This window comes from Papio anubis, chromosome 15, assembly GCF_008728515.1.
Source record: "Papio anubis isolate 15944 chromosome 15, Panubis1.0, whole genome shotgun sequence".
Taxonomy (NCBI): Eukaryota; Metazoa; Chordata; class Mammalia; order Primates; family Cercopithecidae; genus Papio; species Papio anubis.
Window position 1 is genome coordinate 26331248 of NC_044990.1, and position 144179 is coordinate 26475426.

Below are 144179 nucleotides of genomic sequence, written 5' to 3' on the forward strand. Positions count from 1 at the left end.
TTATGTAAATTTATTAAAAATAAGAAAAAAAATCATATTTTCTTATTCCAAAAAAAAAAAAACAGAGGTAACAAACTGGTAAACAATGTAATTCATTACCTACAAACGATGAGGAGGGAGGGAAAAACGGGAAAGTGACGCTTCTCTGAATATATCTTTTTGTATAGTTTTGACTTTTGAAAGCATATTTATATCTTACCTGTTCAAAATTATAAAGTTGAATCAATAAGATTAGAAATTGGGGAGAAAAAACTCAAATTGAAAGCAATTTCAAACAAATGAACCTAACTGTATTTCAAATAAATAACATAACCACACCAAAGGGAAAAACAATAAAAAGAATATTATGCATGCATTAATTTACTAGTTCTGCCTGCTAAAGGGCCAACAAGCAGTGACATCCCAGTAGAAATGAGTACACTTACAGCCCAGATCTTGGTCTCTAGTACTACTTTCCACTAAAGGAACCAGGGATCCTAGGAGAAACTTCTGATTCCACGGACAGGACAAGGTAAGCCTAAGAAGAAAGTGCTTTAAAAAAAATGATGAGGCATATCGTGAAGACACAGAAGTCAGCTTGAAGGAGCTTCTATTGGTCGAACCTGGTGTAAATTGAGCACCAAAATAGTTTAAAATAGTAATGAGGTAGGGAAAAAAATGGTGGATGGGGGCAGGACTAATTTGTAGCTCCCACTTGGATGAAAACAGCAGCATGTGGAGACTCACATTGTGAATTTTTACTGCAAGAAATACTGCAGAAATATACCAGGAAAACCAAGAGAATCCACAGACCCTTTGAAGGAAGTGACTTGCCTCTGCAGGCTCCATGAGACAGCCAAAAAACTGTGAGTTCTCAAAGTGTGAAGGGAGAATGTCCACCCCTGAACACACATCCTTACTGGAGAACCTGAAGGTCCAGATCATCGGAGAAGGATTAGACCTAATCTGGAGCTGAGACAAATTTAGAGAGTTGAGCAAAATATAGGGGTAGAGGAAGCAGCAGGAAGAGCCCTGTGGGCACTTTCAATCCCCAGGAAAGCCATTTCTGACTTTGTCTTGCAGGGATCCTTGGGGAGGGTTGCCAGTGGAATTGGGGAAAGGTCACAGGGAGAAAGAAACTTCCAGCTGAACTCTGTTAACAATTTCAACTGAATGCAAAGCTTCCCGGACAGAATCTGGGAGAGAGGGCAAACTGGGAGAGCAGGTACCAGCACAGAAGCCATGGCAGCCAAGGAGCAGTGAAACCCAAAAGCCCTGCTTGCTTTCTTAGCAGGGAGGTTTGTAACCTGAGGCAAGTTCTCAGCCCTGCTTACGGGCTGCCTGGAAATAAACTCAGTGCTGTTGAGGGGGCACAGTGGGAGTGAGACTGGCCTTTCGAGCTGTGTGGGAGGTGGGTAAGGACTATCACTGCTGGCTTTCCCCCATTTCCCTGAGACCTGTAAGAAGCAGCAGAGGCAGCCATAATCCTCCTGGGACCATAACTCCATCAGCCTGAGAACCACACCGCCATCCCCCTCAGTGGCGCAGCAAGTTCCACCCAAAGACAGTCTGAGCTCAGACACACTTAATGCTGCCCCCACCTGATGGTCTTTCTCTATCCACCCTGGTAGCCAAAGACAAAGGACATAATCTCTTGGGAGCTCTATGGTCCCACCCACCACCTGAGAAACAGGAAAACTTATCCAGACAAGCTTAGGGCAAACTCGTATCCCCACCTATACTACCACAGCTGGTGTTCTCTGAAAGCACCACATCCTGGCTGGAGACCAACCAACACAAAACCAGTACACTCAACAAAACTGTAACCGAGGGCCTTCACAGAGTCCACTTCACTCCCCTGCTACCTCCACCAGAGCAGGTGCGGATATCCACGGTTGAGAGACCTGAAGATAGTTCACATCATAGGACTCTGCATATACTCTCCAGTACCAGCCCAGAGCCAAGTAGCTCTGCTGGGCAGCTAGACCCAGAAGAGACATAACAATCACTGCAGTTAGGCTCTCAGAAAGCCACATCCCTAGCAGAACGGGGAGAGCACCACAACAAGGGAGCATCCTGTTGGACAAAAGAATTTGATCAGCATCCCTTGAGCCCCAGATCTTCCCTCTGACATAATGTACCCCAATGAGAAGGAAACAGAAAGACAATTCTGGTAATATGACAAAACAAGGTTCTTTAACACCCCCAAAAGATCACACTAGGTCACCAGCAATGAATCCAAACCAGGATGAAATCTCTGGATTGCCAGAAAAAGAATCCAAAAAGTCAATTGTTAAGCTAGCCAAGGAGGCACCAGAGAAAGAAGAAATCCAACTTAAAGAAATCCAAAAAGTGACACAGGATATGAATGAAAAATCTCCAGCGAAAGAGATACCATAAATAAAAAACAATCACAACTTCTGAAAATGAAGGACACACTGAGAGAAATGCAAAACTCACTAGAAAGTCTCAGCAATAGAATCAAACAAGTAGAAGAACGAATTTCAGAGCTTGAAGACAAGGCTTTTGAGTTAACCCAATCTGACAAAGACAAAGAAAAAATAATTTCAAAAAATGAGCAAAGCCTCCAAAATGTTTGGGATTATGTTAAACAACCAAATCTAAGAATAATTGGTGTTCCTGAGGAAGAAGAGAAATCTAAAAGTTTGGAGAACACATTTGAAGGAATAATCAAGGAAAACTTCCCTTGTCTTGCTAGTGATCTAGACATGCAGATATTAATACCAGAAGCTCAAAGAACACCCAGGAAATTCACCATAAAAAGATCATTGCCTGGGCACATAGTCATTAGATTATCTAAAGTCAAGACAAAGGAAAGAATCTTAAGAGCTGTGAGGCAAAACCATCAGGAAACCGATAAAAGAAAACCTATCAGATTAACAGCATATTTCTCAGCAGAAACCCTATAAGCTAGAAGGGATCAGGATCCTATCTTTAGTCTCCTTAAACAAAACCATTTCCAGCCAAGAGTTTTGTATCCAGCAAAACTAAGCTTCATAAATGAAGGAAAAATCGTTCTTTTTAGACAAACAAGTGCTGAGAGAATTCACCACCACCAAGCCTGCACTACAAGAAATGCTAAAAGGAGCTCTAAATCTTTAAAGAAATCCTCAAAATACACCAAAATAGAACCTCCTTAAAGTATAAGTCTCACAGGGCCTATAAAACAATAACATGATGAAAAAACAAAAACAAAAACAAAAAAACAAGGTATTCAGGCAACAATTAGCACAACAAATAGACTACCTCACATCTCAGTACTAACATTGAATGTAAATGGCCTAAATGCTCCATTTAATAGATAAAGAATGGCAGAATGGCTAAGAACTCACTGACCAAGTATCTGCTGTCTTCAAGAGACTCATTTCTTTTTTCTTTTTTTTCTTTTCTTTTTTTTTTTTTTTTTTTGAGACGGAGTTTCACTCTTGTTGCCCAGGCTGGAGTGCAATGGCGCAATCTCAGCTCACCACAATATCCACCTCCCGGGTTCAAGCAATTCTCCTGCCTCAGGCTCCCAAGTAGCTGGGATTACAGGCATGAGCCACCATGCCCAACTAATTTTGCATTTTTAGCAGAAACAGGGTTTCTCCATGTTGGTCAGACTGGTCTCGAACTCCCGACCTCAGGTGATCCATCCACTTTGGCCTCCCAAAGTGCTGGGATTACATTTGTGAGCCACCACGCCTGGCCAAGAGACTCATTTCTAACACAGAACAACTCACATAAGCCAGGTGCGGTGGCTCATGCCTGTAATCCCAGCACTTTGGGAGGCCAAGGCAGGCGGATCACCTGAGGCCAGGAGTTCAAGATCAGCCTGGCCAACATGGCAAAACCCTGTCTCTAGTTAAAGTACAAAAAAATTAACCAGGCATGGTGGCACACACATGAAGTCCCAGCTACTTGGGAGACTGAGGCAGGAGAATCGCTTGAACTCGGGAAGTGCATTGAGCTAAGATTACTCCAGCCTGGGTGACAGAGTCAGACTCCATCTCAAAAAAAGGGGGTGTGGGGAAAAAGATATTCCAAGCAAATGGACACCAAAAGTATGCAGGAGTAGCTATTCTTATATCATACAAAACAGACTTTGAAACAACAGTTAAAAAAAGACAAAGACACACATTATATAATGATAAAAGAACTAATCCAACAGGAAAATAGCACAATCCTAAATATATATGCACCTAGCACTGAAGCTCCCAAATTTATAAAAACAGTTACTACAAGACCTAAGAAATGAGATAGACAGCCTCACAATAATAGTGGGGGACTTCAATACTTCACTAACAGCACTAGACAGGTCATCAAGACAGAAAGTCAACAAAGAAACAATGAACTTAACTGTACCCTAGAACAAATGGACTTAACAGATATTTACAGTACCTTCTACCCAACAACTGCAGAATATACATTCTATTAATCAGCACACGGAACATTCTCCAAGATAGACCATATGATAGGTCACTTTTCCAGTCTCAATAAATTTAAGAAAATCAAAATTATATCAAGTACTCTCTCAGACCACAGTGGAATAAAATTGAAAATCAACTCCAAAAGGAGCCCTCAAAACCATGCAAATACATGGAAATTAAACAACCTGCTCCTGAATGATCATTGGGTTAACAGTGAAATCAAGAAGGAAATTTAAAAATTCTTTGAACTGGACAACAATAGTGACACAACCTATTAAAACCTCTGGGATACAGAAAAGCAGTACTAAGAGGAAAGTTCATAGTATTAAATACCTACAGAAAACAATCTGAAAGAGCACAAATAGACAATCAAAGGTCACACCTCAAGGAACTAGAGAAACAAGAACAAAGCAAACTCAAAGCCAGCAGAAAAGAAACAACAAAGATCAAAGCATAACTAAACAAAATTGAAACAAACAAACAAAAACAACATACCAAAGGTAAATGAAACAAAAAGCTGGTGCTTTGAAAAGAAACTAGAAAACCTAAAAGAAATGGATAAATTCCTGGAAATATACAACCCTCCTTGATTAAACCATGAAGAAACAGAAACTCTGGACAGACCAAGAACAAGCAGCAAGATTGAAATGGTAATTTTTTTTTTTTTTTTTTGAGATGGAGTCTCACTCTGTCACCCAGGCTGGAGTGCAGTGGCACGGTCTCATCAGCTCACTGCAAGCTCTGCCTCCCAGGTTCACGCCATTCTCCTCCCTCAGCCTCCCGAGTAGCTGGGACTACAGGCGCCTGCCACCACGCCTGGCTAATATTTTTTGTACTTTTAGTAAAGACGGGATTTCACCATGTTAGCCAGGATAGTGTCGATCTCCTGACCTTGTGATCCGCCTGTCTCGGCCTCCCAAAGTGCTGGGATTACAGGCGTGAGCCACCGTGCCCGGCTGAAATGGTAATTTAAAAATTGCCAACAACAAAAAAAGTCCAGGACCAGACAGATTCATAGCTGAATTCTATCAGACATTCAAAGACAAATCAGTACCAATCCTATTGACACCATTCCAAAAGATAAAGAAAGAGGGAATCCTCCCAGAATCATTCTACGAAGCCCGTGCCATCCTAATACCAAAATGAGGAAAGGACATAACAGAAAAAGAAAACTACAAACCAATATCCTTGATGAACATAGATGCAAAAATCCTCAACAAAATACTAGCTAACTGAATCCAACAGCATATCAAAAACATAATCCACCACAATCAAGTGGGTTTCATACTAGGGATTCAGGGACAGTTTAATATATGCAAGTCAATAAATGTGATAAACTACATAAAATTTAAAACAAAAATCACATGATCATCTCAACAGACACAGAAAATCATTTAACAAAATGCACCATCCTTTAACATTAAAACCCTCAGCAAAATGGGTATAGAAGGGTAATATCTAAATGTAATAAAAAGGTATTTATGACAAACTCACAGCCAACATAATACTGAATGCGGAAAAGTTGAAAGCATTGCCCCTGAGAACTGGAACAAGACAAGGATACCTACTCTCACCACTTCTATTAAACATAATACTGGAAGTCCTAGTCACAGCAATCAGATAAAAGAAAGAAATAAAGGGCATTCAAATTAGAAAAGAGGAAGTCAAACTGTCACTCTTCACCAACATGATTGTATACCTAGAAAACTCTAAAGACTCATCCAAAAAGCTCCTAGAACTGGGCTGGGCACAGTGGCTCACGCCTGTAATCCTAGCACTTTGGAAGGCCAAGTCAGGCAGATCACTGGAGATCAGGAGTTCGAGACCAGCCTGGCCAACACAGCAAAACCCTGTCTCTACTAAAAATTCAAAAATTAGCCGGGTGCAGTGGCACATGCCTGCAATCCAGGCTAATCGGAAGGCTGAGGGAGGAGAATCGCTGGAACCCACGATATGGAGGCTGCAGTGAGCTGGGATCATACCACTGTATTCCAGCCTGGGCAACAGAGGAAGACTCCATCTAAAAAAAAAAAAAAACAAAATCTCCTAGAACTGATAAATGAATTCAGTATAAAAAATTAATATACAAATCAGTAGCACTGCTATACACCAACAGCAACCAAGCTGACAATCAAATTGAGAACTCAACCCCTTTTACTATAGCTGCAAAGAAAAATAAAATAGTTAGAAATATACCTAACCAAGGAGGTGAAAGACTTCTACAAGGAAAACTACAAAAACACTGCTGAAAGAAATTATAAATGACAAAAACAAATGGAAACACATCCCATGCTCATGGATAGGTAGAATCCACACTGTGAAAATGACCACACTGCCAAAAGCAGTCTACAAATTCAATACAGTTCCCATCAAAATATCACCGTTATTCTTTACAGAACTAGAAAAAATAATCCTAAAATTCATATGGAACCAAAAAAAAAAAAAAAAAAAAACAAAACAAAACAAAATCTGCGTAGCCAAAGCAAGACTAAGCAAAAAGAACAAATCTGGAGGCAGGCATCGCATTACCCAACTTCAAACTAGACTATAAGGCTATAGTCACCAAAAGAGCATGGTACTGGTATTTTAAAAAGGCACATAGACCAACAGAACAGAATAGAGAACCCAGAAATAAAGCCAAATACTTACAGACAACTCATCTTTGACAAAGCAAACAAAAACATATTCAACAAATGGTGCTGGCATAATTCACCAGCCACATATAGAATAAAACTGGATCCCTATCTCTCACCTTATACAAAAATCAACTCAAGATAGAACAAAGGCTTAAATGTAAGACCTGAAACCCTAAAAATTCTAGAAGATAACACTGGAAAAATCCTTCTAGACATTGGCGTAGGCAAAGACTTCATGACCAAGAACCCAAAAGCAAATGCAACAAAAACAAGGATAAATAAGTGGGACTTAAACTAAAAAGCTTCTGCACAACAAAAGAAATAATCAGCAGACTAAACAGACAACTCACGGAGTGGGAGAAAATATTCACAAAGTATGCATCCAACAAAGGACTACACTGGCCAACACGGCGAAACCCGGTCTCTACTAAAAATACAGAAAAAAAAAAAAAAAAAATTAGCCAGGCATAGTGGCGCATGCCTGTAATCTCAGCTACTGGGGACGCTGAAGCAGGAGAATCACCTGAACTCAGGAAGCGGAGGTTGCAGTGAGCCAAGATCACACCACTGCACTCCAGCCTGGGTGACAGAGTGAGACTCAAAAAAACAAAGAATCATATCCAGAATCAACAAGGAACTCAAATCAGCAAGAAAAAGGAACAGTTCCATCAAAAACTGGGCTAAGGACATGAGCAGACAGTTCTCAACAGAGGATATACAAATGGCCAACAAACATATGAAAAAATGCTCAACATCACTAATTATCAGGGAAATGCAAATCAAAACCTCAAGGTGATACCACCTTACTCCTGCAAGAAAGGCCTTAATCAAAAAATCCAAAATTAATAGATGGTGGTGTGGATGTGGTGAAAGGGGAACATTTTTACATTGTTGGTTGGTATGTAAACTAGTACAACCAATGTGGAAAACAGTTCGGAGATTCCTTAAAGAACTAAAAGAAGATCTACCATTTGATCCAGCAGTCCCACTCCCAGGTGCCTACCCAAAGGAAAAGAAGTCATTATACAAAAAAGATACTTGCACACGCATGTTTTACACGCACAATTTGCATCAAACCAGCCCAAATGCCCATCAATCAATGAGTGGATAAAGAAAATGTGGCATAAATATACCATGGAACACTACTCAGCCATAAACGAATGAAATAATGGCATTCGCAGCAACCTGGATGGAGCTGGAGACCGTTATTCCAAGTGAAGGAACTCAGGAATGGGAACCCAAACATCGTATGTTCTGACTCATATGTGGGAGCTAAGCTATGAGGACACAAAGACCTAAGAATGATACAATGAACTTTGGAGACTCGGCGGAAAGGTTGGGAGGGGAGTGAGGGATAAAGGACTGCATGTTGGGTACAGTGTACACTGCTTGGGTGATGGGTGCACCAAAACCTCAGAAATCACTACTAAACATCTTATCCATGTAACCAAACACCACCTGTTCCCCCCACAAAAAAAATAAATAAAAATTTAAAAATCAAAATTAAAAAAAAAAAAATTAAGACAGACAGGAAAAACCAAAACAGTAAAAAATAAAATAGTAGTAAATTGTAAACCATTGAAAAACAGGAATTCATGAGTCCAAGCAAGAGATGGCTCCTGCTTGTAGTATTAGGTTGGTGCAAAAGTAATTGCAGTTTTTGCTATTGAAAGTAATGACAAAAACCGCAATTACTTTTGCACCATCCTAATAGAATGCTGAGGGGTGACTATTCAACGCACAACAAATTGGAAAAAATCATCATCTGGGGGCTATCACTGTGACATCTGGATAAAGCAAGAAACATCAATGGATGCTAAAACCAAGGGGGTTGAAGAGCACAATATTTGGCTGATCTTAAAAGTGTCTCCCTACAGAATGCATATTAATTACAAGGAAAAAAGAAGAGTGGTAATTGTAATGTGTAATTTTAAGTGTAAATGTATTACAGTGGAGAAATGGAGGAAAACTTTGACAAAGTAATTGAAATGATCACCAGTGAGGGCCAGATGGACACCATGCACTTGTCAATACACTGAGAGCACAAAATCAATGATGCAGTGTTCTTTCAAGCCAAGAATGCAGAATCCGCATCTAATCATAAGAAAAAGCTCGATCAATATAAAATAAAAAACACTAACTTTTGTTAAAGGCTGTGGAAATGTTTCAGGTTAAAAAAAGGCTGAGACACGACAACTACATGCAATACCTAACCCTCGACTGAATCCTGCGCTGGAGGGAGAAATGCTACAAAAGACATTATGAGATCAACTGACAAAATTGGAATATAGATGGTAAGGAATTCTATCAATGCACATGTATCACACCGACAACAGTACTAATGGTATATAAATGAATATTCTATTTTTTAGCAGTTTATAAATAGTTTGTTCTATTCACATTATGCAGAATTTCAGTATCATCCACAATGTGAGTACAGTAACTGAAACACAAAGGAAAAAGCAAGGCAGTGGGGTCAGGGTAAGGTTCAACATGTGGCCTGACAAAGCCCGAGTCCTCTCCTTCAGTACACATCTCCCACAGGCAAATAATATCAGTTCATTGTTCGAAGGAGAGTAGCCTATGCAGGATTCGTTTATTGTTCAGGTGTCTTTTCCAAAGTATGATAAAACAGGAGTAAGTTCAATAATGAATATCTGCAATCCAAACCAATTTAGCTATAATCAAGGATATCTTTCTTATCTATTACCACAAACATCCCTGTTGCCTCCATCTGTCTTAAAAGTTTTTCAAAAGTAAAGACACAATTTATTATACCTTATTAAATTCCTCAAAAGCAAACAAAAAAATGTGTGTACCACTCAGCATACAAAAGTTACACATTAAATGTGCAGATAGATAGATAGATAGATAGATAGATAGATAGATAGATAGATATCTTTCTTAATTGGCTCAGTCATGAAATTTACATTATTTACATTTGGCCATCCTTACTTTTAACATGTCTAGAATTCTTCATTTAAATGTAGATGACTATACTTTTTTAAAAAAAAAAATTACTTCCATACAGTACATGCTTCCTTCATGAAATATTAACCTCAGTTCTGAATATTGTAAACTTGGATAAACCCACAGTTTGTTGGACAGCTAACATACAAACATCACAAATTTTACTAAAAATTTCAGCCAACTCCTTGTACATTTGTCCCTGAAATGAAAAATACACTAGAATTGAAGCAGTATATTGCCATAACTGACCTTAAGGGTAAGGAGATTCTCCTATATTTATAGACTAAGACTGGAGACATGACTGGTAATCTCTAATACAAGTGCTTTTAAAGAGAATCTAATTTTAAGCTTCGAGGTAGCATAGGACAGCCCTATAAAATTCATTTTTCTTTTCTCAAAATAATGGAAGAACCTTTTGAAACCTAATATCTCATCAATATTACCACATTATAGAGCTAATGCAATCCTGATAGCTTGGTCAAAAGGACAAAATACAATAAAAAAATTAAGGTGTTATATGAAGGAGAGAAGACAATGAAGATAATTTAAGGCCTTGAAGTGAATTAATCAGTTTAATTTAAAGCTGAAGAATAAACCATAAACTATCCACCTGAAATGCAAGCAGTATGCTTTTTCAGCTTCTGTTCTGTGGACAAAACAATAGAATATTCTTATCCTTAAGAAATACTCAAAGCATTTAGGGGGAAAGAGCCATGATATATGTAGCTTACTCTCAATTGGTTCAAAGAACATCATGAAGAAAGGAAGAGAAAGACAGAGCAAAAGATTAAGCAAATAGAGTGAAATGTTAAGAATAGGCAAATTTAGGTAAAGTGTACAGGAGTATTCCTTGTACTATTTTTATTTTAGCAACTTCTAGTAAGTATGGAATTATTTCCAAATAAAAGTTTAAGTCTTTTAATACTAATATTCCAGGTCAGATAAAACAAAAGATTCAACTTATGAAATACGAACCAATAATTCCTTTGTGCTGTCAAATTGAAGACGTACCATTTGTTGGGCCACTTGTGGTTTTCAGAGGTCATTTCCCATCTATTTGGCAGCTAGTGGGTTTATTTGCCACCACTACATATAGAAAATCTAAAGTACCTTTGAAAGACAAGGCTGAAGCTCAGAAGAAATGATTAAGACTCCAAGTCCCACAACAAGTGGTTACAAAACAAATTTAAATTCACCTCACAGGTGTGAAGTGTAGAAGTAAGTGTCCTTTCTCTATCATTCAAGAATAACTACTCAAAAAGATCCTTTGAGCCCTGGGCCCTACTGGCTGCCTGGAAGCTTAGAAATGAATGGAGGAACACCACTACCTTCATATTTCATCACCTAGGGGCTCCTCCTCCCTGCTTCTATCCTAATGTTCCATTTCTAGGCTAGTTAGTGTCCCTGGGCACATGGTATCTGCTCACAAGCCAGTGTCTCATCTCTCCACGTGTGCTCAGTCCCTCCAGCCTACCTGCCCCAATGTGGTGGATTCCTACTCCTGCTTCAAGATCTGGCTTTGAAAGCCTTCCCTCTCTCCACAGCATCTCTTCTCCCTCAGCACCCTGAGCATGTCGTTGTGAAAGCCACAGTCTAGTAAAAGGGCGGGTGTTTTTCCTGTATTTCCCTCGAAGCTCCTTGAAGGGCAGAAATCATGCCTCAGTCATCTTTGCACTCCCCATTTCCTACTAAGTGTCTGCTTTGTTTAACCAAATGGAACTGCAAGTTTTTTGCTGTAGCCACCAAAAGTCCTTTTGTTGAAAGAAGAATATAAATAAAACTGAAATATGAAATAGAGTGAGTTACAGAGGTAAGTAGTAGCTCCGCCTCTCAGGGAAAGAAATGATCCCTCCTGCAAACGCCCTTTTGCTGGATCTTAGGTATCACCATAGAAAATAAGGAAAGAACCTTTAACCCATAAAGAACTATTTAGTTTAAGTTGAGGAAAATAAATCTCTGATGCTGTCTTTCAGGGTGATAAGAGATTTCCATATGAGGAAAGGCAGCTAATTCCTGGACACTTAATGATAGCACTATCTTGTCCAAAAATGGCAAAAGCAGTATCCTGGGCAATGCTGACCTAAGGTGATGGCTTATAGTAAAATGAAAGCAAATTGTAAGCACAAATCTTACTCTGCATAAGTTATTTACTACCCAGACATGTATTCTTTGCTGATTAAAGGTACAGTATCAGTGAACTACTGGAGTTATTTTTAGCCAGAGACAGAAGAGATTTTTTAATCCTTGAAAATTAAGGGGTAAGATGTTCCTTACCCTATACCGCCTCATGTCTCATTCCTTCTCACAAGGTCTGGTATTCTTTCTACTCCCATGCAACATTAACAGCTTTTTTTTTTTTTTTTTTTTTTTGAGACGGAGTCTTGCTCTGTTGCCCAGGCTGGAGTGCAGTGGCCGGATCTCAGCTCACTGCAAGCTCCGCCTCCCGGGTTCACGCCATTCTCCTGCCTCAGTCTCCCGAGTAGCTGGGACTACAGGCGTCCGCCACATCGCCCGGCTAGTTTTTTTTTTGTTGTTATTTTTTAGTAGAGACGGGGTTTCACCATGTTAGCCAGGATGGTCTCGATCTCCTGACCTCGTGATCCACCCGTCTCGGCCTCCCAAAGTGCTAGGATTACAGGCTTGAGCCACCGCGCCCGGCAACATTAACAGCTTTTCTGGAATATGATTATAACAGCACTATCTTAGTCCATTTATGTCGCTACAAAGGAATACCTGAGGCTGGGTGATTTATAAAGAAAAGAGGTTTATTTGGCTCATGGTTCTGCAGGCTGTACAAGAAGCATGAAGCCAGCATCTGCTTCTGGTGAGGGCCTCAGGCTGCTTCCACTTATGCTGGAAGGTGAATAGGGGCCGTATGTGCAGAAAGCACATGGCAAGAATGAAACCGAAAGAGAGAAGCGAGGTGCCAGACATTTTTTAACAACCAACTCTCAGGCTCTCACAGGAACTAATAGAGTGAGAACTCACTCATTACTTCAAGGATAGTACCAAGCCATTCATGAGAGATTCCTCCAAGACCCAAATACTTCCCACTAGGTCCCACCTCTAACTCTGGAGATCAAATTTCAGCTTGAGGTTTAGAGGGTCAGATATCCAAGCTATAGCAGCACCATCCCATGATACATTTGGTATCTTTGTCCTTAACCAAAGCTCCCTCCGGCTTTGCTGTCGTTTACTAAGCTGTATATTATACTTTGTGTGGGATTTTCTCACTGCCCCCTAACATGGAGCATAGAATCTATTGCTGGAGCAATTTCCTCTGAATACTTTTCAGTTTGGTGGCTTAACGGATATGCTTATTGCACCTCCTCTGCAGACCCAGAGGTTCTTGGAGTCTGGCCACTGCTTGTGCCAATGACAAAGAATGCTTTAGCTCTGAAGTCAGAGCTCAGACCATGAGAGTAAAGCCTATGTATTAGCAGAAGAGAAAAGCAAAAAGAAAAACAAAGAATACAGAGGAAAGGCAGGGAAATGAAGGGAAGCAGGGAAGAGGAATAAGTGAAACGAATCCCAGGAGTGGTAAGGCACAGCGGGCGCCACTAGGAACTGCCCTCTGATCTAGTTCTCCTAACAGGCAGAAAAGGATCCTCTGTAGATTGAGTTCACTATTCTTCCAGCAACCACTATCAGATGACAGAAACTCTAAAGCCTAACATCACTTCCACTTTACGACCAGCAAGGTATGAAGGAGGTGGGTAGTAATAGATTACGAAGAACATGAGGCTGGGCATTGTGGCTTACACCTGTAATCCTAGCACTTTGGGACGCTGAGACAGGAGGATGACTTGAACTCAGGAGTTCTAGAGCAGACTGGGCAATAAAGCAAGATCCCGTCTCTACATAAAAAAAAAGAAGAAGAAGAAACGAAAAACATAAAATTTGAAGGCAGAAGGCCTGGTTCAGGTCATAGACTATGAGACACAGGGTAACCACTTCTTAACCTTTTCACCTCAGCGTTCTTATCTGTTAAATGGGGATAATAACACCTGCCACACAGGACTGTTGTGAGCATCAAATGACTGCACATGAAAGGGTAAGTTCCTATTTCACCCGTGGATGAAGAGATGGTTAACATCCCTGCCCTTCACAGATTCTGAGAACTAAAGGACAAATAAACCCAACAAGCAAAATTCAAGGTGCAATTGCTTTATTAGATTATATCCAAGTACTCATGTATCTACACATATTTCTCTATATCAACTAATAAAATGGGGAGGCTTAAAAGAAACACAAGTATTTTTTTCAAATATTTGAAGGGTTCCCAGAAAGGATTAGCTATTTCCAAACTGGTTCAAAGATAGAACCTTAGTCAGACTATCAGGTAAAAGCTACAGGGAAAAGGATTTGGGATCAATATAATAAAGAGCTTTCCAATATTTCAAACTGTTTGAAAATGAGACAACTCCCCATAAGGAAATGAGCTCCCTGACAGTGAAGATGTTTACATTGAAAGGAATGACCGCCTGTCAGGATATGTTAGATGTTGGGTGAGGTGCAAGTTGCATGAGGGCAGGGGGTGTGTGTCTGTTTTGTTCACTGCTATCACCCTGTGCCTAGTAGAGTGCCTAGCATGTGGAAGGCACCCAGATATGACAAATAAATGAGTAAGCTGGGCATGGTGGTGCATGCCTGTAGTCCCAGCTACTTAAGAGGCTGAGACAGGGGCATTGCTTGAGTCCAGAGGTTTGAGTCTAGCCTGGGCAACATAGGGAGACCCTGAGAAAGGAAGGAAGGAAGGATGGAAGGAAGGAAGGAAGGAAGGAAGGAAGGAAGGAAGGAAGGAAGGAAGGAAGGAACAGAGGGAGGAGGGGGACGGAGGGGAGGGTGGAAGAATGAGCATATTCCCAGATCACTCTTTGGAAACTGCACTGACTCATGACATGTTCAACAGCCTGTCTGCTTAGGAATGTCAGCAGCTCAGCTGGGCATCTCAAAGGCCAAATCATTTAAAGATTTTCTCCGAGTCAAATTCACAAACACAAGGGTTGATTCTACATTTGCAGACAAACAGGTACCAGAAAGCCCTACTTCACTGTTACACACGAAGAGTGTGGAATGAACAGCAGGTGAAATAGCCAAACCTACACAAATCAACCAACAAAATCAAATGGGAGTTGAGGAAAGGGGTAGGTGTTACTCAGGTATAGTGCCAAGTGGATCTGCGGACAAGAATGTTCTCGTATGCATCTCTATATCCGTAATACCGAGCATAGTGCCTGGCACAGAATAGATGCTCAAAAACCGTTTGCTGAATTCAACTGAACTGAAATTTATGTCTGACAATTATTAAACTATTTGCCTTTTCATTTCATATTAGGTTCACAATTCATTGTTATATATTTATTCACACACTGACTTGGATTTAATTGCTTGTATCTCCCCCACTACATTACAAACACCATAAGGGACCATGTATCCTATTGATCATTGTATACCATGTAGCCCTGGTACATTGTGTGGCACATAGGAGGTGTGCACTTAATATTTGTTGAATGAAGTGAATAAATACTGAAGTGGATCTCTAAAATAACTGTGTACTTGAAAGAATTCTAGAATCATAGAATCTTTCTAATCCTTTTAGTTATTATTTATTATCAAGTCTGCCCATTTAGACTTAACTATTTAAGAAATGAAGCAATTTAATCTAGATAAAGTAATGGTAATGCAATAGTAATATCAGAATATTTCTTCTAAATTGATGGTCAAAAATACTAATGAGAGTCCCCAGAAAGACTCTGTGCTTCAAGTTTTTTAGGAAAACATTTTACTGGCCAACATTCCCAGTTTCAAACAGACTTCACGGTCAATCCAGAGGCTGCAGATAACTAAGTTAATCCTCTTCTTTGGGCTATATAATTGGGTTTGTCTTTTCTTTGGCACTTCTACTGAAGGGCATACTAAGCAGAGAAAAGAAATCCAGTCAAACCATAAGCATGAATTTTGGCAACTTTTATAACAGCCAAGCCTAGTGAACAGTTATAATTTGGTGACTCCAATGTTGTCTTTCTGGACCTCTTCCCACCCAGTCATGGAGATATCCCTCCACCCAGAGCTGCTTCATTCATACCTAAGGCTCAAATGTCTGTAAAGACAGCGTTTGTTACCAGTCTGCAATAAGATAACATACATCAGAATATAAATGAAAGCACTGAAGCTTCCTCCATTGGAAAAGTCTTGCTACCTTGCTACCAAGATAAAAATATATTTCAGACAAACTAAATAGTGCACTTCATGACATAATTGACTTAAATCCTGGCAAAAGATCCTTACCTGGTTGCAAATCAGGAACAAATAGCTTCAGAGACTGGCTCTTTGAGTAGCATTGTGCTAACCAATAAAATGATATCTGCTCCTGGGTATCAGCATTTTAAAGGACAATAAGAAGCTTCAAACCGAAGGAATCATTCCCTAAGCACAGGTTCTCACAAACATAGGGATATTATGTCTCGAACAGGTGGACATGGTATTTGGGGTTTAGAAGGGAACCACTGAAATGAGGCATCCTGCCATAACCAGATCTAGTACATAATACGTGCATAAAACAGTATCAATTCCTTTTCTCCTGCATCCTGACCCAATCCAATTTTTTTTTTCAAAGGAACACATGCATTAGAATCACCTAAGAAATTTATTAGACACGCCTGCTGCCAGGCCAGCTGAATTAGAATAGCTGGGTATGGGCCTAGGAATCTGTATGCTTAGCAGGCATCCAAAAGATTTATGTACACTGAAATCTGGGAACCACTGGATTAGATAAGCTGAGACTACAGAAAAGATCTTTGCAATTGCAAAGGAAACAAAAATAAAAGTACAAAGTGAGCATCAAATAGGAACTTTTGTCCCTGCCACAGGTATTTCAGAAAGCACATGAATACAGCACAGCCAATCAACTGATGCAAGCACCTCCTACACCATAAATAGGCTTTGCCCTATAGCGTTTGCCATTTACTGTTTAAGCAAAAAATTGTTTAACTGCCATTAACCTCATAGGATTATTGGTGCTGGGTATCCATTTCTCAGAGATTGATCAGATATTTGACCAGTTTAAACTGAGAAACACTGGATTCTTTGGCTTGGTTTGGTTTTGTGAATGGAACTTCCTCACCTCAGAAACACCTGTAAGTCAATTAGCCTTTTTCTCACTAAGGAAACAATGGATTTTATTCACATGGCATTTCACTCACAAGTCCCCCAAATTACTGGCTTGCCAAACCCTGCTCAAGTAAGAAGGCTGAGTGACAGTAACAGAAGCTAAATCATTTGGCATTTCAGTGACAATGTGTAACAGTGTATAAATTTTTTAAATCCCCTTACTGTTGTGCCTTCTCAGCAATGACACATCTACAAAATGGGCAGTAGGCCAAGTACCCTACCACAAAACAAAATCGTTGCCTGTTGTGGTATTAATGCTCAGTGAAGCCACTGGTCTCAGTACACAGTCAAGTACACCAGAACAGGCCTCAAAGGGTAGACCCGAACCGTTAACCCAAAGTATCCGAGACGGGTCTCAGTCAATTTAGAAAGTTTTTTTTTGTTTTTTGGGGTTTTTTTTGCCAAGATTAAGGAGGCACCCGTGACACAGCCTCAGGAGGCCCTGATGACATGTGCCCAAGGTGGTTGGGGTACAGCTTGCTTTTATACATTTTAGGGAGACATGCGTCATTAATCAACATGTGTGAGATGTACATTGGTTCGGTCTGGTAAGGCGGGACAACTCAACGTGGGGGCTTCCAGGTTAGAAGTAGATAAAAGACATAAGGGTGCATTCTTTTGAGTCCTGATCAGCCTTCCACTCAATACACAACTTAGTCTGGCTCAGTGAATCTGCATTTTTACATAAACAATAGGGCAAAGGAAGCAATCAGATATGCATTTGTCTTGGGTGAGTCTCACAGGGATGACTTTGAGTTCTGTCTGTCCTTTGTCCACAGAGAATTTCCTTGTGGATGAGGATCTGTGGCAAATTGTGAGGCAGGTATGTAGCTATGTTATTTACGAATAAAATGGGAGGCAGGTTTGCCTGACATAGCTCCCAGTTTGACTTTTCCCTTGGCTTAGTGATTTATTTTCCTTTCACATAACCACAGACGAGAATGCCATGGAGAGGGGCCATAATAGGCACTGAACGTCAGGAAAGCTGGCAGGGGAGTCAGATATGGCTCCAAGTCTGTTCAGTGGTCTCCACAAGGCTTCCACAAAGACCAAAGGTTTCACACTGACTTATGATACCCAACACAAGAGAACCAACAGTGTGGGCAAATTAAGTCTATGGTTTTTTATGAGTTATCCCATAATGAAAAGTCTCTCACAGACTGAAAAAATGGTCCATATCAATCAAATCACAATATTTAAGAAAGCCATGACCAATTTGCTTAAGATTGCTCCTTCAGCTGCCCCTCTTCAGCATCCCTCGCATAGAAAGAAAAAGCATTAGTCAAAAAGATTCAGATGAACACTGCCCCGCTTCAAGACAGTCATGGCACACCAGACACAAAGCAGTGATTCACCTGTCATTTGTTTCCAGTTCTTCCTTATCAGCCCACACACTGTCATACATGTGGAATCAAACAGTATAGCTTTTTTCTTTTTTTTTTCTTTCTTAGTAGAATCAGAGTCTTTTAAACAGGGATAACTTTGACAGGTGAATGACTGAAGGAGAAAACAATGCTTTATCTGCAACACTCTGTCGTGGTTGCAACAGATCTCTTTCCTACCTCCTACTTTAAGTAAAAATTAAATAGTCTCCCTGTATGTGCCAGTTTCCTATACACACAAGAACATACAGGAAGTTAATATATGATAAAGATGACATTTTAAAATTAGTGGGAAATGGATCAAATAGAGAAAAGTAAATCCCTTAAGGGATAAGCAAATGGTGTTTGGGAAACAGATTAGCCATTTGAGAGGGGAAATTTGCATTCATAACTCAAGTTCAGACTTTATAACAAAACAATTAAGCCTTTCAAAACATATCATGAAAACTAGAAACCTCAAAGACTATACATTTCATTATATTTAAAATGACATATGACATATATATAAAATACATAATAGGCAAAAATGGTTAATCTCAAATATACAAAAAGTTATTAATACTAGGAAGAATGAACAGTCAATAGAAAAACAGTCAAAGAACACGAAAAGGAAGTCACACGCTGACACACACAAACACACACACACACACATACACTTCCACAAATGCCCAGTAAACAGATGAAAGCTCAATCAACATCAAACAGGACATGGTTTTTGCCCATTGGAATTAGCAATACAGTGTTATCAAGTATGGAAATATTATTGTGCATTGTGAATGGAAGAGTAACCAAAAGAGACCTTCCAGAAAGCAGTTCCTGCTTTTACACAGCTATTCCACTTACAGGTTTTTACCCTAAGGATAAATTACCCATGTGCTGAAAGACATATGCACCAGAGTGTTCGCCTGTTATTTATAATGTTAAAGACATATAAACCAAATGTCAATAAATGCAAGACTAGGTTAAATAAACCATGATATATACATTCTCTTGTATGTGCAGCTATTAAAAATTATGTAGACCTATATTTGATGCCATGGAAAGATCCTTAGTTGATCGAAGAAATGCAATTATAGAACATTATGTATATGATCCTATTTACGTAAAAATGTATTCATATCTATGCACATATACTCATATGTAGAGACGACCAGAAGATTGTTTACAAAACTGTTAACATTAGTTATTTCTGGGTTCTGGCATTGCAGGTGATTTTTACTTGTCTGCACTTTTTTGTATCATTCCAGTTTTGAAGGGGTTTATTTTTTCAATGAGTATGTGTCATTTTTACTAAAACAAAGATCTTTTTTCTAGAATGATGCTAGTTTCATCAAACAAGGATATCAAAAACAAAAAGAGGCTTCTCTGCTTTAAGAACAAATCATAGGAATAATCGTAAAGTAGTTGAGGTTTTTCTCCAGTTTCCTTCTTATTACATGCTCAGCTGGTCACTCTGGAATTGTCACTCTCAACTGATGAACTGCAGGGTCTCAACTGGTGGTCAATCAACTCCTATTGAAGACATTAATAGATGTTAGTGTTTCATTGGTGATATGGTTTGACTGTGTTCTCACCCAAATCTCATCTTGAATTATAGTTCCCACAATTTCCATGTGTTGTGAGAAGAACCTGGTGGGAGGTAATTGAATCATGGAGCTGGGTCTTTCCTGTGCTGTTCTCATGATAGTGAATAAGTCTTGTGAGAGCTGATGGTTTTTGGTTTTTTGGTTTTGGTTTTCTTTTTTTTTTTTTTTTTTTGAGATGCAGTCTCGCTCTGTCACCAGGCTGGAGTGCAGTGGTGCAATCTTGGCTCAGTGCAACCTCCACCTCCGGGGTTCAAGCAATTCTCCTACCTCAGCCTCCAGAGTAGCTGGGATTACAGGCACACACCACCATGCCTGGATAATTTTTGTATTTTTTTTTTCAGTAGAGACAGAGTTTCGCCATGTTGGCCAGGCTGGTCTTGAGCTCCTGACATCAGGTGATCTGCCCGCGTTGGCCTCCCAAAGTGCTAGGATTACAGCTCGTGAGCCACTGGTTTTATAAGGGGGAGTTTCCCTGCACAAGCTCTCTGCTTGCTGCCATCCATGTAAGACATGACTTGCTCCTTCTTGCCTTCCACCATGATTTTGAGGTCTCCCCAGTCATGTGGAACTGTGAGTCCATTAAAACTCTTTCCTGTATAAATTACCCAGTCTCAGGTATGTCTTTATTAGCAGTGTGAAAATGGACTAATACAATTGGCAACAAATGAACCAGGAAGCTTAGGCCACTCCTGGCCGTTTCAATACTTCTCCCAACTTGCTAAACTTAGTGATTTCTGTGTTACTGTATTACCACTGATTAGACTCTAGGACATGCAACAGTCATGACTTCTTTAGTTAATGGCAATTTCACAGATTTACATAGCTGTGAGTACCATAATGTTAACCACAACTATTCAATGTTGAGTCTCTTATCCCTAGATATTTGTTTACAGCCTACTTCCAATTTGTGTTTATAAACTGGATGTGATGGAGTTTTTTTCAGTCCTACCTACTCAAAATGTTATCTGTGGACTGATACCAGTCCATAAACAGATCACAAACCTGCAAGCGATAAACAGATATTTAAAAGTACTTAGAAACTTTTATAGCAGTTTGAAAGAGCCATTTTATCCTGTAAAACCAAAAATAAATGAATAAAAGAAATGAGGCTTTTCTATGCTTTTTGAAAATTTCACTTTTCTAGTAATTGTTTTTTATAAAAGAATCAGTCCATTATAGAATTTTAATTTCCAATTTTTAAAAAACGGCCCTTATTTTTAAACTCATCTTTCCTCTACAAGCTGGCTTATTATAACTTATGCACAGAGGCGTAAATATGGTAGTGTATTAAATTTCCTATCTCTGCCATCACAAATTAGCAGCAATTTCACAGTCTAAAACAACACAAACTTACTATCTCACAGTTCTGTAGGTCAAGCACCTGGATGGGCTTGGCTGGTTTCTCTGCTTAATTTCACAATACCAAAATCAGGGAGTCAGTGAGCTGTGCTCTCGTCAGGAGGCTGTGAGAAGAACCTACCTCAGAATGCATTCAGATGGCTGGCAAAATCCAGCTCCTTACACTTGCAGGACTAAGACGCCCACATCCTTGCTTGCTGTCAACTAACAGCCACACTCAGCCAAAGGTCTCTCTCTAGTCCTTGCACACAAACCCTACATCTCAGAGGCAGCAATGGGGCATTGAATCATTGCCTCCAGCTGTAGATTATTCTCTGCTTTTAAGGGCTCATGTGATTAGATTGGGCCTGCAGGGAAATCCAGAATAAGCTCCCCTATTTGAAGGTCCACAGCTGAATGACATCTGCAAATTTCCTTTACCATGGAAAGTAATGTATACACATGTTTCAGGGATTAGAGCATTAATTAATATCTGTGGCGGTCCAAAAGTCCTCATGTATTTGCTTCTTCACCTGGGGAACCTGAAAGCTAAAGCCAAAAGAATGAAGGCTACAATGACAGAATGAGACAGAAGTGATGGGGAGGGCAAATCAAACTCCTACAGGCAGCCGCCTGACTGGGCCCTGGGAAGGTCAGTACTGTCGGTCTCATTTGTCCTCACAGTGGGATTGACTGCTTACTGAGTCAGAGCTTCCTGCTGACTGCACAACCAATGAGAACGCGTGGTGAAGACAGGCAGGTTGGGATGGCATGCATGGGAAGGCTACCTCCCACTAACCATGGAAGGCAGGCAAGACACAGGACAAGGATGTACACACAAGACTGAAAGAAATGAAAAACAGAAGCTGGTACTTGTGAAGAAAAAGATGAAGAAACAAAAAGCTGCCTATGGTCTTAATCCACAGGAGACAAAGTCATGAATAACTAAGGTCTTTAAATTTCTTCCGAATAGAAGAGGAAGGTTGGAGCTCCTAGAAAAGGAGAACAAAGACTGCCACAGCCTCAATCCAAAAAGCACTCCAACAGTGGGTCCAATCCTGGCGTTCAAGAACGCTGGTTATTATTGCTTCTCTTCTATGTCATCACAGATCTCCCTCCTTCATTTCCCAATGTTCTCCGCTTTAGGCTGTCACTTTGAAGACCAACTTTGAAATCAACAAGATCTTATCCCTTGACTTTCACCTTCTGATTTTAAATCAAACTTTAAATTTAAACAAAAATGTATTTACTAAACTTTTTTTTCTTTTTTTTAAGACCATAGTCTTGGTCTGTTTCCCAGGCTGGAGTGCAGTGGCACGATCTTGGCTTACTGCAACCTCCACCTGCTGGGTTCAAGCGATTCTCCTGCCTCAGCCTCCAGAGTAGCTGGGATTACAGGCGCCCGCCACCACGCCTGGGGTTTTGTATTTTTAGTAGAGATGGGTTTTCACCATGTTGGCCAGGTTGGTCTTGAACTCCTGACCTCAGGTGATCCACCTGCCTCGGCCTCCCAAAGTGCTGGGTTTACAGGCGTGAGCCACTGCGCCCAGCTTACTTTTTTCCCCATTTTATACTGCAAACCTCTAAATCTTTTACCACTACTTGTTAAATGATAGAAATCTAAAAATTGATTTTACCACAGGACTTTCCTCAACCCTTTACATTGACAGGACAAAAGAGCATGACTAACTACAGAACTCTACCCTTGGCCCACCATCCAACATTTACATCCATCATTTTGCAACTTTTTTTTTTTTTTTTTTTTTGAGACGGAGTCTCGCTCTGTCGCCCAGGCTGGTGTACAGTGGCACAATCTCAGTTCACTGCAACCTCCACCTCCCGGATTCATGCCATTCTCCTGCCTCAGCGTCCCGAGTAGCTGGGACTACAGGCGCCCGCCACCACGCCCAGCTAATTTTTTGTATTTTTAGTAGAGACGGGGTTTCACCATGTTAACCAGGATGGTCTCGATCTCCTGACCTCATGATCCGCCCACCTCGGCCTCCCAAAGTGCTGGGATTACAGGCATGAGCCACTGCACCCGGCCTTGCAACTTCTTTAAATAGAATTCTTTGCCAGATAGAAACAACTCACCAAAATATTAACAGCTTCATTGCCCTGCTGGAGTTTTGAGAGTTGGTTTTTTTTTGGTTTTGTTTTTGCCTGCTTATTTTCCCCCTTCATGTGCATCTGCCACCAAGTGCCAGAATCAAGCCGGCTTAGTCTAGGCTTTGTAACTGCAAGGTTAATAGTCAAAACTGGTTGTACTCGGTACAAACCACAGTAGTCTAGGATCTACTCAACTATACCTTAGATGAAGGTATAGGTAGTGGGTATATGAAGCGGGTAGGGCCCACAAGGAAGCAAGTTATCAGCCCTGCATAAATACTCAAGGTTGTATGTGTTTTAGGAAACGGAGGTGTGAGGGTGTATAAGCAGCTACCAGCTGGTTGCTTCACGTCTCCATTCTCCACATTCTCCATAATCATTCTTGCCAAGACTAGTTATAGTTTCAATTCCACTGGTTACTTTTTAGTCCTTACCATACTTAACTTCTGAGCTGCACTAGACACCAATGATCACTTTGTCCTTGAAAGATTTTCCCCTTGCCTTACCTAATACTTTGTTGCAGTTTCCCCCTTCAGCCACTTAAGAAACACTTGAAGCCAATGCACTCCTTTTTGCATTCCAAGCATCAGAAGGCTTCCAAACTAGCAGATTCCAAGTACCACCTCTGACCTAGCAGCTTCTAAACTGAGTTAACTCAACATCCACTGTTTGTTCTTTCAGTCTTCAAGCACGAATTGTGATGCTTTTGAAAAAGGTTAATAAATTCTTTGGTTTGGTGCTTCTCCCTTCAAAAAGTGGAGCTTAATTTCCCTCCCCTTGTGGGCTGGATTTAGAGACTGATTTCTAATAAATAGCAGAAGTGACAATGAGACTAGAACACAAAAGCACTGTGGCTTGGGGGTCAGGGGGCAGGGAGCAAAGATCCAGCTGCCATGTCACAAGGACACAAGCAGCCCTGTGGATAGGTCCACATGAGAAACTGAGGCCTCTGGCCAAAAGCCATACAAGTTAGCCACCTTGGAAGTAGGTCGTCCAGGCTCAGTGACACCTTTGAATAATAACTGTAGCACCAGAACCAATCCCAGCTACACTGATCCCAAACCCACAGATATGAGATATAAATGAGATAGGAAATGTTTGAAACTCACTGTTCGTGGTGATGTTATGCAAGAATAGGTAACTAAAACACTAGTATTACCAATAATCTGTATTGTGTCCTAACAAGCATTGTTTTTAACTCCTAAGTAGACCTCGAATAATACAAATAATACAAATGCCAATCTTAGTTAATCACTGACTGGTATTCTTTGGAATGAATCTTTAAAAAGCAAAAACTAAATGACTGGACTTTTAATTATAACTTTATCACATTTTATTTAAGATGGAGTTTCACTCTCTGTTGCCCAGGCTGGAGTGCAGTGGCGTGATCTTGGCGCACTTGAACCTCAGTCTGCCTCCCAGGTTCAAGCGATTCTCCTGTCTCAGCCTCCCGAGTAGCTGGGATTACAGGCGCCCGCCACCATGTCTGGCTAATTTTTGTATTTTTAGTAGAGACAGGGTTACACCATGTTGGCCAGGCTGGTCTCAAACTCCTGACGTCAGGTGATCCACCCACCTTGGCCTCCCAAAGTGCCGGGATTACAGGCATGAGCCACCGCACCCGGCTATAATTTTAAATGGTTTATGGCTCTGATACTCTGGGTCATATACATGTAAACTACCCAATATATATTTGGCTAAAAATACATATTTTATGTTTTCTAAATATAAATTCTCTCACTTATTTTTGTTCTCTTCCCTTACTAAACTTCACTGATAAGAAAAGAGCTAAGGAATCTGAGGGACACAAGCATCAAAACTTATTCTAAAGCAGAAAGACTACTTGATGCCAGCCTAGGCAATATAGCGGGACCCCATCTCTATAAAAAATAAATTAGCTGGGCATGGTGGCATGCACATGTAGTCATAGCTACAAAAGGAGGCTGAGGCAGGAGGATCACTTGAACCCAGGAGATTGAAGCTGCAGTGAGTCATGATTGTGCCACTGCGCTCCAGCCTGGTTGACAGACTGAGGTCCTGTCTCAAAAAAACAAAAAACAAAAGAAGCCCTCACATAGCTAGTAAGTAGTGGATCCAGATTCAAAGCAGTCTACTTTCAAAGTCTGTGCTCATAATCACTACGTTATGCTGCCTCTCATAGTATATACATCTGATCACACTTTAAGAACATCACAATAGGTAGAAGTTCTCAAATCCATCAGTATGGTTAAATAGTCTACTGCTTGGTCAATATTTCCTTCCATGGCATTAGTTAACTACCAAGTTTTATGCAGTGAGCAAAAGGTCAATATGTATACACACACACACACATACACATATATGGACAGAAAGAACAATGTGACTACAATCTGTCTAAAAATATCCACCTGTTACCATATAAAACTTCATACACACTTTGGGAGGCCAAAGCGGGCGGATCCCGAGGTCAGGAGATCAAGATCATCCTGGCTAACAAGATGAAACCCTGTCTCCACTAAAAACACAAAAAATTAGCTGGGCGTGGTGGCAGGCGCCTGTAGTCCCAGCTACTCGAGAGGCTGAGGCAAGAGAATGATGTGAACCCAGGAGGCGGGGCTTGCAGTGAGCCGAAATTGCGCCAAGGCACTCCAGCCTGGGCAAAAGAATGAGACTCCGTCTCAAAAAACAAACACAAAAACATCATACAAATTTAGACATGGCCAGGACCAAAATACAAACTCAGCTTCTCTCTTCCCCAGTAAAATAGTTAAGAAAAGGCTTTGAAGTTAGGCATCTTGGATTCAATTCTCCCCCGTTTCCTTTAGAGGATATACTAGATGGCATATACATAAATAGCAGACTTCCAGTGAACTATCTATCTATAAGTAGCTCTATAATATGTATGGCTGGCTGGGTGCAGTGGTTCATACATGTAATCTCAACATTTTGGGAGGCAAAGGCAGGAGGATTACTTGAGCCCCTGAGTAAGAGACCAGCCTAAGCAACATAGTGATATCCTGTCTCTACCCCAAAAAACAAAAAACAAACAACAACAACAACAAAAACATGGCACGGGCCTGTAGTCCCTGCTACTTAGGAGGCTCAGGTGAGAGGATCACTTGAGCCTAGGAGGCAGAGGTTGCAGTGAGCATGATCATATCACTGCACTCCAGTTTGGGTGACAGAGTGAGACCCTGAGTCAAAACAAAACAAAACAAAACAAAACAAAAAACACACCATCATGGCAAGTATATGATTTACAAATTGGTGCTTAGACCTCTATACTGCAATAATGAACATATCAACTTCTACTGTGTTAACTTCAAAACAAGCAAACAAAAGTCATTAATCCAAATCATATTGGGAGATTTTTATTAACTTAAATTGACATTCTTAATTTTGTCTACAAGTCCTTGCTAATATGCCTTTATTTGCAACAAACCTACAGGTGTTTCATAATATGACAGAATCATGAAGACTTGCAGTTCATCAGTGTTTCCTAATGATTAAAACAATGTTCAAATAATTACGAAGTTACTTCATCAAAATACTTAGAAGAATATTCTGAGGAGTGTTTGAAAGCTCTGTTTATAAATAGTGACTGATACATTTATGTATTTGGTGCTGAGGATAAACACTTTTTACATAAAACAGTTTTAATATACTGCTCTACTAATGAGGCTAGTTATTAAATATACGGTATTTTAACACTAAAGAATAAAGCTTTATCTTCACATTTATCTTATTTATAGGACTCTTATCAATGAAGAACTTTGTATCCAACAATAAGAAACTGGCAAATTGCAAGTTATGTTTTGTAGGAGAAGCAAAAAAGACTGACTGCGACAAAAGAAGATAACTGCATTATACATGCTTCGTACAAACAGTCCATTCTGAATGGTACAATTGAATGCAGACCAAATCCTTTTAAATTTTGTGTGCCTAGATGGCAATTACAGTCTCCACACACTAAAAAGAAAAAGAACAATAACACAGAACACAGTATTCTTAATGATTATAGCGCATTTAACACCTTCAGTCATCCACTGGGTTTTCAGATCATATTGGCAACTGAAATTTCACATCCACATGCGCTTGCTTCGCTAAGGTCACTATTTCAGAGAGCTTTACAACCTAAAAGAAAAGAACGAAGAAGTTTCACAAAAAGGTTAATTCAGAACTACGGGGCAGTGCAAAATTAATGTACACTCAATCTTTTCCATTTAAAACATCTGGGCTATTCTGACATCACTATAAATCACATTACATTTTTATAAGCAAATGACACTCTCAAAAGATAATCAAGTCTGACACTCTTCATAGCCCAAACTTCAATTAAATACTTTCTGATTAAGATGTTATACCACCTGATAGGATTATACATATGTATTATATCAGACTATATATGTGTGTATAAAATGTGTGTGTATATACATGTATTCTAAATTTTATCTTAAAGACAGAAACAGTGAGTGTCTCTGTTGGATACTCCACAACTCAAAGCACATCGAAATAAAAATTTGTTTTGCTCTGTCTAAAAAAAGAAAAAAGGAAAAAAAAATTTTTTCTTTTGAAATACGTATACAATCTTAACTTAAAATATTGGGACAGAAGTTTGGGTCTAGTAGTTAGTACTTTACTTTTTGTCAGTAAGTTGATAATTGCTACCCTGAGTTCCAATTCCCTCTACAATCTGTCTAAAAATATCCACCTGTTACCACACAAATCATACAAATTTAGACAGGTCTAAGACTAAAAAAACAAACTCAGCTTCTCTCTTCCCCAATAAAATAGTTAAGAAAAGGCTTTGAAGTTAGATATCTCGGATTCAAATCCCCCCTCTGATGCTTATGACATATAACCTTGAATAAGTTAACTTATCTAGCCTGTTTTTCCATCTGTAAAAATGGAAATTTTATCACCAAACTCATATTAAATGAGATAATCCTTGAAGAAAACAGCTTAACATTGCACGCATAAATACTCAATAAACGTTAGTAACTGCTAATATCATCATCATCTCATCCAATATTATTGTTATGACTTCTATAATCTCCCAGTCAATAAAAACACTGTAGTCACAACTTAAATCAACTGTTCCACTTTTACCTCTCACGACCTATTTGATCAAGGTCCGGCTGGTTCTTCTTCTTCTTTTCCATGTCCTCCAAGCTTTTCTTTTTTTTTTTTTTTTGTGAGATGGAGTCTCGCTCTGTCGCCCGAGCTGGAGTGCAGTGGCCGGATCTCAGCTCACTGCAAGCTCCGCCTCCCAGGTTTACGCCATTCTTCTGCCTCAGCCTCCCGAGTAGCTGGGACTACAGGCGCCCGCCACCTCGCCCGGCTAGTTTTTTGTATTTTTTTTTTTTAGTAGAGACGGGGTTTCACCGTGTTAGCCAGGATGGTCTCGATCTCCTGACCTCGTGATCCGCCCGTCTCGGCCTCCCAAAGTGCTGGGATTACAGGCTTGAGCCACCGCGCCCGGCCAAGCTTTTCTTAATTCAAGCTTTCATTCCAAAAAAGTGCACTTTCAGAGGCAAGTTATAACCTATTTATTACCTTTACCTTTTCTCATATCTAAGTATTGCACTAGATGGACTCCTACTATCTCTCCTTTCTTCCCTTCAATATATCCTACATCTCAAAGTCAAAACAGGCTTTCTGAAATATTTTCTCCTACTATTCCCTTGATTAAAATCTTTAATTTTAACTCAGATTTAAGTTTAAATTCTTCTGTCTCTAAACTAGAGTTAAATTTCATTTACTAGTAAGTACTTTCCCAAAGAAGGACATAAGACTTTTATTACTTTTGTGAAATGACATCACATTAACTCAGCAAATTCAAGAGTCTGGCTAAGTGTGGGGGCTCATGCTTGTAATCCCAGCACTTTGGAAGGCCGAGGTGGGTGGATCATATGAGGTCAGGAGTTCGAGACTAGCCTGGTCAACATGGCAAAACTCTCTCTCTACTAAAAATACAAGGCCAGGTGCGGTAGCGCATACCTGTAATCCCAGCACTTGGGAAGGCCAAGGCAGGTGGATCACAAAGTCAGGAGTTCGAGACCAGCCTGACCAACATAGTGAAACCCGGTCTCTACTAAAAATACAAAATTAGCCAGGTATGGTGGTACATCCTGTAATCCCAGCTACTTGGGAGGCTGAGGCAGGAGAATCGCTTGAACCTGGGAGATGGAGGTTGCAGTGAACCAAGATCACACCATTGCACTGGGCAACAAGACCGAAACTCCGTCTCAAAAAAAGAAAAAAAAAATTAGCTGGGAATGGTGGCACACACCTGTAGTCCCAGCTACTCAGGAGGCTGAGACACAAGAACCGCTTGAACCCAGGAGGCAAAGGTTACAGTGAACTGAGATCATGCCACTGTACTCCAGCCTAGGAAACAGAGCAAGACTCTGTCTCAAAAAAAAAAATTCAAGAGTCTACTATTGATTAAGCTATAGAGCCCAAAGAGTGTTTGAGTGTTCAATGAAATGTCTATAAACATAATGGAAGGGAAGACAATAAAAAACTCTCATCTCGGCCGGGCGCGGTGGCTCACACCTGTAATCCCAGCACTTTAAGAGGCCGAGGCGGGCGGATCACGAGGTCAGGAGATCGAGACCATCCTGGCTAACACAGTGAAACCCTGTCTCTACTAAAAATACAAAAAATTAGCCGGGCATGGTGGCGGGTGCCTGTAGTCCCAGCTACTCGGGAGGCTGAGGCAGGAGAATAGCGTGAACCTGGGAGGCGGGGCTTGCAGTGAGCCGAGATTATGCCACTATACTCCAGCCTGGGAGACAGAGCGAGACTCCATCACACACACAAAAAAAAGATAGGGAAAAAAAAATTCTCATCTCTCTGTATCTACTATGAAGTGTTCTCTGATACACATTATTGTTAAGTAAAAGAAACAAAGTATACATTACCATTAAAGTGGGAAAAGGGAGACACACACACAAAGTCTCCCCTTATCCACAATTTCACTTTCTACAGTTTCAGTTACCTGCAGTCAACTATGGTCCAAAAATTTTAAATGAGAAATTCCACAAATATAAAGTCATTAAGTTTTAAACTGTGTGTTGCTCTGAGAAGTGTGATGAAATCTTGCACCATCCTGCTCCAAGCGAAATGTGAACCATCTCTTTGCCCAGCGTATCCACGCTGTATAAACTACTCTTCCATTAGTCATCAACATTATCTGCTCTCGACATCCAACTATCAACATTATGGCTCAATGATCCAGGATGAACCAAAGCAGATGATTCTCCTTCTGCTACACCATTAGGTCAGTAGTAACCTAACACTATGTCACAATGCCTTCATCATTCACCTCACTTCATCTCACCAAGTAAGCATTTTATTATCTCATTATCACCACAAAGGTGAGTAGAGAACAGTAAGATATTCTGAGAGACCACATTCACATTTGTCACAGTATATTGTTATAATTGTTCTACTTTATTATTATTAATCTGTTACTGTGTCTAATACATAAACTTTATCAAAGGTATGTATATATAGGAAGAAGCATAGTATAAACAGGGTTTGGTACTGTGATTCAGGCACCCCCTGGGGGTCTTGCAACACATTCCCTGCAGATAAGGGGGGACTACTGTACACATACATAGAGTTATATACATTTAATTAGCTAACGTTTTTAAAAAGTGGCAAGATAAACCAAAACTTTCTTAAAAAAAAAAAAAAAGACAGGTAAAATGGTTGCTTGTTGGGGAAGAAGGAAAGAGGGAAACATATAAAAGCTAGATTCCCTGATAATACCTTGTTCTATACTTTCGACTTCGGAATTATGTAAACATAAAATATAAAACAAAAGGGTTTTTTTTTTAAAGCAATCCCTTTAAAAACAATGAAACTATATCAAACCGAGGCAAAACACACAGAGAATTATTTCACATGAATTTTAAAATCCAGTAAGTTGTGGGACATACCCAAAAGGACAGAAATAAATGCAGATATAATTGCTTTCAGTAATCAGACTGTTGGTATTCTTATTATAAAACTGTCATATCTGTACTAAGGGACAAACCAAATGAATAATTATGATAGTATGGCATGAAAGAAGGCATAAACAGATGTCAGATAAGAAAAAAATCTAGCTGGGCGCAGTGGCTCAAGCCTGTAATCCCAGCACTTTGGGAGGCCGAGACAGGCGGATCACGAGGTCAGGAGATCAAGACCATCCTGGCTAATATGGTGAAACCCCATCTCTACTAAAAAACACAAAAAAACTAGCCAAGCGAGGTGGCGGGTGCCTGTAGTCCCAGCTACTCGAGAGGCTGAGGCAGAAGAATGGCGTAAACCCGGGAGGCGGAGCTTGCAGTGAGCTGAGATCCGGCCACTGCACTCCAGCCTGGGTGACAGAGCGAGACTCCGTTTCCAAAAAAAAAAAAAAGATAAAAAGCTATACTCCTGGACTTGCATTGAAAATACCAGCATGAACTCAAATATCATCTCTTTAAAAAAATACATGTTTTCTCAGACTTGCCACTTAAAAAGCTCAGAAACAATAATCAACCCAGTATCTATGAATACTCTTAAGGCCCAAATTGTGGTCTCTAAATACCATTTGGCCCATTCAAGTTCTGACTCAAGAAATGTAAAGATGAGCCTGAAACATTTTATCATACCAGAGAGAGGACGTGTCAGAAGGATGCAGTTCAGCAATTAACCTGAAGAGAGGTTCCCAAAGGCCAAAGGTTGGAGAATTTCAATCAATCACAACTTATATGAACTGAACTACATCAAATGTTTAAGTCAGAAGTTCAAAACAGTATGCCAGTGGAACACACACGTGCATGTATGTGTACGCACACACACACACACACACCTGAAAACAAAAAGTAAACAAGATACAAAAACAAAACAAAACAAAAAAAAGCCTAGGTCACCTTTATTGGTCATAATAGAACAAACATTATTTTGAAAATTGGTCAATAAAGGCAAACAATCAGGTAATTATCCTACTTTTCCTATGCAAAATAAGTGAAGAATGACAGAATTACAATAGCACCACTTTGCAACACAAACAAAATATTGGATCTAAGCTATGATGTCAATGGCTAGTAATACCACAAAAAGAAATGTTCTAACACTGTATATGTTTTGATGAAATTAAACAACACCTACTATGAAATATTCTTGTTCCCTGCTCCCCAAAATCAAATATGAATACGGTCAAGCCTATAGACTGAACTCCCGGTTTACAGGAAATACAGATGGCAGAGAACAGAGAGAGGGCAGAGATCATAGTAAATGAATGACACCCTAAAGATGCAACCATTAAAATCCAGACTATGAGAAACTTAACAGGACCATCAACCTGGATTTTTCAACAAATAAACCACAAAAAATGCTTTTCTTTTTAAAAGGGGAAACCAACAGATTAAGAAACTTAGAGACATATTAACCAACTGCAATGCAGAGACTTATTCTGATCCTAACAAAGAACTTAAACAAAAGATATGAGAGACTCAGAAATTTCAAAGACTGTATTATTTTTTATAAAACATAACCATAATACCATTACCCCACCTAAAACAAATACACCATTATCAATACCTATATCTTTTATAGATGCATGATGAAATATAAGAAATGATACAGGCCGGGCGCGGTGGCTCAAGCCTGTAATCCCAGCACTTTGGGAGGCCGAGGCGGGTGGATCACAAGGTCAGGAGATCGAGACTATCCTGGCTAACATGGTGAAACCCCGTCTCTACTAAAAATACAAAAAACTAGCCGGGCGCGGTAGCGGGCGCCTGTAGTCCCAGCTACTTGGGAGGCTGAGGCGGGAGAATGGCGTGAACCCGGGGGGCGGAGCTTGCAGTGAGCCGAGATCGCGCCACTGCACTCCAGCCTGGGAGACACAGTGAGACTCCGTCTCAAAAAAAAAAAAAAAAAAAAAAAAAGAAATGATACAATGTCTGGGATTTGCTTGAAAATAATCACAGTTGAAGTAAGAATACAGACAAAACAAGAAACAAGATTGGGCAGGAGCTGACCGTTGTTTAAGATGATCACAGGTATAAGACATTCTGACAAAGATTCTCTCCTTGACCAAACTCTTTTGTTTTTTCAATATATATTTATCGAATATAGATAGATAGATACACACATATACATATATGTGTGTGTGCGTGTGTGTGTGAGAAGAGAGGGTCTCCCTATGTTGCCCAGGCTAGTCTCAAACTCCTGGACTCAAGCAATCCTCCTGTCTCAGCCTCCCAAAGGCTACTCTGAACTCTCTTCTCAACTTGGTCCTAACTTTTTGGACTTCTGTATTGGTCCCTGCATAGTCCAATTTTAGCAAGAATCTTGCTTAAGTCAGTTTAGCCAAGGTCCTCCCTTACCCATAATGCATCCTTTTAGTAACTTTTCATCCACTGCCCCCACCCTCTTCCTTGGTTATAAATTCTCACTTTTCCTTGTTGTATTTGGAGTTGGGCCCAATCTTTCTCCCCTAGTGCAAAACTCCACTGCAGTAGTCTCTATGCTTATTGCAACAGTCCCTCTGAATAAAGTCTGCCTTAACATCTTTCAGCAAGAGTCATAAATAATCGTTTTCTTTAACCATTCATAACACACATAATATTTAGCTGAAGCACAAATTATTAGCTGCATGAATAATTAGCTTCGTTTTAGAATCTGTGTTTATAAATTATCCTTAGATTAACATGGCCCATTTACCATTCTAGCAGCTTCATCCAAGTCATCACAAGCAAGTATTTTAAGTCCGCTTCCTGCTATCAGTGCCTTAGCATCATCGACTCGTGTACCTGTAAATGATTTATGCAAATATAAATGTTTTAAATGCACACACAGAAGCATTTTAAAATGTTTGCCAAAACATGGTACAAGAATGAAACCTCAACAGAGGAGACTTCCATTGTTTAGCATAAATGCTTCTAAACCAAAGAAAATACTGTAAAAACCCAGGTTATCTTATAAAATATTTTGCCTTACAATAATTCTGACTTGCTTAGTAATTGAGGCAAGTCAGACTTCAGGACAAATCGCAACAAATAAAATGTGTATCAAATTATACCAAGCAAAAGTGTAAACATTTTTGCCCCAATGTTAACATTTTTTTAAAACTATAGTTTTAAATTTCGTGTCGTATAATGCTTTCAAAGACACAGCTATTCAAAAACTATGTTTTAATGAACCGAGCTCCATGGAAATGTGAACTTTTAAAGAATCAGGAACAATTGCAAGATACCTTTTACACTCACCTTGTAACCGTACCACAACAGGTATTTTAATTTCCAAATCTTTTAGTGCCGTGACTATACCCTGTGCAATAACATCACAACGCATGATTCCTCCAAATATGTTGACCAGAATAGCCAGTACCTATGAATAAAGTGTTCTGATAGATTAAAATTTAAAAGAAATTTAAATTCTTTTCCCCCCAAAATACTAGTATATGTGCTTCATGATAAACATTAATTTGATAGAAAGATTTTCAGACCAAACCACCATACCCTCTTCTGGCTCTCTTTATTGAAGTCTGTGTAGTCCACTGCCCACCAGAACTTATTTCCACCTCCTTGGGTAATTTCAATACCCAGTTCACATTTCCTTCTCTACTATATCCCATATGAACAAGACCATCTAATTCCATTTACTTTCTCCTGTTAAACTTGGCCATTCACCAACATGACTACCCCCAGATCACATTATAAGATAGTCTCACGTGCAAGATCTCCAATTTAGTATTCATCACCTATCATTTCCTCATCTATTCCTGTAGGAAAGGGGCGTGTTGTATGGCAAGAGTAACACCATCTTGAAGCAAAACTGCCATAATGACCAATGTTTGACTCCTGCAGAGCAAGGCCTTCTGCAGCAAGGTCAAGAAACACTGCCTGTAACATAGATAACCCTTAGAAAGAAAAAATGCCTGTAGCATAAATGACTCCTCATAAAGATGTTTACCCAACTTCCCCAATGATCACAAGTTTGACAAGAGGGTCTCAGACGTGACCAGCTGTACACGTGTTACCAAGAAAAAAAGCTCACTATATAAAGGATACTTTCTGGAGGGTGAGTGTGGAGATCCACCATCTTGCAGCCACTCACCCCATAGTTTCTGTTTCTAAGTCTCCATATAAATTTAGTTTCTTTCTGAGAACTGGATTTGCCAGCCTCTTTCTTTGGCCTCTCAGATCCCCTGGCCTCTGGGGGTACACGTGCATAGACTTGCTCACTGCAAAACAATCCCCATCAATGTAACCAACTTTTCACACAAGCAAGGCCCTAACAATCACCCAACTTCTCCTGTATGGCCCTCTCTTGGCTACATTTCACATCCAAATCTCAGGACCTGTTTGGGTCAGCATTCTTTCAACATCAAAATGATAGTTCTGAATCAGTGTTCTCCTATCATTTCCAAATAATCTCATCTTTTAAAAAAGAGGTTTAGTTCACTCAGCTACACCAGGGTTTCTCAAACAGTGAGATTAAAACGGGTTGTAGATACACCAAAACATTGTTTCCCTCAATTCTTGGGGCAGCTAGGAACGTTCTGGGGCAGCAGGAGCTTCAGGGCCAGTGGACTGTGACTACAAGCAATCTTCTCCATCTACCTCCAAGGCCTCATTGAAATATCTTCTGTGAATGCCATGACATGAAAAGGGTTGAGCTATACTATACATTCTTTACCTTACCACTATTATTAGCAGATCTTCAAGAAATGAAGCTCTGGAATTCATATAGACTAGAACTCATAGTAGCCTTTGCCATCTCCCATCTCTCTCCCTCTCACCTCATTCTGGATAGTTTCCATATTCACCACCAGGCACCATCTAGCACTCCAGCCTTAAAGTTCTTGGATCTTTACCAAGACACTTTCACCTGTAGTCAATTTAAACAAATTACTACCATAGATAAATCCTGGGCTAGGCCAGAATGAGTGTCTCTAGAATATTAAATGTATAAATCTCATTCTCTGCTCAACCTCCTTCCCCTTTCACTTTAATGCCTTTTACCTCTAGCTCTATCAAACACTATCTTTTCCTCCTTTTTTTTTTTTTTTTTTTTTTTGAGATGGAGTCTCGCTGTGTCACTCAGGCTGGAGTGCAGTGGCGCGATCTCGGCTCACTGCAAGCTCCGCCTCCCGGGTTTACGCCATTCTCCTGCCTCAGCCTCCGAGTAGCTGGGACTACAGGCGCCCGCCACCACGCCCGGCTAGTTTTTTGTATTTTTAGTAGAGACGGGGTTTCACCACGTTAGCCAGGATGGTCTCGATCTCCTGACCTAGTAATCCACCCGCCTCGGCCTCCCTCAATCAATCTCTAATCTTCAACTCTATCAGCTCTCAATGGATCTGACTTTCTTCACTATAGAGCCTGGAACATATGGCTGAGCAATTCAATGTCACTGCCACCTACATGCTCAATTCTGTCCTACCTATTCCTCTGCCATCCTACTTCAAACTATGCCTCTTTGGATGATTCCAGCCATAGTTTATTCAAGGAAAAGTAAAAAAGTAAAATCTGAAAACAAAACTGGAAACACTAGCATAACCTGAAGAGCAATAACATAATGATTCATCAGCAATCCTCAACTTAGTAGTCTGCCTCATATCTCTAACTCTCTTCATAAGCCTCCTATCCCATGCAAGTGCTCTAACTTTTAGCATACAACCTTCCTTTCTCTAGTAGCACCTCAGGAAAGGAGTAACCACCTTTCCAAAGCTAACTTGGCCAGATAATTATCTCCATCTATTTATTATATTGTATTTCCTCCAGGTCTTCACCCCTCTAGCTACATTCACTCTCTTTATTTTCAAATCTCTTCTCTTCCTCCAACTAGAAACAGCTCATCTTCTTGATCTTCTAAACAAGCAAGAAAACATACGCCACAAAACTCTCCTCAGTCCTACTGCCTTTGACTGATAGCACTACATCCCTTCCACACCTTTGTAAAAAAAAAAAAAAAAAAAAAAAAAAAAGGCCGGGCGCGGTGGCTCAAGCCTGTAATCCCAGCACTTTGGGAGGCCGAGGCGGGTGGATCACGAGGTCAGGAGATCGAGACTATCCTGGCTAACATGGTGAAACCCCGTCTCTACTAAAAATACAAAAAACTAGCCGGGCGTGGTGGCGGGCGCCTGTAGTCTCAGCTACTTGGGAGGCTGAGGCGGGAGAATGGCGTGAACCCGGGAGGCGGAGCTTGCAGTGAGCCGAGATCACGCCACTGCACTCCAGCCTGGGAGCACAGCGAGACTCCGTCTCAAAAAAAAAAAAAAAAAGTCCTGGAAGAGTAATCTCTCCTGGATGTCTCTATTCCCTCAATTCCTCGTCAAATCATTCCATTACAATCTTGCCTATGCCCCCATGTCTTCTACTATTCTTACTAAGGTTCATACTCACCTCTTTCAGTTCTTACTCTGTCTGAATGGTCCTACAGCATTTGACATTATTTTCCAATGCCTTACTTCTCAAAACTCTTCACCTTGGTCCTTCGATGTAACCACTCTCTCCCGATCTGCTCCTATCTCTGTCATTTGTTCTCTGTTTTTCATTTGGGTTTTCCTTCTCTATTCAACCCTTCAACAAGAATGGAGGGGCCAGGTTCCGTTCTTGGTTCTTCATCTCACTTGCATGGATCACCTCACCAACTCCTAAGACTTTATTCTCCACTATAGGAAGTAAAACCCACAATCTTTTCAACCCACTGTCTAGTAGATATAGTCACCACAATCCAAACTTGACATTCAGAAATACCTATTCTTCGACTTTGCCTCTGATAGCATGAAAGGCATCACCACCCAATGATTCTCCCCAGACCAAAGTCCTAACGTTAACTTAACCAACCCTTCTACGGGGTTCCCAGAAAAGAAGAAAAAAAAAAGGATTTAATGACCCTATCTCCCCTATCTCAGAAATGCCTCTAAATTAGGTTTCTTTGTTTCTTTTCTTCATTCTTACTGATATTGCCTTTATCAGGGATCTCTTCCATGACAAGAGAATTCATAATGAATGAATTCTCTTTGAAACTGATCTCTCCTGTCAGTCAGTGTTTCCCTACTCTTCATTTCACTCCCTACTAATCTTCTTTTAAAATTTTCTTTAAAATAAAAAACAAAAAGGCAGGGGATAGATATATGCATTTGTGTATGTGCTGGGGTAGGGAGTTAAAATCCAAACTCCTTAACTATAGATAATAGGATCTTCACAAATGTGGTCACAATTTGCCAACATTATCTCTTATCATTTATCTCAATAATGCCTTATTCTTACACATAAGCATCTTATCACCCCATGAACATAATGGCCCTCTCTGGATTCCATGTCTTTGTATATTTTCTTCCTCTTGCCCTCATTTAATTTTCAAGACAGCTCAAGGTATCATCCATTCAGTGAAGGCCACCCTAATTCTCCCAGTTTTGGCCTGTCTTCTGTTCTTCTGTGGAAGAACAGCACTACTTTTTGTCGATCACCCCAATAAAACTATAAGTAACTTAAGAGAAGGACTCATGTATTTCCAAGTCCAAGCATAGTGACCATCACAAAACATATAGTCACTTCAATGCTATCCACATTGACACCCTGGGTCCGCGTTCTGTTTCCAACTCTGATGCCCATCACGTCAGTCCCCTACAACTCTTCATATACTTTTCTCCATTCTTGCACCTGGGCCCTAAAAGCCATGCTTAGAAAAATAAACAACTAGAATTCTACTTCTAGTTGTAAGTACTCAATTCTAGTAGTAAGTACTCAACAGTTACATAATTAGATTGTCTTTAATACTCTGCTTCTCTGGTTTAAGTCAAAAGAAGCTATAGAAATACAGTTCCAATAAAATGTTTACTTGTTTTAGTAATTACTAAACAAGGGAAATAATGCACATTTTACATCTCATTTTAGTTTAATCCTCTTTGCAAAATTAATAAATATGGAAAATAAGGCTGTAGGCTCAAAGGGAAAGGCAGTGAAGTAAATTTATATTTTAAACAATTCTATGGTCTAACACCACAAATAAAAATATACATTGTCAGCATCATCATCAATAATAAACATTGATTAATGACCTACATATGTACTAGGCATTATACCAGACACTAGGAGAAGCAAGAATTAGTAAGATATGATCCCTATCAATAAAGAATTCTCGGTCTAAATCCAGTAAGAATAGTTCCACAGAGATTATTATCTTTTCGTAAGCCTTACGTTGGCCACACAATAGATACACTCCTTAACAAATATCTAGTGATTAATAATATATATGTCTTTTGAATTATGATACTTCACATCCCTTGTACTTTGATAATCATTAATAAACACGTAGTTCTAAATTATGGCACATCTATAATGACAGATTACACAAACATTAAAATGAGTGTTCAGAAGAGTCTCTTGGTGAATTGCAAAAAAGATACGATAGCAAAAAAAGACTCAAAATACATATAAGACATATATATGAATTCTAAAATATAAAAATATACATTTTTATGTTTTCATATATTTACATGATATAAAAACATATCAAGCCCTGCCCTTACCTTTTTATCTGAAGTGATAAGCTTAAATGCTTCTGTTACTTGATGGACTGTAGCACCACCACCAACATCAAGGAAGTTGGCTGGAGTCCCTCCATGAAGTTTTATTATATCCATTGTGGCCATAGCCAAACCAGCACCATTTACTATATAGGGGAAAATGATTTGTATAAGCAACAAACAGAGAGAAAATAAATTAAACTTAGTAAATCCAAATTAAACTTAGTGAATCCAATTCTAACATAAAAACACATGGTACCTAGGCAGCCTATATTTCCATCGAGGCCAATGTAGTTGAGATTTGCCTGAGCAGCGTCTTTGTCCCTTTCATCTTCCTGGGTCCAGTCCTGTAGATCAAAGATTTTCTTTTGGCGATAGGCTGAATTAGAGTCAAAATTGATCTTTGCATCCATACACAATACTTTGAAGGGAAAAAGAGAAAATGACTTCAATTTCAAGACAGATACAATAAAGTATCAAATAATCAAATGGTCTTTCATTTAGGGAAAAGACACATTTTAACTTTGTTACTTAATGAAAGTATTTCAATTTATGTTCACCATGAATTCAAACTGTTCTTTAAAAAGAGTATTTGGGAATTAAAACTGCCCCATCAAAGTTATTGGGTCTACATCCATACTATGCACTAGATAAAGAAAAAGAAAAGCTCAAAAATATTTTAAATTATTTAAAAATTGTCAAAAATTAACTATCCTTGTTCCTAGCTAACCCCATCACTTGGGCCCCATATCCCATCCCCTCTCTTCTACTCAAAAATATTGCTCCAGCAATTCTGTCTCCCCTACATTATAAACCTGCCTCCCCCTTACCTTTCTATTGGCTAAATCTTGCCAACTTGCTAAAACTGTTTTATTTCCTCACCTTAACAAAGAGGGAAAAAAATCTTTTAACTCCTATCTCTTCCTTACTCTTCACTACACAGCAACTCCTTGAAGATCTGTCTAATTAAAAGAGGGGTCTCAGAACAAGGGTTTCTGGGGAAAAAAAGAAACAGAGGGGTAAGCAAACTATGGCCAAATTTGGCCTGTGCCTGTTTTTATTTCTTTTTGAGACAGAGTGTCACTCTCACACCCAGACTAGAGTGCAGTGGCATGATCTCATCTCACTTCAACCTCCACCTCCCAGGTTCAAGCGATTCTCATGCCTCAGCCTTCAGAGTAGCTGGGAATACAGGTATGCACCACAACACCCAGCTAATTTTTGTAGTTTTAGTAGAGATAGGGTTTGCCATGTTTTTGCCAGGCTGGTCTCGAACTCCTGACCTCAAGTAATTCACCTGCCTCAGCCTCTCAAAATGCCAGGATTAAAAGTGTGAGCAAACGAGTCCAACCTGTGCCTGTTTTTCAAATGGCCTGTAAGATAAGAATGGGTTTTACACTTTTAAAGGATTATGAAGACAAAAGGGGAAAAGAAAGCATGAGAAGAACAAGAAGAAAAACAGCAGCACCAAAAACTATATGTGATCCATAAAGCCTAAATAAAATACTTATTAACTGCCAACCCCTGTGCTTAAACTCCTTGTATCAAATTTTTTTCCTGCCATTATCTCTTATGCCCACTCTAATCAGGCTTTTACTTCCAGCACTCTACCAAAATGGCTCTCAACAAAGGTCACCTCTCTGACTTCACCTTTTAGTACTCTACCCCTTCCTTACTCCAATCTAACCATAACATTCTCCTTGCAGTTCCTGAAAAGATACAGGGTTGAAAGAAACAGGCAATTTCAGCTGCTGCCCAACACAGGAGACAAAATTTGGAGCCCAGCTAAGTTAGGTACCATTAATATCAAAAGTCAATATTCTTTCAGAGGAAGACAATAGAATTCAGTCTTTACACCTTATCTCCCAAAATGTACAGTATACGAGTCAAACTTACTAGATCCGTAATGAAACGGGGAAATGTGACCACTATTAAAGAGAAAAAGCAGTCAACTGAAACCAAACCCACAGTAACCCAGATTTAGAATAATCAGGAGACTACTATAAACTTTTTAAAATATGTTTAAGGATTTAAGAGAAAATATGGTCATAATAAATGAACACACAGGTAATATCAGCAGATAATAAAACAAGGGAACAAATGGAAAATAGAACTAAAAAGTATAATATCTGAAATAAAAAATTCACTGGATGAACTTAACAGCAGACTGGTGATCGGTCAGTGAACCTGAAGACAAAGAGAAATGATCCAGCTGCAGAAGAAAAAAAAAAGAAAAAAGAAACTGCACCTCAGTGACCTCTTGGACGGTATCAACAAGTCTAACACAAAACTGGAAGAAAAGGAGAATGGGACAGGAAAAAAGTGATGAAAGAAAAATATATCAAGCCAAGATTCTATATTCAGTGAAAATATGCTTCAAAATAAGGACAGAATAAAGACATTTGCAGAATAATGGCAACAATATTCATCACTAGCAGACCTGCCCTAAGAGAAATGCTAAATAAAGTTCTTCAGGCTCAAGGCATATAACATGTGGAAATCTGAATCTAAAGTGGTAAATTTCAAGAAGGGTCAGTTTTGTCCCAAAGGGGACATCACGAAATGTCTGGGGGCATTTTTGTTCGTCAAAATGGGGGATGCTACTGGCATCTGAATGCTATTGGATAAACATTCTGTTAAACGTCCAACCAAGCACAGGAGAGCCTCCCATAACAACAAAAAATCAACCTACCCTAAAATGTCAATAATGCCAATGTTGGTAAATCTTGATCTATGGGTAGGAAAGAACAACAAAAATACATGAGCAAATTGAAACCAACCCAATAGTCCCACAGACTGTCCTTTTGGATAAACAGTGAAATTGACCTTTCTGGTCTTAAAAGCTTGAAGCTTATACTTGTTTTATCTGAGTTCCTTCCTCAGGAAGGGACCTTCAGGGCTCTGGAAAAAAAAATGTATCAAAGAACTGAAACTCACCAGATCACCACATCCAGACAATGAGACTAGACTCTGGACCCCTCATTTATGATTGCTTCCTTGACCCTTCCTAGTTCCTATTTTCTTACACATTGTTCCATTTTTTCCCCTGCTATATAAACCCCTAGTTTTAGCCAGTCAGGGAGATAGATTCCAGACTGAGCTCCCATCTCCTCAGCTACAGCACCCAATTAAAGCCTTCTTCCTTGGCAATACTTGTTGTCTCAGTAATTGGCTTTCTGTGAGGTGAGCAGCAGGACCTAGACCAAACCCCTAGTGTTTCCGTAACAGATTTTGGTTAACTGATAGGAAACATGTTGCTTGTGACTCAGCTGATATGGGCAGGGAGTCTCAGAAGTCATCCTAAGCAACTGCCCGCCCAATTTTGGCTGAAGGTGAGCATCAGTCTCTCTCTGGCCCCACCACAGCCGGCCCCAACGACCTTCCTGATCGCCTCATTAGAACTGCCTTTGAAACTTGTATCTGCATCCATATAGGTGAGTGTCCTTTGTGGACCCAGACATAAGGATTTGCTCCTCTCTATTTGGAAAATCTTTTAAAAATTTTTCATTTGTAGGTTGAACAAGCCCAAATGACTGAGAGAGGGAAGCACCCTGTTTCAGTATGAATATTCTTGGAGGTTTTTTTGTAATTGCATGTTGTGTCTGGGCAACTGAGTGTCCTTTGTGGATACTGGACAGTTGGATCAGCTCCTCTCGATTTGGGAAATTCCTAAGGAACTTTTGTTTGCAGTTGACCAAGCCCAACTAATGGAGAGAGGAAGCACCTAAGTGTTTCAGTTTGGACACTTTTGGGGCTTGTTTGTTGCTGTAGCAGTTGGATTGTGTTTGGGTGATTGTGTGTGTTTTATACAGTTATGAGAAATTAGAATTTGGTAAAATGATATACTTTTGCAATACTGTTTGGTCCTACCATTGTTTGGAATCTGGAGTTTGCTGTTGAATGACAAAGTGGGATGGAGTTGCATGTTATCCAGGCTTTTGTGTTGCTATCCTAATTAAGCCTGGTTAGCATGTGATGTTCTCCTTTGGTGATGTTTGGCCCCAGTGTTCTTTGGAGTACGGAGAGGTTTGGCCTTTTAAAAAATCAAACCGCCATGAAAACTGCTTTACCCAAGTTTTGGTTCACAGCTTTCAGTGGATTACCTATTGGGGTAAACAAAGTACAACCATGTAAAATCAGTGAGTTTGTATTGCTATCTCATGGCTAGAGTTCCAAGGTAAACACTACTGGATTTTCATTTGTGTGTGTGTATACATGTCTAGATGTGTTTATATGTACACTTACTGTTATATGTTTTGTCTACCAAATTAGCTTATAAGTAAAAGAGTGCACATAAATTAAGACCAAGCAATTTTTAAATTCATGTGACTTAAATAAATCTTTGCTAAACAAGCTAGCTTTAAAATTGTTAGTAAAATGGCTGGGCGCGGTGGCTCAAGCCTGTAATCCTAGCACTTTGGGAGGCCAAGATGGGCGGATCCACGAGGTCAGGAGATGGAGACCATCCTGGCTAACCCGGTGAAACCCCGTCTCTACTAAAAAATACAAAAAACTAGCCGGGCACGGTGGTGGGCGCCTGTAGTCCCAGCTACTCGGGAGGTTGAGGCAGGAGAATGGCGTAAACCTGGGAGGCGGAGCTTGCAGTGAGCTGAGATCTGGTCACTGCACTACCGCCTGGGCGACAGAGCGAGACTCCGTCTCAAAAAAAAAAGAAAAAGAAAAAGAAAAACTAGCCGGGCAAGGTGGCGGGCGCCTGTAGTCTCAGCTACTCAGGAGGCTGAGGCAGGAGAATGGCGTAAACCTGGGAGGCGGAGCTTGCAGTGAGCTGAGATCCAGCCACTGCACTCCAGCCTGGGCGGCAGAGCGAGACTCTGTCTCAAAAAAAAAAAATTGTTAGTAAAATTAAAACAGCAATGTCTTCAGAATGGTCAGCATACATTTTTGCCTGGATTTTATATTTGTCTCTGGTAGATACTTTGAGGTGTCAGGGTTTGGCATAGAAGGTTATAAAACTATAAACACAGCCAAAACAAAATGATCGTTGTGCAAATTTTTTGGTAAGACTATGTTACTGGTTTAATGAAAATGGTTGAATCTTCTAAGTTATTGGTGAAAATGCCTATGTAGTTAACTTTAAAGTTCTTATTTCACTGAATGACTGATATTCATAGATTATAAAATGGTTAATAAGGAAATAACTCTAAATGATGGCATCTAATATATCAGTTTTCAGAAGTAATCTACATAAACTGTTTAAAATGAAAGAACTGAATACATGTAATTGGGATAAACGTTTTAGGTAAACTTTTTGTGTAATTTAAAATCTTGAAATTATTTTTGATACTCTTTGGATATCTGGATCATTTCCAATTAAGAAAGGTTTATGATATAGGGAAATATATTTCTAAAAACTGTGGAACTTTTCTTATCTACAAAATACTAATATACTTCAGGATTGCTTCCTAGGGTTTCACTAACATTTAAGGTTACTAAGGATAAGAATTAATATATAATTCTGTTTTAAAAAAGTGCCCAAAAACTGTGTCATGAGGAAAATAATAAATTTAATTCAGAAGTTATCTAAAAGTTAATTCAAATTATGGGCTTGAAAAAGTTTTTTATGAAACAAGGTAGTAAGGAAGTAAGTGGGGGAGAAAGGTGTGAAGAAAATTATGTATATGAAGATCATGTATTTTTGGTAAAGAAGGCTATAAAGCAAAGATAGTAATTTTGTATGTGAAAGGATCTTGTATGGTAAATTGCTGTCCTGCAGTAAAATGTTATTTAAAGAAAAAAAAAAAGAAGAAGGGGGAGGCGAAGGGGGGAGGAGAAAAATCTGGGACTGATGGGAAAGTCCAAGAGGAGGAGGAAGAGGAAAAAAATCTGGGACTGATCAGAAAGCTCAGGTATGTCATGGATGGTCTGTGTAAGTCATATGTAGCTTTTCTGGTTTTCCAGTGTGTCTATCTTCATGCACATAAAGAGAAAACGGAACACAGAAAAGGTTTAGATAATAGATTCTTTAAAACCTGAGAACTAGAGAAATTTGGCTAATTAACATTTCATAGTTAAAGCTCTTAGTCTTGATGAAGGTAAAATTAGAAATACTGTAAAGAAATGCATCGACAATTTAACAATTCTTAATAGTTAAGTATGAAGCCAGATTTAGCAAAGACCCAAATTTCACATACATACATACTTGCATTGCTTCACACTATGTTAGTTGTTTTGCATGGATAGTGCTGGCACTGAATTATTTACTGGTCATGTGCCTAGAATGAATTTCTTGATTGCACAGGATGTATGGTGATATTGGTGGACTTAAGATTACTGAATTGTGTACCAGGAATAAAATACTCATCATGTGGTTTTTTGGGAGGCTATGGGAACACTGTAGCCTCCAGGGTAGACTGAGTAGGGGACAGATTGAGGGCTGGGTTTCCTGTTTGTTTTTGCTTCTAATTTTCATTTGTTTGCTGTTGTTCTTCTGTGGGTTTTGCTTGTATATGTATATATATATAAAACCATAAACTTTTTCATTTCCTAATGGAAAGCTTTTATTTCCTTCTACAATTTGCCTTATTTATCTAAAGTTCCTAAGCTACTTTGGTCAAGCCTTTAAAAATTGATAGAGAACACCAGCCATTTAAACTATGGTGGGTTTTGCTTACCTCTAATGATCTAGAGAACTACAAGAGCTTTAAGGTTTCTGGCACACACACAAAAATAATAATAAAAGACAATTTCTGAACAGTACATTATATATTCTGTTATTTGGAAAAAGGTGAGAATAAAAATGTTTAAGTGTTCATATCCAAAATAATTCAATTTAATCAAATTAATGAAGAAAAACTGTAATATGAGTACAAAATTTTAAAGTTCAGAACAGACTGACTTAATTTCCCTGTCATTAAGGAAATTATATTCATTAGGATTTCTCCTCAAACTAATTTAGTTGTGTTGACCATTATTAAAATTAAGTGACATTCATTTGAATTAAGTAGTTTTTTTTTTTTAAAAAAAGGAGACTTTCTAGTGACTTTTGATCCCTAGACGTTTATCAATGATGGGCCTTCATGTGTTTACTTGTAAACAGAATGAATGTGTGCACGTGTTGCACTGGTTTGAAGACTAATACTCATAATTAACTGCTTTTATGAGACACGGGACCAGAAGTTAAAACGATTCAATCCCTCTAGGCCCAGGGACCACCGTGGAAGAGGTGGTCATGTAAGATTGTAAAGGCCGATTTTGAGGGATAAGATTAGTTGAGAGTTTTTCTATAAATTAAACATTAATACCAAAAGCACACTGATGCAAGGCCAGCATGTGGGTCTATGTGTTACAACAACATGGTTTTCTTGGAGCACTGATATGCTCTTTAAAAAGAAAATTGGGAAGTTATTAAAAGTTTATGAAAATCTTACCTAATTATCAAGCTGATTAAAATTAGGTTTATACAGTTCTATTAAAATTAACTTTAACATTAATAACATATCAGATAAAGGAAAATTTTGGTTTTTGCTTTTGAACAAAATGTTTGTGTAATATTAAAAGATGAAAGATTTTGTTTACCTTCTGAGTAAGCTGCAGGGAGAAAATGGAGGGGGAAGGGCCAGACAGGTTTAGTTGGCATGCTATCTTTATTACGTCTTATTGTTTAGGAAAATGAGTCCCTCTCTATCAAAGAGTAAATGTTTTTGTATAACTTTGGCTAAATGAATGACATTTTACAGTGATAACAAGTGTCTTAAAACTTTGATATTTGCCAAACTTTCTATAAGCAAAATTTCAAGATCTAAATTCAGTCTTTTTGACCTCAAACTATTTTTTTTTGGATATTAGGTTCCCTGACATCCAGGAGAGCTATATTAGGCTTATTAAGCTTGTTACGTTAGAATTATACAGGAAGCATTGTCAAATGTGAGGTGGTATTTAACTGTCTTAGGGTTATATTTATATAGATATGTTGTTAATATGCATTCCAGGATTGTATAACATTCCTGAAATTCTGATGTCTTAATATATGTTGTCAGTTGTAATTATGATTATGTTAGATTGTTGTATGCCACACAAGTAACCTAATTACCTTATCAACTGTGTCTTCATGACTGTCTTATGGCTTTTGACATGACAGTTGATATATTGCTCTGATTCTCCTCAAAAAGTGATTTATAATCACCTACGGTCCAGGGTTTGCTTCTTTGGAGGAGTTCATGAAAAGGACTCTTTAATGCAGGTTTCTAAAAACTTTGGGAGTTTGTGCCCCTGGATTAGAGAGACATTCCAGGACTCTAATTAAAGAGCTAATGTGTTTATAAAGATTGCTAACCCAATATGAAGTAGAGCAGGAGTTGATTGCATGGACTGAAATAATGGAAGACTAAAATAATTTTTATGGCTTTTGTTGTTTGAAATATTGCTGATTCTTGTTTGTTTTTTGTTTCTCAAAGTCTGGAGAATATGTTCCTTTTGAGCTATATATAGCCTTGATATATCCTTTAAGTGTAATGAGTAGAGGATACTTTTGTAAGTAGAATTTGAGGCATATTTCTCTCTCTGCCTAATTTCTCCTGAATTTGGAAACTATTTGTGAATATTCTTAATTCACGGAAATGTGTTTGTTTGCATACATTTAATAAAAACCTGTTTTCTTTTGTAATAGGACACAGCTAGAGGAACTGGCTATTTTCCTAGGACTTTGACTGAAACGACCTTGTGAGATGTTCCAGCAAAGACAATTTGGAAGAATCTATGGGCAATGATTCTTGTTGCACTGTGTGTGGGTAATCAGGCCAAGTATATGGGACTGAAGCCTATTTTACATGTAGATTGGTAGAAGCTTATTTTGCAGGTAGATCCTGCTGTGATTTGTCTTTGGTGGAAGTGGCAGACCAGAGAGAGAAACATGTATCAGAAGAAACTCTCTATTAGATGAACCTTTGATTCCTTGGTGGCTACATGGTCACCTATGGTATGGAGAAGAAACTCTCTATGAGATGAACCTTTGATTCCTGGGTGGCTACATGGTCACCTATGGTATGCAGCTGCCTATGACACCCCTCCTCAGCATGAAGCGCCAGAAAGATCAATGACCGGATTCCTCATGATTGAGGAATTGATAAATAGAAAGGGAAGACTGAAGGCCGGGCGCGGTGGCTCAAGCCTGTAATCCCAGCACTTTGGGAGGCCGAGGCGGGTGGATCACGAGGTCAGGAGATCGAGACCATCCTGGCTAACATGGTGAAACCCCGTCTCTACTAAAATACAAAAAACTAGCCAGGCGTGGTGGCCGAGCGCCTGTAGTCCCAGCTACTCGGAGGCTGGGGCAAGAATGGTGAACCTGGGAATGGCGAGGAGCTTGCAGTGAGCAGTCAGCCACTACACTCCAGCCTGGGTGACACAGCGCAAGACTCCGTCTCAAAAAAAGGAAGACTGAAACTGACCCAACAGTCTCCCATAGACTATTCTTTTGGATAAACACAGAAATTGACCTTTCTGGTCTTAAAGCTTAAGACTTATGAATGCCGGGCGCGGTGGCTCAAGCCTGTAATCCAGCACTGGGAAGGCCGAAGGCAGAGGCGAGGATCAGGTCAGGAGATGTCGAGACCATCCTAGGCGAACAACGGTGAAACCCGTCTCTACTAAAAAATACAAAACTAGCGAGGCGAGGTGGCGAGCGCCTGTAGTCAGCTACTCGGAGGCTGAGGCAGGAAGAGATGCGTGAGAACCGGAGGCCGAGCTTGCAGTGAGCTGAGATCGGCCACAGCACTCCAGCCTGGGTGACAGAGCAAGACTCCGTCTCAAAAAAAAAAAAAAAAAAGACTTATGAGTTCTTTCCTCAGGAAGGGACCTTGGGACCTCTCAAACCAAACTATCGAAGAACTGAAACTCACCAGATCACCACATGCAGACAATGAGACTCTGACCCCTCATTCATTATTACTGCTTCCTTGCCCCTCCCTAGGTTTTGTTTCTTACACATTGTTACCTTTCTTCCCTGCTATATAAACCCCTGGTTTTAGTCCGTCAGGGAGATAGATTTGAGAATGAGATCCCATCTCCTCAGCTGCAGCACCCAACTAAACCCTTCTTTGGCAATACCTCTCAGTGATTGGCTTTCTGTGTGGGAAGCAGCAGGCCCTAGACCAAAGCCCTGGTGTTTTGGTAACAAAATGAATAAATATATTGAAGCTAATAAAAGCCATTTATATAAATGTTGAATAAGAAAATTATAAATATAGAAAGTGGTAAAACTAGAATGAACCTTGAAGAACTCCAGTGGAATTAGAGTTATCAGTATACATTTGGAGATTTTTTTAAAAATGGCAAAAACTGCAATTTTTGCACCAACCTAAATACTAAGAAACTGACCCCTTTGATAATGAGTATTCCTCACAATGAACACTATATTCCTTGCAGTTGTTCAGTTGGAAATATTTTCTCATTTCCATTATTATTTCTTCATTAATTCATAAAGTATTTTCTTTAAATTAAAAAATAAGCTGGGTGTGATGGCTCACACCTTTAATCTCAGAACTTCAGGAGGCTGAGGTGGGAGGATGGCTTGAGCACACGAGTTGGAGACGAGCCTAAGCAACAGACTGAGGGCCCATCTCTACAAATTTTTTTTTTTTTTTTGAGACGGAGTCTTGCTCTGTCGCCCAGGCTGGGGTGTAGTGGCCGGGTCTCAGCTCACTGCAAGCTCCGCCTCTCGGGTTCCCGCCATTCTCCTGCCTCAGCCTCCCGAGTAGCTGGGACTACAGGCGCCCGCCACCGCGCCCGGCTAGTTTTTTGTATTTTTTAGTAGAGACGGGGTTTCACCGTGTTAGCCAGGGTGGTCTCAATCTCCTGACCTCGTGATCCGCCTGTCTCGGCCTCCCAAAGTGCTGGGATTATAGGCTTGAGCCACCGCGCCCGGCCTTACAAAAAAATTTTTTAAAAAATACAGATAGAAGGCCGGGCGTGGTGGCTCACGCCTGTAATCCCAGCACTTTGGGAGGCTGAAGTGGGCAGATCACCTGAGGTCAGGAGTTCAAGACCAGCCTGGCTAACATGGAGAAAACTCCCTCTCTACTAAAAATACAAAAAAAGTAGCCAGGCATGATAGATAGCATGTGCCTGTAATCCCAGCTACTCGGGGGGCCGAGACAGGAGAATCTCTTGAACCCGGGGGGTGGAGGTGAGCTGAGACCACGCCACTGCATTCCAGCCTGGGCAACAGAATGAGACTTGGTCCCAAAACAAACAAGCAAGCAAACAAACAAAAAAAACAGACATAAACATAGGTGTTTTTATGTATGTGTACAAACATATACATACACATACACATATACACACATACTTCTTGGCTGTGTTTGCTGAAAAGGCCTAGAAGCAATGACACAATATTAGCAATATGCATTAAGTAGTATGTCTACCTTGGTACCTATTAATAAACATCATTTTCCACAAAAAGAAGCCAGGGTCCTTTGGAGAAACAGTGGATTGCCAAACTGTGACAAGGAAAACAGAAGACAATCCTGGAATATATTGTTGCACAAAATTTAAAGCCTTGCTCAAATAATAATATGGGCATATCAAAAGGACAAAGGGAGGACTTACAGTCACACAAACCTTGCAAATGTTTGTAGCAGCTTGTTGGTAATAGCAAACTACTAGAAATAACCCAAATATCCTTCAAAGTGTAAATAGTTGAATGAAATCAGGTACTTCTATACAGTGGAATGCTACTCAGCAATAAAAAAGAAACTATTGGTAGATGCAACAACCTGGATAGATCTCAAAGGCATTATGTATAGTAAAAAGGTCAACTTTAAAAGGTTATATATTATATGATTGCATGTATATAACATTCTCAAAATTTAAAAAAAAAAAAAAAAACTATAGAGGATGGAGAATAGACTAGTGATTTCCAGGGCACAGGGACAGGGTAGGAAAGAATTGGTAGAGGTTGTGAATACAAAGAGGTCTCCTGTATTGATGGAACAGTCTGTATCTTGATTGTGGTGGTGGCTACTCAAATCTATGTAAGGAATAAATTATACATACACACACAAATGACTACAGGTTTAAAATGTTAAAAAAAAAATGGTGAAAACTAAATAAAATATTTAGTCTAGCTAACAGTAATGAGCCAATGTCAACTAACTATTTGGGTGTATACAGCTAAATAAGATGTCATCAATGGGTGAAGGGCATGCAAGACCGTATTATTTTAACAACTTCCTGAAAGTGTATTTGTTTCAATATTGTAAATTAAATTATAATTTTATTTATAATTTTTCATTTATTTAAAAAAAAAAAAAAAAGAGGCCACAGGAGCAAGCCTGAAAGTGGCCTGTGCTGGCCAAATCTGGGACAGTCCGTCCAACAAAATAATGATTAAAATGGGTAACTCATTGATTAAAGAATGGATAAGCCCATCCTAATACAAACGAATGGGGCAGAAGAGAAAGCTCTTCTTTTAATACAAAGTCAACTATTAAATATAGAAGTAATGATGTAGTTAGAAAATCATCAGTAGATGCCAAAACTAATGGGTAAAAGTTTGACAAGTAGTATAACATTTTCCCACAAATTTCATAGTAATTACAATGGGAAAAAATAATGATTCTATAATGAAAAAACCTTCTGGACACTACCTTAAACAAGTGAGCCAAGTTAACATTATCAATACTGGAACAAACCAACATAATGTACCTTCTGACAACATGCACTATGAAGGAAAAAAACACCATGAGGGAACATCAAACAGAGAAACACAAACTGAAGGGCATTCTACGAAATAAATGACCCCTTCTTTAAAAAAGAAAAAAAGAAAAAAAAAAGGAACAACAAAAACATAAGGTCAAGAAACAAATCAAACTTCAAGATCTGTTCCAGGTCAAATGGACGTGACAACTCAATTCAATGTGTGATCCTGGTCCTAGGGGAAAATAGTATAAAGGACACCTGGCTATATTTGAATATGTATTTTGAATTAGATAATATTTTCTCAGTGTTAAATTTCTTGGTTTTCATAAATGTAGTCAGGTTATATAAGAGAATGTTCTTGGGTCACGCCTGTAATCCCAGCACTTTGGGAGGCCAAGGCGGGCAGATCATGAGGTCAGGAGATCAAGACCATCCTGGCTAACATGGTGAAACCCCGTCTCTACTAAAAATACAAAAAATTAGCCGTGTTGGCGGGCACCTGTAGTCCCAGCTACTCGAGAGGCTGAGGCAGAAGAAAGGTGAGAACCCAGGAGGCAGAGCTTGCAGTCAGCCAAGATTGCGCCACTGCACTCCAGCCTGGGCGACAGAGCGAGACTGTCTCAAAAAAAAAAAAAAAAAGGAATGTTCTTGTTTTTAGACACTAGAAGAACAATGTCTCCAACTTACTCTTAATGGTTCCAAATATATTTATATTTTTATACACACAAATGCAAGTTTACGCAGACAGAAAGAGAACAGAAAGAGAATAAAATAGAGTGAAATGTAAACAACTGGCAATGTTGAGGAAAGTGTATTTAGGAGTTCCCTATACTGTTTATTTTTGTATCAAAATTTAAAAGTAAGGGGAAAAAAGCCTACATGGTACCATATTCACAGTAAGGAATGATTTAGTTCAGCAAAATATCACCCATTAAATTAAATTAATGCTGTTGAATAGGAAAAAAATTGGCAATTCTTATCCTTTTGCTTTCCATATAAACTGGATAAGGATCCACTCTTGGATGGTTCTTGGACAGTTTTTAGTTAATCTTTAGATAACTACATTTAAGTTATACAGGCTGGTGCAAAAGTAATCACTGTTTTTTTTTAAAAAATGGCAAAAACTGCAATTTTTGCACCAACCTAAATATTAAGAAACTGACCCCTTTGATAATGAGTACTCCACACAATGAACAATACATTCCTTGCAGTTGCTCAGTTTGAAATATTTTCTCATTTCCATTATTGTTTCTTCATTAATTCATAAAGTATTTTCTTTAAATTTAAAAAAAAAATTAAGCTGGGTGTGATGGCTCACACCTTTAATCCCAGCACTTTAGGAGGCTGAGGTGGGAGGATGGCTTGAGCACACAAGCTGGAGACAAGCCTAGGCAACATACTGAGGGCCCATCTCTACAAAAATTTTTTTTAAAAATTAGCCAGGCGGCCGGGCACGGTGGCTCAAGCCTGTAATCCCAGCACTTTGGGAGGCCAAGACGGGCGGATCACGAGGTCAGGAGATCGAGACCACCCTGGCGAACACGGTGAAACCCCGTCTCTACTAAAAAATACAAAAAACTAGCCGGGCGAGGTGGCGGGCGCCTGTGGTCCCAGCTACTCGGGAGGCTGAGGCAGGAGAATGGCGTAAGCCCGGGAGGCGGAGCTTGCAGTGAGCCGAGATGGCCACTGCACTCCAGCCTGGGCGACAGAGCGAGACTCCGTCTCAAAAAAAAAAAAAAAAAAAAAAAAAAATTAGCCAGGCATGGTGGCACACACCTATAGTCCCAGCTACTCAAGAGGCTGAAAAGGGAGGATCGCATGAGCCCAGAAGACTGCAGTGAGCTGTGACTGTGTCACTGTACTCCGGTCTGGGCAACAGAGCAAGATTGTCTCAAAAAATTTAAAAATACAATATTTTGTAATCACAGCACTTTGGGAGGCCGAGACGGGCGGATCACGAGGTCAGGAGATCGAGACCATCCTGGCTAACACAGTGAAACCCCGTCTCTACTAAAAAATACAAAAAATAGCCGGGCGAAGTGGCGGGCGCCTGTAGTCCCAGCTACTTGGGAGGCTGAGGCAGGAGAATGGCGCAAACCCAGGAGGCGGAGCTTGCAGTGAGCTGAGATCTGGCCACTGCACTCCAGCCTGGGCGACAGCGCGAGACTCCGTCTCAAAAAAAAAAAAAAAATACAATATTTTATATTAATTTCCAATGTTATTGCTTTGTGTTTAAAGATCATTATCTGTGTTATGAATTCTTGGATATCTGCTAATACTTTTTAATTTGTGACTCAGTATTAAGGTTTTTTAAATACGTATTTGGATTTTTAAAAAGTGTTTTTCTAAATACTGGGTAGCCCATTAAATTTTAAAAAGGAGGGGAGGGGCATGAGGAACACCTAGTGAAGGCCGTAGTCCTTGCTAGGCCTCTGGAGGACACTCCAGAAGATCAAGGCAGGTTTACTGAGGAAGCAGTTGAGGGCGATTCTCCAATGGAAAAATACTCAGGGTGAAATCCCTAGGAAAGAGATTTCTTAGGCAGAAGGTCTGTAACAGGCAGTAGAAGCAGCCACTGACAATACATGCTCACAAGTAAGTATGGGTAGAATATCAGTAGAGCCCATTCTCAGTTCACACTGAGGCGCCTATTTCATGGTACTCAACAGGGGAGATGACACATCGGTAGTTTTCCTCTCTAGAAATAACAAATGCATAGTACCAAAATCAATTTTTGCTTGGAGATTTCTCCTGAGTTTCAGTCCACAGGAAAATAATCAGGATGACTGGTATTCTGGTGAGACTAGTATCTGTCTACTCTTCTTCACTCAGATACCACTGAGTTTCTGCCACAATCTTTGATAAAACTAAGGCCAAGGTTCTGGGAACATAGTGATGCTTTGGATAATTGTTCCCAGTGAATGGCTAAGGTTTTGGGGTGCTATTATTTCCCCAAATTTGGTAATTGAGGAGTCAAAGCTGTGATAAACTTGTATATATTAATATGCTATATATCTTTAAATGTGAAACACATGAGACTTAAAATTCAAACAATAATAACTTCTGAGACCATGAAGAAACTCAACCCATTCCCATGAGAAACAGTCAAAATTGCCATGGTTGAAAGAATCCCACTCCACCTAGAATCCATAATCCCTCTAGATAATAGTCAATCAAACAACAAATTAGAGAGAACATCAATTTCCTTGAACTTCTACCTCAAATAAGAGAATCTGACGTAGGACTTCAGTTATCAAGGTCCTTTGGATCTTATCACATTTGGACTTTAAATTCCAAGTGTGTCTTCATGCAGTTTACCATTAGAGTTTTTTAGAATATCTTAATGCCATAATTTAATCTGACTGCAGAACTTTAGCTTTACTTGAAAGCTTAAAAAAAGAAAATAAAGTTCTCACTGCAGAACCTTTACTTTAGCTTTACTAAAAATAGAATAAGATACTCTAAAAAACTAAAAGTAAAGCTAAAGTAAAATATTAATTGATTAAACATTTAAAAGTAAAAAAAGAAAATTTAAAAAATAGAACATATCTGACTAAACTGACCCAAAAGAAAAAACAGAACACATTGAGGATATTTACTGATCTTAAGATGGAGAAGGCCGGGCGCGGTGGCTCACGCCTGTAATCCCAGCACTTTGGGAGGCCAAGGCGGGCGGATCATGAGGTCAGGAGATCGAGACCATGGTGAAACCCTGTCTCTACTAAAAAAATACAAAAATTTAGCCGGGCATGGCAGCGGGCATCTGTAGTCCCAGCTACTCGGGCGGCTGAGGCAGGAGAATGGTGTGAACCCGGGAGGCGGAATTTGCAGTGAGCCGAGATCACGCCACTGCACTCCAGCCTAGGCGACACAGCAGGACTCCATCTCCAAAAACAAAAAAAAAAAAGTGTAAAAGATGGAGAAAAAAAAATATCTCAGTATAAAAGTAATGGAACTTGGCTGGGCGCAGGAGCTCACGCCCGCAATTCCAGCACTTTAGGAGGCCGGGGCAGGCAGATCACCTAAGGTCAGGAGGTCAAGACCAGCCTGGCCAACATGGTGAAACCTCACCTCTACTAAAAACACACAAAAAATTATCTAGGTGTGGTGGTGCATGTCTGTAGTCCAAGCTACTTGGGAGACTGAGGCAGAAGAATTACTTGAACCCAAGAGGCGGAGATGGCAGTGAATCCAGATCACGCCACTGCACTCCAGTGTGGCCAACAAAGCAAAGCAAGACTCAGTCTCAAAAAAAAAAAAAAAGTAATGAGATTTGAGTACGTGCAAAAACAAAAATATTTCCCCAAAAATCAAGTAACATTAAACAATAAAGTATAATCTCAGAAAAAGATTCAGACCAAATGTCAGACAAAAGATTGACATCCTTAATATATAAAGACCCCATATACATAAAGATATGTTACTAAGTGAATAAAGAAAGATGCAAAATGTATATAGTATGCAATCTATATATCCAGATAGCTAATTCCATAAAATTACAGCTCAATCACCACCACACTGGATACACTAACCCAGCACTGCCCAATAAAACCTTCTGCAATGATGGAAATGTTCTATATGTGTGCTCTCTTAATATGGTAACCACATTTGGCTATTAAGTATTTGAACCATGACTAGTGCAACTAAGTAAATGAATTTTTAAATCTTATGTAACTTTAATTAATTTTAATAACTACGTGTGGCTGATTGTCACTGTATTGGACAGTGCAGTTCCGACCCCTCTGTGCATGTCTCTATAAGGTGTTTTTTTGTTTTGTTTTGTTTTAATGGGTTTAATATTTGTTCATATTCGTTCTATTTGTTATTTTTTTTTAAAAAGCTTCTACATAGGTAGAAGTTTAACTTCTTTAACTTCTACGAGTTTAACTTCCTTAGGGAAGCAAATAACAGAGAAATAAATGAATAATCATATTAGACAAAAGAAGATACTTTACCAGCTCCATCTGAATCTTCTACCATTGGATTTATTTCTATCATGGTTGCATCATATTTCAGAAAAAGGCTGTAAAGCTTGACCATGTTTTCTGCTGCTGATTCCACAATATTAGGTGGAAATCCCATCTTCTGTGCAAGCTGAAATCAATATTTCTTTTTATTATAGGTGGTTTGCATATGTCTAATCAACATTGTTGTAAATAAAAAGTCTTGTAGTTTGTCACTTAAATGATAAATGAGTCATTTATAGTCAAACATTAATTACTGAAATAGCAGCTACCATTACTAAATGGTTAAACAAAACTTTTTACTCAAAATCTTCAAAGGGTAGATATTATGCCCATTTTATAGATGAGAAAGAGATTCAGAGAGATCAAGTAACTTGCCATTGGCCTAGATTCCAGTTCCAGGGTTTATTCCATAATGTCCATACTGCCTAAGCTTTATGGCCAACCTAAGCTGAAAGAAGAGGCTTATATATTATTAAAACTATACATAAAATGTGGGCCAGGCACAGTGGCTCACGCCTGTAATCCCTCCACTTTGGAAGGCCAAGGGGGCCGGATCGCTTGAGGCCAGGAGTTAGGGACCAGCCTGGCCACCACAGTGAAACCCTGACTCTACTAAAAATATAGAATGTGACAACCCCAATGGTCCAAATAAAAGCCAAAATATTAGAAGACCCTATTTTACCTTTTGTGTAATTTATAAAGAGTGTCTATCAAGCAATAAGAATGCATGTCATTCAGTCAAATGAGTGTTACCCCATTCATTCAAAAATCTACTGAGCACCTAATAAATTCCAGGCACTGTGCTAGGCCCAAAAGATAAAGATATTTAACTTCATAATAAAGGAGTTTACAGTCTTGAGGGATTCCCAATTAGAGATACCCATAGAGCTTTTAAACAATACAATATCAAGGTCCGAACTCAGAAGTTCTGGTTGACAAGTTCTACACTGGATCAAGCATCTATCATTTTTCAAGTTCCACAAGCAATTCTGAACCACTGGTACAGAGGGTACATGTCTATATGTTTAGTCTAACAGTGCTGCCACTGCTCAGGAACACTATAGAGAATTCTTTCCTATTTTTCATTTGCTATCTAAGGTTGTAACACATTCTTTTGATTTTCAAGAACAAAAAAATTCTTAAATTCTTTGAAGATGAAGAAGATATTTACAAAGAGCCAAATGCCAATAAATAAAGTAAATGATCAAGCTAAACAACGTAATCTGGGCGCAGTGGCTCATGTCTGTAATACCAGCACTTTGGGAGGACAAATGGATCACTTGAGGCCAGGAGTTTGAGACCAGCCTGGGCAACATGGTGAAACACTGTCTCTACTAAAAATACAAAAATTAGCCAGGTGTGGTGGTGCATGCCTATAATCCCAGCTACTTGAGAAGCTGAGACATAAAAATTGCTTTGAACTCAAGAGGTGGAGGTTGCAGCGAGCCAAGATCACACCACTGCACTCCTGCCTAGGTGACAGAGTGAGACTCTGTCTCCAAAAAACAAACAAACAAAAAGCACTAAGGAATGTAATCTTTTGTTATGACCTAGTTCAAATAAAGAATAATATGAAAGTACCATTTTATTATGAAAGTTTTTCACTATGTCATAACTCACCTAAAAGACCAAAAACTAAAACCAAATGTTTAGGCTTAAACATTTGAAAACTACAAATTCTGATCAATTCATTATGACATCAATTTGCTAATGCTAGGCACTATTTGCACTCATCACCATCAGGAAAAATGCTATATAATCTTAGATTATTTCTTCATGTATTCTTGTAAATCAAGTATTTTCTTCCTCATCTAAATTTCACTCTCATCATCTTCACATAACTACCTAATAAATCAAATCTGTGCCTTTTAAACATTTATATCATTCATCTGCCAAAATTATTTGCTTTACTCTCCATCAGAAACATTTCTCTATCTCCTTTAAACCTTTGTGCTGGTCAAAATTCTTGCACTTGGCTGGCCACAGTGGCTCACGCCTGTAATCCCAGCACTCTGGGAGGCTGAGGTGGGCAGATCATGAGGTTAGGAGTTCGAAACCTGCCTGGCCAACATGGTGAAATCCCATCTCTACTAAAAATACAAAAATTAGCTGGGAATGGTGGCGGGTGCTTATAATCTCAGCTACTTGAGAGCTGAGGCAGGGAAATCGCTTGAATCTGGGAGGCAGAGGTTTCAGTGAGCCGAGATCATGCCACTGCACTCCAGTCTGGGTGACAGAGCAAGACTCCGACTCAAAAAAAAAAAAATTATTGCACTTGCTGTACTTCAATACCATAAACTTATTCTTTTTTTTCTTTTTTTTTTCTTTTGAGACGGAATTTCACTCTTTTTGCCCAGGCTGGAGTGCAATGGTGTGATCTCAGCTCACCGCAACCTCCACCTCCAACAAAATGCGCCACCATGCCTGGCTAATTTTGTTTTTTTTTGTTTTTTTTTGTTTTTTGAGACGAAGTCTTGCTTTGTTGCCCAGGCTGGAGTGCAGTGGCCGGATCTCAACTCACTGCAAGCTCCACCTCCCGGGTTCGTGCCATTCTCCTACCTCAGCCTCCCGAATAGCTGGGACTACAGGCGCCCGCCACCTCGCCCAGCTAGTTTTTTTTTTTTTTTTTTTTTTTTTTTAGTAGAGATGGGGTTTCACCGCGTTAGCCGGGATAGTCTCGATCTCCTGACCTCGTGATCCACAACCTCTCCCTCCTGGGTTCAAGCTATTCTCCTGCCTCAGCCTACTGAATAGCTGGGACTACAGGTGCACGTCACCATGCCTGGCTAATTTTTGTACTTTTTAAAAGTAGAGATGGGGTTTTGCCATGTTGGCCATGCTGGTCTTCAACTCCTGACATCAGGTGATCCGCCCTCATCGGCCTTCCAAAGTGCTAGGATTACAGGCGTGAGTCACTGCGCCGGGCCCCTTCATATTTACTGACTGATTTGTCTCACATGTCTTCAAAAACTTACAGGTTTCTCTTTTTTGCCGTCTTCATCTTTTTTCTTCCAGTTTAGTTGTTGAAGAAACTGAGGTGATTATCATTCATTGTTTTTTGTAGTCTGGATTTTATATCTCCATGGTTTAAGTGGTTGAACATTTAAAATATTCCTGTGTCCCCTTTATTTTCTGTAAATTGTATAGAATGGATGGGACACTGTCTTACATATCTCCATGATAGAGCTGTGGTTTATGAATGATTTTAAGAATTCATTGAATGCTGTGGTCCTTCTTTCAGTTTGTATATGTTCGCAATAAAATTTTGCCTACAGTTTTACTGGTCTTCTCTATTGTCCTTGTGTGCTCCTTCCCCTCCATTCTTCCCCTCACACAAAAAAGTCCCCATTGAGTTTAATATTATGGCCTGTGAGAGTTGCTTGGTAATATTTGTAATGCTGCTATTGAATTAAATTGTTTGTTTTGGATATAAAAATAAGTGACTCATCTTTTCGTTTGTTTGTTTTTGAGATGGAGACTCTCGCTCTGTCACCCAGGGTGGAGCGTGCAGTGGCACGATCTCGGCTTGCTGCAACCTCCACCTCTCAGGTTCAAGCAATCCTCCCACCTCAGCCTCCCAAGTAGCTAGGATTACAGGCATGCACCACCATGCCCAGCTAACTTTTTTTTGGTATTTTTTTTTTTTTTTTTTTGAGACTGAGTCTGGCTCTGTCGCCCAGGCTGGAGTGCAGTGGCCGGATCTCAGCTCACTGCAAGCTCCGCCTCCCGGGTTTACGCCATTCTCCTGCCTCAGCCTCCCGAGATGCTGGGACCACAGGCGCCCGCCACTTCGCCCGGCTATTTTTTTGTATTTTTTAGTAGAGATGGGGTTTCACCGTGTTAGCCAGAATAGTCTCGATCTCCTGACCTCATGATCCGCCCGTCTCGGCCTCCCAAAGTGCTGGGATTACAGGCTTGAGCCACCGCGCCCGGCCTTTTTTGGTATTTTTAGTAGAGATAGGGTTTCACCATATTGGCAGGCTGTTCCAGACTCCTGATCTCAAGTGTTCTGCCTGCCTGGGCCTCCCAAAGTGCTGGGATTACAGGTGTGAGCCGCTGTACCTGGCCTAGTGACTCATCTTAAAAGAAAAGTTTGAATATTGAACTTTGAAGTTAAACATTTTTAGTTTTATTTTTATTTTCTTTTTTTTTTTTGAGATGGAGCCTCGCTCTATTGCCCAGGCTGGAGTGCAGTGGCGCGATCCTGGCTCACTGCAAGCTCCACCTCCCGGGTTCACACCATTCTCCTTAAACATTTCTTCATGAGAAACTATGTCAGAATAAGTTTATGGCTGGGTGTGGTGACTGACGCCTGTAATCCCAGCACTTTGGGAGGCCGAGGCGGGTGGATCACCTGAGGTCAGGAGTTCAAGACCAGCCTGACCAACATGGAGAAACCCCATCTCTACTAAAAATACGAAATTAGTGGCCGGGCGCGGTGGCTCAAGCCTGTAATCCCAGCACTTTGGGAGGCCGAGGCGGGCGGATCACGAAGTCAGGAGATCGAGACTATCCTGGCTAACGCAGTGAAACCTCGTCTCTACTAAAAAAAAAATACAAAAAACTAGCTGGGCGAGGTGGCGGGCGCCTGTAGTCCCAGCTATTCGGGAGGCTGAGGTAGGAGAATGGCGTGAACCTGGGAGGTGGAGCTTGCACTGAGTTGAGATCCGGCCACTGCACTCCAGCCTGGGCGACAGAGCAAGACTTCGTCTCAAAAAAAAAAAAAACCAAAAAAACAAAACCAGATTTAGCCAGGCATGGTGACGCATGCCTGTAATCCCAGCTACTCGGGAGGCTGAGGCAGGAGAATCGCTTGAACCCGGGAGGTGGAGGTTGCGGTGAGCTGAGATCACACCATTGCACTCCAGCCTGGGCAAAAAGAGTGAAATTCCGTCTCAAAAAAAAAAAAAAAAAAAAAAAAGAATAAGTTTATGGTATTGAAGTACAGCAAGTGCAATAATTTTTTTTTTTTGAGTCGGAGTCTTGCTCTGTCACCCAGACTGGAGTGCAGTGGCATGATCTCGGCTCACTGAAACCTCTGCCTCCCGGGTTCAAGCGATTTCCCTGCCTCAGCTCTCAAGTAGCTGAGATTATAAGCACCCGCCACCATTCCCAGCTAATTTTTGTATTTTTAGTAGAGATGGGATTTCACCATGTTGGCCAGGCAGGTTTCGAACTCCTAACCTCATGATCTGCCCACCTCAGCCTCCCAGAGTGCTGGGATTACAGGCGTGAGCCACTGTGGCCAGCCAAGTGCAAGAATTTTGACCAGCACAAAGGTTTAAAGGAGATAGAGAAATGTTTCTGATGGAGAGTAAAGCAAATAATTTTGGCAGATGAATGATATAAATGTTTAAAAGGCACAGATTTGATTTATTAGGTAGTTATGTGAAGATGATGAGAGTGAAATTTAGATGAGGAAGAAAATACTTGATTTACAGGAATACATGAAGAAATAATCTAAGATTATATAGCATTTTTCCTGATGGTGATGAGTGGAAATAGTGCCTAGCATTATTATAAGATCGTACCACTGCACTCCAGCCTAAGTGACAGAGCAAGACTCCATCTCAAAGAAAATAAATAAATAAAATAACAATGAAGGACCTTATTTGAATCCTGAGTCAAACAAATTGTAGATGAAAAATTGATTTGAAACAACTAGAGAAATTTGAATGACTGAGTAAGTGATGATACTAAGAAATCATTGTTGGCTGGGCGTGGTGGCTCACGCCTGTAATCCCAGCACTTTGGGAGGCCGAGGCGGGTGGGTCACCCGGAGTCAGGAGTTCAAGACCAGCCTGACCAACAAGGTGAAACCCTGTCTCTACTAAAAATACAAAAATCAGCCAGGTGTAGTAGTTGGCGCCTGTAGTGCCAGCTACTTGGGAGGCTGAGACAGAAGAATTGCTTGATCCCAGGAGGCGGAGGCTGTGGTGAGCCAAGATGGTGCCACTATATTCCAGCCTGAGCAACGGAGCGAGACTCCGTCTAAAAAAAAAAAAAAGAAAAAAAAAAGAAATTATTAATGTTATTAGACAGGGTAATGGTACAGTGACTTTTTTTTTTTTTTTTTTTTGAGACAGAGTCTCACTCTGTCACCCAGGCTGGAGTGCAGCGCCACAATCTCGGCTCACTGCAACCTCCACCTCCTGGGTTCAAGCGATTCTTCTGCCTCAGCCTCCTGAGTAGCTAGGACTACAGGCATGCACCACCATGCCTGGCTAATTTTTTTTTATTTTTAGTAGAGATGGGGGTTTCACTATATTGGCCAGGCTGGTCTCAAACTCCTGACCTCATGATCCACCTGACACTCAAAATATTTAAATAAGTTTCGACAATTACTTCAGTTGTATAGTTATCTTTAAATATCATAATTCTCTAATGATAAGGTAGAAATTTTTCAGGAATACAACATACCTGGAGAGCTTGTTCCTTTTTGATGCCTTCTTCAATATCAATAGGTTCTTTAATTATTGCTTCAGGAGTCTCAGCAGCAACGTCTTCAATGTTGACACCACCATGTGAACTTCCTATTAATACGGGACCCTGGCAAGGGTAGGAAACCACCAAAACTAGATTTATTTTAGACTCATCAATGAAACTTTAAAACCTAATAATATCAGATGTAAGCATCTATTACTCTCTACCCATATTTTAAAATTTTCTTGAGAATTTATCCTCACATCTCCAGCATAGTGCCCTCTTATAAATATTCAATTAAAGCAATGAAAAAAAAGTTTAAAAAAAAGAAGAAAATAATGGCTTGCCTGCAAGAAAAATAGATTTAAAATATACACAAAAACTTACACCACAATAGCAACAACTTGGAACCAACCCAAATGCCCATCAATGATAGACTGGATAAAGAAAATGTGGCACATATACCATGGGATACTATGCAGCCATAAAAAAGAATGTGTTCATGTCCTTTGCAGTGACATGGATAAAGCTGAAAACTGTTATTCTTAACAAACACAAGAACAGAAAAGCAAACACCACATGCTCTCACTCATAAGTGGGAACTGAACAATGAGAACACATGGACACAGGGAGGGAACATCACACACCGGGGCCTGTGGGGTTTGGGGGCAAGGAGAGGGATAACATTAGGAGAAATACCTAATGTAGATGACGGGTTCATGGGTGCAGCAAATCACCATGGCACATGTACACCTATGTAACAAATCTGCACTTTATGTACATGTATCCCAGAACTTAAACTAAAAAAAAAAAAAAAACAAAAAACAAATTTACACCAAATATGTAAACATATACATGTGAAATATAACCTATGCATTTTTCATAAAAACTGAGGGGACATTAAAAGTATTGCCTAAAGCATAAACACTAGAAAATCCTGAAAACAGGTATTTGAAAGAAAAAGCCTAAGAAAACGTAAAGTCTAAGCTCTAATCCTACTGCAAGACAACGAAAAAGAAAGCTGGTAGCTGGGCGCAGTGGCTCTCACCTGTAATCCCAGCACTTTGGGAGGCTGAGGTGGGTGGATCACAAGGTCAGGAGATGGAGACTATCCTGGCTAACATGGTGAAATCCCATCTCTACTAAAAATACAAAAAATTAGCCGGGCGTAGTGGCAGGCGCCTGTAGTCCCAGCTACTGGCGAGGCTGAGGCAGAATGGCCTGAACCCAGGAGGTGGAGCTTGCAGTGAGCCAAGATGGCGCCACTGCACTCCAACCTGGGCAACAGAGTCAGACTCCATCTCAAAAAAAAAAAAAAAAAAAAAGAAAGCTGGCCAGGCCCAGTGGTTCACACCTGTAATCACAGCACTTTGGGAGGCCAAGGCAGGAGGACTGCTTGAGCTCAGGAGTGAAGAGCAGCCTGGGCAACATAGTAAGACTCCATTTCTACAAAAAATACAAAGAAATTAGCCAGGCATGGTGGCATGCCCCTTTAGTCCCAGCTACACAGCAGGCTGAAATGGGAGGATGACTTGAGACTGAGAGATCAAGGCTGCAGTGAGCTGTGATCACACCATGGCACTCCAGCATGGGGAAAGAGCAAGACCCTGTCTAAAAAAAAAGTAAAATAAAATAAATAAAAGAGAAAGCTAACTAGTTTGAAAGAATAGCTCTGGGTATTATCATTAACAATATGAGAAGGTAAGGTATCAATACCAATAATTATTAACCTTTAAGTTCTTGAATATCAATCAAGAAAACATCATAAATTATCTAATATATCTACTAATTTATGCATTAAACTAGAAATAATGTTAACATGAAAAAATAGAGAAACAATAAAACTGTATTTAAAGATTATTTACTGACATAGGAAAATACTGATCTGTAGTGTGTTATGTAGTGTATGTTTACATGTAGTGTTATGTACGAAAAAATGACACAAAACCCTAGGAAACGACCCTAGGTCGTTTTCTCAATTGTATTATTTTTTTAACATAAAATGCGTTTCAATGTGCTCCATACTGACAGAAACAAAAGAAGAGTGGGGAATAAAACATTAAAAGACTTTTGTTATTTTAAATGCAACTCTTTTCCAAAAAAATTGTTTTAACAATGAACACATTACTTTTATACCCAAAAAAAAAAAAAAAAACAGGCATGACAATTTTTTTTTTTTTTAATCAAAAGACTAATTTCACTTTTCTTTGATACGGAATGTTGTTCTGTCATCCAGGCTGGAGTGAAATGGTGCGATCTCAGCTCACTGCAACCTCTGCCCCCCAGGTTCAAGGGGTTCTCCTGTCTCAGCCTTCCAAGTAGCTGCGATTACAGGCATGCGCCACCATGCCCAGCTAATTTTTGTATTTTTAGTAGAGACAGGGTTTCACCATCTTGGCCAAGTTGGTCTTGAACTCCTGACTTCATGTGATTCACCCGCCTCAGCCTCCCAAAGTGCTGGGATTATAGGCGTGAGCCACCACGCGAACCTAATTCCACTTTTCTATCCTAACATTTAGTGTTTTAGTAACATACTCATTTAAGGTATAAATTAAAGGAATAGTATTGCATTCGTTACTGTTTAGAGAACAAAAGAGTCCTTCAAATAGTTTAAATACTGCAGTAACAAAAATTAAAAAGAAGAATCTATCACTTTTTTAAGAGTGTTAAACTTCTATTTAGGAAAAAATTATTTTGTATCGTGTGATTCGATTTCTATAAACATTTATAACAAGGAATTTGGCTGACTTTTGTCCCCAGGGTCTTGGAAGTAACTTCTAAACCCTCCAACCACATCTGATAGTTGATGCTAACAAGGAGACTTATGGTGGGCTCCTAGACAGTTTACACTAAGGAGATGACTCAGGTGGGCAATGGCCACACCAGAAAGATTGATGTGATTAGAGGTTTAGGGTTTTCAGCCAAATTATATCAACCCACTCTCCAGAGAAGAAATGGGCTAAGTCAACTGCATAGACAATGATTCAATCAATGATACCCAGGCTGGGTGTGGCGGCTCACATCTGTAATCCTAGCACTTCGGGAAGCCAAGGCAGGAGGACTGCTTGAGTCCAGGAGTTCGAGACCAGCCTGGGCATCATAGTGAGAACCTGTCTCTACAAAAATTTAAAATTAAAAAATTTTTTTTTTGTTTAATGCCTACACCATGGACCCCCAATGAAAACTCTGGACACCAAGGCCAGCAAGATGACAAAATAGAAAGCCCAAGACCATGCTCCCTGACAAAAACACTGACTTTAGCAACAATATATGATCCAAAAAGCTTTTATGACAATGACAGAAACCAATTAGGAAGTCACAGTACCCCAGGTAAGCTCAAAGCCAAGAACATCTGTATTGAAATTCAACATCAGCATCCTTCCCCCTACCACTCCAAACTAATAGTTTGGGATTAAAAGGCTTCTCCATTTGGAGAGAAAGAGAAGAGGAGAACACATGTTCAACATTCCAGCTGCTTGGAGGGCTGTCCAAGGGACTGTTTCCTGTCTCAACTGACATGGGTGCTGTTGGGGAACCAGCATACTCTGGATGCCTGTGGGGCATCGAGAACAAAGGCGAGTGCACAGGCTCCTGGCAGCACCAGAAAACGTGTAACATCCCAGAGAGAAGTTGACACAGCTTACCACAACTAGAAAACACACTCAGCTCCTGATTTTTTTACAGGTTGAGTATTCCTCATCTGAAATGCTTAGGACCAGAAGATTTTGGATTTCTTTGAATATTGAAATATTAGCATTATACTTACCATTTGAGCATCCCAAATCTAAAAATCTGAAATCCAGAATGCTCCAATGAGCATTTCCTTTAAGTGTCATGTCAGTGCTCAAAAAGCTTAGGATTTTATAGCATTTTGGATTTCAGAATTTCAGATTTGGGATGCTCAACCTATATTTATACCACAAGATACTAGAAAAAGAACAGCTAGGCCAGGCACAGTGGCTCACACCTGTAATCCCACCACTTTGGGAGGCCGAGGCAGGCGGATCACGAGGTCAGGAGATTGAGACCATCCTGACTAATATGGTGAAACTCCGTCTCTACTACAAATGCAAAAAATTAGCCAGGCGTGGCGGCGGGCACCTGTAGTCCCAGCTACTTGGGAGGCTGAGGTGGGAGAATGGCGTGAACCCGGGAGGCGGAGCTTACAGTGAGCTGATATTGCACCACTGCACTCCAGCCTGGGCAACTGAGCGAGTCTCCGTCTCAAAAAAAAAAAAAAAAAGAAAAAGAACAGCTAAACCCAAAGTTGGCAGAAGGAAGAAAATCATAAAGATTAGAGCAGAAATAAAAGAAACAGGGAATAGAAAAAAAAAAAAATCAACAAAACTGCAAATTGGCTCATTGAAAAAGTGAATAAAATTGACAACCCTTTAACTATAAAAAAAAAGACTGAAAAAACAAAAATCAGAAGTGAAAGGAGACACTACAACTGTAACAGAAATAGAAAAGAGCCTAAGAGACTGTTATGAAAAACTATATATCAACAAATTGAATAAACTAGAAGAAATGGATAACTTCCTAGAAACAGTCTTCAAAATCATAAAGAAATAAAACTACGAACAGACCTATAAGTAGTAATGATACTGAATCAGTAATCAAAAATGTCTAAGCAACAGGAAGCCCAGGACCAAAGGGCTTCACTGGAAAATTCTATCAAACATTTAAAGAACTGAACCAATCTTTCCCAAACTCTTTAAAAAATTGAAAAGGACAGAAAATTTCCATACTCACTCTATGAAGCCAGCATTACCATACCAAAATCACAGAAAGGTATTAAAAGAAAACTACAGGATAATACCTCTGATTAATGACAAAAAAAAAAAATACCCTCAATAAAATACTAGCAAACTGAATTCAACAACACATTAAATGGACTTGACATCATGATCAAGTAAGACTTACTCCTAGAATGCAAGGATGGTTCAACATACAGAAATTCAGTATAATACATCCTATTAACAGAATGAAGGACAAAAACCACAATAATCTCAATTGACACATAAAAGGCATTTAACAAGCTTGAATACCCTTTCATGATAAAAACAAACAAAAAAAGACTGAAGGAAACGACTGCAATATAATAAAGGCCATATAAGAAAACTCATAGCCAACATCATACACAATAATGAGAAACTGAACATCAATGTGCAAAAATCACAAGCATTCCTATACACAAATAGACAAAGAACCAAATCACGAGTGAACTCCCATTCACAACTGCTACAAAGAGAATACAATACCTAGAAATACAACTTACAAGAGATGTGAAGGACCTCTTCAAAGAGAACTACAAACCACTACTCAAGGAAATAAGAGAGGACACAAACAAATGGAAAACATTCCATGCTCATGGATAGGAAGAATCAATATCATGAAAATGGCCATACTGTCCAAAGTATTTTATAGTCAGTGCTATCCCCATCAAGCTACCATTGACTTTCTTCACAGAATTGGAAAAAAACTACTTTAAATTTCATATGGAACCCAAAAAGAGTCCACATAGACAAAATAAGCCTAAGCAAAAAGAGCAAAGCTGGAGGCATCACGCTACCTGACTTCAAACTATACTACAAGGCTACAGCAACCAAAACAGCATGGTACTGGTACCAAAACAGATATACAGAACAACGGAACAGAACAGAGGCCTCAGAAATAATGCCACACATCTACAACTATATGATCTTTGACAAATCTGGCAAAAACAAGCAATAAAAAAGGATTCCCTATTTAATAAATGGTGTTGGGAAAACTGATTAGCCATATGCAGAAAGCTGAAACTGGATCCCTTCCTTACACCTCATACAAAAATTAACAAGATTGATTAAAGACTTAAACGTAAGACCTAAAACCATAAAAATCCTAGAGGAAAACCTAGGCAATACCATTCAGGACATAGGCATGGGCATGAATAAACACCAAAGCATGAATAAAACACCAAACTTCATGAATAAAACACCAAAGCAATGGCAACAAAAGCCAAAATTGACAAATGGGATCTAATTAAATTAAAGAGCTTCTGGACAACAAAAGAAACTATCATCAGAGTGAACAGGCAACCTACACAATGGGAAAAAATTTTTGCAATCTATACATCTGATAATATCCAGAATCTACAAGGAACTTAAACAAATTTACAAGAAAAAAACAACCCCATCGAAAAGTGGGAGAAGGATATGAACAGACACTTCTCAAAAGAAGACATTTATGGCCGGGCGCGGTGGCTCAAGCCTGTAATCCCAGCACTTTGGGAGGCCGAGATGGGCGGATCACAAGGTCAGGAGATCGAGACCATCCTGACTAACACGGTGAAACCCCGTCTCTACTAAAAAATACAAAAAACTAGCCGGGCGAGGTGGCGGGCACCTGTAGTCCTAGCTACTCAGGAGGCTGAGGCAGGAGAATGGCGTAAACCTGGGAGGCGGAGCTTGCAGTGAGCTGAGATCCGGCCACTGCACTCCAGCCTGGGCGACAGAGCGAGACTCCATCTCAAAAAAAAAAAAAAAAAAAAAAGAAGACATTTATGCAGCCAACAAACACGAAAAAAAGCTCATCATCAATGTTCATTAGAGAAATGCGAATCAAAACCACAGTGAGATACCATCTCATGACAGTTAGAACGGTGATCATTAAAAAGTCAGGAAACAGGCCAGGCACGGTGCCTCATGCCTATAATCCCAGCACTTTGGGAGGCCGAGGTGGGCGGATCATGAAGTCAGGAGATCGAGACCATCCTGGTTAACATGGTGAAACCCTGTCTCTACTAAAAATACAAGAATTTAGCCGGGAGTAGTGGAGGGTGCCTGTATTTCCAGCTACTCAGGAGTCTGAGGCAGGAGAATGGCATGAACCCGGGAGGTGGAGGCTACAGTGAGCTGAGATCGTGCCACTGCACTCCAGCCTGGGTGACAGAGCGAGACTCCGTGTTAAAAAATAAAAATAAAAAATAAAATAAAAATAAAAAGACACAAACAAATGGAAAGACATCTTGTGATCACAGATTGGAAGGCTTAATATTGTTAAAATGTGCATACTACCGTAAGCAATCTACAGATTCAATGTAATCTCTATCAAAATCTCAATGGCATTTTTTTATAAAAATAGAAAAATACGGCTGGACACGGTAGCTGACGCCTGTAATCCTAGCACTTTGGGAGGCCGAGGTGGGCAGATCACGAGGTCAGGAGATTGAGACCATCCTGGCTAACATGGTGAAACCCTGTCTCTACTAAATATACAAAAAAAAAAAATTAGCCGGGTAAGGTGGCGGACACCTGTAGTCCCAGCTACTCGGGAGGCTGAGGCAGGAGAATGGTGTGAACCCGGGAGGCGGAGCTTGCAGTGAGCTGAGATCACGCCACTGTACTCCAGCCTGGGCAACAGAGCCAGACTCTATCTTTAAAAAAAAAAAAAAAAGGCAAGAAAAATACACTAAAATGCATATATAACCTCAAAGGACCCAGAACAGTCAAAACAATCTTGAGAAAAAAAAAGAAAATGGAGGTCTCACACTTCTTTTAAAATATATTATAAGGTTACAGTTATCAAAACAGCATGATAATGCATAAAAAACAGACATATAGATTAATGGAACAGAAAAGAGAACCCAGTAGTATTCCCTCAGGTATATGATTACATGATCTTCAACAATGGTGTGAAAGCTACACAATAGGGCAAAAAGAACAGTCTCTTCAACAAACAGTGCTGGAAAAATTGGAAATCCACATGCAAATGAATGAAATTAGACCCTTACCATATACTATATGCTAAAATTTACTCAAAATAGATTAAAGACCTAAACATAAAACTTGAAACTATAAAACTCATAGAAGAAAACAGAGAGAAAACAGTTTATGACATTGGATTTAGCAAAGATTTCTTAAATATGATACCAAAGGCAGAGGCAGAAAAAAAGCAAAAATTGACAAATGGAACTACATCAAACTTAAAAACTTCACAGCAAAGGAAATAATTAACAAAGTAAAAAGGCAATCTATATAATGAGAGAAAATATTTGCAATCCATATACATGGTTAACAGCTGAAATCCAGAATATGTAAGATCTTCTACAACTCAATAACCAAAAAAAATAAAAATAAAAAACCCAAACAAAAAAATTTAAAGATGGGCAAAGGACTTAAACAGACATTTCTCCAAAGCAGATCTACAAATGGCCTGTAAGAACATGAAAAGATACTCAATATCACTAATCACTGGAGAAATGCAAATAAAAACCACAGTGAAATATAACCTCACACCCTTTAGGATGGCTACTACCAAAAAAACAGGAAATGAATGTTGGCGAGGATGCAGAAAAATTGGAAGCTTTATCTGCTGTTAGTTGGAATATAAAATGGTACCGCTCAGCCAGGTGTGAAGGCTCATGCCTATATTCCCAGCACTTTGGGAGGCCAAGGCAGGCAGAACACCTGAGGTCAGGAGTTCAAGACCAGCCTGGCCAACATGGTGAAACCCTGTCTCTACTAAAAATTAGCCGGGCATGGTGGTGCACGCCTGTAGTCCCAGCTACTCGGGAGGCTGAGGCAGGAGAATCCCTTGAACCTGGGAGGCGGAAGTTGTGGTGAGCCAAGATCACACCACTGCACTCCAGCCTGGGCAACGGAGCGAGACTCCGTCTCAAAAAAACACAAAAATAAAAAAATTAGCAGGGTGTGTTGGCGGGTGCCTGTAATTCCAGCTACTCAGGAGGCTGAGGCAGGAGAATCACTTGATCCTGGGAGGCTGAGATTGCAGTGAGCCAAGACTGCACTACTGCACTCCAGTCTGGGAGACATAGCAAGACTTGCCTCAAAAAAATTAATTAAATAAATAAAATGGTACAGCTGTTATGGAAAACACTATAGAAGCTTCTCAAAAAATTAAAAATAGAATTACCATATGATCCAGTAATCTCATTCTAAGTATATACCCAAAAGAAAACAGGATCTCAAAAAAATACTTGAACATCCACGTTCACTGTAGCATTACTGACAATAGCCAATAGATGAAAGCAATCTTAATGTCCATCAAAAGATGAATGGATAAAGAAAATGCAGTATATATATAAAATGGAATAGTACTCAGCCATTAAATAAGGAAACCTTGTCATACACTATATCCTGAATAAACCTTGAGGACATTATGCTGAGATAAACCAGTCACAAAAAGACAACTACTTCAGGTATCTAAAATACTCAAACTTTTACAAACACAAAACAGAATGGTGATTACCAGGGGCTGGAGGGAAGGCAGACAGGGAAAAGGGAATTGTTCAATGAATAGTTTTAATTTTGCAAAACAAAAAAGTTCTGGAAAAATTAAAGAAAAAAAAAGATTTGGAGATCTCTTCTGGAGATGTTGCACAAAACGTGTTTTACTCTGTTCCTTTTACCAAAAGAGAAATTAACATTCTCCTTCCTTCCTCTCTCTCTCTCTCTTTTCCCTCCCCTTCCCTTCCCCTCCCCTCCCCTCCCCTTCCCTTTCTTTCCTTTCCTTCTTAGTATGCACTATTATACTGCATACTCAAAATGGGTAAGGTAAATTTTTTGTTATATTTTTGACAATCAAAAAAAAAAAACTCTGAACATCAAAAGCTTGGGGAGCTTTGGGTTGGCAATATTCTGCATACTGTCACACATTAAGATGCTAGCAAGACAAAACATTCCTGAGAATAGTGGAAACTTCATGTTTGGGAACTCACTGCAATCTCAGCCTCCCAGGATCAAGTGATTCTCCTGCCTCAGCCTCCTGAGTACCTGGAATTACAGGCACCCGCCAACACACCCTGCTAATTTTTTTATTTTTGTGTTTTTCTGAGACGGAGTCTCGCTCTGTTGCCCAGGCTGGAGTGCAGTGGTGTCTTTTCATTTGGCTGGTTATGATTTGTATAACCTTTGGCTATACTAAAACTGTAATCCTAAGTTTAACATTTTCCTGAGCTCTGTGAGTTGTTCTAGGGAATTAACCCTCAAATTTGTAGCTAGCTAGTCAGAAATGAGGGTAAGCGGGAGACCACTAAAATTGAGGCTGGTGTCTAAAGTAAGGGCAATCACGCGCAGGACTATGCCCTTAACCTCTGAAGTTTGGCTAAACTCTGAGCACTCGGTATTAGAACTCCTTTCAATATAAAAAAAAAAATTAAATAAAAGAATTCACTGAGCCTTCTGAGGCTAAAGAAGACAACATTAGCAAGTCTAAGTAAAGAGAAATGTTTGAAATTACGGTCTAATTTTCAGTCCCTCTATAAATTTCAAATGAAAGGGTATTCTTCGTTTTCTCGCTAGCAAGGCAGTTCATAATTATAAGCTTTTACAAAGATCTAAAGAGCAGGAAAAAATTCTGATTGAAGAAGAGTCAGTTCAGTATTAGTCATGCCACTGAAATAGAATATAGACAAATTAAGTCTATAGATAACCATAAAATATAATTTTATTCAACAGGAGAGGTACAGACCAACAAAATATAATTTTATTCAACAGGACAGGTACAGACCAGAGTCTCGCTCTGCCGGTCAGGCTGGAGTGCAGTGGCTATCGGTTCACTGCAAGCTCCGCCTACCGGGTTCACGTCATTCTCCTGCCTCCGCCTCCCAAGTAGCTGGGTCTACAGGCGCCCGCCGCCACGCCCAGCTAATTTTTTGTATTTTTAGTAGAGACAGGGTTTCACCCTGTTAGCCAGGATGGTCTCAATCTCCTGACCTTGTGATCCGCCCGCCTTGGCCTCCCAAAGTGCTGGGAATACAGGCGGGTGCCACCGCGCCCGGCCTCTTTTCCTCATTTTAGTTTTACTTTCTCTTTTTATATCAACTGGTAAAAGAAATGAAAAGCCATAGAGAAGGCAACACTAGTTGAGGAGAAAAGTTAATATTACATTCTCACTAAGTAAAAATCAAGTCTTCAACAATTGGTTATAAGTTAGAAAAAAAACTAAAAAAAAAAAACAAACAAAAGGAAATAATAATACACAGAAGAAAGTGGAGTCTCTTTTTGTCTTAATTCTACAACCAGTTAGAAAGGAGCCAACTTGCATGGGTAAACAGGTTAAACAATGTAGTTCCACATTTGGTCATCACTGCAGAATAAATAGCTAGTTCACGTTCAAACGACTTGGCTTCACTTTTAAATCTTGGTAATAAACTTTCAAAACAATTTCATTTCAAGCAAGTAGCTAAAATTTCAAATATGTTAATAATGCTAATTCCCACTTGCTTAACCTAAATTATTTTCTTGTTGGTATTTTTAAATTTTGCCTTAAAATAAGCTTAAATGTAAAAGGCTTAAATGACAAAGCAGCCATATGTAAAGATCTGTAGCCGGGCGTCGTGGCAGGCGCCTGTAATCCCAGCTACTCGGGAGGCTGAGGCAGGGGAATCACTTGAACCTGGGAGGCGGAGGTTGCAGTGAGCCAAGATGGCGCCACTGCACTCCAGCCTGGGGCACAGAGCAAAAAAAATAAAAATAAAAATAAAAAATAAAGATGTGTATTTAAAAAAAAAAACATACAAAATAAAACTAGAATTCTTAAGCACATTTTATAACTATTTCAGGTAAAGTCAAAAATTGACACAGGAAAATGTCCCACTCATGTGCAGCAGACTGCAGTTGTTTTACCAGAAAAATAAAGTAGTAAATGTGATTTATTAAATAGACTTGACTCAGCCCAAAGTACCCAAAAGGCACTAGGCAAATGTTAAGAAATCTAACTTAACAAAGGTATCACACAGAGAGTAGGTACTTTAATTGATTTTCTGGCATGCCAACCCCATGGAAGATACCCCCTGGAATCAGGATGTGAAAGGTACTAAAGACCAATAGAACATATGACACATCTCCTAAAAACAAGTCAGTCATAAAAGTAATTGTTTTCTGTTTTTAGTTTTGCTTTGCTTATTTTTTTTTTTTTCTTCAACTTTTAAGTTCAGGGGTACATGTGCAGGATGTGTAGGTTTGTTACAAGGTAAACATGTGCCATGGTGGTTTGCTGTACAGATCATCCCATCACCCAGGTATTAAGCCCAACATCCACTAGCTATTCTTTCTGATGCTCTCCCTCCCCCCACCCCCATCCCAACAGGCCCCAGTGTGTGTTGATCCCCACCTTGTGTCCATGTGTTCTCATCATTCAGTTTCCACTTATAAGTGAAAACACACGGTGTTTGGTTTTTTGCTCCTGCATTAGTTTGCTGAGGATAATGACTTCCAACTCCATCCATATCCCTGCAAAGGACATAATCTCATTCCTGTTTTACGGCTGCAGAGTAATTCCGTGGTGTATATGTACCATATTTTCTGTATCCAATCTATCATTGATGGATGTTTAGGTTGACTCCATGTCTTTGCTATTGTGAATAGTGCTGCAGTGAACATACTGATGCATGTATCTTTGTAATAGAATGATATATATTCTTTTGGGCATATACCCAGTAGTGGGATTGCTGGATCAAACAGTATTTCTGCCTCTAGGTCTTTGAGGAATTGCCACACTGTCGTCCACAATGGTTGAACTAATTTACACTCCCGTCAACACTGTAAAGACAGACATTCCTTTTTCTGCAAAACCTCACCAGCATCTGTTGTTTTTTGACTTTTTAATAACAGCCACCTGAGTGGCATGAGATGGTGTCTCATTGTGGTTTTGATTTGCTTTTCTCTAATGATCAGTGATAAGCTTTTTAATCATATGTATGTTGGCCATATGTGGCCATTTTTTTTTTAAACAGAGTCTTGCTCTGTCACCCAGAACAATCTCAGCTCACTGCAACCTCCACCTCCCAGGTTCAAGCCATTCTCCTGCCTCAGCCTCCCGAGTAGCTGGGATTACAGGCACCCACTACCATGCCCAACTGATTTTTTTATTTTTAGTAGAGACAGGGTTTCACCATGTTGGCCATGCTGGTCTCGAACTCCTGACCTCAGGTAATTCATCCATCTCCGCCTCCCAAAGTACTGGGATTACAGGCATGAGCCACCACACCCAGCCTGTGTCTTTTTCTCAGAAGTATCTGTTCATGTGCTTTGCCCCCTTTTTATTGGGGCTGCTTTTTTCCTGAAAATTTAAGTTTCTTATAAACTTTGGATATTAAACCTTTGTCGGAAGGATAGATTGCAAAAATTTACTCCCATTCTGCAGGCTGTCTGTTCACTATGATGACAGAATCCTTTGCCGTGCAGAAGCTCTTTAGCTTAATTAGATCTCATTTGTCAATTATTGCTTTTGTTGCAATTGCTTTTGGCATTTTTATCATGAAATCTTTGCCCGTGCCTATGTCCTGAATGGTATTACCTAGATATCCATCTAGAGTTTTTACAGTTGAGTTTTACATTTAAGTCTTTAATCCATCTTGAGTTAACTTTTGTATTTGGTGTAAAGAAGGGGTTCAGTTTCAATTTTCTGCATGGCTAGCCTGTTCTTCCAGCACTATTTATTAAATAGGAAGTCCTTTCCCCAATTTAACAAAAGCAATTTCTAATGATTAGTTAATTCCCATGCATGGGACATTAACTCAATCACAAGTGCTCCTTGTAGTTTAAATAGCTGACTAATTTTTGTTGTTCAACAGAGATCTGTCCACAGGGATTCCCCAAAAAATGGCTATACCCCAAAAAGTAACACCAACCAACTCTACATTGGTCTAATGTGATAATATCAAAGAATGTTATAATGTCTTCGGTCAGTTTTACTAGTACTATAGATTTTTAACCTGAATTATTATAACCATGTATTATTATTAACCATGTATTAAAATAAAAACATTTTATCCTCAACAAGACTAAATAGTTGTCAGAAATTCAAGTTCTTAAGATGAACTCAAATTTGATCCTTTTCCCAAATGCCTTAACATATCTTTAAGGATACATATTCATTATGCTACCTTTACTACAATAAAGATGAATTACTATGGATAGAGAACTCCTATCTCAATTCATCCAGGTATTTATACCTTGTTTCTGGCTACTATAACAAAAAGTAAAAACATAACTAACAAAATGACAGATGCTGATATATAATGTCAACGAAAAGAAAAATAAAATGTAGTGAAAATAAGTCAATGTGTAAAAATGTGATTTATGTAAATTTTGGGTAATATATGAGGTTACTATCATGGGATTTTTAAAATAACTTACAAACTAAATTCTACCACATAGAATATCACTTGAGAATAAAACAATGCTTCTTAATTTTATATTCTGAGTGGATTTTTACTACCATCTAGTGTTATTATCTTAAGATTTTATATACCTTATAAAAATTAAAAGTTGCAAAAGACGTATCACTCAAACATTAATAGAAGATTTAATTGCAAGTAAGAAAAATCACAATATAGAAAGCTGTTATTTTTTAAAAAGCTATTCTACATAAGAAAATTATTTTCATGACCCTTAAAATTTTTATTACTCTAAATTCTACACAATTAATGTTCTACATCAAATCCTTACTGGAGCTTTCAAATATATACTCAGTTGCTTCAAAAAAACAAGCTAGTTCTGGCTGGGCACAGTGGCTCACTCCTGTAATCCCAGCACTTTGGGAGGCCGAGGCAGGCGGATCACAAGGTCAGGAGATCGAGACCATCCTGGCTAACACGGTGAAACCCCGTCTCTACTAAAAATACAAAAAATTAGCCGGGTGTGGTGGTAGGCACTTGGAGTCCCAGCTACTCGAGAGGCTGAGGCAGGAGAATGGCATGAACCCAGGAGGTAGAGCTTGCAGTAAGCCGAGATGGCACCACTGCAAGCCAGCCTGGGTGAGAGTGCGAGACTCCCTCTCAAAAAAAAAAAGCTAGTTAACACACAGATTCAGCTTGTAAAACCTAACTAATACCCTCAAAAAACAGATAATTCTAGTATAAAATGATTATCAATGCTCTCTCCAAACACCAGGTCTATAAAGGGATTTTCTCTTCACCAGAAGCTTCAACATTTTAGGTTCCAATAAAGAGGAGAGCTGTGCTAATGTAATACTCCTTAAAATCATATTGTTTGCTACTTAATGTCATCCCTCAAATTACCAAATATTGAATCATATAGTGAAACAAATCCCCCAAACTATTAAAAAAAAAAAAAAAAAAAAAAAAAGTTGAGAAAACAGAAGATGATGCAATGGATACACACTCTTCTAGTGGGTTCAGCAACTTTCTCTTTCATTAGAATATTTTACTATGCTAGATATTTTTTTCTCAATCTGGAGATGATCCAGAGATGATTTAAGCTGCTGTTAGTGAATTAACAATTTGAGAATCCCATGAAGTTTATTACAACAGAATTTTTCCTATGATTTTAAAATCATGATATTATACATCAAATTTTATGGCATAACAAAGCTGTTTTTTAAATGACATATCATGCTCACGACATACAGATTTCAGTTTGTACTTTTAAAATCTTTCCCACATAAATAAAAACAATAATCAACTTTTGAAATTGAATGTCATAAATTTATCATCTATGTATCATGTCTGCAATTACTCACTTGAAATGACCTTTCCATTGTTATTGCAAAGTAGTATTCTCTCCTGGGATATTTCCGCTCACAGACCAATACTTGATTGCATATTCTGCCCTTTTCTCCTGTTTGCTTGGTAAACAATTTTTTCCCAATCATTTGTGAAGAAACAGCTTTTGCTTCTTCTGGACTAAAAGAAGAAAAATAACTCAAATTTTTCTTTCCTCCAGTTGAGAAAAAGCAAATCCACATAATAGCCAAAATTTTATCTAATATTTAAATTTCAGTATTTTTATCAATTCAATAAGCAATCTTTAATCAATGTTTAACAAGGATGATTTATCCTTAAAAAATATGACTTACGAGAAAACTATCTTCACTCCTCCTTTGAGGCCACTTTCAAACGTTCCTTTTCCTCTACCACCAGCTAAGACCTGCGCCTTTATCACAACATCTTTTGAACCTAGAAGAAAAACACTCTTATTAAATGTGAAGCATGGAGCAGCATGCCATAGTATTTTGTTATTTAACATACATATTGACAGGTGGTATTAAATCAAGTCTAATTTATTCACAATGTCCAAAAATGAGGCATTCTGTTTATGTAGATTTTCTTTTTTTTTTGAGACGGAGTCTCGCTCTATCGCCCAGGCTGGAGTGCAGTGGTGGGATCTCGGCTCACTGCAAGTTCCGCCTCCCAGGTTCATGCCATTCTCCTGCCTCAGCCTCCCAAGTAGCTGGGACTACAGGCGCCCGCCACCACACCCAGCTAATTTTTTGTACTTTTAGTAGAGACGGGGTTTCACTGTGTTACCCAGGATGGTCTCGATCTCCTGACCCTGTGATCTGCCCGTCTCGGCCTCCGAAAGTGCTGGGATTATAGGTGTGAGCCACCGCGCCCGGCCTATGTAGACTGTCTAGATTAGAACACTAAAATAATCACTGTCTAAAAGATCCACGATTTTCAAAATTAGTCACTTCCATTAAACCATTTCTTAAAGTAAACCGAAAATAATTTAACCATTCCTTGACACTTTGGAAAATGTCATCTAGAACTTTGGAAAGTATTAAAAGTATAAAATTGAATTTCATGTCTTCCTAACACTTCCCTCCCTCTCTAATCACATGTAAACTTGCTGTCCTGAGAATATTTGAGTTGCATATGCTATAGCAGAAATATGTCATGACTTGGGGGATATTACCACAGTACTGACACTGATTTATACTGTCCCACTAAGCGAAAGTTCTATTAAAATACATTATTGAGCAGTACTGCATGAGTAGTACTATCAGGAGTTATTAAAGTATCTGTATCAAAAGATTTCAGAATGCTATGCTTGCAAAGCTTATGCATATTTTTAAATAAATGGACTGAATTTTTCTTCTTCAACAGGTAGACTGATTACTATTTATCCCTTTTCCTCTCCTTTCTAATTTGCTGTGGAAAACCAGCAAACTAGCTGTTTAGCCTAGATAGTACTCATCATTCATGATCAAGAGTAAATGGGCCAGGAGCAGTGGCTCACTCCTATAATTCCAGCACTCTGACAGGCTGAAGCAGGCGGATCACATGAGGCCAGGAGTTCAAGATCAGACCAGCCAACATGGCGAAATCTCGTCTCTATTAAAAATACAAAAATTAGCCGGGCATGGTGGTGCACGTCTGTAATCCCAGCTACCTGGGAGGCTGAGGCACAAGAATCGCTTGAACCCGGGAAGCAGAGGTTGCAATGGGCCAGGATTGCGCCACTGCACTCCCTCCTGGAGGACAGAGCAAGACTGTCTCAAAAGAGTAAACGCTCTGGGTGATGGGTATCCTAAATGCCCTGACTTGATCATTACACACTCTATGCATGTAACAAAATATCACATGTACCCCGAAAATATTATGTATCAGTTAAAAAATAAGAGTAATACCTCTTACAAAGGCATCCTCTGTCTACCAGACAGGCAGAATTTCAGAGCCTCCTCATTTTGCCTCTCATAGCATTTTGCCCATACTGGCAGTGTGGTACCAACGATACATTATGGCAAAAAAATTAACCTTTGAGATCAGGGCCAAAGGTCTCATTGTATTCACTTTATCCCAAGCACAAGGCAGTCTCTGGGATATAACAACTATTCCATAGACATGGATTTGAACAGACTGAAGTAGGGTCCTCTACAACTAGGATGTCACTCCACGACGCACTTATCAAGCAGAATGAACCAACCAAATAAATGAGGTAGGAAATGGAGTTTGAAACCAAACAAAAATAACCTAAAGTTTACACATTAACAATTATTTTAAAAGACCCTTTAGAAAATTACTGATGTAAGCCTTCATCAGAAATGCATGCTATTTAAACCAGATCATGACCCTGTGCATAGTCAGTCAAGAGAGTGTTTAAAAAACTTGTCTTTCTCAAACCCCACTTCCATTCAGCCAGGAAATCATACTGGTTTTATCTTCAAATTAATCCAGAATCTTCACCATTCCTCATCACCTGCAATTTAGACTCTGATCCCAACTACCACTATCTCTTACCTATATGACCTTTGTCCCCTACAGAATATTCTCAAGGCAGCAGCCAAAGCAGGCACACCATTCCTTTACTTAAAACCTTGCACTGAATGCCAATCTCACTCAGAGTATATATACGAGAAAGTCCTTACAATGGCCTAGAAGACCCTATAATACCCTCTACACCCTATAATACTCTCTACCCTTTTTATCTCTTAGGCCCTCCCTGTTGCTCACTCAGTTCCAACTGCGCTATAGTTCCTCACTATTCCTGGGCATGTTCCTGCCTTCAGGACTTGGCTCTAATGCACCCTCTGCCTAGAATACTCTTCACTAGGTGTCCATTTGGGAAAGAAAAGCCCCCCATCTTTCAAGTTTCTCTTTAAATCTCATGTTGCCCATGAAGCTTACCCTACTAACCTGCCCACCTGTGACCAATCCCCCTTACCTACTCCACTTTTTTCCGCCACAGAATTCATCACCTTCGTACATAAGTAATTTTCTTACATATATCATTTGTTGTTTTGCTTCCCCACTGGAAAAGAGGACCAGGAGGGCAGAATCTTTATTTTATTCATAATGTTAATAAGCGTCTGGGAGAGTTCCTAGCACATAATATTTTGCTGAATGTTGAAAAAAAGGAACATTTAAAAATATTAACAGAATTCTTATAAATCTGGATTTTTCACTGCTCTTACGAAAACTCAGAACTGGAAAAACTGGGTGTACAGTACTACAATTAGAGCTGATTAGAAAAAGTACCTTGTTTAGATAAGACAGACTCTTTTCAATGAGCCTGTCTCTACCATTCACAAGGTATCACAACTAATATTAGGTAATGAATAGAAACAACTTAGAAATTTCCTTGAAACAAACAATTACGTTCTTATGGAGAATACTACAGGTAGTCTCTGAACTGTGGCAAATTAGAGTTTATATCCAAACGGAAAGGAGCAGCCACTATTTATTCCACCTGTTTCTGTTTACCTGTCAAGTCCTGGTTTTCCAGCACTTTAAGTATTTGTTTATATCCAAAGAAATACTTGTTTATATCCAAAGAAGATAACTACAATGCAAACAATGCAAATGTAATGTAAAAAACATAGTTAACACTGTACTTTACTGAGCTAAATTCAATCATTCCTATTCATTAAACTGGGAACTTAACACACTAACTTAACACACTGACCTATTAAGTAAGAGTAATGAAGCTCTATTTTTTCAAAAACATTTTGCAAGACAGAATGTTCTTCTCTTCCCCACAAAGTGTCAATTTCCTTTCTTTAGGAATATAAAGTCTTTAAGGGCAAAAGATGATTCTTCAAAAGTTCCTTTAAAAAAAGAAAAAAAGCCCTTCACAACGAAAGCAAAAAAAAAAAAAAAAAATTCATAAAATACAGTCTCATCAACTATCAAGAAGGGAAGAAGGATAAGAGAAGTCTGAGGACAACTGGTTGAAACAAACATTTTATTCAATTCCATTAATTCACTCAACAGGTTCATCTATATACCAGACACTGTGCTACTGCTGTAGATACAACAGTGAGTGAGACCTCTCCTGCCCTCATACAGCCTGCAGTCTTACTACATTTGGCACTTTGTTCTAGTCAGACAAGATATTTTTTGGATCCCAAGACTGTCTCTCTAAAACACAATCACTATCCCACCTACCGTTAGTCACTCACAAACATTTTAAGCATTCCTTGTATACAGGCATCTAACTAATAAATATTTAGAAGAAGAAAAAAAGAAGGTAAAGTCCTATTATATGCCATCAGAAATCTCCCTCCAGACTGACATTCATTAATCAGCATCCTTTACATGTATCTATTCAACCAGATAGGGATTCCATCTTAAATATACTAGAAGCCAAACTATCTTTCTATAGTCAATAGGGAAATTCTAAAAATTCTGCCAAATCTGTGTGCCCAGGCGCAGTGGCTCATACCTGTAGTCCCAGCACTTTGGGAAGCCAAGAGTGGGTGGGCTGCTTGAGCCTAGGAGTTTGAAACCAGCCTGGGCAATATGGTGAAACCCCATCTCAAGAAAAAATACAACACTTAGCCAGGCATGGTAGAGCACACCTATAGTCCCAGCTACTCAGCAGGCTGAGACCGGAGAAGTCGCTTGAGCCCAGGAGGTCAAAGCTGCAATGAGCCATGATCGCACCACCACACTCCAGCCTGGGTGACAGAACAAGACACCATCTCAGAAACAAAACAACAACAGAAATTCTGCCAAATCCTTACTAAAATCATATTTTCTTGAATTATGAACTGTTAGAAAGAGATAATTTGCTCTCAAAACTGACCCCAAATTATATCTACTACATTTATCTGTGCTAACAACCATCCCTTTGATAATCTGTTCCAGAAAGTTCATGATCTTCAAGCTCACCAACCTTCATTTTGGGGACGCATATAGTCTTTTAAAATATTAGAATTAGATTTCTTTCTAACCATTCCTCCATTCCTAACCTCAATTATTCACAACAGGTGAATACCTCCAGGACAATGTCTCTCAACTTTTTTCACATCATCACACAAACAGAAAATGATGGACATGGTAGGAAATACTGGGTAGAGAGGCTCAGTGGCCCCAAACCCCATGCTAACTCAACTTCTCCTGCCACCACAGGACTGGGGAGAGACAATACTTTGGCACACCTGTAAAGCATTTATACTCTATTATATCACTTGTTGAGCAAAGCGCTGAGTTAAGAGTTTTTATGAAATAAGAATTAGCATTTTGTGAATTTCGCAGAAACTTAAACAGCAAAAATCACCCTGAAGTATTGGGAATCAGTACTGGGAATTGCTAGCTAGATGAACAAAACCAGGTGTACTTCTAAGGTCCCTCATTCTACACCTTGTGCAACTAGATCCCATAACCGTTATCTTTTGTTATCAATGACTCACTAAAAACACAAAATTGTCCTCCATGTTTTCGTCAAAGTTTCTAAATTTATCTTTTACAAAGTAGCATTTCTGCTCCTCTAGATTTAAATTTTCTTGTTAATTATTAGTCTCACTCCCACACTATAATCATCATTTGCAATATTCTTTGACAAAAAACACTTTCTAAATGAACAAGGTATCTGTTCCAACGGGCTCAAAATCAGAGCTGCCTACCTGCTTCTTACTACTTGTGAGTTCTAGTCCCAGAGAACTTGCCAGAAATACTCATAGTTACAGTTTATCCTGCACATATTATTTCTTTCTTCTGTACCTAGGAATCATTAAAAGTTTTTATAAGGCATAATCAAAACAGATTGGCATCTGAATAAATACTATTCATTTTATGAAAAAGTTTCTATGCAAATTATTTTTTCTGACAAAACAATGGAATTTGACTAAATGAGAAAATATATGGAAAACTAGTTAAAGAAACCAATTATAACAATCAAAAAATAGATAGGCACAGTGGCATGTGCCTGTAGTTCCAGCTACTTAGAGGCCTAGGTGGGAGGATCACTTGAGCCCAGGAGTTTGAGACTACCCTGGGCAATATAGTGACCCTATCTCTTAAAAAAGTGGTTTTTTTGGAATTTTGAAATCTGGAAACAAGGGGAAAACCGTTTTTACTGACGTAATTATATATAAATCAGGTTCTATTAACATTATGCAGAAGTTCCAACTATAGGTCACCATTAATTAACAAAAATTTCACCACAATTAGTATGAACTTATACAAAGCTTTTGCTTAATAAAAAGTTGGCTTGTAATCTGATTTAAAATAATTTTTTCTGATTAACAACAATAATAACTAGCAAACTATAAATGAAAAATCATGCTTCCAAGTCAAGGAAATCACGGTCATCTCATTCAAAAACACAGCTTATTTGACAGTTTTCTTAACTTGTATATATCTTTAATTTTGAAACAAAAATCCAGTCTAGAGACAAATAAGTACTACCCAAGATGAATACTTTTAAAATTTCAAACACTTTGAAAATGTTCCTTATCTTTCTTTAAAAACATAAAAGCAAAGTATTCAACAAATCATATTAAAGTCATATTAATTAAATGTACATAGAAGAGAGATGACTCATGCTAATCTACATAAAATTGGTGGGATTTAAAATACTGCTAAAAAGAAAATGCAGTGCATGGCTAGTACATCAGCTCATGTTTTCATGCTAAATCTTTAAAAATGTAAGCTTATTTTCTGAAATCAAAATTTTTTTAAGAAACTGAAATTAACAAAAGCTATCAAGGCTTCTGTTATCAATAAAGGAATCTGCTAATAAACATGGGCAACTATTAAATTCATTTAATATTTATTAATTTAGTATTTATTGATTACCTAAGTGTAAGGCATTCTTCTAAGATTTTGGGATGTATCACTGAACAAATAAGAAAAAGAAACTCGGGCTGGGCATGGTGGCTCACACCTGTAATCCCAGCACTTTGGGAGGCCGAGGTGGGCGGATCACGAGGTCAGGAGTTTGAGACCAGCCTGGGCAACATAGTGAAACCCTATCTCTACTAAAAATACAAAACAATTAGCCGGGTATGGTGGTGGGTGCCTGTAATACCAGGTACTTGGGAGGCTGAGGCAGGAAAATCCCTTGAACCTGGGAAACGGAGGTTGCAGTGAGCCAGGATTGCACTATTGCACTCCAACCTGGGTGATAAGAATGAAACTCCGTCTCAAAAAAAACGAAAGAAAAGAAAAAGAAACTCCGTTCTCATGGAGTTTACATTCTAGCACTCTACTTTTTGTTCCCCTTTGGTTCCATATTTTTCATGACAAAAAATGGAAGGGGAAGCACTGGACCTCTCCTTATAGGCACATTAACAGCTAAGATTTTCCTTCACCATTTCCCCAAAGAATCATCACAACTGCCATCCTTTAAGCTCCAGAGTAGTTAGAGTAGTAGCAGTAGAATTCCCTTCCCCATAATTATATTCCAACTAAAAACAGGACTTCAGCTTCCTAATGCCAATGTAAGGGACTCCCACGTCACTGGCACTATGGGAGTGCATAATAATAACAATAATAATTTTAGAATTTCAATAATCATAAAGTTCTACCTTCTATTTTAAGCAAAGAAAATGTACTTAAAAAAAAAAAAGTTAAAAGTTGTTATCAAACCAAAACTAAACTTGAAATCTTCTCGGAGCTCTCATGTCAAGGTGGCAAAAGTTTTTCTTAATTTAGTACCTAATTTTTTGGCAATTGCATAAGCTTCATCTGGTGACTTTGCCACACATCCTTTGGGAATGGAGACACCAGCTTCTTGTAATAATTCCATACTCATGTATTCATGTAGTGAGAGATTCCTTTGCTGTTGCTGCTGTACTTGGAGTCCATGGTTATTAAACAATCCAGAACTTCCCAGAACCTAGAAAGATTGGGGACATATTTATATATGACAGTGATTTGGCAGTCAGTCTTGTTAACTACTTGGTTCTTCATAACTATAACAAAACTGTTTTATCAAAGTACAATATTCAGAGTACCTGAATTACAACATAAAACTAAAAGCTAGCCTATCAACTAAGTATCACTGTTACCACTGTTGTTTTAATTATTTCCTTATCATCTCTCTTCTTTATTTTAGATTTCAGCTTTACTACCGTATCTCCAATGGTCTACAGGGCAGTCCTACCTCAATGCCATATTCAGCAGATCTAAAACCAATCTCATCTTTTCCACCAAACCAAAACTCCTTCCCAATTTTCTTCTCTCTACCATTCCTCCAGCACCTAACAAGTCACCTGACACTAGATATGTAAAAATAAAATAATTTGGTACCATTACTCTTTCATACACTCGATACTCAAAACCATGGCTTCATCTGTAGTGGATATTGCAGTATGCTGCCCATATCCCCCCAGCACTCCCCATTCAGGACCAAGGCATTCATAGCCCCAGCTGCCGCTGCTGGGAGTGCTGGTTGCTGATAGCTCTCAGCCAAGTCCTCTCACTGGAGACTACTTGCCCAAAGTCACACCTCCTTCCCACTGGCAGCCTGTACCCTATGACTGGTCAATGGAATCACGCATTTAAGTGTTATCCACACATTTCCATAATCTCAATACAGAATGAGGTATACTGAAACATGGTTCATATGAAACACACAATGTCATAAGAATTAAATTTAAAGAGATCCAATAAACAATCTGTTTCTTAAAGTAGGTTCATGAGCTTTTGCCTCAAAATGAACTGGGTTGTTTGTAAACTGCTGATTCCTGAGATCCATTCTCAGCTGCAAAATTAGAATCTCTGGACTGGGCCCAAGGAAATCTGCATTCATAACAAGTCACTCAGTTGATTCTTAAGAACCCTACAGTTATGAAAACTACTAGTCTTACAAATCAATCATATATAATAGCAATTTATTTCTGATTCACTTAGCAAGCTAAAATCCTTGGTAACATTTGACTTAGGTAGCTCAATTCCTTGATTTAGTGTCACTTCAATATTAAAAGCCAGCAACCAAGATGGGCACAGTAGCTTACACATATAATCCCAGCTACTCCTGAGACTGAGGCAGGAGGATGGCTTCAGCTCAGGAGTTTGAGACTGCAGTGAGCTGTGATTTCACCATTGTCCTCCAGCTTGGTCAACAGAGCAAGACCCTGTCTAAAAAATAAATAAATAAGTAAAAAAAAAAAAAAAAAAAAGAAAGAAAGAAAAGAGAAAAGAAAAAAGAAAAAAGCCAGCAACCTCTCAAACTACTGTTTAGCATGCCTCTACCTTCTGACTCAGAAATCCCATTCCTGGGTATAGATCAATAGAAATTAGTCCTTGGCCGGGTGCAGTGGTTCACGCCTGTAATCTCAGCACTTTGGGAGGCCAAGGCGGGCGGATCATGAGGTCAGGAGATGGAAACCATCATGGCTAACACAGTGAAACCCCGTCTCTACCAAAAATACAAAAAGATTAGCCAGGCGTGCTGGCGGGCGCCTGTAGTCCCAGCTACACGGGAGTCTGAGGCAGGAGAATGGCGTGAGGCAGAGCTTGCAGTGAGCCGAAATTGTGCCACTGCACTCCAGTCTGGGTGACAGTGACAGAGCGAAACTCCATCTCAAAAAAAAAAAAAAAAAGAAATTAGTCCTTACATCTATCAAAAGGCACATATAAAAATGTCCAGAGCAGGATTATTTATAACAGACAGAAAACAGAAATTAGCTGATTGCCCATCAACAAAAGAATGGATAAACTATGGTATATGTATATAATAGTATACTACAGAAAAATAAAAAGAAAAAAAGTGCTATGGCTTACATATCAATGGATTAATCTCACAAACATAATGTAGAGGGAAAGAAGCCAGAAACAAGAATATATACTTACATGATTTATTTTTACAGAGTTCAAAACCAGTCAAAATTAGCCTATGATGACAGAAGTCAGAATTAGTTGCTACCTTCTGTCAGGGAGTATTGATAAGAGAGAAGACATGAGAGCCTTCTGAGGGCTGGAAACATTGTATATCTTGATGTGGATGATGGTTACACAGGTGAATACATACATAAAAATTAATCTAGCTATCTACTTAGCTGTACATCTTACTGTACATAAATTATACCTCAAAATAATAATAAAAATAAGTGGGTAGGGGAGTAACCAGCACAAGCCTGGCAAAAATAGTCATACACTCAAATTTTTTTTTTTTTCCGAGACCGAGTCTCACTCTGTCGCCTAAGCTGGAGTGCAGTGGCGCAATCTTGGCTCACTGCAACCTCCATGTCCTGGGTTCAAGCGATTCTCCTGTCTCACCCTCCGGAGTAGCTGGGACCCCAGGCGCGTGCCACCACACCCTGCTGATTTTTTTTCATTTTTAGTAGAGATGGGGTTTCACCATGGTAGCCAGGATGGTCTCGATCTCCTGACCTCGTGATCCACCCGCCTCAGCCTCCCAAGTGCTGGGATTACAGGTGTCAGCCACTACGCCCGGCACACTCAAATATTTTTTTGATGACTGTGTACCAGACAGTGGACTACAGACATTAAAAGAATAAAGACACCAGGGTCCCAGCCACAGAGTTCACAGGCATGTAAATAAACAACTGCAATACATAGGTCACTAGCATGTAAATCACTAGGTGGCACCTAATTGGTTAGTTGGATCAGAGAAAATGTCATAAGGTCTGATTCCAAGTTTAAATTTTTAAAAATCTAATGTCTATAAAGAACACTTTGGGGATGACTAGAAAAATCCGAATCTAAACTATATATATTCATGTTACAGCAATGTTGAATTCCTAAGTATGATCATTATATTGTGGTTATTTGGAAGAATGTCCTTATTCTCAAAGACATATGCTGAAATACGTATTTTCAACGAAGATACACTAGGCTAAAGATATCAAGAAATTGGAGGAGGGTCAGAGAACTTAATAAAACGTTGAAAACAGGCCGGGCGCGGTGGCTCAAGCTTGTAATCCCAGCACTTTGGGAGGCCGAGGCGGGCGGATCACAAGGTCAGGAGATCGAGACTATCCTGACTAACACGGTGAAACCCCGTCTCTACTAAAAAATACAAAAAATTAGCCGGGCGAGGTGACGGGCGCCTGTAGTCCCAGCTACTCGGGAGGCTGAGGCAGGAGAATGGCATGAACCCGGGAGGCGGAGCTTGCAGTGAGCTGAGATCCGGCCACTGCACTCCAGCCTGGGCGACAGAGCCAGACTCTACCTCAAAAAAAAAAATTAGCCGTGCGCGGTGGCGGACGCCTGTAGTCCCAGCTACTCGGGAGGCTGAGGCAGGAGAATGGCGTGAACCCGGGAGGCAGAGCTTGCAGTGAGCCGAGATTGAGCCACTGCACTCCAGCCTGGGCAACAGAGCAAGGCTCTGTCTCAAGGGAAAAAAAAAAATGTTGAAAACAAATTGCTAAATTAAATGTGTGACCTTGAACAAGTTTCCTAAGACTCTGTACTTCTATGTCCTCATCTACAAAAGCAAAGGGTTAGACTAAGGTCCTTCCAAACTCTAGAGCTGCATTTCTTAACAGCAGGGTAGAAGAGAGCAACTGGAATAATGAAAATAGTACTAGATATTTCCATATGGAGAAATGAAGCCTTTTAAATGAACTTCCAAAAAGATAAAGATTTTGATTAGAATGAAAACGTATGTGTCACCAAATTCCCCATTTTCTAAAAACTAAATGGCACTCTTGTAAGACTCACAAGAAGGAAGTTCAAGGCCAAAAAGTCACTCCTTCTTTTGGGAAGCAAACTCACAGAACTCACTACCCCTAGGCTGAAAGTATGAACAACTTTTTGTTTATTTGTCTGAGACAGAGTCTAGCTCTGTCGACCAGGTTGGAGTGCAGTGGCGGGATCTCGGCTCACTGTAAGCTCCACCTCTCGGGTTCAAGCCATTCTCCGGCCTCAGCCTCCCGAGTAGCTGGGACCTCAGGCGCCCACCACCACGCCTGGCTAATTTTTTTGTATTTTTAGTAGAGACGGGGTTTCACTGTGTTAGCCAGGATGTTCTCGATCTCCTGACCTCGTGATCCGCCAACCTCGGCCTCCCAAAGTGCTGGGATTACAGGTGTAAGCCACCGCGCCCGGCGAAACTTTAGTAAAAATGAAGAAAAAAAAAGGTAGCGGCAGGAGGGCCCCAAATCAATGCATACTATGACATGTATTAAGAGTTACTTCAGAAAAAAAAACTAAAACTCTGGAATTGACTTAGGACACCAATAATGCGCTTCCACAAGTTTTTGTTGTAAAAGTTGGAAGAAAGATGTTTGTTTTCAAAGTTGTCGAGCCGACTCAAGTACACAGGCTTTAGAACCAGACAGCTCTGGGATTAAATCTCAGCTCTGATTTTACCTCCTATATGACCTAGTCCAAATTACTTGTTCTCTTAACCATAGTATGTTCAACAATGATGCAGGTATTGAATGACTTCCTCACAGTTGCTGAAAAACCTGAGAGACTACACATAAAGCGCTTAGCACATTACCTGGCACACATCAAATATTCAAAACAAAGCTAGTAACTACTATGCTATAGCCTATCCAGAAATAAGGCTATACAAAAGAAGAATATTTTCTTACCTCTCCAACTGGTTAGGTAGAAAACATAATCTTATTACTGCTATTAACAAGTAGAACAGCATACAACTACTGGGAGGAGAGGGGAGACTTCCCTACTTTGCCCCAGAGAAGGCAAGTCAGCAAACACCGCTGGTCCTCTGACATTCCCACCTATGACAGCTCCCAAGAAACACAAAAGTACATTTGAAGGGCATTCCCCTCTGTCCAAAGAGGGGCCGCTCAAGTCTCAGCCCACCGCGCCAGACGCGGGAATGGCAGCAGACTGTCCTGACCCCCTCACCTTCACTCAGAGCCCACCTGCTCCCGCCCACCCCTCAGAAACTGCAGGAGCAGCCACGGCCGGGCCGTCCCGGCTCCTCGCGGACTAAGGGCTGGGGCAGCGCGGCGCAAACTTGGGCTCGCTCGTAGTCTTGGCGAGCAGCACTCCCGGGCAAGTAGCCCGAGGGCCTTGCAGGGCACCCAAAAAATGTCACTGCCGGCGAAGTGACCCCGAGTCGGGCCACGAGACCCCTCACACCTCACCCTTTCTCCTGCCGATCCTCGAGATGAGAGTGGGCTGGAAGGCATTACCTGAGCAGCGGCCCCCAGGGCTGTCCGAGGCCTGTGGTTCCGAAGGGTAGCGACGGCCAACAGCCGTCCGTAGAACACGGAGGCCGCCATTTCTGAGTCGGACCCCGTCCACTCGGCGCCCCGCGCAGGCGCACAGGCGCTAGGCGGCCCAAGGCGCAGCCTCTCTGCAGGGCTCACCAACGCCCCGCCTCGCCCCACCCGTTGCGGGCGGGGCCTCGGGTTAACACTGCAGCTGCTAGACCAGCTCCCTGGCCGGCGCAGAGCAAACTTTGAACTTTGGAACTGGGCACTGCAGCCCCAATATCTGCCCTGCAGTCAGAAAGCAACCTGAACACTTCCAGGTGAATTGCAATGGAAAGGTGACCAGCGCTGCCACTTGTGTGAACTTAACTTCTCTGAGCCTCAGTTGCCTCATCTGTAAAATGGGTTTCATTCAAGAAATGGTTACCCAGTGTCTGCTTCGTGCTAAACAGCGTTGAGTCCTTGGGCTACAGCAATGAATAAAACCACTTGTGATGCTCAAGAAGAAGATGGTCGGTGTCACGCCCGTCCCTATGAAGAGACCACCAAACAGGCTTTGTGTGAGCAACAAGGCTGTTTATTTCACCTGGGTGCAGGCGGGCTGAGTCTGAAAAGAGAGTCAGCGAAGGGAGATAGGGGTAGGGCTGTTTTATAGGATTTGGGTAGGTAGTGGAAAATTATAGTCAAACCGGGTTTTTCTCTTCCGGGCAGGGGCGAGGGTCACAAGGTGCTCAGTGGGGGAGGTTCTGAGCCAGGAGAAGGAATTTCACAAGGTTAATCGCTCGGTTAAGGTGGGGCAGTAACAAGTCACAATGGTGGAATGTCATCAGTTAAGGCAGGAACAGGCCAATTTCACTTCTTTTGATTCTTCACTTGCTTCAGGCCTTCTGGATGTACACGTGCAGGCTTGGGCTCAGAGGCCTGACAGTCGGCCACTAGTTACCAAAGCTGGCGGCAGGCTGGAGTCACCTGGGAAGCTATTGATTGATTGATTGACTGATTGACAGGGTCTTGGTCTGTCACCCAGGATGTAGTGCAGTGAAGTGATAACGACTCAATGCAGCCTCAACCTCCCATGGTCAAGGGATCCTCCCACCTCAGCCTGTCAAGTAGTTTGGGACCACAGGTGTGTGCCACTAGGCTTGGTTGATTTTTTTATTTTTATTTTTTTAGGGACAGAATCTCTCCATGTTGCCCAGGCTGGTCTCCAACTCGTGGGTTCAAGCGATCCTCCTGCCTCAGCCTCCCAAAGTGCTGGGATGACGGGTGTGGGCGACCACACCCAACCAAGGATCTAGTTTTTGAAAAGATGAATAAATTTAACAAACCTCCAGCAAGACTGCAAAGAAAAAAAAAAGAGAAGACATAAATTACCAACGTGAGGAACGTACCAGGGAATATAATTAGCCTTCAGACACCAAAAAGGAATGCCATAAATAACACCACACAACATAAATTTGACAACTTTGACAAAATGAGCAAATTCCTCAGAAGGCACAAATTACTACAAATAATCTAATATGAAAAGGATAATTTAAATAGTCCTCTAACTAGAGAGAATTGTAATTGTAATTTTTAAACTCAAAAAAAAAAAAAAAAACCCGAGATCTCCAGGAACAAAAACTTCAATGAATTCTATCAAATGTTTACACAAGAATTAACACCAATTCCATACAACCTCTTCCAGAAGATAGAAGAGGAAGGAACAGTTCCCGATGTATTGTATGAAGTTAGAATTACCCCAGTACCAAAACCAGGAAAAGACCTTACAAAAAGAGAAAAATTCCAACATTTCTCATGAATATTGTTGGAAAAATCCATAGCAAAATATTAGCAAATTTAATTCAGAAATATATAAAAAGAATTGTACAATATGACCCAGTGGGATTTATTCCAGAGATGTAAATTTGTTTTAATATTTGAAAATATGTGTAATGCATTATATTAACAGAATAAGTTAGAAAAATCACATCATAATTGTCAGGCCTCTGAGCACAAGCTAAACCGTCATATCCCCAGTAACCTGCACGTATATATCTAGATGGCCTGAAGCAACTGAAGAGCCACAGAAGTGAAAATAGCTTTGTCCGGAGCTGCGTGCCCCGGCCATAGCGAATAATAACTGACGATTAAAAACGCCTGAGCTCTATTCATTTCCACCTTACACCTCCTCCCTAGATTTACCTTTTTCCCTGATCTGCTGTCTCATATGCCAGCACAAGATGGCGCTCTTCCTGCTTCTTCTTCACCTATTTTTCCCGCGCAGGCGAAAATTGTTACTTTGTAGCGCAGGCGCCATCCCGCGCCCGGGAAAGTTTCCAACTGACAGCGCAGGCGCAACATGACCTCCGAAGGGAGAAACCAATACCTACCTGGTCACGCCCTCCGTGATGAGATCATCTCCGCCTCTGGCCCAACCCCTTCCCCTCCAAGTGTATATAAGGCATTGCATTACCGCCATTAAACGAGTCTTGATCAGAGTACTGTCTTGTCTCCATTTCTCGTGTCTCTTGTCCCCCAAATTCCCACTCCCCCCTCCAGGGCCTGCTTCGACGATCCCGCGGGCCGGGATATAGCTTAACTGATGACATTCCACCATTGTGATTTGTTTCTACCCCACCCTAACTGATCAATGTTCTGTATAATCTCCCCTATCCTTAAGAAGTTTCTTTGTAATTCTCCCCACCCTTGAGAATGTACTTTGTGAGATCCACCCCCTGCCCCCCAAAACAGTGTTGTTAACTCCGCCACCTATCCCAAAACCTATAAGAACTCATGATAATCCCATCACCTTTGCTGACTCCTTTTTCGGACTCAACCTGCCTGCACCCAGGTGAAATAAACAGCCATGTTGCTCACACAAAGCCTGTTTGGTGATCTCTTCACACGGACACGTGAAACAATAATTTCAATCAAAACAAAAAAAGTTGCTGGGCACAGTGGTTCATGCCTGTAATCCCAACACTTTGGGAGGCTGAGGTGCGAGGACTGCTTGAGCCTAGATGTTCAAGACCAAACTGGTTGGGCCACTTAGCAAGACCTCATTTCTATAAATAATTTAGCCAGTCATGGTGGTGCACACCTGTGGTCCCAACTACTCCAGAGACTGAGATCGGGGGGCTCACTTGAGCCCAGGAGGTCAAGGCTACAGTGAGCAGTGATCGTGCCACTGCACTCCAGCCTGGGTGACATAATGAGACCCCATTACAAAAAAAAAAAAAAAAAGGCAGGAGGGGATTCTCCTCTTCTGCCCCAGCCTTGTCATGCTTCCCATTTGAGTCCTCCTCTGAAATGAGGTCATCCCAAAGAGTCTCCTATACCAAAGCAAATTTGGTAACATAGTATGATCAGGTAGCCATAAAGAGAGGGACCTCTTTAGCACTCTTTGTTGCTCTATTTGGACTCTTCCCATCTCTGGTCTGCCTAATCCAGGAACACCATACTGAGTCTACATGGATGCCAGGACTTTTCAACCTCCTACATCTGGGTTCTTTTTTTAGAGATGGTCTTGCTCTGTCACCCAGGCTGGAGTGCAGTGCCACCATCATAGCTCACTGTAGTCTCGAACTCCTGGGCTCAAGTGATCTTCACACTCAGCATCCCCTAGTACCTAGTACTACAGGTGTGAGCCACTGCACCCAGCTATATCAGGAACATCTTAAGTAGGCTGGGAGCAGTGGCTCACGCCTGTAATCCTAACACTTTGGGAGGCCAAGGCAGGCAGATCACCTGAGGTCAGGAGTTTGAGACCAGCCTGGCCAACATGGTGAAACTCCGTCTCCACAAAAATTACAAAAATTAGCCAGGCAGGGTGGCAGGTGCCTGTAATCCTAGCTACTCAGGAGGCTGAGGCAGGAGAATCACTTGAACCTGGGAGGCGGAGGTTGCAGTGAGCTGAGATCGTGCCAATGCACTCCAGTCTGGGTGACAGAGTGAGACCCTGTCTCAAAAAAAAAGTAAAGGGGCACAAGGAGAAAAAGATGATTGAGAAGACAGCCCTTTAAACCAGAACAGAGTGAACATGATTTAATGGGACCAAGTTGAACCACAATGAACATTTGATTCATTTTACACAGACCCATATCCCAACTAGTGACAAAGAGATTTGGGAGAAAATCAGACTCCATATTTAAAAGAAAAGAAAAGAAAGAAAGAAACTCGTTTTCTTTGCACATCTGAGTTGCAGTGTGAATTAAATTTGTGATTCAGTTACAATACATACCATCTAATACTACACAAAACCATAAGGTGGGTTCTTGAGTTTTATACATGAAGCTTCAAATATCAAACATTTCCCCAGAGGAAAGAGGGAAAGGAAACTGGATGAGTTTAAACAAGAGGCTCAGGTCTGAGAGTAGAATCAAGCACATCCAGGCCGGACCCGGTGGCTCACGCCTGTAATCCCAGCACTCTGGGAGGCCGAGGCGGGCAGATCACGAGGTCAGGAGATCGAGACCATCCTGGCTAACACAGTGAAACCCTATCTCTACTAAAAATACAAAAAAAATTAGCCGGGCGTGGTGGCGGGCGCCTGTAGTCCCAGCTATTCAGGAGGCTGAGGCAGGAGAATGGCGTGAACCCGAGGCGGAGCTTGCAGTGAGCCGATATTGCACCACTGCACTCCAGCCTGGGCGACAGAGCGAGACTCCGTCTCAAAATAAAATAAAATAAAATAAAATAAAATAAAATAAAGCACATCCTGTCAGCACAGGGCTGCCCAGGGCAGGGTGGGGTGAAAGAATGGCTCCAGCTACAGTGAACTCTCTTTTCCAAATCAATCTCCTGAGAAAGAGTTACAGGTGAAGGAAAGAGGAATCGGACAGCATGACCTTAACTTCTTTATTTCATCTTATAACCTAACTGTATTTGTTACACGTTATTCAGGAAAATTAAGGAGAGCCTGCTTCCTACTTCATTGCTAGGAATATTCTCAGCCTTAGTTCAAATTATCTTCTGGTAAAAAGCTGACTCAATAATAACAGATACATAAAAGGAGTATGAAAATAGAACAGAGAGGCTGCCATTAACTTAAGAATGTACTGGAGCAGAACAAAATAGCCAGTTTGAGGGGCATTCCAGCATCCCCCAGACTGAGGCTATTTCTTTTTTCTTTTATTCTTTTTCTTTTCTTTTTTTTTTTTTTGAGACGGAGTCTCGCTGGGTCGCCCAGGCTGGAGTGCAGTGGCGCGATCTCGGCTCACTGCAAGCTCCGCCTCCCGGGTTCACGCCATTCTCCTGCCTCAGCCTCCCGAGTAGCTGGGACTACAGGCGCCGGCCACCATGCCAGGCTTTTTTTTTTTTTTTTTTTTTTGAGACAAAGTCTGGCTCTGTCACCCAGGCTGTAGTGCAGTGGCCGGATCTCGGCTCACTGCAACCTCCACCTCCCGGGTTCACACCATTGTCCTGCCTCAGCCTCTCAAGTAGCTGGGACTACAGGCGCCCGCCACCACGCCCGGCTAATTTTTTTTTATTTTTAGTAGAAACGGGGTTTCACCGTGTTAGCCAGGATGGTCTTGATCTCCTGACCTTGTGATCTGCCCGCCTCGGCCTCCCAAAGTGCTGGGATTACAGGCGTGAGCCACCGCGCCCCGCCGACTGAGGCTATTTCTATGTAAACGGAGGGATGAAAATGTTGCTCTCCTGGCAGAGCGCTGGAATTGGGCAGGAGAGGGGCCTCTTTGCCTAGATCAACTTTCCTTCAGCTGGGAATCTGGATAAATGTAGAAAGTGTAGCAATAAGGAGCTCCGGCAGGTTCTCATGCTGCAGTAACTTCTGGTAGATCCTGTTCAACGGGTTGAGAATCCTGCAGAAGGGAATTCAATATGAGGATTCTCTAATTAGAGTAATATTTATGTGGGTTGACACTTCTTTGATATGATTCATAAACATCAGCTTGGTGCTTTTTCTTCATGACCATTTGTACTTACTTGAATCATGCCACTTTTCTCCACACAGCATGAAGTTTTCAGGAAAAAAAAAAAAGTTTTCTTGTTTAACTATTTAAAACGACAGATGCTCCTCGACTTACAATGGGGTTACATCTAAATAGAACCATTGTAAGTTGAAAGCAAAATCTTCGACTTGACTATATTTTCAACTTACAACGAGTTTATTTGGAAATAACCCATCATAAGTCAAGGAGCCTATTGAATGTTATTGCTTTTGCACCACTGTAAAATAGAAAAATCATTACATCAAACCATTTAATCTAGGGACATCTGTATTTTGTTACACTGGTATAAGGGAGAGCAGCTTTTACTCAAGTACTCATTTATAGTGTGTGTATGTGTTAGTCACTGTGTTGGTACTAGAGATACTGACATCAAAGCCATCCTCCTTGACCTTAATGCTTCTCTGGGCTGGTGCACCTTTCTTGTCATTCCTTTATAGGAGGATATACTTAGGCTATTCCAACTCTTCAAAGCTTAGTAAAGATGAGGCTGTAACATATAAACAGGTTTTGTTGAAGGTTTTGGGATAATGAAATGGAACTACTATGCAATAAAAGAAAACCTTAAACTGGCTAGCGAATGTGACTTCTGAATGTCTTAGGCTCTCCTCTTCACCTTCCCACGTCCTGTTAGCCCCAGACTTCCTACTATGTTCTAGGAGTGGCCTACTTACCTCAACAGGAATACCTGGGACCATGAATACCACCACCCCAGAGCCAGGCTCTCCAAGTCCTCCAAGGCCCAGTGAGAGGAGGAACCTGCTAAGGCTAGCCTCTGCTGATATATAATCTTCATAGGCTCTGCTCCACCCGAAAGGATGACCCCTTTTTATATTAAGTGGAACAGTTCAGCTCAGCATTGCTTTGACACTTTCTACTGCTGAATTGTATCTTGATTTTTTCTTTCTGCAAATCCACATTACATTTTTCTTTTTTTTCCAAAAAGTTTGATTTTAGTTTTAATATACAGATAGTAAAATTCATCTTTTTTAGTGTGCAGTTCTATGAGTTTTAGCAAATACATAATCATATTACCACCGTGATAATCAAGATACAGAATCATTCCATCACCCCCACAAAATCCCCCATGTCTTTTTGTCATCAACCCCTCTCCATATCCTCAGCCCCAGGCAAACACTGACCTGTTTTCTATGTCCAGAGTTTTGCCTATTCCAAAATGTCATATAAATGAAATCATATAGCATATAGCCATTTATATCTGATTCCTTTCATGTAGCATAATGCAGTTGAGATTCATTGATGTTGTTGAGTGTATCAGATATTTGCTCCGTTATATTGCTGAGTGGTTTCTCATTGTATGAATTTACCACAGTTTGTTTATCCATTCACCAGTTGAAGAACATTTGTTTCCAGATTTTGATGATTATGAATAAAGCCACTATAACTGTTACGTACAGGTCTTGGTATGAACATAAGTTTTCATTTCTTGTGAGTAAATATCTTGGAGTAAGATTACTGGGTTTTATGATAAATGTATGCTTAACATTATATGAAATAGCAAATTGTTTTCCAAAGCAGTTGTGCAATTTTGCATTCTCACAATATATGAGAGTTCTAACAGCTCTGTATCCTCACCTGCATTTGGTATTGCCAGTTTTCATGGGGATTTTTTTCTTATTCATTCTGATAGATGTGCACAGGTACCTCAGTTTGGGTTAAGCTTTTATTTTCCTAATGATTCATGATGCTTAGCATCTTTTCATGTGCTTATTTGCCATCATAACTGATACGGTTTGGCTGTGTCCACACCCAAATCTCATCTTGAGTCGTAGCTTCCATAATCCCCACATGTTGTGGGAGGAACCCAGTGACAGATAATTGAATCATAAAGGCAGTTTCCCCCATACTGTTCTCGTGGTAGTGAGTAAGTCTCATGAGATCTGATGGTTTTATAAGGGGTTTCCCTTTTCACTTGGCTCTCATTCTCTCTTGCCTGCTGCCATGTAAGATGTGACTTTCACCTTCCACCATGATTGTGAGGCCTCCCCAGCCACATGGAACTGTGAGTCCATTAAATCTATTTATCTTTATAAATTATCCACTCTTGTGTATGTCTTTATCAGCAGTGTGAAAACGGACTAATACAATATCTCTTTTTGGTGAAATATCTGTTCAATTCTTTTGTCCATATATTTATCGGGTTGTTTGCTTTAGTACTGAGAGCTGAGGATTCTTTGCATTTTCTAGATCTAAGTCCTTCATAAGATATGTGCTTTGCAAACATTTTCTCCCAGTCCACAGCTTGCCTTTTTGTTTTCTTAACTAGTGTCTTAGTGAACTGAGGCTACTATAACAAAATGCCATAGACTGAGTGGCTTAAACAAGAGACATTTATTTCTCACAGTTCTGGAGGCTGGGAAGTCCAAGAAGATCAAGGTGACAGTAGGTTTGCTTGCTGGTCAGGGCCTTCTTCCAGGCTTGCAGATGGCTGCCTTCTCACTGTCTTCTCACAGAGCAAAGAGAAATTGTCTTAGTCTGTTTTGTGCTACTATAAGGAATGGTTTCTGTTTGGTAATTTATAAAGAACAGAGATTTATTCCTGACAGTTATGGAGGCTGGAAAGTCCAAGTCGAGAGACTGTGTCTAATGAGGGCTTTCTTGCTGTATCATCCCATGGTGGAAGAGCAGAGGGTTAAAAGAACACATACGCACACACGTGTGCATGAGAGAGAGAGAGAAGGGAAAAGTTGGAAGGGCCAACTAGTCTTTTTATCAGGAACCCACTCCCACAATAACTAACCTCCTCTCAAGATATTAACATTAATGCATTCATGAGGGCTCTGCCATAATCACCTCTTAAAGATCTTACCTCTCAACACTGTTGCATTGTGGATTGAGTTTTTAACACATGAACTTTGGGGTACACATTCAAACCATAGCAGAGATAGAGTGACAACCAAAACGAGTGATTGAAGCATAAGTCTCAAATCATCCAGGTTTATTGAGCCAGCTTAAGGGTGTGCCTGGGAAAAACATAAGTCACAGAAGCATCTGTGGCTATTTTTCCCAAAAAAGTTCTCAGGAGGTTTAGTATTTATACATTTTCCTTAAAAAACAGGAGGCAGCAGTGAGATAAATGATTACATACTTACAAGACTTTAGAGCCCAGTAAATCTACATTTTACATATGATAAGGTGAACATTTGAAGAAAAAGGGAATAGAGGAAGCTGCCATCTAGGGGAGAGGTAAAGGAAACATTAATCTCATTTTATCTCAGGGACTGGTGAAGGAACTATTAATCGCATCTTGTTTTTGTTCTGCACCTGGGAAGATAAACTAGCAGTCTTTTGAAAGGGCTAGTTTCTGTTTGGCTTTTACAGAAGAAAACCTAATGACTTTTTTTTTTCTGAGACACTTTCACTCTGTCACCCAGGCTGGAGTGCAGTGGTGCAATCTCGGTTCACCACAATGATGGGGTGATTGGACCCAACACCAGGTCGTAGGGGAGACGAAGTCCAGCAGAGTCAAAGGAATGAGAAAAGACAGTTTGAGAGAAAAAATGGGTCCAGAGCATGTATGGAGACTGTGAATGTCCCGAGCTCTGGGAGCCCACACTATTTATTGGTGATCAAACAAAGAAACAGGTGGTGAGGATGTAGGGATTGAAAGGTAGTGAGCCATCAAGCAAATGAGCTACAGCTGTGACGGTTTAGCATTTTCTTTGCAGCATATGGAACATGTTCTACTACTTGAGATAATGAGAGTGCTAGAAGCAAGGAGCCAGCAAGTCTAGACACATTCCTGAGGCCAGGAGGTGTTTTATGCCCTGAGCCCTGGGTTCCGTACAAACCACGAGGGGTTTTATGCCCTGGGCTTAGATTATGGTGAGGCATGGCAGCCTTCCACCCTTCAGCACAGAGCTTGTTGTTCCAAAGGCCACGAGGGGTTTGAGACCCCGGACCCAGACATGTTCCAAGACTCTTTTACATTATGTCAGACATGCAAGCGCTGCCTCAGCTTCTCTCCCAACACTCAGCTTTTCTCCCAGCACATAACCTCCACCTCCTGGGTTCAAGTGATTCTCATCCCTCAGCCTCCCAAGTAGCTGAAACTACAGGCACCGGCCACCACACCCGGCTAATTTTTGTATTACTAGTAGAGACAGGGTTTCGCCATGTTGGCCAGGCTGGTCTCGAACTCCTGACTTCAGGTGATCTACCTGCCTCAGCCTCCCAAAGTGCTGGGATTACAGGTGTGAGCCACAGAGCCCGGCTGAAAACCTAATAACTATTAACAAGGGAGGGGGTATAATGAGGTGTGTCCAATCTCCTATCCTATCACAGATGTAAATTCAGCATCCAAGGTTTCTCTGGCATTCCCTTGGCCAAGTCGGGGGTGCAAGGGGTCCATTCAGTCAGTTGGAAGCTTAGAATTCTGTTTTCATTTAGCAAGAGCAAGCAAGCTCTGTGGTCTCTTCTTACAAGGCCACTAATCCTATCATGAAAACCCTAGCCTCATGATCTCATTTAAGCTGATTACCTCCCAAAGACCCCATTTTCAAATACCATGATGTTAGGGATTAGGGCTTCAACATGTCAATTTTGTGGGAACGCAGTTGAGTCCATAGCAGTGTCTCTCAAAGAGAGAAAGGTTTTAATTTTGGTGAAACTCAGATTTTTTTTTTTTTTTTTTTAGATGGAGTCTGGCTCTGTCACCCAGGCTGCAGTGCAGTGGCTCGATCTTGGCTCACTGCAAGCTCTGCCTCCTGGGTCCAGGCCATTCTCATGACTCAGCCTCCCAAGTAGCTGGGAATACAGGCGCCCGGCATCACGCCCAGCTAATTTTTCTATTTTTAGTAGAGACGGGGTTTCACCATGTTAGCCAGGATGGTCTTGATCTCTGGGCCTTGTGATCCGCCCGCCTTGGCCTCCCAAAGTGCTAGGATTACAGGTGTGAGCCACCATGCCTGGCCTAGATTATCATTTTTTAAGGGTCATTCTTTTGGTGTCATAGCTATGAAATCTATACCTAATTAGAGATCACAAATATTTTTACCTATATTTTCTTGTAGAAATTGTATACTTTAGATGTTTTTATTTAGGTCTACAATCCACTTTGAGCTAATTTTTATATATGGTGCCAATTATAAATTGAGGCTTTTTGTTTACATTTATGTGTCAAATTGTTCCAGCACCATTTGTTAAAAAGACTATCTTTATTGAATTGTATTTGCACATTTTCAAAAATTATATATATATATATGGATCTATTTCTAGTCCCTCTATTTTGTCTCATTGATCTATGTGTCTCTGTTTTTACCAATACCATACTCTCTTGATTACTGTGGCTTGATCCTAAGTCTTGAAATCAAGTGGTGTGAACCCTCTAAATGTTTCCTTTTTAAAAACTGTTTTTATTATTCTAGTTATTTGTGTTTTCATACCAATTTTAGAATCAACCTATCAATTTCTACTGGAAAGGGAAGCCTTCTGTTATTCTGATTGGGACTGCATTGAATCTATGTAAGTTAATTTGTAGAGAATCGACATTTTAACAATACTGGGTCTTCTGATTCATGTTTATCATATTTTTCTTCTTTTACTTAAGTATTTCATTTTCTTCAGTAATGTTCTGTCAATGAAAAGAGTCAAACTCTGGCAAACTATGCATCTGACAAAGGACTAGTATCCAGAATCTACAAGGAATGCAAACAAATCAGCAAGAAAAAAACAATCCCATCAAAAAGTGGGCAAAGGACATGAATAAACATTTCTCAAAAGAAAATATACGAACAGCCAACACACACGAAAAAATGTTCAACATCACTAATCATCAGAGAAATGCAAATTAAAACCGCAATGAGATACCACCTTACTCCTGTAAGAATGGCCATTATAAAAAAGTAAAAAAACAATAGATGTTGGCCTGGATGTAAGGAAAAGGGAACACTTTTACACTGCTACTGGAAATGTAAACTAGTACAACCACTATGGAAAACAGTATAGAGATTCCTTAAGGAACTAAAAGTAGAACTACCATTCAATCCAGCAATCCCACTAATAAATATCTACCCAAAGGAAAGTAAGTCATTACATAAAAAACACATACGCACATATAGCAGCACAATAAGACACGGAACCAACCTGATGATAGTGCCCATCAGCCAACAAGTGGATAAAGAAAATGTGGTATATGTACACCATAAAATACTATTCAGCTATAAAAAGGAACAAGATAATGTTTTCTGCAGCAACTTGTATGGAGCTGGAGGCTATTATTCTAACTGAAGTAACTCAGGAATGGAAAAGCAAACATTGTATGTTCTCACCTACAAGTGGGAGCTAAGCTATGAGGATGCAAAGGCATAAGAGTGACACAATGGGCTTTGGGGACTCAGAGGGGAAAGTTGGGAGAGGGGTGAGGAATAAAAGACCACATACAGCGTACACTACTCAGGTGATGGGTGCGCTAAAATCTCAGAAATCACAGCTAAAGAATGAATCCATGTAACCAAAAACCACCTATACCCCAAAAACTTGAAATAAAAAAAGAAGTCAAACTCTGTAAAATAGTTGAAGGGATTTATTCTGAGCCAAATATGAGTGACCATGGCCTGTGACACAGCCTTTGGGAGACCCTGAGAACATATGCTCAAGGTGGTTGGGGAGCAGCTTGGTTTCATACATTTTAGGGAGACATGAGACTTCAAATACACTTAAGATACAGATTGAATCACTGCTTTGGTCCAGAAAGGCAAGACAACTTGAAGTGGGGCAGGGGTTCCAGGTTACAGGTAGATTTAAATTTTTCTGATTGGCAATTGGTTGAAAGAGTTATTATCAATAGAAAGGAATGTCTGGGTTAAGATAAGACATTGTGGAGACCAAAATTTTATCATGAAGCTGAAGCCTCCAGGTAGCAGGCTTCGAAAAGACTAGATTATAAATGTTTCTTATCAGACTTAAGGTCTGTGTTAATGTTAAATGCTGGTTGGCTTTTCCTGAATTCCAAAAGAAAGGGGGGCATAATAAGACATATCCGACCCCTGCTTCCATCATGGCTTGAACCAGTTTTTCAGGTTAACTTTGGAGTTCTCTGGCCAAGAGGACGGAGTCCATTCAGATGGTTGGGGGTGAAGGTGTTTAGAATCTTATTTTTGGTTCACAGTTTTTTGTTTTTGGAACGAAGTTTCACTCTTGTTACCCAGGCTGGAATGCAATGGCATGATCTCAGTTCACTGCAACCTCTGTGTCCTGGGTTCAAGCAATTCTCCTGCCTCAGCCTCCTGAGTAGCTGGGATTACAGGTGCCCGCCACCACGCCCAGCTAATTTTTGTATATTTAGTAGAGACGGGGTTTCACCATGTTGACCAGGCTGGTCTTGAACTTCTGACCTCAGGGGATCCACCTGACGTCTCCAAAAGTGCTGGGATTACAGGTGTGAGCCACCACGCCCGGCCATTGGTTCAGTTTTATAGTTTTCAGTGTAGAAGTGTTCCACAGCTTTTAAGCAACTTATGTTTCTTTTTTTTTTTGAGACGGAGTCTCTCGCTTGTCGCCCAGGCTGAGGCAGTGGCTGTAGATCTCAGCTTCACTGCAAGCTCCACCTCCTGGGTTTACGCCATTCTTCCTGCCTCAGCCTCCCCGGTAGCTGGGACTACAGGCTCTCACCTCAGCCTCGCTAAGTTTTTTTTTGTATTTTTTAGTAGAGACGGGGTTTCACCGTGTCAGCCAGGATGGTCTCGATCTCCTGAGCTCGTGATCCGCCCGTCTCAGCCTCCTAAAGTGCTGGGATTACAGGCTTGAGCCACCGCGCCCGGCCTTGCTAACTATATTTCTAAGTATGTTTTTTATGGTATTATAAATGGTCTTGTTTTAACAATTTACTGTTCGATGGTTCATTGCTAATATATAGAAATATAATCAATTGTGTATATTGACCTTGAATCCTATGACCTTGCTAAACTTGCTTATTTGTTCTAATGGCTTTTTAATTAATTCCTCAGGATTGTTTTTTTAAAAAAAGACGGTTACTTATTCCTTTCCAATTTAACTACCTTTTATTGATTTTAAAATTTTATTAATTGTGCTAACTAGAATCTCCTGCAACATGATAACTAAACGTACTCAGAGTGGATACCCTAGCTTCTCCCAAATCTTAAGTCTTTCACCGAGACTAAGGCTAGGCTAGTGCTATGGCTGCCATAACGAAGTGTCAAAGATTGTGTGGCTTAAATAACAGAAACTAATTTTCTCACAATTCTGGAGGCTAGAATTCTAAGATCAAGGTGTTAGCAGAGTTGGTTTCTTCTGAGGCTGCTCTCCTTGGCTTGCAGACAGCTGCCTTCTCCCTGTGTCATCACGCAGTCTTCCCATAGAACATAGTCTGGGTTCTAATCTCCACTTCTTGTGAGGACACATTAGAATAGGGCCTACACTAATGGCTTCATTTTAACTTGATCCTGTCTCCAAATGCTAAGGTACTGGAGGATAGGACTTCAACATAGGAATCTTGACGGGACACAATTCAGCTCAAAACAGTCATTAAATATGATGTTAGCTGTAGGTCTTTGTAGATGCCGTATATCATGTTGTTAAAGTTTCATTTTATTTCTAGTTTGCTCAGAGGTTTTGTGGGTTTTTAAAATCACAAATTAGTATAGGATTTTGTTAATTTTTTTTTTTTTTTTTTTTGAGACAGAGTTTCGCTCTTGTTGCCCAGGCTGGAGTGCAGTGCCGTGATCTCCGCTCACTGCAACCTCTGCCTCCCGGGTTCAAGCAATTCTCTGCCTCAGTCTCCCGGGTAGCTGGAATTACAGGCGCCCACCACCATGCCAGACTAATTTTTTTTTGTATTTTTTGTAGAGACAGGGTTTCACTATCTTAGCCAGGCTGGTCTTGAACTCCTGACCTTGTGATCCACCCGCCTCAGCCTCCCAAAGTGCTGGGATTACAGGTGTGAGCCACCGCGCCAGGCCTGGATTTTGTTAATTTTTTTCTGCATCTGTTGAGATGATTATATGTATTTCCTTTCTCCCTCTGTTAATATGATAAATTACATTGGATTTTCAAATATTAAGCCAACCTAGTATTTCTGGGGTTAATCCCATTGTTTAATATATTATCCTTTTTATATACTACCATTTTTTATTTGAGAAGATATTGTAGATTATCTTGTAATGAATGCAAATGTTGATAGTAAGGAGAGATGCTGTAAAAAGCTTATCCATTTACTATAACATGGAGAGTAAGCGTATTACTTAGAAATACGTAGGCAAATTTCAGAAATACAGTTCAAAGAGTTAAAAGCGATTGATTCTGGAAGTAGGAGTAGAGGGTCAGGTTGTTCTTGTTGCGGTTTTTGCATCAGTTTACTTCTTAAAATCATAGCTATAGGTCAGGCGCAGTGGTTCACGCCTGTTATCCCAGCACTTTGGGAGGCCCAAGTGAGAGGATTGCTTGACGACGAGAGTTGGAGATCAGCCTCGGCAAAAGAGCAACAGCCCACCTCTACAAAAACAAAATTAGCTAGCTTGGTGAAAATTTAAAAAACAAATAAAAATAAAATTACCAGTATGTGCACATTACTTTGGTAGAAGTAAAAATAATGAGAAAGAGAAAATCCTCCCAGTGACTAGTCATTTGTTTCTATGATTCAGCTGGTTTGTGTTTTGCAAGGTACATGGTGTGCAGACATCTGAAAACGTCTGTTTTCCACTGTTTTGTAACTAACTCGTCCTACCATGATTTATCAATTAGTCTTTATTTCCTCCCATGACTTATGAAAATACTTTAAGCATAGTTGTTTATAATGGGATGTTTCTAAACTACCTATCCTTGTCCTGGTACCACGCTGATTTGGCCTATAGTGCAAATGGGTGCACCATGGTGGGCGAGGTCATTCAAGGGAAAAGAGGAGAATGGGCAGTGGTGCCGACGTTTGTAAGAGCAGGCGGCTTGTACGTGCAAATACATGGTTTGGATGAATCTGGGAGTGGATAGGCTCATGGGTGATGAATACTCAAAGCACAAAGTAAGCAACTTTAGTTAGAACGAAACTCTTAAAGCACGCTGCCCTTCGGAAGGAAACACGATATTCCGCAAGCTGATAGCCCTCCGCGACGCATTACGCACAACGGACGGCTGGAGACGCCCAGGCGCTCTCGCTTTGATTTCGGCGCCTGCGCCCGCGCGGGGAGAGATTGGCTGAGGCCGCGGGACTGGGCGGTGAGCGCGTCACTTCCTGCCGCTGCCAGGCGCGTCCTCCCACGCGCTATGACCGACAGTGCAGAGCCACGGGGGCGGCGGCCTGGAGTCGGAGTCGGAGTCGTGGTGACCAGCTGCAAACATCCGCGTTGCATCCTCCTGGGGAAGAGGAAAGGCTCGGTTGGAGCCGGCAGTTTCCAGCTCCCTGGAGGTCATTTGGAGTTCGGGTGAGCAGCCGCGGACGCGAGGAAAGCGCAGCGTGCGCGGAGGGACGAGCTCACACTGTGCTTCCTTCGTGCGCCGTGCGTGAGAACGTCCGCGCTGACGCTGCGTCGTTTCTCGTGCGTTCCCTCGGTTCCTCCCCTCGACCTCTGGGCGACGTAGGCTCCCGCCCAGGATGGGGCGCTGTGCCGGGTCAGGCGAGGTCATTGCTTGGCTAGCTGAGTCCTTCCGGCTGCGCGCCGGCTAGGTGGTAGTTGGGATTTTGTCTGTGAGGTGTGTTTCTCACAGCTTACACACAAAAGGAGGAAAGCAGGTGTGTGTAAACCTCCAGCAGCCCGATGTTGTCAGCTAAGACATTGCACCGTTTCCGTGTGATTGATTGATTGATTGATTGGAGAGACTGTCTCGCTCTGTAGCCCAGGCCGGAGAGCAGTGGCGTTATCTCGAGTCACTGCAACCTCCGCTACCCAGGTTCAAGCGATTTTCGTGTCTCAGCCTCATGAGTAGCTGGGATTACAGGCGCCCGCTACCACGCCGTACTAATTTTTGTGTTTTTAGTAGAGACGGGGTTTCGCCTTGTTGGCCAGGCTGGTCTCGAACTCCTGACCTCAGGTGATCCACCCGCCTCAGCCTCCCAAAGTGCTGGGATTACAGGCGTGAGCCACCGCGTCCGGCCGGTTTCTATGTGATTTAGACCAACACAGATCAATTTAATACCTACTGACCGCGTAACCAAGCCCATTTGCTTGGCTAGAGTGCAACCAAAAAATAAATAATCATGAATGAGTATTGGATTTTGTCATTTTTTTCCTGCATCTGTTGAGATGATTATATGTAAAATTTTAGTTGCACTCTAACCAAGCAAATGGGCTAATGAAACGCTGTGAGCCTCAGTTTCTTCATCTTTAAAATGGGAGCGTTGGACTAAATCCCCTTGAAGCTTCCTTCTGCCTTGGCACTTCCGCGATTCGATTATAACTATCAAAGGAGTTGGACAGCTAAGGAGACTCAGTTCTATACAAGAGTGAAGAGAGCCCGGATAGTTTATCACCTTGAGTATACTATCATAGGTGTGCGCATATGTCCAGACTCATCAAATTGTATATATATTTAACATGTACATTTTTATGTACAAAAGTGTATACGAAACACTTTTGTAAAAAAAATAATGTTTTTCAAGTAAAAAAAAAAAAGCCTGGGATGGTGCTAAAAAGTGGATTCTGAAGTGAGAATAATGCTAATCAAGAACAGATAAACAGCATCTAAAGCATCAGACCCAGCACTTGTTTTTCCTTCAGTATAAATTTTCAAATGTACATCAAAGTGGAGAAAATAGTGAATCCTTTTGTACCCATCACAGAGCATTTTCTTTTTTCATCTTGACTGCCCTTCCCTCCGCCGCCCAAAACACACACACACACACCCCTGAACTGGACATTTTTAAGATCACTGAGGAAATTGCTACACACATTCGGTATCAGATGATACTTAATTATTTTGTTAGGTATGAAAATGTTTGTGGTTATGTTTTTTTAAAAAGTCTATTCGAGGTACATACTGAACTATTTAGGGATGGTATAATAGGATGTCTGAGATTGCCTGTAAAATAGTTAAAAAAAAAAAAGCCCCCAAAACACACACACACACACACACAATTAACATTTAGCCATCTCAGCACTAATTTACAGCTGGAGTGCAATGGCACCATCATGGCTCACTGCAGCCTTGACTTCCCAGGCTCAAACTATCCTCTTGCCTCAGCCTCTTGAGTAGCTGGGACCACAGACCATAGGCACGCACCACCATGCCCGGCTATTTTTTTTTTTTTTTTTGAGAGATGAGGTCTCACTGTGTTGGCCTCGACTGGTCTCAAACTCCTGAACTCAAGCTGTCCTCTTGCCTCGGCCTCCCAAAAGATTACAGACATGAGCCACATGCCGGCTGATTTGTTGTTTTAAAGCAGGAACCAATTACAGTTCTTTTGGCTTTACACTGGAAATTTCTAGCCAAGAATTTCATGGCAAAATATATGTACACACACACGTATATACATTTTTATATATACATATATACACACAAATGTATATATAAAAAATATAATTAATTTTTTTTCTGTTTTCCAGTGAGACCTGGGAAGAATGTGCTCAAAGGGAAACCTGGGAAGAAGCAGCTCTTCACCTGAAAAATGTTCGCTTTGCCTCAGTTGTGAATTCTTTCATTGAGAAGGAGAAATACCATTATGTTACTATATTAATGAAAGGAGAAGTGGATGTGACTCATGATTCAGAACCAAAGAATGTAGAACCTGAAAAAAATGAAAGTAAGAGAATTATATATAATCCTACATTTTTCTTTGAGGAGAGCATGTGGTCCAGAAGAATATTACAGTGTGTTGCCATATGAAGAGAATGCTATTGTCTGAATGCTTGTGTTCCCCCAGAATTCTGTGTAGAAATCCTAACTCCCTTGACGATGGTTTTAGGAGGTGGGGCCCTTGGGAGGTGATTAGATCATAAGATAATGAATGGAATTCGTGCCCTTGTAAAAGAGACCCCTGACTCCTTCCATGATGTAAAGATACAGAGAGAAGATGGTTGTCTATGAAACCTGGAAGTGGGCCCTCCCCAGACATGGAATCTGCCAGTGTCTTGATCTTGGACTTCCCAGTCTCTAGAACTGTTGAGAAATAAATTTCTATTGCTCGTAAGCCATGTAGTCTAAAATATTCTGTTATAGCAGTCTGAATAGCCTAAGATATGTGAATGTAGAGATGTCATATAGAGATACAGATAGGTAAATATATTTGGACCATGAGGAACCAGACTGCCTGTGTTTGTGTGCTGGTTCTTAGAGCTTTGTGACCTTGGGCAAATTATTTCATGCCTGGGCCTCTTTTCTCATCTGTGATAATAGTAAGTACCTTGGATGGGTTCTTGTAAGGATTTACATATGAAGAACCTCGTGAACACAGTAAGTTTTATTGTTAGTGTTTAATTTTGTTTCAGGCAGTAATTTTAAGGAAACTATTTTATCTGTTTTCCTCAGTTTTCTCACCTGTGCAGGAGAGTTAATACCATCCATTTACTGTAAATAATTACACTGATAAAACAGTTATTGTTTCAGAGCAGTTGGGTTCTCCTTGCCTGCTGCCCAGAAAAAGCCAGCACCCTGAGACAGTAGGAGTTGTAGCAGAGAAAGAGTTTAATAATCACAGGGCAGCTGCCTGAGGACAGGAGATAATTCTTAAATCCTACCCATAGAGAATTAAGAGGCTAGGGTATTTCAAGGATGGTTTGGCAAGCAAGGGGCTAGGGAATGAGAAATGCTGATCTGTTGGGTTGGGGATAAGACCATAGGGATGTCAGCTGTCTACTTGTGCTAAGTCAGTTCCTCGATGGGGGCTTCACAGGACCACTTGAGTCGGTTTCTTTGTGTGGCTTACTGATTTGGGTGGTACCAGTTGGTCCATTAGAATGCAAAGCCTGAAAAAGATCTCAAACACTAGTCTTAGGTTTTACAATAGCAATGCCATCTGTAGGGGTAATTGGGAGTTATAAATCTTTTGACCACTGGTTACATGCTTCCTGAGCAGTAAGGCAAGTTATAAAATGATGCCTGGTTAGAGTTTAACTATGTCTACATCTTAATAGAGTTCTGGCCCTTACCATAATTCTAACCTTGTGACCTTTTATTAGTTTTACAAAAGCAGCTTTGGTCCCTCAACAAGGAGAGGGTTAGTTTTGGGAAGGGACTATTATCATCCTTGCTTTAAAGTTAAACTGTAAACTAAATTCCTCCCATAGTTAGGTTGGCCTGTGTGTAGAAATGAGCAGACAATTTGTGAGGTTAGAAGCAAGTTGGAGTCAGCTTTGTTAGATTTCTGTCACTGTTATAATTTCGCAAAGGTGGTTTCATTATCTGTTACCCTCTATGTTGAATTGAGTGCACTGAAAGTTTCTTTATTTACTATGTGCTAAGCATTGTTCTAAGGATTTTCTGTCTACTGTCTCTCCTCAACTTCTCATAAAACAGAGAAGGAACTAAAGAGAAAAATATCAAACTTTTTCAGTATATTCCTTGCCATATGAAACTTTATCCAAGTGGTCTCATGTATTGAAGCTCCCCGCTAAACATTTAATTTCTTGTCTAATAGGGAAGAATGTTTTCATTCAACAGATACTTATTGAGTGATGTGCCAGACACTGTTCTAGGCACTGAAGAAACAATGTTGCGTAGAACAAAGTCCCTGCCCTCTTGGTACTTTACATTTTAGTGAGCGGGGAAAACGACAGATTACAGATACTTTATGATAGTAGCAATAAGGACTAAAAAGAGCAATAAAGCTGTGTAAGAAAGGGATATATGAGTGCTGTATCAGGGTGGTCGGGAAGGGTCTCTGACAAAGGGACGTATATACATATACTGGGCAACATAGTGAGACCCTGTCTCTACAAAACTAAAAATGTTAGCCAGGGTGGTGGCACATGCCTGTAATCCCAGCTACTCCGGAGGCTGAGATGGAAGGATCATGTGAGCCTGGGAGATCAAGGCTGCAGTGAGCTCTGATTGTACCACTGCTCTCCAGCCTGAGCAGCAACAGAGTGAGACCCTGTCTCGAAAAGAAGAAATGGACTAAACATTTTCTTATTTTTCTTTTTTCTATGGGCAAATAAAGCTGAGACTAGAAGAGACAAATATGATGAAATAGTTAAGTTTTTTTTTTTTATATTCAGTATCCTTCACAGGAAGCAGATATAGAAAACCTTCATTTTTAGAGAAGGTGCTATAGAGAAAACACCAAGGTCACTGACTGTCCCACCAGCTTTATTTGACCATTCTTACTCACCAAGCCACCTCTGGGTGCTTCCTCATTCTTTAGTCCTCTTTTTGCCCTGTCTGGCCTTTGTAGGGATTTGAGTTGGGGAATCCTGATGCAAGTTATAATTTTGAATCTCGCTTCTCTGAGCTGTGGGCCTGTGTTTCCAGTTGCTTTCTAAATATCTTCCCTTAATGTTCAGAAGGCATCTCAAATTCAACTCAGCTTCAAATTACGCTCTTTTTTTTTTTTTTTTAACTGAACTTTGAATCTATAAAGAACAGTTCTTTTGGCTTATACATTTTGGACTCTTCCCTGCCAAACGCAGTGTCTAGCTCATAATCAGTATTCAAAATATGTTGAAGGAAGGAAGGACCCAGTGAATGAATATACAAGCCAGCCTCTTTCTGTGAAGCTTTCATTTAGTACTAGACTGTCCTACTTTTGAATAACTTCTATAATATTACTATTATACTTTAAGTACTAAATCATGAGTTTTTATAACCATGTAACTATATGTATTGTTTTATTCCTCTTAGGATATAGTAGCTAGGAGTAGTTTTACATGCATTGTGATTTTAAAAATTCATTTATATAACTTTTTTATTTGTCTACTTTCATTTTGTTAACTCCCTAACATGAACCTTGCTAGTAATCTCAAATAAAGCAGTATGATTTAGAAGGTCCAAGATTACTAGCATCAAATCAGATTTGATCAAAAACATTTATTCCTCTATATCTGTTAGTAAAAATACAGCAGAAATTATGTTCACTTTATTCCCAGTTGCAGCCTGATAACCAGCTATACTGATAACCAGTTGCAGCCTAGCCAAGGTGCAAGGGCTTGGTGGGTCTTTGCTTTCTTTCTAGTATAAAGATACAGTCTCTCTGTCCCGTGCTACTCAGGCCTTGGATCTGGGTAGCCTGCTTCAGTTTACTATTTCATGGCATCTTTCCTCCAACCATCTAATTATAGTTTGGAGGCTCATCCAGACACTTCATTTTCTAGGGGATGGGTTAATCTCTTCATGGACAGCTTTTTGGAGACCCGGTTAACTGAGCATCTTGCACCGCATTGTTGGGTACTCAATCTCTCTCTCTCTCTCTCTTTCTCTCTCTTCTCTCCTCTCTTCTCTCTCTCTCTCTCATATCATCTCTTCCTGTACTTGTTCCAGTTTCATGGATTTTTGGCCCCTGCATTCCCAAAGTGAAAATACATACCTGTATACCTGTATTTTATGAGCAGAGAGATACTTAGTGCTTACACGTAGTAAAAACAGGTGATCATAAAGAACATGGAGTGTATATCTTAATATAATATGTAGGTATTTGCCTATCATAAGCATCTGTGCTTCTATGTTATTTACATTTAAATCATGAAAGAAAACACCATTCTCTAGAATCTTTTTCTAGAATTTCATGTACTTTATAACTGATAGACACTATTAAATATTTCTTGTTTGAATGGATTTTTTAAAAATTATCTTCTGTATTTGTTTATCTAAAATATACCAAGGTACAATATTTGATTTTCCTCTGCACAGCTTTCATACTTTTTTAAGAGATGGAGGATATCTTAGAAACTTTGTAATCTACTTTATTTTATAGGTGATGGAAATGGTTTATTTTAATGTAGTATAACCTATAGTATATAAAGTTATTTGCATTTTTTACAAAAATATTTAAATAAACATTGACTAATACTAAATCTGGGTTTACCCTGGCATAGCCTTTGTAAACTGGGCTTCACATTCAAATAACACAATGTTTTAAATGACCACCATTCTCTTCATAAGATCTTCATTCTACATGCAAATTATATTTGTATAGCCAAGCAAATACAAAGCATTACTATTAGAGTTTATTAGTAGCAAGTTATTTTTAAATTCAATTAATTTTTTCTAAATATAGGTTAGCTTACCCAAATAAATACCCTTTGTTTTCTGTTAGCTAAATAAATTGATTTAGCATTTTTCTTTTCTAGGTTGGGAGTGGGTTCCTTGGGAAGAATTTCCTCCTCTGGACCAGCTTTTCTGGGGACTGCGTTGTTTAAAAGAACAAGGCTATGATCCATTTAAAGAAGATCTGAACCATCTGGTGGGATACAAAGGAAATCATCTCTAGGTAGCCAAGAAGATTTCTTGATTTTCTTTAAAAACACAGGAATAAGGTCTGGTTAGGGAATGAAAAATGTCTACATTGCAGAACAACTCCATTTTATCTAAAAAAGATCTGTGATCGCCAATTTATTTGCAGTCTCTTAATGTATCCACCACCCTTTCAGCCAGTACTTGAGAAAATTTTTCTGAAATATGTCATTGAATTGTATTCCAGACACAGAATATATGATATATACTGATATTATGGGTAATCTGCTTTCCATATTTACCTATGATATTTACTGTACAGTTTGTCATTACTAGCTTGCATGGAGTAGGATGCAGTCGAATTTGCCTTAGTGTTTCTGTTCAAATAGAGACCTGAATTTAAATATTGTAGTTTAGGTTCAAACACAGTATGCCTGTTGCAAAATTTACCAAATTTGTTGATTACCTCTTTTATTAAAGACATGTTGGGGAGAGGGTAATAAGTATATTGTGGCAATCTTTGCAACTTACAGGGAATAGGACAGGTCATTAGGGTGTATTTCCCAGGTTTCCAGTTGAGAACCTAAACCAAGAGAAGTGAGACAAACCATCTAATGTCTGTATCCTCCTATTAACAGGCTGTGTGATGTTGAGTTTCTCACTCTCTCTGAGGTCCAGGGTCCTTATATGTAAAATGAAGAGATTCGTCTAGAGCAGTGGTTCTTAAAGTGTGGTCGGGGAGGCCTCAAGAGCCTTTCAAGGGTATTCTAGGTCAAAGCTGTTTTTATAACACTTACCATTTCATCATTTATAGTTTTTCCTATTTTTTTATTTGAGAAGGAGTCTTGCTCTATTGCAGTGGCACGATCTCAGCTCATTGCAGCCTCCGCCTCCTGGGTTCAAGCAATTCTCCTACCTCAGCTTCCTGAGTAGCTGGGATTACAGGCATCCACTACCACACCTGGCTAATTTTTGTATTTTTAGTGGAGACGATGCTTCACCATGTTGGCCAGGCTGGTCTGGAACTCTGGAGCTCAAGTGATCTGCCCACCTCAGCCTCCCAAAATGCTTACAGGTGTGAGCCACCACGCCCGGCCATCATTTATCTTTTTCACTCATTTTTTCATGAGTGTGCAGAGGAGTTTTTGAGAGGCTATCTGGTGTGATATTATAATAGGCTGAATGCAAAAGCAGATATGAGAATCCAGCTTTCGTCTGTCATCAGACATTGAAGAAATTTGGAGAAATGTAAAGCAGCAGTACTCTTGTCACTAATGATTTTTGTTGTTGGTTAGAAAAATGGTTATTTTTAGTGGGTTTTAATATGTGAAAAAAATAAAAATAACTGTCAAAAATGTTATTTATGTGTTTATACATAATGGGATTTTGTTACTTGTAAATGGTTAATAAAAATTTGAAGAAATTTCTCAGTTTTCATTTCTATATGATAAATATTTCTAGATAAAACCATACAAAAACAAAATCACTTTGTGGTCTTTGGTAATTTTTTTTTTTTTTTTTTTTTTTGAGACGGAGTCTGGCTCTGTCACCCAGGCTGGAGTGCAGTGGCGCGATCTCGGCTCACTGCAAGTTCCGCCTCCCGGGTTCACACCATTCTCCTACCTCAGTCTCCTGAGTAGCTGGGACTACAGGCACCCGCCACCACACCTGGCTAATTTTTCTATTTTTAGTAGAGATGGAGTTTCACCGTGTGAGCCAGGATGATCTCGATCTCCTGACCTTGTGATCCACCCACTTGGCCTCCCAAAGTGTTGGGATTACAGGCGTGAGCCACCACGCCTGGCCAATTGTTTACTTTTTCAAAATTACGTAGGTACATTGTATAATTTGTCATGTATAAATCCCATTTTCTATTAATTGTATCTTTACCTATTTTTGTTTTTGTGTTTTTCCGACTGTCAGCCAGGCTGGAGTGCAGTGGTGCAGTCTCGACTCACTGCAACCTCCAGCTCCCAGCCTCAAGGGATCCTCTTGCCTCGGCTTCCTGAGTACTTGGGATTACAGGTATGCACCACCACACCTGGCTAATTTTTGTATTTTTAGTAGAGACGGTTTCACCATGTTGCCCAGGTTGGTCTCGAACCCCTGACCTCAAGTGATCCACCCATCTTGGCCTCCCAAAGTGCTGGGATTACAGGCATGAACCACCGCTCCCTGTCCATATTTTTGATGTTAGATGCCTGATGTTGGAATGTTTGAAGAGCTCAAATGTAATAAGTGTGTATGTATGCCTTGTTCTTTGGATATATGAATTAATTTCACACTAATTTTTCAGCTCCTATTTGATTATTCCACGTCCTTCTGTTGCTTGCTTCCTCATTTTACTTAATTTTACTCCTTCAGTTGACTGAATCCCTGTCCCTGGCTTCTCCTAAGTGATAGACATGTGGGGCTTGATAAGAAAGCAGGCAAGCTTACGGATTAAACCCATTCATAGGTTTATCTCTACTACAATTCATTGGTAATTCATTAAGGTATCTCTTTATGTTAGTACTTATCCATGCAGATGTTTTATAGCTTCAAACACTCATCACAAGGTCTGGCACAGTGGCTCACACCTGTAAACCCAGCACTTTGTGAGGCTGAGGTGAGAGGATTGCTTGAGTTCAAGAGCTCAAGACCAGCCTGGGCAACAGGGAGACCCTGTCTTTACTATCCTGGCTAACATGGTGAAACCCCGTCTCTACTAAAAATACAAAAAAAAAAAAAAAACTAGCCGGGCGTGGTGGCGGGCGCCTGTAGTCCCAGCTACTTGGGAGGCTGAGGCGGGAGAATGGCGTGAACCCGGGAGGCGGAGCTTGCAGTGAGCCGAGATCACGCCACTGCACTCCAGCCTGGGAGACACAGCGAGACTCCGTCTCAAAAAAAAAAAAAAAAAAAATTAGCCAGGCATGGTGGCGTGTGCCTGTGGTCCCAGCTACTTGGGAGGCAATGACAAACTCACTGAAAGCTTGTGAGGTTTTTTTGTTTTTTGTTTTTTAACTCACCCAACTTGACATGAAATGTATTTCAATGGAAAGAAAAAACTAACCAGGAGTCTTATTCATAGGAAAAGGTAAAAAGGTGTTGGGAGCAAGCCTCCCAAAATCTGGCCATAAACTGGCCCCAAGACTGGCCATAAAACAAATCTTTGCAGCGCTATAACATGTTCATAATGGGCCTAATGCCCAAGTTGGAAGGTTGTGGATTTATGGGAATGAGGGCAAGGAACACCTGGTCCACCCAGGGTGGAAAACCGCTTAAAGGCATGTCTTTCTGTTATATACCTAAGCAGCCAGAGTGGTAACTACTAATACTAAATGCCTCATATATACTAGCTGAATGAAAAAAATACCTTTTAGTATTTCTTTTTCTTAACTTTTTCTTTTTCTGGGTCAGATGAAAACAAGTAGTACTGAGGATCCTCAGAATAGGAAATGCAAATACTGCATTCCAATTATTGGCAGGGACATGAAGAATATCTGTTTCTATAGGTGTAAGGAGAAGTTAGGGTCCAAAATAAAACAGAAGTGACACTCTGGCTAAAGATGCACACAAAGTCCACAACTGGTTAAGTTGAAATCCAAATGCCAATTTACTAACACGAGGAAAAATGAGGGCAACTTACTATGTTGTAGGGGAAAATATTAAGTAACATGCATGTGAAATGTACCTTATAACAGGTTTTGTATTTTTCAAGGGATATAATTATGTGTGCATGCATATTTGAGAATTTTATTAGGTTGTGTTTTATTAGTGGAAATAAATCAGTGGAATTAGAGAAACCTGACTCATACAATAAGATGTTTCAATCAACAAGATCCTTGGGATGCAGAGAAAGTGACTATTTAGGTAAGATATTCTTGCAACCCCAAGAGAGGTAAACCAGACCACAGGTGGAAGTCCGGCAAGTAGGAGCCATGAACTGCCTCAAGGGAGTGGGGAGCAGCTTTAAAACAGTATGAGGAAGGGCTCAACTTGTCCACAAAATGTTTTAGGTCTACCAGTTTGAGAACTGTAGGACACACACCTGCATTTTGTTCCTCCCTCTGTTGTTGCCACTGGTGAAAATAAACCAAGTGCTCTCGACCACACATGCTTCACCCGTCTTTCTTATCAGCAGTGCTACATAGAAGGAATCCAGGGCCAGGCGAGTTTTCATTTTCTTAATGGCTTTTGCATACACTGGGTTTACAAATACTTATGGCAGTTCACTAACTTAATCAATGTCCCTGCTCATGCCACCACCAAACAGTTGAATTCAAATGGAAGGAGAAAGAATAGGTGGTCAACAGGTTCAGTAATGAAAGATGCCATGTTGGGCAAGGACCATAGTAAGGGACTAAAGGACTGGGGAATGGAGTGAGGAGTTTAGAATCAACAGGTCAGAAAAGGGGAGTGCTGTGAGGTCCCAAGATGCCACCATCCACCCCAGCTACCATGCATGGATTTTTCTCCATGAGCCATCCTAGGTGAACTGTTTGGGGGTCTAGCTGACTGACCCAAAGGGCTAGAAGTGGCCAGAAGCAATAGTTGCAAGAACCAATGGTTAGATCTGTGGTAGAAACACCAGCTCAGTAGCTAGTTCTATCCCCTAAGAGTTTGTTTTATGTAGGATCTAACAAAACAGGCAAGCAATATAACCAAGAAGTATTTATTAAACAATCTTCTGTGCTAAATAAAGAAGGCTCTTGCCAGGCGCAGTGGCTCACACCTGTAATCCCAGCACTTTGGGAGGCCGAGGTGGGTGGATCACTTGAGGTCAGGAGTTCGGAACCAGTCTGGCCAACATGGTGAAACTCCATCTCTACCAAAAAAATACAAAAATTAGTTGGGCATGGTGGCACACATCTGTAGTGGCAGTTATTCAAGAGGCTGAGGTGGGAGGATCACTTGAGCCCAGGAGGTCGAGGCTGCAGTGAGCCAAGATCACGCCACTGCACTCTAGCCTGGGTGACAGAGTGAGCCCCTATCTCAACAAACAAACAAATAAATAAGGCTCTTTTGGTATCTTTAATGTCTAGTGTAGTCCCTGGCGTATTAGTAGGGCTCCATAAATATTCGAATCTATTTGAAAGATTCGAATGGATTATAGAAACAAGATGATAGAAAATTAAATGGCAGCATTTTTTTTTTTTAACTTTTAAATTCAGGTATAGCATGCACATAGGCTTTCCATGAACTTTTTACAAAATGAACACACCTATACAACCACCACCGAGATCAAGAACTGTTTTACCATCACCCCAAAAGTATCCCCTCATGAAGATAACCACTATTACCACCATCTCATAGATTAGTTTGTTTTTAATTTGGTCTAAGTAGAATCATACATTATATATTTTTGTGTCTGGTATCTTTCAGTCAACATTGTTTTTGAGATATTTATCTGTGTATGGCTGTAATTCACAGTATTCCATTGTTTATACCAAAATTTACCTAATGTTGATGTTCACTTGCGTTGTTTCTAATTCAGGGCTATTACAAATAAAGCTGCCATAATGTGCACATGTGTTTTACATGTGCGTGTGTGCTTATTTCTGTTGGAAAAATATAAACCTAGGAGTGAAAAGGTTGGGTCATGGAGTATGTATGTTTTTGCCAAATAAATTTTCATATGCTTGTTTGACTTATAAGGTGCTGCTTCTGGCTTTAATGGGGACGTATAACACGTGGTATATAAATCCTGTTTAACCTTCCAAAATGCAAAAAAAGAATTTCAAATTCTGAAATACATTTAGAATCAAAGGTTTTGGATGAGGGGTTATGGAGCTATATATATAAATGTACATGAACATGTACATAGCAATTTGATTTCTTAGAGGCACATGTGAAATTCCCATTTCTTTTTTTAAATTCACTCCCCATTAATGCTTCTTAGAAGTAATCTATGTATTCTTAGTTCTACCTGTTTTTTTCGGTTTGGGTTTCTTTGTTGTTATCTTTGTCTATGTTGGCTTATAAATAAAAAGCCTAGGGGAAAGACATGCTAAGATTCTGGGATAGTGAATGGCAATGACTAAGAAAGGTCCTTAAAGGCTTCAGAGCTCCAGTGCTCAAATGTGCACAGGGTCTCACACAACGCTTCCCATTCAGATGGTGAGGAACAGGTTCTTGAATCACTCTAGTGTCCCACATTCATGTGCTGAAGCCCTAACCCCCAGTACTTCAGAATGTGACTGTATTTGGAGATAGGGCCTTTAAAGAGGCAGTTTAAGTTAAAATTCATCCATTCTGACTGGTGTCCTTAGAAGAAGAGAAAATCTGGACACATGTGACACCAGGGATGCATGAGCAGAGAAAACGCCACAGGAAGATTCAGCAAGCAGGTGGCCATAGGCAAGCCAAAATCACTATATCTTGTTATGGCAGCCCTAGCAAACTAATCCAGATGGCCTAAATCTCACAGCTGTGTTCAAAGTACTGCAACAGAGTCAATAAATATTCACTACAGTGAGGTCCCACACACTCCTTCCACATCTATCATCCTGGAATTGGAATTCTGGCAGCATCAAGGACATCTTTAGAGAGTACCCAAACTTTTCCATTCCCTGGCATTTTAAAACAGGGTATTGGGGGAATACTTTTGATGTGGAGAACAAAGGAATTTTTTTTTTACATGAAAAATTTAAAACATACCAGAGGAAATAGAAAATAGGACAATGAACTCCCCCCACACACCTATCACCGTTCAACAAGTACCATGATTTCACCATATTTGCTTCCTTGTCTCCATGTCCCCTTTTTTCCTTAGCTGTAGTATCTGTTTTTTTATTCAACAACATTTTACTTATTTATTTTTAGATGGAATCTCGCTCTGTGGCCAGGCTGGAGTGCAGTGGAGCGATCTCAGCTCACTGAAACCTGCGCCTCCCGGGTTCAAGCAATTCTCCTGCCTCAGTCTCCCAAGTAGCTGGGACTACAGGCACACACCACCACACCCAGCTAATTTTTGTATTTTTAGTAGAGACAGGGTTTCACCATGTTGGCCAGGCTGGTCTCGAACTCCTGACCTCAGGTGATCCACCCGCTTCGGCCACCCAAAGTGCTGGGAATACAGGCATGAGCCACCATGCCCGGCCCATCAACATTTTATTTTATTCACTGCATAATAGACACTACGGGATGACTTAATTTATGTATATTGGTATACATACATAGGTAAAGAAACTGAACTAAACTGAGATAAAATATTTACACTGTCAGAATTCCAAACTATAATACTGACTCTATGCCCTATATTATTTCAAGTTACCAATCTAAAAAAACAATTTTGCTCCTGGGAAATTGCAGAAGTTGAAAGACAAATTTTTTAAGTTGTTTCCCTACATTGACATATTTCAAATTCATATTATACTTTTTCATTGAGATATAATTCACACACCATAAAATTTACCCTTTAAAGTGTACAATTCAGTAGTTTTTAGTACATTTAGAGTTATTCAAGAACCACCATCTAATTTCAGAACATTTTCATTGCACTGAAAAGAAACCCAGCACCTACTAGTCGCTCCCCATTGCTCCCTCCCCCATCCCTTTGGAAACCACTCGTCTACTTTCTGTCTCTGAAGATTTGTCTATTCTGGACATTTCATACAGGTGGAACCACACCATATGTGGCTTTGTGTCTGGCTTCTTTCACTTAGTATCTATTTTCTTCAAGGTTCATTCATGTTGTAGCATATATCAGTACTTTTTTCCTTTTTATAGCTGAAACATATTCCATTACATGGACATATCACATTTTATTAACCCACTCATTAGTTGAACACTTTGGTTGTTTCTGCTATTGACTATTATGAATAATGCTTCTAAAAATACTTGTGTACAAGTTTTTGCACAGATGTGTTTTCAATTCTCTTGGGTATATAAACTAAGAAGTGGAATTGCTGGGTCATAAAGTTTAACTGGCTTTATCTTTTTTATATATTTCTTTGAGACAGAGTCTTGCTCTGTTATCCAGGCTGGAGTGCAGTGGCATGATCTTGGCTCGCAGTAACCTCCACCTCCTGGGTTCAAGCAATTCTCGTGCCTTAGCCACCTGAGTAGCTGGGATTACAGACGTGCATCACCACATCTGGCTAATTTTATTTCTGTATTTTTATTAGAGACAAGGTTTTGCCACGTTGGCCAGGCTGGTCTCGAACTCCTGGCCTCAAGTGGTCCACTTGGCTTCTTAAAGTGCTGGGATTACAGGTATGAGCCACCACACCCGCCCTTGTGTTTAGCTTTTGAGGGATTGTCAAAAAATTTGAGGGATTATCAAAGTGGTTGTCACATTTTATACCAGCAATATATGAGAGTTACAATTTCTCCATCTCCCATCCTCACTTCCGCTGGCAAACACCTTTCTACTTTCTGTCACTATAAGTGAGTTTGGCTACTCTAGGTACCTCATATAAGTGAAATCATACAGTATTTGTCCCTTTGTGACTGGCTTATTTCACTTAGCATCATGTCCTCAAGGTGCATCTATATCGCAACAAGTGTCAGAATTTCCTACCATTTTAAGGCTGAATGATATTCCATTGTGTGGACATACCACATGTTTAAAATTGATTCATCTGTCAATGGACATGGGTTGCTTCTACCTTTTGGCTATTATAAATGATGCTGTTATGAGCATGAGTGTACAAATATCTGTTCAAGTCCTTGCCTTCAATTCTTTTGGGTATATCAGTGATGTTTTATAGTTTATAATGTAAGTCTTACACTCCTTTTGTTCAATGTATTCTTTAATGTGTTGCTCTTTTTTATGCTATGGCAAATTGAATTATTTTATTGTTTTTTTTCAGATTATTCTTTGCTATTGTATAGAAATGCAGTGTTGTATGTTGATCTTGTATTCTGCAATCTCACTGATTTTACTTATTGATCCTGATAGTTTTTTAGTGGATTTCTTATGGCTTTCTATATGCAAAATCATGTCATCTGCAATATATCATGTATAATCCTTGAAGTTTTACTGTTTAGTGGTTAGCTTATGATTAGACAGAGGTTTCCATAAATGCCTCTAACAAGTAAGTCTCCTGGCCTTTGCCAAGTGAGCTCTATGTGCATGTTGAAGCACACTTTCAATGCTTTTGCAGGCAGTTTACAACTCTACCGCGCCTTCACTCCCTGCTTGCACGAAGCCTCAAGGTCAGAGGTGACAGATTAGGGCCATCTTAGGTATTGCCTGGGCATACATACAACACTGAGCATGCATGTCGCCTTCTAGATTTCCAGGAATATGTCAGAGCTTTTCAAAGCCCAATGTGGAGATCTTCTTTCCCAAATTTTCCTTTTTAAGTTTTTAGTCAGCTGTTTGTTTGCTTCAGTTGTTATTGCAGCCTCAGGCAGCTATGATATTAAACTTTTGTCACTGACTGTTTTTGACAAATGCACCCAGAGAAAACACTGTTCACAATGAGAGAGCGCTCAGTCAGGTCAAATAAAGACAAACCTTACTGAGACAGTCAAATGCCTAGGCAGATAAGTAAGGGTCCCCAGAGAATCTTCAACCTGCCCCACAAGTGTTTACATCAGATGCTTTTGTGCAGAGGAGGGGACCTGCCCAGGGCTTGTCTGGGCATGCCCACAGCTGACTGAAGCCTGATATGCATATGGGGGAGAAGTAGGTGGAGCCATAGGGAATTCGCCCCTTACGCATGGGAGGAGCTGCCTCTCTTCAGCGTGTATGGGGACCTGGGAATCAATCTGTGAGGTGGGGGGCCTGTTACCAGGACTACATTTAGTTTTGCTCAATTTTATTCCTTTTTTCCCTTTCACCCAATAAAATGCTGCTCTACTCACCCTTCAATGTGTCCACGTGCCTAAATTTTCCTGGTCGTGTGATGAGATTCTGGCTTTATCTGAACTAAGGAGCAAAATTCTGCAACATTTTGGCACCCAGATGTAGATGGAAGACTTGAGGAAGGGTAAGATGCAAACCAATCTTTTTTCCTTTTGCTTCTAAGCCTTTTTGTCCTCGAACTTCTGAAGGTAGAGGAAATCATGACTCCCTCCCCTCCCAACCACTGTTGCTCCCAGGGGTTGGGAATGTCAGCTTTTTCCTGCTTTTTCCTTCTTTTTCCGGATGGACGGGCAAACTGGCAGCTCCCCTGCTCCCCTCTTAAGTTTCTCTCCCGGTTGGAGGAATCTATTTGCATAATAAGAGGTTCTTCCTCCAGGTGTCTTTCTAACCCTGCACTTCAAACTTTTTTTCCTTTTCTCTACCCTGTTAGCAGTTAACTTTTAAGTAAGAGTTTTGTTTTTTTTTTCTTTTTAGAAGACATTTTACTAGGCCAGAAATGATAAGGATCACTGTTTATATTCTCTGTAAAGTTTTCATTATGAAAAAGGATTTGTGAGGTTGGTCTTAAGCTGTAGCCAATCTGGTGTGCTTTGCATGCCTTTCTGTAGTCAGTAGCAAACTTTGCTGCAGGCCTCCATCTTGTTTTACATCCTTGGGAGCATGACCTGTAACCACGTGGCAATGTTTTGTTTAGCCCCACCATTTTACAATGGCAGCTGGGTTCAATCCTGGCTTAGGGTATCTTTTCTGGTTTGATATCTGCAACCTTTGCTATTTGTTGATTCGCTTCCTCTCATGAACTTGGATTTTCCTTTCTCTGAGCCTCTAGTAAAGTTTGAAAGCAAATAATATGGCCACTTGGTGTGGCTAAAGTCAGATAACAAGGGATAAGGATTTTAGTAAAGAGCACTCAGGTTAATTAAATGTGGATATCTAAGTTATAAGTGTATTTAAAGGGTCTTTATGTTTTTCTTTTCTTGGATCTTGTTTTGCTGGAAAAAGGGTTTTTTCTCAATCGACCGAATTATTTTTCTTCATTTTGCCTTGTCACTCTCAATGCATGCATGAGAAGCCCTAAGATAACTCCTGGGGGCATGGGACTCTTTGGGAAAAACAGAGAAGGCACCACTGACTCCGTTTTGGGAAGAAACCTGTTCTCATGGAACACTAGGAATTAAAAGTGGATAGATCCCTCTCAAAATCTGTTTTTGCCCCACCTATGACTGTTTATTAGGCCTTAAAAGCTGCTTGTTTTTCTAGCGCTGTCTCTTAAAGGGCTCCACCTGGAGGCCAATAATCCAATTAGGAGATTGGCAAATGAAAAATCTTAGGGCTGCTGGGTTTCCTTCCACCTGTCTGTGTAGTTATATATGTGTTGTGTGTATGTGACATCTATAAAAAAGAGCTCTAATTAACTTAAAGAAGGATAAGCGCTTGAATCAAATATTTTGTAAAAGGGAGGTTAAAAGGTGTGGTATCTTTCAGTTCACATGACTTTAATCTTTGAGAAATAAAAAGTCTTAAAGATTATTGGTAAAATGCAGATGTCATCAAAATGTAAATAGGTGGACTAAATTATGCAGGTCAGATACTAAGTTTGCTAAAAGTTTTAAGGTAATAAACTGCTTTTGTGGTTTTTGAGAACTGTTTGACTTGCCTGCTTCACAATCGGTAAGGCCTGGGGACATATTGAATTAACCACAACCTTAATTATGCTGGAAGGAGTCAAACCTTGGCTGTACCTAGCACATAATTAAAACAACTTACCACGTTTTACATTAGTCACAAATTGCTAGGAGTTACCATTATAACATGTAATTGAAACTACTGGAAATAGATTTACATGAGACGTGTGCAAGAACAGTAAGATAAGTCTTTAGAAAAAGATTATAAGGTGTGGAAACATCTTTTTTCTTTTTTCCTCCTGTCCTCTCTTCACTAATAGGCAATTATGTCTCCATACTATGGGACACTCTCCTCAAATGCATCCTCCAAACTGGGAAGAATTAATTTCCCAAACCTTAGACTGTTTGGCTTAGGATTGGGCTTAGGGGACGGGAACCCAGAAGCCTGACATGCTGGCAAAGGGGTAAAAGGTCTTTTACCAGTGGAGCTTTTGGCCTCTTTCTCCCTGTGCAAACCGGTAGAAGGCCTCGGGATTTTTGAGCTGTCCTTACCCACGGCCTTCCTTTGTTTTGATATGTTTTTCCAATAACCCAGTTTGTCTCTTCTAGCCTTTGGGCCATCAAATTCCAAATGGTCATGCAAAGGAGCCTCGGAGGTTGGCCCCTTTTGCCAGGGACCCTTAGGTAGGCCTCTGAGGGAAATTTGACTGCCATTTCCCCAAAACAGCACTTCCTGTCAGCAGGAAGCAGTAAAGCTGGATCTTCATCCTTATCCTTATCCTAACAGCAGTTAGATGTCCTTCTTTGCGGGGTGGAATAAGACAGCTAAATGCCTAGGCAGATAAAAAAGGGGTCCCTTGAGAACGTTCGCCTCGCCCACAAGTGTTTATATCACATGTTTTTGTGAGGGAACCTGTCCAGGGCTTGTCTGGGCATGCCCACAAAAGACTGGAGTCGGACATGCGCACTGGGGGAAAAGGGGGTGGAGCCCCGGTGAATTTGTGCCTTATACAAGGGAGGAGCCTGCTCTCTTCAGCTTGTGTGGTGACTGACCTGACAATCGATCTGTGGAATTGGGGCCTATGAACAGGGCTCCATCTTGCTTTGCTGAGGTTTCTTTTTTCCTTTTTACCCAATACAATCCTGCTGTACTCACCCTTCAATGTGTCTGCATGCCCACATATTCCTGGTGACAAGATTCCAATTTTAGCTGAAGGAGCAAAATTCTGCAACATTGTGAATGGCGTTTCTAGAAAAATGCCACACAGAACTGTCAGGTCAAATAACGACAATTCTCAGCAGATGGTGTTTTGAGGGAGCTTCAGAGCCTTTCTACACCCTCCAGTGGCTGCTGGTTTTCCCTGGGATTGCCGCACTGTTGGTGGTCAAGGCTAACACAAAGTTTGGGAGAAGGAGATGAAATTAGGGTAAGTGGAAACGCTACAAAGCAGGCTGTTCTCACTGATATTCAGGTGGTTTTCTTGAGTAAAACTTCCCACATTGCCTTTGGTTAATTTCCTGAATTCTGGAGTTCATTTTAACATATTCGTTGTTCTCATTGTTCTTAAAGAGTAGCTTTTCATAGATTCTTTCTCTACCATTCCCATTGGTATCTTAAAGACAATCCTTGACATCACCCCATTTCACCCTTACGGTTCACCTCAATATGCAGACATAGCTCTAAAGAACTACACTGCCATTGTTTAACTGCTCACAAAATTTCGTTATCATCTAACACTCAGTTTATAATGAAATAACATCGATTGGCTCAGAAATCCCTCTTTATACAATGTAATTTGTTATTCTCTCTTCTTCCTGTGAGCTATTGGGGGTTAATTCTTTGTACTGGCTATACAGTTAGAGGAGATACAGGTAGGGCACCCCGCAAGGGTCTAGCATTAAGTAGATTCTGGCTTTAAACAAGAGGTGTAAAGGGGGCCCTTACAGTTTTCTTTAATATCTTCAAGCCAGTCCTCCAGGGATATAAATTGAAATTTATTCTTTTTTTGAGAGATGGTCTTACTCTGTCACCCATGCTAGAATGCAGTGGCACGATCACAGCTCCCGGGCTCAAGCGATCCTCCCACCTCAGTCTCCCCTAGTAAGCTGGCACTATAGGCGTGTACCACCATGCCTGGCTAATTTTTGCATTTCTTGTAGAGATGGAGTTTCGCCATGTTGCCCAGGCTGGTCCCAAACACCTCGACTCAAGCAATCGGCCCATCTTGGCGTCCGAAAGTGCTGGGATTACAGGTGTGAGCCACTGCACCGCGCTGAGATTCATTCTTGCAATTATTATTTATTGGGGGCTTACAAAGTGCCAGGCACTATGCTGAGAAAGCAGAAACCTACTTAGAACACCCATGCATTTCACATGTCACAAGTATGGCAGAAGTTTAGGAAGATGAGTGAAGAGAGGCCCTTCAACAGTTACAAGTCTTTCTAGCACCAAGATCATTTCAAAAAGCCGACTGATATTCCCAGAGTTAAAAGTTGTACTTATCTCTAGGCACGGTGGTTCACGCTCGCAATCCCAGCACTTTGGGAGGCCGAGGCGGGCAGATCATGAGGTCAGGAGATCGAGACCATCCTGGCTAACACGGTGAAACCCCAGCTCTACTAAAAATACAAAAAATTAGCCAGGTGTGGTGGCGGGTGCCTGTAGTCCCAGCTACTCGGGAGGCTGAGACAGGAGAATGGCGTGAACCCGGGAGGCGGAGCTTGCAGTGAGCCAAGATGGTGCCACTGCATTCCAGCCTGGGTGACAAAGCAAGACTCCATCTCAAAAAAAAAAAAAAAAAGTTATACTTATCAGTAGGAAAGAATAAACAGCCTACAGATTTCCTTAAAGGGGACACTGGAGAATCAAATACAAGACAATAACTTCCTATAAACAAATTTAGAAATCTGCCCACAGAAGTGTGCAAATGTTTTTCTTCCTCTACCCTTCGTTTTTAGCCCCAAGGTGTTTCCCTTTACCACCTAAAAATAACTGCTGATGCAGCTGAGGGGCATGGATTTGTCCACTCACAACCTCAGAATACATAATTCTTAGGCAGATCTTACTCTAGCTTCCCAAAGCAACAACTGCACAAAGTTATACCAATATCAAAAACTGGTACTTGTGAGCCCAGCATAGTGGCCTGTAATCCCAGAACTTTGAGAGGGTGAGGCAGGAGGACTGCCTGAGGCCATGAGTTCAAGAACAGCCTGGGCAACACAGTAAGACCTCATCTCTGGGGGAAAAAACAAAAAACAAAAACAGGCACTTTGGGGCTAGATTTGTCCCACAGTTTATATAATCTAATTTTAAATGCCTAGTTTTGGCCAAAATTTCTACCACTCCCTGTTAAGTAGTATCTAGCCACTCCCTACATTTGTGTTAGTGGCCTCGTTTCTGAAGATAAATTTGAGTTTATGACCTTTTATAGAGAAATCATTTCCAGAGGCAGTTATTCTAAGGGAATCTACTGAGATACACACAAAAAAACAAAAAAAAATTTCAGAAATCTATTATATAGACTTATGATATCTGACTTAGTACTTTGTATAGTTAAGTCTCAGTCTTTCTGTAAAGCTGATGGAATGTACATTTGTGTAGTTTTCAGGGGAAAAGTTTGGATTATTTCTGATAGGCAGGATAATGACCCCCTTTCCCCAAAGATGTCTATATCCCAATCTATAGAACCTATGAATGTTGTTTTGTTAGATGGCAAGGAAGAATTAAGGTTGCAAACAGGATAAAGCGTGCTAATCATCTGACTTTAAATAAGATTATCCTGGGTTATCCAGTGGGCCCAGAATGATCACACGATCCTTTAAATATGGGAAAGGTAGGCAGAAGAGCATCACACTAATGCGGAATGAGAAACACTCACCAACCAGGGGCCTGGAGCAGGAGCAAGGGCGGCCTGCAAAACCTGAAAGACTCGGGGAACACATTCTCCCCTATGGCCTCCAGGAAGGAATGCAGCCCTGCCCACACCTTGATTTTAGATGAGATCCACTTTGCATTTGTGAGGTACAAAACTAAGATAAATTTGTGTTGTTTCGAGCCAAGTTTGTGGTAATTTGTTTTGGCAGCAACTGAAAACTAATACAGTATTAAGAATTTGAAAAACACAATCCTTTTGAATTTATCCTAAATATTTGGTAATAAAAATAAGCAGTTACATTATGGCACATACCACAATAAAATTTTAGCCATTAAAGTAAATCTTTCAAGAATGTATCCACATGGATCAATATTCTTAGTATACGGACAAGGAAAGGTTAAAATTAGATATTGTGTTAGTCCATTCATAAAAATAACCCTGGGGGGAAAGACATTCAAACATTATATGTTCTTAATTCTAGATGGTGAAAATGTAAGATTAATCTCTTATTTTCCAATTTTTCTAGAGATCAAAAATAATCAAAAGGAAAAAATGATGGAAAAATGGAATTCTCAGTTCATTTGAAGAATACAGATTAGCAATTGAAAAATACAGCAGTATCTCAGGAAATATTCTCATTTTACAAAAAAGAGTATATGTGAACTTTAAAAAAAATCTACACTAAAATACGAATTGATATTATCTCTGGGTAGAATGCTAACAATTTTATTTTCTCCTTTGTGCTTTACTGTATTCGCTAAATGTTTCACATTAAATGTTGTATTACCTTTGAAATCAGACGATACATTGTCTAAAACTGATACATCAAGAAATAGTTGTATAAGCATATTACTTAAATACAGAGGTTACTACCAGAAATTAGAAGTGGTGAAAAGTGACTCCTGAGGAACTGCAAGAGGAGGAAGGTGAAGGGAAGAAATGGTTGCTTTCCATTCTAAATCTTTTCACACAATCTATTCTTAAAATCAGACAAGGCTGTGGTAAGATTTTCAATTATTAAAAAAAAAAATTATTTCTTCTAATAGGAATGTGGGCCTTTGAGAAACCTATTACTTGTGATAGGTTTCAATTCAATTAGTCTCTCAAGTATTATAAAATGCAACTGGAGTTACAGAAATAATTTCCTATCTACACTGACAGTATATTTAAACTAAAAAAAAAAAAAAGCATACAATGTACAAACAAATTTATTTACAAAAATTACAATAATTACAAATGTACAAATTGAGACAATATCCCATTCCTCCAACAGAAGCCAAGAGCCTTTACTGTCAAATGGGAGTTTTTCTTACTTTTAAATGACACACAAAAAGAAATATGATGCCTATTCAGTCATCCATTGCCAGCTTAAAAATGCTTTTCTAAATAATTCCAAGAAACCTATTAGTGATATGTACGTGGATCACTTCCCTCAACTCTATTTCTAGAACAGCTATGTACAAATCCAGCAAAACTGGAACAGAACAGGGTAAGACAGCACATAGCAACTGCTTTCTCTTTTCAACAGTAAATGTTGACTATTCCCCTAAATATCTACCTAGTGGCTTAAAACTAAAACTATAATCTTTGGCTTTAAAAAGAAAGTTCACTTTGACTTTCAATGGATGCACAATTCTACCAAAGCCAGTATTTACCTAGTTATTCTTTGTCACCCGTGGTTTACATTTCCCTGCTACTGTTAAAGAAATGGAATTCTACAGTATTCAATTCTGTATATTGTCTTTTACGGTTTTTCAATCAGACTCACTACTACTGCTTGAGGAGTCCGTTGACATAATCTCTACATCATCTTCATTTTCTTTATTATGCCCAGGAGGTTCCAACAAAAAGTCACTACTATGATTTGGTGGTAACATATTCATCGACATGTCATTTGACTGCCATGGATACTGTGGAGCAAGGACATCTGGAGAAAAAAAGAAGCATAGATAAGAACAGCTCTATTTGTAATTAATCTAGTTCTTACTTTTTCCTTTATGCAAACAATTTGAAGTTTATTTTTAAAAATTTTACTTTTCTCTCTTTTTTTGAGACAGAGTCTCATTCTGTCACCCAGGCTCGAGTGCAGTGGCACGAACACATCACTGCAGCCCCGACCTAGGCTGCAATCCTCCTGCCTCAGCCTCCTGGGTAACTGGGTTATAGGTATGCACCACCATGCCTGAGTACTTTTTAAAGTTTTTGTAGAGATGAGGTCTCACTATGTTACCTAGGCTGGTCTCCAACTCCTGGGCTCAAGCTATCCTCCTACCTCAGCCTCCCAAAGTGTTGGGATTACAGGCATAAGCTATTGTGCCAATTTTTTTAAGACTAGGAAAAAAATATACATTTGGCCAAATTAATAAAAATCAAATTTATCAAGGAAAAGTGTGATATTTTAGCAACTGGGGATTTTTTTTTTAAATCATACTACTCTAAGAAACTATTCAAATAGTTGACATAAATTTTTCTTTTGTAAGACATTTATAATTACAAATTTTTCCTGTATCTATGTATCTATTATATGTATATATAATATATAATTACTTATACTAGGTTATGCAGATTATTCTACGTATTATAAACAGGTAATAGGTACTTTAGTATTATAATAGATTTGTATGATTTCTTGATAGAGGAACTGCTATTGTAAATGACTCTCATCAAAGAGAGGTTGATTAGCAATGTATGCATATGAAATACCTTATAAAAAAGTGCCCAAGTCACATTAAAAGTCTGTATTTCTGAAGCAAAGGGACAGAGCCCATCAACAGGTACAGTTCAAGACTCAAAGAAAGAAGGCAGATTTTTAAAGTGTTATGGTATTATAAAGAGTTACGGTATTAACCAGAAAGGTACGCCAGTTAGCTTCAAATCTACCCTTCTCTCTGGCCCCTGAAACCGTTTCTCCTTTGCCAGCTGCCACAATTAAGTTTTGTCAGTAGAGGGCATAGGCAAACAAGTTTCACTTCCTGGATAGGGTGTTTTTGTTTCCTTTACTGCTGTGATGCTTGGTTGGTGTGCAAGACATTAAGTGGTGTTCACCACAGCAACTTTCAGTGGCATCTCTAAAGGTGGTTTCCTAGCAGGTTTCACCACAATCCCAAAGGGCAGCTTCCCAGCAAGTCTCCCTGGAACCCCAGTGGGTAATTTCCTGCTTGCCAGTTCTGGCCTCTGACGCCTCATCTAACTTCTCTGCTGTGGAGTGGGCCACAACTACACTACACCCTCTCCAATGACAGCACCATGATACGAGTATTGGCCTTGGAATGGGGCTAGGGAGGACTGTTTCTAGGTCTGTCCCTTCCTTGGTCCAAAAATGTGGCAATGACTCCCCATATTCTGTTTTTCCTGTAGTTTTAAAACATGAGAAATATGAGGTGATATCCAAGGATATCACAGTGAGTTCCCCAGATTATACTTTAGGTAGCTAACAAAAATGATGCATACAAAGCATTATGAATGACACAGTGACAGTCTTATGATGTAACATTCAGCAAAAAATGTATAGCGGAAAAAAGGAAACAGGCTAAAATATTTTAAAGTGACTGCCTCAGAAAGGGTATTTTTTTTCCCTTTTTAAAATGCCTTTTTCTACTTCCCAATGTTCTACCACATCAAAATAAAAGTCACCTATAAACTATAAAAGATGAGGAATAATATAAAATAAATATATATAAAAACAGCACAAACTTATGAAAAACTTGAGGAAAACTGAAGCTCAGAATGAAATGGATCTCACAGAAATACTATTTTATAAAGTTATAAAAGTTTATAAAAAGGTATTGTTATTCATTTTGTCAACCTGGGGGTTGTTCAGGGGTGTGTTCACTTTATTCCATAAACTATCTTACCCTATTTACATAGCGTGTTTCACAATTATAAAAAACCTATGTTTAGAGCAATAATTTTAAAAGAGAGGCCTAATGCCTGAGGAAGACAGTGTAATATTTACAAATAAGAGAAAGGCAGCTTATTCTAATTTCATACCTCCCTCAAGGAGAATCTTTAGAGAATAGAATAAACTGGCAAAGAATCTAGCTATTACAATGAACTGGGTTTGAGAGCCGGGCACACTGGCTCACACCTGTAATTCCAGTACTTTGGGAGGCTGAGGCAGGCGATCGCTTGGGGTCAGGAGTTCGAGACCAGCCTGGCCAACAGGGCAAAACTCCATATCCACTAAAAATACAAAAATTAGCCAGGCGTGGTGGCACATGCCTGTAATCCCAGCTACTCAGGAGGCTGAGGCACAAGAATCACTTGAACCCAGGAGCCGAGACTGGGCCAACGCACTCCAGCCTGGGCGACACAGTGAGACTGTCTCAAATTAAAAAAAAAAAAAAATTGTGTCGGGAATCTCAAACTTACTTTACCGCAAGATATTCCAACTTGTCATCTCTGGAAAACCTTGATCTGTTTGAAAACACTCTTTGGCTTAACATTACCTGGCAATCTTCCTGCTGCGAGCGCATCTCCTGGTAAATGGCCATTCACACCATTAGTGGAAGGATTGTTCATCTGACCCAGTAACCCACTTCTCATCTCTAAATCAGTTGGGTAGGGTCTCCGGGGGTCCCCTAAAACAATGAAGACTACATTTAATTCAATCATATTTTAAAAAATTTTAGTATGTTCTTTGACATACTCATTTTCCTTGGTTCACACTGAAAAGTTCAGGCTACATTTTCAATTTTGAAATATAAAAGTCATCTGGCCGGGTGCGGTGGCTCACACCTGTAATCCCAGCACTTTGGGAGGCCGAGGTGGGCAGATCATCTGAAGAAAGGAGTTCAAAACCAGCCTGGCCAACATGGTAAAGCCCCGTCTCTACTAAAAATATGAAAATTATTCGTGCATGGTGGCACGCACCTATAATCCCAGCTACTCTGGAGGCTGAGGCAGGAGAATCGCTTGAACCTGCGAGGCAGAGGTTGCAGTGAGCTGAGATGACGCCACTGCACTCCAGCCTGGGCAACAGATCAAGACTCCGTCTCAAAAAAAAAAAAAAAGAAAGAAAGAAAGAAAGAGAAAAGTCACCTTATAAATTGTTATTAATAGCATATTACTTTTAAAAATACATGCATTTTAATTTTTCTGAATCTTCCCAAGAATATACTATTTTCTATACTTTAAAAAAATGAGAAGTCTTTTTTTGTAAACATTCTGGATGACAACTTAAGAAAATTATCATAATCTCAATTATTCAAACTTAACTGTATTTTCTAGCAAGAAAATGACAATGATACATGCTAGAAGGGAGAAAAAAATTATGACAGTTATAAGACGGAAAGGACTGGAATGTTTAATAGAAGGGCTGTCTCAATTTAAAACTTTTTTTTTTAAATTTTCACCTTTTTGTTTTACTTTTTTTTCCTCATGCCAACTTGTCTAAGATGAAACCTTTTTCTAACCAACTTCTTTGATCTGGTCATTCAGAAACTAATTCCTATAAGTGGCGAAATAGCAGGAGCAGGTAATGTTCATCCCAAACATGAAAGCACACTAAACAGCAGTACGTGGTTGACAAAAACATGACCAGATCTGGACTGACTTTTTGGGCACATCTCACCAACTGCAGATTACTCATCCCCAAAATTATAGTCACCCTTAGTGCTTTCAGCATGGTAACACAGCACCTTCAGGAGTTACTGAAGTGGAGACAACTATTAATATTTCCCCTTCCTCCAATAAGGCTGCTACCTTACGTCTCCTGTTTTATGTTTCATCCACTGTCATTATAGTTGCAGCCTAATATTTTCTTTTGCTGTCTAATTATCCTAGCTCTTTCCAAGCCTGTGTGTTCACTGTTGGGTACACAGCACTTTGTCTTTAGCATCTAAGATAACTGGAACTGTCTTTCTCAGGCTGGAACCTTTGTGGAAATCCTAATGGCTCTAAAGAGTTGGCTTCTGGCCAGCCCTGATATAATGGGATATAAATCCAAAGCTTTAGAAGCATCACATTATCTGTACTTTAAAAACAAAATCAAATTATTATTTCAAAAGAGGAAAGAAACATAGTCCCTAGCAATAATGGCTTCATAGAAAACAAAATTTATAAAACCCATGGCCTATATCATTACTTATAAACCATTAAAGATGTGAAAATATGTGGCAGAGGTTTCTAAGGATACATACATTCTAAATTAAATCTATGTGTGTACACAGTCACCTAAGAATTTTCAAAATCACATATATCTAGGATAAAACAGGAGTGTGTTTACCTGGAACCCAGGTCAGTGGAGCACATACAGCATTACTTGCACTGATCCTATGTGCATACTTAATTATTTCTTCAGAGGAGATAGCACCTGAAAGAGTTAAGAGGATAGTATAACCTGTAGTCTAACAAACATACAAGTTTAGAAATGTATCTATCAGTTACCCATCATATTTAATTTTAAATTACCTGAAAATAAAATAATCTCAGTCACCCGCCTTCCTTAACAATATCTACATATTTAGTATAAACTTAAATCTCGAAAAACAGGACACTAATCCAGAAACATTAGCTGACATAAACAAATTTTGGAGATTAGCATGACAGCACTCAATAATCTCAATTATTAACTACCGTTAAATACTATTACTCTTCTGAAAGCAATAGTGAGCACAAATAAAATAGAGAAAATAGTGTTTTATTTCTCAAAGACATCCAAGCTATGAAATCAGAGCAGACAGTTCACATCACTCTGTTTGATCAATATGCCCTAAGGCTCTTAAGTAGACCTAAGTAGAAAGATGTCTACAATGTACTCACTAGGTAAACAAAACACTGCTAAATAATATGTACGATATGACCTGATTGTTTAAAATACATGTACATATGTGTATTTGTATTTTTATTATATACATACTCACAGATCTAGAAAAAAAATCTAGAAGGACATATACCAAACATTAATAGTTACCTCTGAGAAGTGAGAACCACACACTTCATTTTACAAACTTTAGATACTGTTTCAACCTAACAAAGTGCATGTAAAATTTTTGAAGATTAAAAACAAAATCACACTACGGTCTAGAAGTCAATAGCCAGCCTCAGTCATCTCTCCTAGAGATTTGTTTGTTGCTATAGAAGCCTAACCTAACTCTCAGAAGAATATTAGCTATTTTTCATATGCAACAATAAAAAGGTAGGTTCCCAAAAGAGGACAGTTAGACAATAAATCTCAGATGAATAAATGTAAAATCATATGTACAAATCATTAAAGGCAAGTAACCAAAGTTGTAATTACAATTCTGACCTTTAGTATGGCAAACTAAAAAGTCACGTAAGATCCGTAACAGAAGCCTTTGAAAGAGGGACAGCAGGCCAGAAAGGCATGTGGGCCTCTGCACCACCAAACGTGCTTACCTGCCAAGACTATAACTGGCTCTGACTTCATGTACATCTGGCTCTGACTTCATGATGTTTCAGTCCCAGCTCAGCTGTCCAATGGATGTCCTTTCACTCTCTCTGTCCTAGCCTTCAAGATTTGGTACAAATTCCACTTCTAACCCGTAATTCTCTTTCCCTCTCCCACCAATTTTATAAACTCACTGTTTTTACTGCACATTTGGGCACACAGCCATAAACTGCCTTGTATTAATTGCTTTTTATAATCTGAAAAAGGATGTGATACTTCTACCTCCCTCACAACACCTAGCACAATGCTAGAACATAACACACTTTACAATAAAAATTTATTGAATCCTTTCAACAGCAGCAAATGATTATCAGTAATATCCTCTTGCACTGGTCTCTTGAAAACAGAACCTTAACTTCTCAAGTCATTCAGTCTTCCCATACTAACCTTTTCTTGCTTTTTCTATTGACTTGAGTTTCTCCTTTGCTTGGTAAACAGCTGTTGCCTAATTTAAACAACATAAAAAAAAATGTGATTTATTCTTCAACTATATCAAACTTAGTTTTTGGCTTAATTCACAAGATCCTTTATCCTACAAGAACAATCTTCGAAACCTGGAAATCCCAACAATTATCTGTAATGTTCTGAAATACCTCTTGACATTATTTATTTCAGTCATATTTAATGAAAGAAATATTATATTTATGAACTAGTCTCCCATTCACAAATCAGTTGTAAAAACAAAATATAAATTGGATTGTCTACTTTTTCTTCACGTCTTCTATCATAAACACACAGGAGATATCTAGACCATGCACAACCCCAAAAGCATCCTATTCTTGTAACTAGTTCAAGAATAAAATACCCCCCCTTTTTTTTTGAGACGGAGTTTTGCTCTTTTTGCCCAGCCTGGAGTGCAATGGTGCGATCTCGGCTCACCGCAACCTCCACCTCCTGGGTTCAAGCGATTCTCCTGCCTCAGCCTCCCGAGTAGCTGGGATTACAGGCATGCGCCACCATGCCTGGCTAATTTTGTATTTTTAGTAGAGACGGGGTTTCTCCATGTTGGTCAGGCTGGTCTTGAACGCCTGACCTCAGGTGATCCACCTGCCTCGGCCTCCCAAAGTGCTGGGATTACAGGCGTGAGCCACCGCGCCCGGCCTTAAAATACCTTTTTTCCCCCTAGTTCGGAAGATACAACTTTGAATTCATATTCTTATTCATTTATATATAACCTCAATGTTTAATGAATTTATCACAACACCATCCCCTCCAACCCCCCACGTACGCTAAAGGACAAAATGAAGTTAACCTAATGTATGCATATCCTCGACTATGACCAGTGGTTAAGAGTATGGAGTCAGGTCAGGCACAATGGCTCACACCTGTAATCCCAGCATTTTGGGAGGCCGAGGCAGGCAGATCATTTGAGGTCAGGAGTCTGAGACCACCCTGACCAACATGGTAAAAGCTCATCTCTACTAAAAATACAAAAAAATTATATGGGTGTGGTGGCACACGCCTATAATCTCAGCTACTCGGGAGGATGAGGCAGGAGAATCGCTTGAACCCAGGAGGCAGAGGTTGCAGTGAGTCAAGATTGTGCCACTGCACTCTGGCCTGGGCAACAAAGCAAGACTCTGTCTCAAAAAAAAAAAAAAAAAAGAGTATGGAGTCAGAGAGATCAAGGTTTAAATTCAATCTACTTTTTAGCCTCCATAGGTAAGTTAGTTATTAAAGTCTTGGTTTCTTCCTCTAAATGACGACACTGACTTTATATAAACTGTTATGAAAATGGAAGTAATGCATATAAAATGCAAGGCATAGAGCCTGGTGCCTAAGTGCTCAATCAATGTTAGTTACTACTATTTAAGTCATGAAATTCAGTTTTATGGTCCTGTGTTCACCGTCTTTAATTCTTCATTTATAACACAAAGTGGGAAAATCAAACAAACTGGATACAATTATATAAAAAAATTAGGTTTCAATAAACAGTAACTGAAAGTCTGTTAGTATCCTGCTAACTACAATAAGCTAAAAAATGAATATACCTGAGACTCAAAGGAAATTGACCAAACTATGAATAGTGGCATTCTTTCCGCAGCTGAATTAAAAACAATTTTTTCCCTCTTCTTTCCATTTTTCTGTATTTTCTGAATTTCGTTTGATAAGCAAGTATTACATACAGAAAAACAGATTTTTATATATATACAATATATAAACATATAAATAATATATTTTGAGACAAATTTTTTTTTTTGAGACGGAGTTTTGCTCTTTTTGCCCAGGCTGGAGTGCAATGGCGCGATCTCAGCTCACCGCAACCTCCGCCTCCTGGGTTCAAGCGATTCTCCTGCCTCAGCCTCCGGAGTAGCTGGGATTACAGGCATGCACCACCATGCCTGGCTAATTTTGTATTTTTAGTAGAGATGGGGTTTCTCCATGTTGGTCATGACTTAAAAAGTCTCCCTCCGTCACCCAGGCTGGAGTGCAGTGGCGCAATCCCAGTTCATCGCAACCTCCACCTCCCAGGTTCAAGAGATTCTCCTGCCTCAGCCTCCCAAGTAGCTGGGATTACAGGTGTGAACCACCATGCCCAGCTAAATTTTTTTGTATTTTTAGTAGAGATGGATTTCACCATGTTGGCCAGGCTAGTCCTGAACTTCTGACTTCAGGTGATCTGCCCGCTTTGGCCTCCCAAAGTGCTGGGATTACAGGCACGAGCTACCATGCCTGGCTGATTTTAATTTTTTTTTTTTTCAGACAGAGTCTCGCACTGTCGCCTGGGCTGGAATGCAATGGCATGATCTCGGCTCACTGCAACCTATGCCTCCCGGGTTCACACGATTCTCCTGCCTCAGTCTCCCGAGTAGCTGGGGTTACAGGCACACACCACCACACCTGGCTAATTTTTGTATTTGTAGTAGAGACGGGGTTTCACTATGTTTGCCAGACTGGTCTCGAACTCCTGACCTTGTGATCCGCCTGCCTTGGCCTCCCAAAGTGCTGGGATTACAGGTGTAAGCCACCACGCCTGGCCTGATTTTAATATATTTTAAAAAACTATTTACTAGTGAGTTGTTTCCTCAGTAAGGGTGATTAATTTACCCTGAACTACGCAGGATTCTAGTTACTGGAGCTCATTTTGACACATTTGTTAAGAGATTCATCAGTGGTTAAGGATGCCAGCAATGTCTGGTTGACATGAGAATTAAGCTCAGCTATTTCTGCAATACTCTCATATTATATTAGTTAGTATTTAGTGAAGTAACTGGGCAAATAGTAGCAAATAAATTGCCTCTTTGAAATAGTAGCCAAGAACAGCAAAGGAAAAACTCAGATCCTTGATATATGTCCAAAGCCTACCTAGATGAGGATGAATGACTAAATTAATGTAAATTTTAATCAATTTATAAAATGTGTATATATTTTTACTAATTTCAAAATATATAAAAAATGAAAAATGTCCCTGATTTTTATCTTAAGGATCAGAGACCAAAAAAAAAAAAAAAGATTTAGACTACTGATATTAAAATTTATATCAGACCAGGATAAAAGTAAAACTTTCCATTCCTATAATTCAATACTGTAAAATCCTTAAGTAATGAAAATGTGGCTCACAAGTAATGCAGGCTATCTGAAAATGTAAGTAAAAAAGTGAATGACAATAGCCTTTCATTCAAACACGGGCAATGGTTAGTGACAAGATGTCACTTTTAGACTTGGAAAGTCTAGTTTTTTTGGCCGGGCGCAGTGGCTCACACCTGTAATCCCAGCACTTTGAGAGGCCGAGGTGGGCAGATCACAAGGTCAAGAGATGGAGACCACGGTAAAACCCCGTCTCTACTAAAAATACAAAAAATTAGCCGGGCGCGGCGGTGGGCCCCTGTAGTTCCAGCTACTCAGGAGGCTGAGGCAGGAGAATGGCGTGAACCCGGGAGGCGGAGCTTGCAGTGAGCCGAGATTGCGCCACTGCACTCCAGCCTGGGGGACAGAGCGAGACTCTGTCTCAAGAAAAAAAAAAAAAAAAGGAAAAAGTCTAGTTTTCCGCTCTTCAAAATACTGACAACAGATTTTTCAGAAACAGATTAAACAATATCCTTTTTAACCTTAAGAACCAACCTCTGTCAACTTACCAGTATCTGCTCTGCTTCCTTTAGCTGTTTTTGTAGTTGCTGAATATCACTGTCTCTCTTCTCTACTTCTTTTTCTAAAACTTGCATTTCATGATGAATTTTTCCCTGATTAAGTGCCAATTTCATTAGTTCTTGAAACTCCCCATCTCGGTGAATTAACAACTCCAGGACCTGTCAGATAACAGTCAATTAAATCAAACAATAGACTACTGAAAGGCTGCACTCCAATGAAACAAAGAATCCATAACTGAATTGGCTAGGCTATAAATTTCAACACCTTCAAAATATTATTCCTAATTCTTGTTAAAAATAAAAATAGCCTACCTATGATTATTCTGGGAAACATAAATATAAAACTTTTTCACTTTTTCAGCTATTCTTTCATACAAAACAAAATAAAACTAGTCTTTCAGAACTAACAATATGGCAACATGAGCAAGTTTAGTGATTTCCTAGGGAAGATACAATTCTAAAGTTTATCCTTATGGCTGAGCACAGTGACTCATGCCTGTAATCCCAGCACTTTGGGAGGCTGAGGCTGGCGGATCACTTGAGGTCAGGGTTCGAGACTAGTCTGGCCAACATGGTGAAACCCCATCTCTACTAAAAATACAAAAAGTAGTTGGGTGTGGTGGTGCCTAAAATCCCAGCTACTCAGCAGGCTGAGGCAGAATTGTGTGAACCTGGGAGGTGGAGGTTGCGGTGAGCCAAGATCATGCCACTGCACTCCAGTCTGGGTGACAGAGTGAGACTGTCTCAAAACAAAGAGTTTATCCTTAAAAATACAACATAGGCCAGGCACGGTGGAGGCAGGCGAATCACCAGAGGTCAAAAGTTCGAGACCAGCCTGACCAACATGGAGAAAACCCATCTCTACTAAAAATACAAAATTAGCTGGGCATGGTGGTGCATGCCTGTAATCCCAGCTACTCGGGAGGCTGTAGCAGGAGAATCACTTGAACCCAGAGGCAGAGGCTGCAGTGAGCTGAGATTGTGCCATTGCACTCCAGCCTGGGCAACAATAGCAAAACTCCATCTCAAAAAATATATATATATAATGAAGGTTCTCCCAAAACTTAGTATTTGAGATGATTTTAGGTGGCACCAAAAACTTAAAAAAGCTTTTACAGTTACACATTTGTGCTAATATATATTAGAAAAAACTGAGACACTGAAACTCTGATTTTATGCACAGTATTACTTATGATGAAGATGATCATAAAAATACAGTGATTTCGCCAGGTACAGTGGCTCACGCCTGTAATCCCAGCACTCTGGGAGGCTGCGGTAGGCGGATCACGAGGTCAGGAGTTTGAGACCAGCCTGACCAACATGGTGAAACCTCGTCTCTACTAAAAATACAAAAATTAGCCAGGGGTGGTGGCACACGCCTGTAATCCCAACTACTCAGGAGGCTGAGGCAGAAGAATCAC

The 144179-nt window shown here is 40.0% G+C and overlaps 3 protein-coding genes across 4 annotated transcripts in view; 1 reads left to right on the forward strand and 2 right to left on the reverse strand.

Annotated features, from left to right (window-relative positions):
- Positions 1–26937: 26937 nt before the first annotated feature.
- On the reverse strand, positions 26938–92869 carry SUCLA2 (succinate-CoA ligase ADP-forming beta subunit). 2 transcript variants are annotated; one of them, XM_003913856.4, is made up of 11 exons: positions 92700–92869; positions 87280–87460; positions 79974–80073; positions 79638–79800; positions 64149–64277; positions 57717–57855; positions 40364–40525; positions 40108–40250; positions 34835–34955; positions 34290–34378; positions 26938–27716 (listed from the first exon to the last, which is right to left on the reverse strand). In XM_003913856.4, exons 1-11 carry the CDS (start codon positions 92787–92789, stop codon positions 27642–27644), a joined length of 1392 nt encoding a protein of 463 aa, XP_003913905.1. In that variant the 5' UTR covers positions 92790–92869; the 3' UTR covers positions 26938–27641. The 2 variants fall into 2 exon arrangements, with proteins under 2 accessions (XP_003913905.1, XP_009190180.1); XM_009191916.3 differs by lacking the exon at positions 87280–87460 and having other exon boundaries at positions 27155–27716; positions 92700–92807.
- A 15863-nt stretch (positions 92870–108732) lies between these two features.
- Positions 108733–116237, forward strand: NUDT15 (nudix hydrolase 15). Its single transcript, XM_003913858.5, has 3 exons — positions 108733–109065; positions 111184–111380; positions 115861–116237. Exons 1-3 carry the CDS (start codon positions 108908–108910, stop codon positions 115998–116000), a joined length of 495 nt encoding a protein of 164 aa, XP_003913907.1. The 5' UTR covers positions 108733–108907; the 3' UTR covers positions 116001–116237.
- Positions 116238–132449: 16212 nt separating this feature from the next.
- MED4 (mediator complex subunit 4) overlaps positions 132450–144179 on the reverse strand; it is a 19196-nt gene continuing 7466 nt past the window's right edge. Inside the window, exons 3-7 of the mRNA XM_003913859.3 lie at positions 142747–142917; positions 139058–139115; positions 137486–137572; positions 135708–135839; positions 132450–133186 (exon numbers count right to left, since the gene is read on the reverse strand). Coding sequence (XP_003913908.2) covers positions 133014–133186; positions 135708–135839; positions 137486–137572; positions 139058–139115; positions 142747–142917 — 621 coding nt within the window. The 3' untranslated portion in view covers positions 132450–133013. The remainder of the gene's footprint in view (positions 133187–135707; positions 135840–137485; positions 137573–139057; positions 139116–142746; positions 142918–144179) is intronic.

Excerpts from the sequence above, each read along its gene's own strand:
- SUCLA2 (XM_003913856.4), bottom strand. The coding sequence starts at position 92,789 with ATGGCGGCCTCCGTGTTCTACGGACGGCTGTTGGCCGTCGCTACCCTT. Across the intron at positions 40,251-40,363 it reads TGGAAATATAGGCTGCCTAG|TAAATGGTGCTGGTTTGGCT; the intron begins GTACCATGTGTT and ends TCCCCTATATAG. Across the intron at positions 34,956-40,107 it reads TTATCACTTCAGATAAAAAG|GTACTGGCTATTCTGGTCAA; the intron begins GTAAGGGCAGGG and ends CTTTATTCATAG.
- NUDT15 (XM_003913858.5), top strand. The coding sequence starts at position 108,908 with ATGACCGACAGTGCAGAGCCACGGGGGCGGCGGCCTGGAGTCGGAGTC. Across the intron at positions 109,066-111,183 it reads GGAGGTCATTTGGAGTTCGG|TGAGACCTGGGAAGAATGTG; the intron begins GTGAGCAGCCGC and ends TCTGTTTTCCAG. Across the intron at positions 111,381-115,860 it reads AGAACCTGAAAAAAATGAAA|GTTGGGAGTGGGTTCCTTGG; the intron begins GTAAGAGAATTA and ends TTTCTTTTCTAG.